At 45.4% G+C, this 141,157-nt stretch overlaps 1 protein-coding gene and 1 pseudogene across 1 annotated transcript; one reads left to right on the top strand and one right to left on the bottom strand.

The window, feature by feature from the left end:
* Positions 1 to 19,943: 19,943 nt before the first annotated feature.
* GTF2A1L (general transcription factor IIA subunit 1 like) lies at positions 19,944 to 46,852 on the top strand. The gene is made up of 9 exons (XM_073339236.1): positions 19,944 to 20,024; positions 23,423 to 23,524; positions 23,862 to 23,985; positions 30,911 to 30,966; positions 32,418 to 32,511; positions 37,178 to 37,773; positions 41,621 to 41,908; positions 43,537 to 43,626; positions 46,666 to 46,852. The coding sequence occupies exons 1-9, from the start codon at positions 20,004 to 20,006 to the stop codon at positions 46,771 to 46,773; spliced, it is 1,479 nt and encodes a 492-aa protein (XP_073195337.1). The 5' UTR covers positions 19,944 to 20,003; the 3' UTR covers positions 46,774 to 46,852.
* Positions 46,853 to 48,528: 1,676 nt separating this feature from the next.
* Positions 48,529 to 78,749, bottom strand: LOC140908844 (lutropin-choriogonadotropic hormone receptor-like; annotated as a pseudogene).
* Between the last annotated feature and the right edge of the window lie 62,408 nt (positions 78,750 to 141,157).

Raw genomic sequence — 141,157 nt, 5'->3', positions numbered from 1 at the left:
AGGGGTTGGCTCGGAAGCGCCTCCCCCGTTACAAGCCCGAAGGAGAATAAGACACTGTTCTCTGCTTATGCTAATCTTTCCTCCCAGTACTCTAGCATGGCTAATTGGGGCCCGGCCAACTATACTCTGCCTCGCACGGCTATATCCCTCCACACACCGTACCCGGCCGGGGCTCACAATGTCACCTGTGCGCGTGTAGTTAACTGCACTAGTGCAAAGGTGCCCTTGGGCTGTCAAAAAATTTCTCAATCCCTTTTAAATTGTTCCCATGCTGTTAATGTTTCATATAATTATGGCCATATCATCCTACCATCAGGATGGGTTTTTACTTGTGGTTCATGCACCTTTAATTATATTCCTGCAAATTTAAGTGATGGCACCCTTTGCTGTCTTAGTAGAATGACACTTATATTGCCTTTTGCTGGTCACAATTGTAGTAAAAGAAGTGTACCCCTTTTAGATGATTATATTGCAGATGTTAAGCTTTTGGTTATTTTGTGTTTGTAATCATTGGGCTTATTTTTTTGTTGCTGCTGTGTACAATGTATTCCTTCCTTGTTAAGACTTTGTAAAATTTTGCCCTGGAAAGCTCCCCAGGTTATGTCCTTGTCTGTCTGGGAGTTAAATAGCATGACAAAACAAATTGACGGCTACCATGAGATGGCCAACTATCAATAAATAAAAAACGGGGAGATGAAGGGTTAATGTCTAGCTATTCCACCTGGAAGCAGGCGGGGCACACCCTGACTGTTTCCTAGGAGCAATGCACACATTGCTCTATCCAAGGACAAGGGCTAGATATGAACCCTGAGAACTTGATTGTTTGGACAGCAACTGTGGGAGATTTTTTTAGCCTGGGCTCAAGGTCTGAGAACCAGGATTGTAGTAGATAGAGGATGGTAACTAAGCATATGAATCAACGTCATACATTCCTTTGTGTAGCAGTGTGTAATGCTTAGGGGGAGAAATATAATAAAAGGAGAAGGTGGAAGGTGGGGGGCAGAACAGCCCATCTCTGCTGACCAGCCTGTTTGCTTGCATAAAGCTGTGTTCTGTCTCATCACTGAACCGCAACAGGACTGCCAGGACCTCATTTTGACTGGGATCTGGGACATCCAAATACACACCATCTGGGGTGCAATAAATTGTACAATTTAATTTGCACAGCAAGTCTCTTCCCAAAAGATTAACAGGTGACCAGGGACTGAGGAGGAAAGCATGGGTTCAGACAGAGGACCAATGGAGGCAGTCAGAGGTGAGGAGACGGGATGGGGAATAGGAGTGTTGTTCACTCCTACTGCATTCACTATTTCTGAGGTTACTGGAAGGGAAGGGAAGTCATTCGCGCAGAGGGTGGACCGCGAGGCACCATTATCTAGCAGGCAAGAGGTAGGGGTGCCATTAATTATACAGTTTACATATGGTCCTGTCTGGTTTAAAGGGACAAGCAGAGCGATGATGTCACCCGTCTCCTGGCTATCCTAATGACTTTGAGGGCATAAGGGAACAGGGGAACAATATTGTGGTGCAAGGGCAGGGTCGATTGGTTGGTTAAAGCAATTGGGACAATTACTTTTCCAATGGCCCACATGTCCACAACAGTAGCAGGCATCATTGCCTTGCCCCTGAGTAGGGGGACGGTGGGGACCTCTGTTGGGTCTCCCTCCTCTTCCCCTTAATGGGCGGTTGTTGTGGGGTTTCTGTATGTTCTGGATCTGGAGGGTCATTCATTTAGTTTCGATGTCATCCTTTTTCTTTTCTAACTGATGGGAGTAATGCTGGGAGGCTGCCAAAATTTTGTTAGGGTTTTTTCCCTCCCAATCCATGATACCAAGTTTTAAATGGTTTGCTAATTGTGGATTGAGTCCCTGGACAAAGGCTGCTACTATGGCTTGTTTGGCATCTTCCTCTGTGTTATCTATGCCAGAATATCTTTCGAAAACCCGCTTAAGGTGCTGCATGTAATCAGCAGGGTTTTCGCCTTTATTTTGTCTACAAGCACTAATTTTAGTCCAATCTGCCTTTTTGGGGCAGATTTTAAGAACTGCATCCAGCAGGTTATTCCGGTCTGTATTTAAATCCCTTTGATGGCTTTGGTCATTGTTGGGCCACTGGGCCTCTTGTAGGAGGTGATTTAATGTTTCCCTGAGCAGGGCCCCTCTCAGGAGTTGATTTAAATCTGCCCAATTAGGGTTGTAACAGCTTATGACTGTTCTCAATTCTTCTTGAAATTTGACAGGGTCTTCTCTTATTTCAGGAAATTTTTCAATCAAATTAAACAAATCCGTGGGAGACCAAGGGGTGTGTACGGTCACCAGGGTTGCCTGACCCGAAGCATCAACACCTGGGCCTGAGAGTTGGCGCAAGGGAAACACTGCTTTATGATGGGAAAACAGGGGTTGAGGGCTGGACATGAGGGGCCCCTGGGATCATAACTTCTGTTGTCTAGTATTCCATGTTGGTGATCCGGATGAATTTTCCTGCAGTCCATCTAATTGGTCATATGGGTATTGGACCTAGACTGCTGGGAGTGCAGTCTATAGGAGAACTTCCACCGAGACTGTCCCTACATGGACTGAAATTATGGACAAATCTGTGTAGTCAGCCAAAGCTTGGCAGGGTGCAGAGAAGCTGCTGGTCCTGGTGTGAGTGGGAGAGATTGCAACAACTGCTTTAGTCGACTTGGGCTATAGTCAGGCAATCACCTCAGTCCCTGGAAAAGTCATGGAGCAGGTCCTCAAGGAATCAATTCTGAAGCACTTAGAGGAGAGGAAAGTGATCAGGAACAGTCAGCATGGATTCACCAAGGGCAAGTCATGCCTGACTAATCTAATTGTCTTCTATGACGAGATAACTGGCTCTGTGGATGAAGGGAAAGCAGTGGACGTGTTGTTCCTTGACTTTAGCAAAGCTTTTGATACTGTCTCCCACAGTATCCTTGCCAGCAAGTTAAAGAAGTATGGGCTGGATATATGGACTATAAGGTGGAGAGAAAGCTGGCTAGATCGTTGGGCTCAACAGATAGTGATCAACGGCTCAATGTCTAGTTGGCAGCCGGTATCAAGCGGAGTGCCCCAGAAGTCGGTCCTGGGGCCATTTTTGTTCAACATCTTTGTGATGTTGCACTCCCTAATGTTTTATGGAAATATGCTTATGAGTGTGAATATGATGTAACTGGAATATGCTTTATGCAAATGATCTCTTGTAAGGTATCTTTACAAAGCTTATGATCTACTGAGTGTGTTCATCCCATTTGTTTGTATGTATAATTTCTGTGTCTGAAGTTAGGAGAATAAGATATAAACTAGTATTACTGATGTAAACATTAAATGGAAGCCATTAAGGGTGCTTCAGAATCAATGACCTGTAAATGGCTCTGTTTACTTGCAAACCTTCCTGGGTACTTGCAGGCCTGCCTTGGAAGAATGGAGGCTGGGGTCTTGCAGGACATGTGAACATGTCACCTGACACTGGAATCCATCTTAAACCTAGTGCTTTTCCAGTTAGAAGGAGGGACCCAGAGAGACAAAAGATTCTTGCCTTGTGCCAAAGCTTTAAAAGGGGGTGGAACAGAACAAAGGTGGCTGCCAATCATGAGCACACCCCTGCTTTTCACCTAAGATGTTTGCTGGAACTAACAAGGACTATGCCAAGGAAAAGGATTGGGCCCAGATTAGAAAGGAGTCCAGGCTGTGAAAGGTTTCAGAGTGGTAGCCGTGTTAGTCTGTATCAGCAGAAAGAACGAGGAGTACTTGTGGCACCTTAGAGACTAACAAATTTATTTGAGCATAAGTTTTCATGGGCTAAAGCCCACTTCATCAGATGCATCCAGTGGAAAATACAGTAGGAAGATATATATATACAGAGAACATGAAAAAATGGGCGTTGCCATACCAACTCTTAACGAGACCAATAACCTAAGATATTATCAGCAGGAGGAAAAAAACTTTTGTAGTGATATTCAGGATGGCCCATTTAAAACAGTTGACAAGAAGGTGTGAGTAACAGTAGGGGGAAAATTAGCATGGGGAAATAGTTTTTAGTTAGTGTAATGACTCATCCACTCCCAGTCTTTATTCAAGGTGTTTCTCGTTGGAGTCTGTTTTTTAAGTTTTTTTGTTGAATAATTGCAACTTTTAGGTCTGTGAAAGAAGCTTATTGGAACATCTCTGAGGGTGAGATGTTACCTGTAATCACAAAAAGAAAAGGAGTACTTGTGGCACCTTAGAGACTAACCAATTTATTTGAGCATAAGCTTTCGTGAGCTACAGCTCACTTCATCAGATGCATAAAGTGGAAAATACAGTAAGGAGATTTATATACACACAGACAATGAAAAAATACACATTGTAAGGAGAGTGATCACTTAAGATGAGTTATTACCAGCAGGAGAGTGGGGTGGGGGGAGAGAAAACCTTTTGAAGTGATAATCAAGGTGGGCCATTTCCAGCAGATTTCCAGGAGTTAACAGGAACGTCTGAGGAACAGTGGGGGGGGGCTGGGGAGGGGAGGAATAAACAAGGGGAAATAGTTTTTACTTTGTATAATGACTCAACCACTACCAGTCTCTATTCAAACCTAAGTTAATTGTATCCAATTTGCAAATTAATTCCAATTCAGCAGTCTCTAGTTGGAGTCTGTTTTCGAAGTTTTTTTGTTGAAGGATAGTCACTTTTAGATCAGAAATCGAGTGACCAGAGAGATTGAAGTGTTCTACAACTGGTTTATGAATGTTATAATTCTTGACATCTGATTTGGGGGGACTGGAACACATGAGTTATGAGGAGAGGCTGAGGGAGCTGGGATTGTTTAGCCTGCAGAAGAGAAGAATGAGGGGGGATTTGATAGCTGCTTTCAACTACCTGAAAGGGGGTTCCAAAGAGGATGGCTCTAGACTGTTCTCAATGGTAGCAGATGACAGAACGAGGAGTAATGGTCTCAAGTTGCAGTGGGGGAGGTTTAGATTGGATATTAGGAAAAACTTTTTCGCTAAGAGGGTGGTGAAACACTGGAATGCGTTACCTAGGGAGGTGGTAGAATCTCCTTCCTTAGAGGTTTTTAAGGTCAGGCTTGACAAAGCCCTGGCTGGGATGATTTAACTGGGAATTGGTCCTGCTTTGAGCAGGGGGTTGGACTAGATGACCTTCTGGGGTCCCTTCCAACCCTGATATTCTATGATTCTATGATTCTATGATTTCCTATACCGGAAACGTCTTTCCCCCCAAAATCCTCCCCAAAACCCTACACCCCCTTTCCTGAGGAAGGCTTGATAAAAATCCTCACCAATTTGCATAGGTGACCACAGACCCAAACCCTTGGAGCTTAAGAACAATGAAAAAGCAATCAGGTTCTTAAAAGGAGAATTTTAAAAGAAGAAAAAGTAAAAGAATCACCTCTGTAAAATCAGGATGGTAAATAACTTACAGGGTAATTAGATTCAAAACAGAGAGAATCCCTCTAGGCAAAACCTTAAGTTACAAAAAGACACAAAAACAGGAATAACCATTCCATTCAGCACAGCTATTTTATCAGCATTTTAACAAAACAGAATCTAACGCAAATCTAGCTATATTACTTACTAAGTTCTAAGACTCCATTCCTGTTCTGTTCCCGGCAAAAGCATCACACAGACAGAGAGAGAGGTTTTGTTTCTCCCCCCCTCCAGCTTTGAAAGTATCTTGTCTCCTCATTGGTCATTTTGGTCAGGTGCCAGTGAGGTTATCCTAGCTTCTTAACCCTTTACAGGTGAAAGGTGCAACTCTGTGGCAATGTTCGGGACCGTGGCCATGAGGAGAGGGACAGCCTCAGGGTACCGTGTTGCATAATCGACAACCACCAGGATGAAATGATTCCCAGTCTTGCTCTTCTCTAGTGGTCCAATAAGATCCATTCCAACGCATTCAAACGGTATGCCTACCACAGGGAGGAGTCTTGCGGGGGGCCTCAGGGCATCTCCTTAGCTCAGGCACCCTGGCATTTGGGCTGGAGGCAGAATAGTCCCTGAGCTCCTGGTGGATGCCCAGCCAGAAAAAGCAGCAGATTATCCCCTGGAGAGATTTTTCTCTACCCAGGTGTTCCGCCCAGGGCGTCACATGGGCTAAATGCAGGAGACTCCTGCACAATTTATGGGAAACCAGAAGCTGGTGGATAGCCTCTTGTGTTTGGGCGTCCTTAACCACTCGATATATGAGGTCTCTCCAGATCTCAAACAGAGGCCCCTGTGAGAGTTTCTTCTGCATCTGGGACCTCTGCCTGTTCCCAGGTTCAACTCAAAGTCAGGTCCTCCCTTTGCTACAGTAGGAAATCTCCATCTCTCTCAAGCTCTGTTTGGGCATTTTCCACTGGTTGATCCATGTCCAGGTGGGAGTCCATGGCCAGTTCAGGGGATTGGATGGCCCTTCCCAGGGTCAGCTTCTGAGGGGTGTCCGAGTAGTTCCTTTCTTGGGGGTCTGGTGACATGGTTCCAAGTCCTGTACAATCTCCCCAAATGCCAGCCAAATTCACCCTAATACCACCAGGTAAGCGAGCCAGGGGACCATGCTGACCTGTAACACTTCCTCTAAGGGTAGACCTCAAGCCTTACACCGGCATTTGGGTAGGTTCAGGTGTCCCCATGGATACCCTGTAGCTCTATTTTGTCCCCAGGGAGTCTGAGGTCAGAATCATAGTATCATAAACTATTAGACTGGATTAAGTTTAGAAGTGTGAGCAACAAGGCTGATGTCGTGGTGGGAGTCTTCTATAGACCACCAGACCAGGGGGATGAGGTGGACGAGGCTTTCTTCCAACAACTAACAGAAGTTACTAGATTGCAGGCCCTGGTTCTCATGGGAGACTTCAATCACCCTGATATCTGCTGGGAGAGCAATACAGCACTGCACAGACAATCCAGGAACTTTTTGGAAAGTGTAGGGGACAATTTCCTGGTGCAAGTGCTGGAGGAACCAACTTGGGGCAGAGCTCTTCTTGACCTGCTGCTCACAAACGGGGAAGAATTAGTAGGGGAAGCAAAAGTGGATGGGAACCGGGGACGCAGTGACCACGAGATGGTTGAGTTCAGGATCCTAACACAAGGAAGAAAGGAAAGCAGCAAATAGGATCCCTGGACTTCAGAAAAGCAGACTTTGACTCCCTTAGGGAACTGATGGGCAGGATCCCCTGGGAGAATAACATGAGGGGGAAAGGAGTCCAGGAGAGCTGGCTGTATTTTAAAGAATCCTTATTGAGGTTGAGAATTGAGAATTTTAACAGAAGAAAAAGTAAAAAGAATCACCTCTATAAAATCAGGATGGGCAATCCTTACAGGGTAATTAGATTCAAAACATAGAGAATCCCTCTAGGCAAAACCTTAAGTTACAAAAAGACACAAAAACAGGAATATCCATTCCCTCCAGCACAGCTTATTTTCTCAGCCATTTAAAGAAATCAGAATCTAACGCATATCTAGCTAAATTACTTACTAAGTTCTAAGACTCCATTCCTGTTCTGTCCCCGGCAAAAGCATCACACAGACAGAGAGAGAGGTTTTGTTTCTCCCTCCCCCCAGCTTTTGAAAGTATCTTGTCTCCTCATTGGTCATTTTGGTCAGGTGCCAGTGAGGTTATCCGAGCTTCTTAACCCTTTGCAGGTGAAAGGATTATTCCTCTGGCCAGGAGGGATTTTAAAGGTGTTTACCCTTCCCTTTATATTTATGACAGCCTCTGTTAAGGCTGATTCCTAAAGGGAGCGGGAAAGAATCCCCTAATTATCCTTCATGTGGGAACAAATGATACCACTAGATTCTCGCTGGAAAGTATTAAGGTGGGTAAGTATTAAGTATTGAGTGGGAGTTTGAAAGGGGAGTTTGTCTTGTGGTGCTTGTCTGGGGTTTGTTTTTGCTGTGGGTGGTGGTGTTTTGGTGTGGTTTGTGTTTCCCAGATTAACAGGATTTAGGTGGGAAGGCTATGACAGATACAGAGGCAGCAGTGGGAGTGACCCATGTAGTGGAAGACATAATGAAGATGACTGGACATGGAAGCTGTGGTATGTACATGATCCTGGAGGGGGTACCTGGTAAGAGTTTTGTCTGTATGAAATGCCATCTGATAGAGCTGATGGAGGAAAAGATCTGAGGTTTGGAGATGCAGGTGGAAAGCCTGGTTGAGTTTAAGAAGGGGTTTGAGCTGATTATGGAGCAAAGACATGAGATATCTGAAGGGAAAAGCTCAGACTTGCAGATGGAAGCAGGACTGAGGAATTCTGAGGGGAGACTGTGTGAGGAAAGTGGTCAGTGGAAGCATGTGACTAAAAGAACCACGCAGAGGAAAAGACGGGCTAGTGAAGGAGAAACAGAGCTTAAGAATAGGTTTGCAGAGTTGGAAAATGAAAAAGGGGCTGAGCAGGTAATCACTGAAGGTGGAAGGGCAAGGAAGAAGAGAAGGGCGGCTAGTCCTATAGGAAAAGGGGAAGAGTCAATGGAGACTATACCAAATATGAGCCCCAGGAGAATACAGGATGGGTTGAAGAGGATTACAAGGGAGAATAGGAATGGAAAGAACTTGCAGCCCAGAGGGAACAGGGGATGATAGACTGGAGAATAGCACTGTCATCAGGAAAAGGCAGGTCTATGTGATCGGGGACTCTTTACTGAGAAGAATAGACAGGCCTGTAACCAGAGCTGATCCAGAGAATAGAAGGGTATGCTGTCTTCCAGGTGCTAAGATAAGGGATGTAGACCTGAGGTTGAAAAGGATCCTAAAGGGAGCAGGAAAGAATCCCCTAATTATTCTTCATTTGGGAACAAATGATACGGCTAGATTCTCGCTGTAAAGTTTTAAGGGAGACAATGCTAGGCTGGGGAAGATGCTTAAGGAAATTGAGGCTCAGGTAATCTTTAGTGGGATTCTGCCTGTTCCTAGAGAAGGGCAACAAAGGTGTGACAAGATTATGACTATCAATAGATGGCTTAGGCAGTGGTGCTATAAGGAGGGCTTTGGGATGTATGTCCACTGGGAGGCATTCATGGACAGAGGACAGTTCTCTCGGGATGGACTTCATCTGAGTAGGGAAGGAAATAGACTTCAAGGATGGAAGCTGGCACAACTGATTAAGAGAGCTTTAAACTAGGAATTCGGGGGAGATGGTTGGAGCATGGAGCAGGTCCTCAAAGAATCAATCCGGAAGCACTTGCATGAGAGGAAGGTGATCAGGAACAGCCAGCATGGATTCACCAAGGGAAGGTCATGCCTGACTAATCTAATCGCCTTTTATGATGAGATTACTGGTTCTGTGGATGAAGGGAAAGCAGTGGATGTATTGTTTCTTGACTTTAGCAAAGCTTTTGACACGGTCTCCCACAGTATTCTTGTCAGCAAGTTAAGGAAGTATGGGCTGGATGAATGCACTATAAGGTGGGTAGAAAGCTGGCTAGATTGTCGGGCTCAACGGGTAGTGATCAATGGCTCCATGTCTAGTTGGCAGCCGGTATCAAGTGGAGTGCCCCAAGGGTCAGTCCTAGGGCCGGTTTTGTTCAATATCTTCATAAATGATCTGGAGGATGGTGTGGATTGCACTCTCAGCAAATTTGCGGATGATACTAAACTGGGAGGAGTGGTAGATACGCTGGAGGGGAGGGATAGGATACAGAAGGACCTAGACAAATTGGAGGATTGGGCCAAAAGAAATCTGATGAGGTTCAATAAGGATAAGTGCAGGGTCCTGCACTTAGGATGGAAGAATCCAATGCACCGCTACAGACTAGGGACCGAATGGCTAGGCAGCAGTTCTGCGGAAAAGGACCTAGGGGTGACAGTGGACGAGAAGCTGGATATGAGTCAGCAGTGTGCCCTTGTTGCCAAGAAGGCCAATGGCATTTTGGGATGTATAAGTAGGGGCATAGCGAGCAGATCGAGGGATGTGATCGTTCCCCTCTATTCGACATTGGTGAGGCCTCATCTGGAGTACTGTGTCCAGTTTTGGACCCCACACTACAAGAAGGATGTGGATAAATTGGAGAGAGTCCAGCGAAGGGCAACAAAAATGATTAGGGGACTGGAACACATGAGTTATGAGGAGAGGCTGAGGGAGCTGGGATTGTTTAGCCTGCAGAAGAGAAGAATGAGGGGGGATTTGATAGCTGCTTTCAAGTACCTGAAAGGGGGTTCCAAAGAGGATGGCTCTAGACTGTTCTCAATGGTAGCAGATGACAGAACGAGGAGTAATGGTCTCAAGTTGCAGTGGGGGAGGTTTAGATTGGATATTAGGAAAAACTTTTTCACTAAGAGGGTGGTGAAACACTGGAATGCGTTACCTAGGGAGGTGGTAGAATCTCCTTCCTTAGAGGTTTTTAAGGTCAGGCTTGACAAAGCCCTGGCTGGGATGATTTAACTGGGAATTGGTCCTGCTTTGAGCAGGGGGTTGGACTAGATGACCTTCAGGGGTCCCTTCCAACCCTGATATTCTATGATTCTATGATTCTATGTCCAGGTAATCTCCACGCCGGATTTTAGCATTGAGAGGGAAGAAAACGAAGTAAGAAAGGATACAGCCGTGGGTAGGAGAATGTATATAAGGAGGAAGGGCAGTGTGGATACCAGTCTAAAAGGTTATACTGGCTGTAGAATGACCGTGCCTAATAGGGTACAGAATGTGAGTGAGGCCAAAAAGCGAAAATTAAGATGTTTGTACACCAATGCGAGGAGCCTAGGTAACAAAATGGAGGAACTAGAGCTACTGGTGCAGGAAGTGAAACCAGATATTATAGGGATAAGAGAAACATGGTGGAATAATAGTCATGACTGGAGTACAGGAATTGAAGGGTATGTGCTGTTTAGGAAAGACAGAAATAAAGGTAAAGGTGGTGGAGTAGCACTGTATATCAATGATGAGGTAGAATGTAAAGAAATAAGAAGTGATGGAATTGATAAGACACAGTCCGTCTGGGCAACAATTACATTGGGGAAGAAAACTATTAGAGGCTCACCTGGGATAGTGCTTGGGGTGTGCTATAGACCGCCGGGATCTAATTTGGATATGGATAGAGCCCTTTTAAATGTTTTTAATAAAGTAAATGCTAATGGAAACTGTGTGATCATGGGGGTCTTTAACTTCCCAGATATAGACTGGAGGACGAATGCTAGTAATAATAATAAGGCTCAGATTTTCCTAGATGCAATAGCTGATGGATTCCTTCATCAAGTTGTTGCTGAATGGACTGGAGGGGATGCCATTTTAGATCTGGTTTTGGTGAGTAGTGAGGACCTCATAGAAGAAATGGTTGCAGGGGATAATCTTGGTTCAAGTGATCATGAGCTAATTCAGTTCAAACTGAACGGAAGGATTAACAAAAATAAATCTGCAACTAGGGTTTTTGATTTCAAAAGGGCTGAATTTCAAAAATTAAGGAAATTAGTTAGGGAAGTGGATTGGACTGAAGAATTTATGGATCTAAAGGTAGAGGAGGCCTGGGATTACTTTAAATCAAAGCTGCAGAAGCTATCGGAAGCCTGCATCCCAAGAAAGGGGAAAAAATTCATAGGCAGGAGTTGTAGACCAAGCTGGATGAGCATGCATCTCAGAGAGGTGATTAAGAAAAAGTAGAAAGCATACAGGGAGTGGAAGATGGGAGGGATCAGCAAGGAAAGCTACCTTATTGAGGTCAAAACATGTAGGGATAAAGTGAGACAGGCTAAAAGTCAAGTAGAGTTGGACCTTGCAAAGGGAATTTAAAAACCAATAGTAAAAGGTTCTCTAGCCATATAAAGAAGAAGAAAACAAAGAAAGAAGAAGTGGGACCGCTAAACACTGATGATGGAGTGGAGGTCAAGGATAATCTAGGCATGGCCCAATATCTAAACAAATACTTTGCCTCAGTCTTTAATAAGGCTAAAGAGGATTTTAGGGATAATGGTAGAATGACAAATGGGAATGAGGATATGGAGGTAGATATTACCATATCTGAGGTAGAAGCGAAACTCAAACAGCTTAATGGGACTAAATCGGGGGGCCCAGATAATCTTCATCCAAGAATAATAAAGGAATTGGCATCCGAAATTGCAATTGCATTAGCAAGAATTTTTAATGAATCTGTACACTCAGGGGTTGTACCGTATGATTGGAGAATTGCTAACATAGTTCTTATTTTAAGAAAGGGAAAAAACATGATCCGGGTAACTATAGGCCTGTTAGTTTGACATCTGTAGTAAACAAGGTCTTGGAAAAAAATTTGAAGGAGAAAGTATTTAAGGACATTGAAGTTAATGGTACATGGGACAAAATACAACATGGTTTTACAAAAGGTAGATCATACCAAACCAACCTGATCTCCTTCTTTGAGAAAGTAACAGATTTTTAGACAAAGGAAACACAGTGGATCTAATTTACCTATATTTCAGTAAGGCGTTTGATACCGTGCCACATGGGGAATTATTAGTTACATTTGAAAAGATGGGGATCAATATGAAAATTGAAAGGTGGATAAGGAATTGGTTAAAGGGGAGACTACAACGGGTCCTACTGAAAGGTGAACTGTCAGGCTGGAGAGAGGTTACCAGTGGAGTTCCTCAAGGATCAGTTTTGGGACCAATCTTATTTAATCTTTTTATTACTGACCTCGGCACAAAAAGTGGGAGTGTGCTAATAAAGTTTGCGGATGATACAAAGCTGGGAGGTAATGCCAATTTAGAGAAGGACTGGGATATCATACAGGAAGATCTGGAGGACCTTGTAAATTGGAGTAATAGTAATAGGATGAAATTTAATAGTGAGAAGTGTAAGGTTATGCATTTAGGGATTAATAACAAGAATTTTAGTTATAAGCTGGGGACGCATCAATTAGAAGTAAGGGAGGAGGAGAAGGACCTTGGAGTATTGGTTGATCATAGGATGACTATGAGCCACCAATGTGATATGGCCATGAAAAAAGGTAATGAGGTCTTGGGATGCATCAGGAGAGGTATTTCCAGTAGGGATAAGGAGGTTTTAGTACCGATATACAAGGCACTGGTGAGACCTCACCTGGAATACTGTGTGCAGTTCTGGTCTCCCATGTTTAAGAAGGATGAAGTCAAACTGGAACAGGTACAGAGAAGGGCTACTAGGATGATCTGAGGAACGGAAAACCTTTCTTATGAAAGGAGATTCAAGGAGCTTGGCTTGTTTAGCCTAACTAAAAGAAGGTTGAGGGGAGATATGATTGCTCTCTATAAATATATCAGAGGGATAAATACCGGAGAGGGAGAGGAATTATGTAAACTAAGTACCAATGTGGACACAAGAACAAATGGATATAAACTGGTCATTGGGAAGTTTAGACTTGAAATTAGACAAAGGTTTCTAACCATCAGAGGAGTGAAGTTTTGGAATAGCCTTCCAAGGGAAGCAGTGGGGGCAAAATTTTAAGATTTTAAGATTAAACTCGAAAAGTTTATGGAGGAGATGGTATGATTGGATAACATGATTTTGGCAATTAGTTGATCTTTAAATATTCATGGTAAATAGGCCAAATGACCTCTGATGGAATGTTAGATGGGGTGGGATCTGAGTTACTACAGAGAATTCTTTCCTGGGTATCTGGCTGGTGAATCTTGCCCATATGCTTGGGGCTTAGCTGATTGCCATATTTGGGGTCGGGACGGAATTTTCCTCCAGGGCAGATTGGAAGAGGCCCTGGAGGTTTTTTGCCTTCCTCTGTAGCATGGGGCACGGGTCACTTGCTGGAGGAGTCTCTGCTCCTTGAAGTCTTTAAACCACGATTTGAGGACTTCAATAGCTCAGACATAGGAGAGAGGTTTTTTGCAGGAGTGGGTGGGTGAGATTCTATGGCCTGCGTTGTGCAGGAGGTCAGACTAGATGATCATAATGGTCCCTTCTGACCTTAGTATCTATGAATCTATGAACCTGAGATTCACCACTCTGGCACATTGAGTGCAGAAGGTGGGGGCCCGCAAGGATTCTAAAAATTAATACTGGCTACTCCAGGCTTTTAATAAATTCTCAAGGTTACAGCTTTTTTCTGACCTTAGGTGGGTAGATGCTGCCACCACGCAAGTGCAAAAACCCCTTTGAGAACCCAGGAAGGCGCACTTGGGAATTCCTTCCTGTTGGGTACCCTCAAACACTGTCACCGCCCTCCGTGAAAGAGCTGAGAAAGAAAACAAAGGAAATCAGCCATTGACACCAGCTAATTAAACAACAGATTAACAAACATCTTAGGACACAAAAATCCAATCCTGTTCTTAAATAAAGGTTAATTTTATTTAAAAAAAAAAAACGAAAATACATTTGGAATTTAGGCTTTTTGCTAGATTAAAAAAAAAACAATTATAAGGATTAAGCATCAAGATAGCTCTCTTGAGGTCTATCTTAAAGGTTACAAGCAAAACAAAAGCACCTGGGGTTAGCACAGAGGAGTCCACAAGCCATAAAGAAATAAGAAATAAACCTAATGCTAGACATTTCCTGATCTATTTACATATCTGGGGTTTCAAATGAGTAGTTTCTAGGTATGATCTAGTGATTTTTGTACCTGGCCCAAAGCTTTTTACAGCATAGTTCCAGCCCTGTCTCTGCTCTCAAGGAGAACAACACAGACAGACAAAGGGGAAGTTTTTTCCCCCCAGTTTTAAAAAGTTCTAGCCTTCCCATTGATCCTTTTGGTCAGGTGCCCACTCCCTTCCTTTTATCTATGCAGGGAGACTTTTTAACCCTTAACAGGTAAAGCAAGTAGAGAAGAACTACCAAGAGGGATTTATAGCTATCTGGCTGGCTGGGTGTCCATAAAAGGGACCCCCCACCACCATTTCATTTATCACAGCCCTTTCAAGGTGTCCCATCGTGTAGGACCCATGGACTATGACATCAGGTTGCCAGGCTGAAGGAAGGAAGTGAGCATGTACCATGTGAACCTGTTGAAAGCCTGGACGAGCAGGGAGGCCTTGTTCATCACACTGTCACCCCCTGAACCAGAACTGGGGCTCCTAGTGGGGGAACCCCTGGACCCAAAACTGGTGGCCTCAGCCCTATGAAGCAGGAACAAGTACAGCACATCCTGAAGGGTTTTCAGGACATTCTATCTACCCGCTCCAGACGGACCAACCTCATAAGCCACAACTTTGCAACAACTCCGGGGTAGAAAGTGACGGATGACTACCGGCCTCTCTCCTGGAAGATGTGTGCTGCCACCCTCCAGGAACTCGACACGATGCTCAAGATCGGAGTAGTCAAAGAATCGCAGAGCGAATGGAGGAACCCAATCATCTTGGTACCAAAACCAGGCAGGACCATCTGATTTTGTATTGATTTCCGCAAGGTCAATGCCATCTCCTGGTTCAATGTGTACCTGATGCCATGTATCAAGGAACTTCTAGAGCACCTAGGGAGAGCCAAATATCTTTCAACGCTGGATTTAACGAAGGGTATTGGCAGATAACCCTGATGCCTAAATTCTGGGAGAAGACTCATGTTCCTATGCAATATGGCCACTTCCAGTTTATAACCATGCCATTTGGGTTGCATGGAGGAGCTACCACCTTCCAGAGGCTAATGAACAAGGTTTTACAACCCCACGACTGGTATGCGGCAGTTTGTATACATGACATTGTTATCAACAGAAGCAACTGAGAGGACAACCTTCAGCACCTTGCTAATGTCCTCAAGGCTGAGAGAGGGGGAAGGATTGCCTGCCGGGATCCCTCTTAAGGGAGAGGGTGTGTGATGGGGTGAGCATATTCCACACTGGGCTGGAAGGGGTTAACCACATACTATGAGTGGAGGAAGTCCTGCCCTGCAGATAGTACCAGGCATGCAGCAAGTGCTATGCTAGTATAAAAGGGAGCAGCCCAACTCAGTCTGGGCTGACTGCTGGAGAGGAAGGACCTTTGGTGAAGGCTCCAGCTGAGGAGCCATCCAGTTGAGGAGCCTGTGGGAGCTGGAGATCCTGAGATTTGGACTGGAGATTTGTAGCCAACAGAGCCCCAGGGAACTACCCACGCTGAGGAGCCCAAAGACCCTGATGCCCCATGGACTGCAGCTTCAGGAAGTGTGGTAATAAGTGACTCAGGGAGGGTGAGCAAATGGTATTTTCCACCCATGTAAACTCAACATGTTTCGGTGGGATTACCCACTGACTCAGTGGAGGAACACTCTGCCACTGGTAGGGCTCTGGTTTGGGGGCTGGTGGAGTTGAGTGGGCTCAGCCTCCCCTGCCTGGGCCACGCCACCCTGCTGGTGGTGGTGCTGGGGTATTGGCCACTAGTCCACATTTCCCTGTTTCGGAGGGCTGCTATACTGATTCTGGCCAGTAGGCTGCACTGCTGTGTATCTGAGGGCAGCTTATTGAGTCTGGCTGCTAAGCCACACTGCCCTGAAGGCAAGGGCTGCTGTATTGACTCTGGCTGCTAGACAACACTGCCCTGAAGGCAAGGGCCACTGTATTGACTTAGGCCGCTAGGGCATACAGCTGTGGACCCAAGGGCAACTGCTTTAGCTCTGACCCTTGGACCTCTGTGTGGAAAGGTCGAAGAAAGTTGGGTAGACAGTAACTGAGATGTCCTCACATCCACTAACCACCCCGGCAGTAATGGGGTGTGCATACACTGCTCCAGATGCCATCACGCAGAAGTGTGCTGGCATGACAGCAGGGTTGCATTGCAGCATATCAGGGAGTGACAATGTCTCAGTACGATGCCATCAAGTAGGGCAGCAGTGACCATGAGATGGTTGAGTTCAAGATCCTCACAAAAGGAAGAAAGGAGAGTAGCAAAATACATATCCTGGACTTCAGAAAAGCAGACTTTGACTCCCTTAGGGAACTGATGGGCAGGATCCCCTGGGAAGCTAATATGAAGGGGAAAGAAGTCCAGGAAAGCTGGCTGTATTTTAAAGAAGCCTTATTGAAGATGCAGGAACTAACCATCCGGATGTGCAGAAAGAATAGCAAATATTGCAGGCGACCAGCTTGGCTTAACAGTGAACTCTTTGGTGAGCTTGAACACAAAAAGGAAGCTTACAAGAAATAGAAACTTAGACATATGACTAGGGAGGAGTATAAAAATATTGCTCGAGCATGCAGGGGTGTAATCAGGAAGGCCAAAACATAACTGGAGTTGCAGCTAGCAAGTGATGTGAAGGATAACAAGAAGGGTTTCTACAGGTGTCATAAACATACAGCTAAGGGTAGCCTAGAATTCCTCCTTACCTGTAAGGGGTTAAAAAGCTCAAATAATCTGGTTGGCACCTGACCAAAAGGACCAATGGGAAAGAAGATACTTTCAAATCGGGGAGGGGAGGGAGGCTTTGTTTTGTTTCTTTATAATAAAGTTCTGTTTTTTAAGGCTTGGGGGGATATTTTAGGGAACAGAAACTCCAAGTGGTCCTTTTCCTGAATCTTTCTCTAACTCATTTGGTGGTGGCAGCAGTACCCATCCAAGGACAAGGAAGGATCTGTGCCTTGGGGAAGTTTTTAACCTAAGCTGGTAGAAATAAGCTTATGGAGTCTTTCATGTGGGTCCCCACATCTGTATCCTAGAGTTCAGAGTGGGGACGGAACCTTGACAACAGGTATGTTAGCAATAAGAAAAAGGTTAGGGAAAGTGTGGGACCCTTAATGAATGGGTACATTCTACTGACAGATGATGTAGAAAAAGCTGAAGTACTTAATGCTTTTTTTGCCTCAGTCTTCACAGTCAAGGTCAGCTCCCACATTGCTGTCCTGGGCAACACAGTATGGGGAGAAGGTAAACAGCCCTGAGTGGCGAAAGAACAGGTTAAGGACTATTTAGAAAAGCTGGACATGCACAAGTCCATGGGTCCAGATCTAATGCATCCAAGTGTGCTCAGGGAATTGGCTGATGTGATTGCAGAGCCATTGGCCATTATCTTTGAAAACTTGAGGTGATCAGGGGAGGTCCCAGATGATTGGAAAAAGGCAAATATAGTGCCCATCTTTAAAAAAGGGAAGAAGGAGAACATGGGGAACTACAGACTGGTCAGCCTCACCTCAGTCCCTGGAACAATCATGGAGCAGGTCCTCAAGGAATCCATTTTGAAGCGTTTTGAAGCATTTGGAGGAGAGGAAGGTGATCAGGAACAGTCAACATGGATTCACCAAGGGCAAGTCATGTCTGACTAACCTGATTGCCTTCTATGATGAGATAACTGGCACTGTGAATATGGGGAAAACGGTGGACATGATATATCATGACTTTAGCAAAGCTTTTGATACGGTCTCCCACAGTATTCTTGCCAGCAAGTTAAAAAAGTATGGATTGGATGAATGGACTATAAGGTGGATAGAAAGCTGGCTAGATTGTCGGGCTAAATAGATAGTGATCAACAGCTCGATGTCTAGTTTGCAGCTGATATCAAGGAATTCCCCAGGGGTCGGTTCTGGGGCCAGTTTTGTTCAACATCTTTATTAATGATATGGATGCTGGGGTGAATTGCACCCTCAGCAAGTTCGTGGATGACACTAAGCTGGGGAGAGAGGTAGATACAGTGGAGGGTAGGGATAGGATCCAGAGTGACCTAGAGAAATTGGAGGATTTGGCCAAAAGAAATCTGATGAGATTCAACAAGGACAAGTGCAGAGTCCTGCACTTAGGATGGAAGAATCCCATGCACTGCTACAGGCTGGGGACTGACTGGCTAAGCGGCAGTTCTGCAGAAAAGGACCTGGGGATTACAGTGGATGAGAAGCTGGATACGAGTCCGCAGTGTGCCCTTGTTGCCAAGAAGGCTAACGGCATATTGGGCTGCATTACTAGGAGCATTGCCAGCAGATGGAAGGAAGTGATTATTCCCCTCTATATTTGGCATTGGTGAGGCCACATCTGGAGTATTGCATCCAGTTTTGGGCCCCCCACTACAGAAAGGATGTGGACAAATTAGAGAGAGTCCAGCGGAGGGAAACGAAAATGATCAAAGGGCTGGGGCACATGACTTACAAGGAGAGGCTGAGGGAACTGGGCTTGTTTAGTCTGCAGAAGAGGAGAGTGAGGGGGGATTTAATAGCAGCCTTCAACTATCTGAAGGGGGGTTCCAAAGAGGATGGAGCTCAGCTGTTCTCAGTGGTGGCAGATGACAGAACAAGGATCAATGGTCGCAAGTTGCAGTGGGGACTGTCTAGGTTGGATATTAGGAAACACTATTTCACTAGGAGGGTTGTGAACAATGTTCCCTCTAATTTTTGAAAGGCTGTGTGTGCAAAAAAATTTCTTCTGTGCAAATTGTACTTCTGTGCAAATTTTTGTGCACGCAGTGTTTCGCTGTGCGTGCGAGGTTTAGGATCACGTGAACAGCTTAGAGGGAACAGTGGTTGTGAAGTACTGGAATTGGTTAGCTAGGGGGGTGGTGGAATCTCCATCCTTAGATGTTTTCAAGGCCTGGCTTGACAAAGCCATGGCTGGCATGATTTAATTGATGTTGGTCCTGCTTTGAGCAGGGGGTTGGACTAAATGACCTCCTGAGGTCTCTTCCAACCCTAATCTTCTATGATTCTGTGGTGTGACAGCAGGGTGTTATTGCAGTGTATCTGGGTGTGACAATGTCTCAGTGCAATGCCATCACGCAGGGCTGTGCTGGTGTGACAGCAGGGTCGTTTTGCAGTGCATCACAGCACAATGGTGACTACAAGTCGTAGCAGTTGGTCTTGTAGCAATTTACCTTTGGCAAGCCCTGAGCAGAGGCTTCTTCGCCCCTGCCTATGGGTGCTGGTGCCATGGGTGCCTAGCCTGCTGGTTCAGGGTCCTGTTGCCAGTCGCCACACAGGGTGACCCTTAGAGGGTGAGTAGCCAGCACTCTGCTCTAGGGCCATGGCCGCTGGTGGACAGCAGCGCGTCTTCACAGCGGTGCCCCGGGGCCTGGCTGAGCGGGGCTGCAGCATAGCCAGGCCGAGCCACCTCCGGTCAGTTGCCATGGGAACCCAGCAGGGGGCGGCAGCAAGCAGCTGCACAGGACGTTACACGCTGAGCCGTGTGGTCCCAGCGCTTTTCTGGCGGGGAGGGGGCGCGTCGCTTGGCGGCGCAGCTATGGCTCATGCAAACCCCGTGGTAAGGGCCGGGACCAGGGTGGTCTCCCGCCGGGGGCAGGAGGGAAACGGGGCCGGAGGAGAAAAAGGAGTCACTTGCCCAGGTCGGCCCGCAGTGTAATATTAGGGCTTCACAGGAACGTCCCGGGTGCCTTTTCCCTCTGCCCTGTGACAGGCCGGGCGCCCAGGGCCCTGCCCAGAGGGGCAGAGGGATTGAGGCCCCACCACCTAGATGCGAGCGGGGTCCACTTGGTGCACAGACGAAAGTGGGAAACGTTCAGTGTTTGGTCTGTGCCGCCGAGGCCATGCTGAGACGCTGCAGGCTCCTGCCCTACAGCAGCTCGGCGGAGACAGCAACCATGGAGCGCTGTGCGTAGAGCACGCCTGTGCGACCTGAATTACCAAGAACTGGGCGCCAGATACTACTTCGCCTCCCGTGTGATAGCATTAAAGACCTTCAGTAATTAACAAAACACCGAAGGGGTTTGTGCAATCAAGCAAAAGTCTGTCAGAACTGGGTTTTAATTTAGTGACTGCCTCAATTTGTTGTTCTTGTTACCGAAATTAGAAACGGACTTTTAAAATATAATCTGGAGACTAGAGTTAGTTTGAAAGCCCTGAAGCTTTCTTTCTAAAACTGTTTTGTGTGTGACTTAGTAAAAGCATTAACGGTGTGCTGCTGAGAGATATTATATAGTTTTCAAGTAAACATGACCTAGTTTGGATAAATATCTATTATTTTCCTGAAATTAGTTAGTTGGTGCTAGGGAGAAATCTGAATCCTTCACTCAAACTTATGGTTTTGAGCTTCCTTTCTGAGCTCCCCACAGGAACATCCTTCCTGAGTGTTTGGAAAGCATCTAGCACATAGTGGGTGCTATCAGAAATAATTTTTGCCTCACTTTAACTTTAAGATGTGAGTGCTCCCATTGAAGTCATGGAGACTTAAAGTTTTTAGGATTGAGGCCTTGATCATTTCCATGCTCCTTTTTATTTTGTTACGTGCACCCCCACTTCATCACTTCCCCAACACTGCATGTTTTTTACAGGAAAGCTAAAAACTCATTTCAAGACATAACAGTTATTGATCTATCTGACCTCATGGTGTGACAGTTGTATGTGTGAGATAAGAATGGAGCATGCTAATATACATGCTCTATGATAATTGTGATCATGTTGTAAGTACAGTATAAAAAACTTCAAATCCAGACTCCAGCGAGAAACTGCTCAATTGGAATTCATTTGCAAATTGGATACTATTAATTTAGGCTTAAATAGAGACTTGGAGTGGCTAAGTCATTATGCAAGGTAGCCTGTTTCCTCTTGTTTTTTCCTACCCCCCCCCCCCCCCCCAGATGTTCTGGTTTAACTTGGATTTTAACTTGAAGAGTGCTCAGTTTGGATGAGCTATTACCAGCAGGAGAGTGAGTTTGTGTGTGTATGGGGGTGGGGGGGATGTGAGAACCTGGATTTGTGCAGGAAATAGCCCAGCTTGATTGTCATGCACATTGTGTAAAGAGTTGTCACTTTGGATGGGCTATCACCAGCAGGAGAGTGAATTTGTGTGGGGGGGTGGAGGGTGAGAAAACCTGGATTTGTGCTGGAAATCACTTTAGATAAGCTATTACCAGCAGGACAGTGGGGTGGGAATAGGTATTGTTTCATATTCTCTGTGTATATATAAAGCCTGCTGCAGTTTCCACGATATGCATCTGAGGAAGTGAGCTGTAGCTCACGAAAGCTTATGCTCTAATAAATTGGTTAGTCTCTAAGGTGCCACAAGTCCTCCTTTTCTTTTTGCGAATACAGACTAACACGGCTGTTACTCTGAAACCAGTTTTGGAACTGTGAGGTTACCACTTAGAATCCTGTTTGTAACATATATCAGAATAAGGCTTTTAACTTTTTGTAAGACTTTGCATAATAAAATATAACTTGACCTAATTCTCAAAGAAAACTGACCATTTGAAAGCAAAATGTTTGTTTTACAGTAATTTAATCTCAAGATGTCTACTGAATTGGCAGGGGAAGGCCATTTGAGGTTCTTGACTATAATTTTGCAAGAACTGATTTTATTTTATTTTTTTCTACAGCTGATCTGTTGAAATGTGCCTTGGAATTTTTCCAAGATCTTTAGTGTCACCTGCCTCTGCTGCCCCTCGCCCCCTTCCACATGGCTATGTATGTTGTTGTTGTTGTGAGACAATTGTACACTTGGGCTGATTGCTTTTCTGCTAGAAGTATTAGTTACTTCATAACAGCTTCATGCCCTCAAATATGTTTCACTTGAAAATCATCTTATTTCAAGCATCCTAATTTTACAGATAGTAGGTTTTTTTTTTTTTTTTTTTTTAAATCTTAATGTTAAAAATAAACTTTGAAGATTTAGAATCCTAACACTTCAAAGGTTGGTTAAAGGTTCAGGTTCTAGCCTAATGTCCACACATGGCACACTTTGTAGTAATCAGTTTTCTGACTAAAACAGTTTTTAGCAATTGAGGGCCATGACCTTGCAATCAGATCCATATAGGTGAACCCTTCACCCTGCACAAAGCCCTGTTCTCCGTCTACACTTAGGGATCTGGCTGTAGGATCGTGACCTAAAAGAGAAACTATTGGCCTGAGCAGAGGGGCAAAAAATCTTCTCCAGGTCTGATTCTGATGACTTAAACTGATCAAATCCATTGACTTCAGTGTAATTACCTTCAGATTACACTGGGTTTTTCTTCCTATTTTTATTGCAACTTTTGAAAATGTCTCATTACAGTTTTCTTGTAATCTGGAACTATGTATTGATAACTCATGTTATAACAATACAGTTAGCAGCAAAATAGCTATTACAATCAACCATGAAGCAACAGTCTCCACTCTCTGTATTCAGCTCACAACTGAAGCTGCTTATGTCCTAGAAACTAGCCAAACTAGAAAGTGTGGTTTTTATTTTCTTCCTTATATTGTTAGTTTCTTCCTAGAGCTTCTTTGTGTCACTTCAGCCAGTGCTTCTTTAATGGTCTTACACAGCAAATGCTAGCCTGAAACAGAGCATGCTAGTTTGAGAATATGTTGGAATTGTTCTCCTAATGATTTTAGGACTCTTACTGAGTGTTGATCTAAAAATAACTATAAACTAAAATACATCTAAAATTCAGGCCAAAATCCTAATTTTTCCTTTGGTATTTTACTGTTAGTTTTTAATTCTACAGCGCCATAAGTGATTTGGCCTATGTAGTTATCCCAGCAGTTACATTGGCCAAAGTCTTCAGCCACAAATAATACTGTCCCCTGGATCTGTTCATTTTATAATATGGCTCACAGAGCCATCTTACAAATCCTGCCTCTAGTTAGAGAGTCTGTACTTCATTTGGAGCTATAGCAAATGTCAGCCTATGTTTTCAGTTCTCTGAATTGTGTTTTATTCAGCCTAAACTCTACAGATCTATTATTGAAGATGTGATTGAAGGTGTCTGGGAACTCTTTGCAGAAGAAGGTGTGGAGGAACAGGTCTTGAAAGACTTGAAGCAGGTTTGTTGGATAATGATAAATAAAAGAAACAATCTTTTTCTTGGGATATCTTCTTCTATCTGTCTTTATTTTTGTAAGGCCCCATAGGATACAGGCTACCTTCCATCAAAATCAATGGGAGATACACATATCTTCCGAAACATGAATTGGACTCCATGGAGTCCAAACCTGGTAATTATTCTTAACATTCTGCTGTTAAATGATTTCTTAGATGCAACCATTCAGTTTTCAGGATTATCCTGAATAGTTAAAGTGCCTGAAAAGTTTAAATATATTCATGGATGAAAACTGATTTTGGCAACTTAATAATTGTTTCTTATTAACATCTTTTTCGCAGGTTTGGGAAGCTAAGGTGACTCAGTCTAAAGCGACAGAAGGCTTCTTCAAACATAGCCACTGTTCACCCCAGTTCACCTTGCAGTTGCCACACAACTTACATCGCACACTGCAGACATCAACAGGTTGGATATTATTTGTGAGAGGCCAACAGTTGCAATTTAACAGTAGTTCAATGTTTCAATAACCTTTTCATTTGAATTGTGCGTGATAGGCCAAATTCTGCTCTCTTTTACTTTGGTGTAGATCTAGAGTGACAGAGAAGCAGAATTTGGCCCACTAAGGGACAAATCCTGTTCTGGCACACTAATGTAAATCCAGATACTTGAGTTCAGTAGAGCTACTTCAGATTTGCACTGATGCACATGAGATCAGAATTGTAGCCCTCTGTTCTCTAGGCCAGAAGTATAACACTAAAATTTGTAGGTTTAAAAAAAAACCATGGAATAATTCTAATTCAGTTTTTGTTTTTTAATAGATTCTTCCAGTGTTGAATAATTCAAACTAAAAAGAGGTACTTTGTAGGGCTGTCAAGCGATTAAAAAAATTAATTGCGTGATTAAACAATAATAGAATACCACTTTGTTAGTCTCTAAGGTGCCACAAGTACTCCTTTTCTTTTTGCGAATACAGACTAACATGGCTGCTACTATGAAACCATTTTATTTAAATATTTTTGGATGTTTTCTACATTTTCAAATATATTTATTTCAATTACAACACAGAGTACATAGTGTACAGTATACACAGAGTACATAGTGTACAGTACATAGTGTACAGTATCACTTTATATTTATTTTTGATTACAAATATTTGCACTGTAAAAAAACCCAACAAACAGAAATGGTATTTTTCAATTCACATAATACAAGTACTGTAGTGCAATTGCTTTATCATGAAAGTTGAACTTACAAATATAGAATTATGCACAAAAAAACTGCATTCAAAAATAACAAATGTAAAATTTTAGAGCCTACAGGTCCACTCAGTCCTACTTCTTCTTAAGCTAATCGCTCAGACAAACAAGTTTGGTTACATTTGCAGGAAATAATACTGCCTGGTTCTTGTTTATAATGTCACCTGATAGCCAGAACAGGCATTCTCATGGCACTGTTATAACCGGAATCGCAAGATATTTACGTGCCAGATGCACTAAATAGTCATATGTCGTTTTGTGCTTCAACCACCATTCCAGGGGACATGTGTCTTTGTGGATGACGGGTTCTGCTCGATAAGAATCCAAAGCAGTGCAGACTGACACTTTAATTTTCATTATCTGAGTCAGATGTCACCAGCACAAGGTTGATTTTCTTTTTTGGTGTTTCGGGTTCTGTAGTTTCCACACTGGAGTGTAAGACTTCTGAAAGCATGCTCTACATCTAGACCATATCAGATTTTGGAAGGCACTTCAGATTCTTAAATCTTGGGTCGAGTGCTATAGCTATCTTTAGAAATCTCACATTGGTACCTTCTTGCGTTTTGTGAAATCTGCAGTGAAAGTGTTCTTAAAATGAACGTGTGTTGGGTCATCATCCGAGACTGCTATAACATGAACTATATGGCAGAATGCATATAGCAGAGCAGGGGACATACAATTCTGCCCCAAGGAGTTCAGTCACAAATTTAATTAACACATTATTTTTTTAACGAGCATCATCAGCATGAAAGCATGTCCTCTGGAATGGTGGCCGAAGCATGAAGGAGAATATGAATGTTTAGTGTATCTGGCACGTAAATACCTTGCAATGCTGGCTACAAAAGTGCCATGCAAACGCCTGTTCTCACTCTCTGGTGATGTAGATAAGAAGTGGGCAGCATTATCTCCAGTAAATGTAAACATACTTGTTTGTCTTAGTAATTGGCTGAACAAGAAGTAGGACTGAGTGGACTTGTAGGCTCTGAAGTTTTACTTTTTTTTTTTTTGAGTGCACTTATGTAACAAGAATCTACATTTGTAAGTTGCACTTTCACGATAAAGAGATTGCATTACAGTACTTGTATGAGGTGAATATACTATTTCTTTTGTGTATCATTTTTACAGTGCAAATATTTGTAATAAAAATAATATACACTTTGATTTGTTACAACACAGAATATAATATGTATGAAAATGTAGAAAAAAATCCAAAATATTTAATACATTTCAATTGGTATTCTATTGTTTAACAGTGCGATTAAAACTGCAATTAATCATGATTGATTTTTTTTAATTGCGGTTAATTTTTTTGAGTTAATCGCGTGAGTTAACTGCAATTAATCAACAGCTCTAGCATTTTGTTTTAGGACCAGATCTTAGTCCTTTAAGTCCTTTTGCACCATTCTGGTGGTTCCAAGAGTACTTAAAGCTGCCTAGATCAGCAACTGAGGGGTCCCCTACTGTGAGAGAGTATTGACAGTAGAGACAGGGATCCAGTGGAAAAAATAGTATGTGAACGTGTAAGTCAAGATTGTATCATCATGTATACGCACAAGTGACCAATTTAAAGGTTGAATGGGAAACTTTGATTCTGGTATTTCCTAATTTTTTGACAGGTTTCAGAGTAACAGCCGTGTTAGTCTGTCTTTGCAAAAAGAAAAGGAGTACTTGTGGCACCTTAGAGACTAACCAATTTATTTGAGCATGAGCTTTCGTGAGCTACAGCTCATTTCATCGGATGCATACCGTGGAAACTGCAGTAGACATTATATACACACAGAGACCATGAAACAATACCCCCTCCCACCCCACTGTCCTGCTGGTAATAGCTTATCTAAAGTGATCATCAAGTTGGGCCATTTCCAGCACAAATCCAGGTTTTCTCACCCTCCACCCCCCCCCCCCACAAACTCACTCTCCTGCTGGTAATAGCCCATCCAAAGTGACCACTCTCTTCACAATGTGTATGATAGTCAAGGTGGGCCATTTCCAGCATAAATCCAGGTTTTCTCACCCCCCCACCCCCATACACACACAAACTCACTCTCCTGCTGGTAATAGCTCATCCAAAGTGACCACTCTCCCTACAATGTGCATAGTAATCAAGGTGGGTCATTTCCAGCACAGATCTAGGCTTTCTCACCCCCCCCCCCCCCAGGGGAACACACACACACACACACACACAAACTCACTCTCCTGCTGGCAATCCGATGAAGTGAGCTGTAGCTCACGAAAGCTCATGCTCAAATAAATTGGTTAGTCTCTAAGGTGCCACAAGTACTCCTTTTCTAATTTTTTGAGTGTTTGATCATGTAACCTTAATGTTTTATTAATGTTTTTAGATGTAATAATAAATATATAGGGATATAGTACTCCTGGACATTGAGTCCTGTCCCCAATGAGTTGCAGGCAACTTCATTTTACAATCCTTTTTATAAATGTATCAATTTATATATGCAAAGTATAGAGGCATTATTTATTTAACCTGGCCCAAGGGGATCGACTTCTAGATTCACTCACTATTGGAAGCATTGTCTTCTAACTTTTCCTGTAGAGGTGGGAAATACCTAGGGTAGAACAGGCTCCATTAAAGGTAACACAACTGTAAAAATGTATGGACTCTGTTTATGCTTTGAGGAGGATTTTCAAAAGTGATCAGCAGTGGTCTAATTCTGTTCCTTTTGTAATCAGAGTGTTTTACCATTGACTATAATGGGAGCAGATAAACCAATGCTGAGTGCTCTTAAAAATCCCATCCTGCTTCTGCTGCTAGCACCACTGGAGCTCCACCAGTGCAGAAAATTGCTTACTAATTTTTCTAGTGTTGACAATGCAGTACATTCGATATGTTTATTCAGTCAGGTTAAAATGGTGGTGTAATAAATGGAAATGCCAAACTTAATTTCTACAGTGCAACTCAAAAAACATATCTTTAAATTTAACTCTTCAGTCTGCTTAACTCAGCGAGGTCTTGTGAATAACAGTACTTATAAATATTCTAGATTTATAAATTTCCAAAGTATAACAAAGACTTGCTGAAATATTAAATAATGGCAAATGTATTCAGCAGTGTTCAGGATTGTTCGCTTAAAACATATTTATCACTCTAATACCAGATATAAAGTAATCTGTCTTGTCTTCAATGTAGTTTATGTTGACAGAAGCTACAATTTTCAGAGTAGCAGCCGTGTTAGTCTGTATTCGCAAAAAGAAAAGGAGTACTTGTGGCACCTTAGAGACTAACCAATTTATTTGAGCATAAGCTTTCGTGAGCTACAGCCCACTTCATCGGATGCATTCAGTAGAAAGTACAGTGGGAAGATTTATATACACAGAGAACATGAAACAATGGGTGTTACCATACACACTGTAACGAGAGTGATAACTTAAGGTGAGCTATTACCAGCAGGAGAGCAGGGGGGAAATAACCTTTTGTAGTGATAATCAAGGTGGGCCATTTCCTGCAGTTTACAAGAAAGTCGGAGGAACAGTGGGGGGTGTGGGGGGGAAATAAACATGGGGAAATAGTTTTACTTTTTGTAATGACCCATCCACTCCCAGTCTTTATTCAAGCCTAAGTTAATTGTATCCAGTTTGCAAATGAATTCCAATTCAGCAGTCTCTCGTTGGAGTCTGTTTTTGAAGTTTTTTTGTTGAAGAATTGCAACTTTTAGGTCTGTAATCGAGTGACCAAAGAGATTGAAGTGTTCTCCGACTGGTTTTTTGAATGTTATAATTCTTGACGTCTCATTTGTGTCCATTTATTCTTTTACGTGGAGATTGTCCAGTTTGACCAATGTACATGGCAGAGGGGCATTGCTGGCACATGATGGCATATATCACATTGGTAGATGTGCAGGTGAACAAGCCTCTGATAGTGTGGCTGATGTGATTAGGCCCTATGATGGTCCCCTTAATATATATGTGGACACAGTTGGCAATGGGCTTTGTTGCAAGGATAGGTTCCTGGGTTAGTGGTTCTGTTGTGTGGTGTGTGGTTGCTGGTGAGTATTTGCTTCAGGTTGGGGGGCTGTCTGTAAGCAAGGACTGGCCTGTCTCCCAAGATTCTGTGAGAGTGATGGGTCATCCTTCAGGATAGGTTGTAGATCCTTGATGATGTGCTGGAGAGGTTTTAGTTGGGGGCTGAAGGTGATGGCTAGTGGCATTCCGTTATTTTCTTTGTTGGGCCTGTCCTGTAGTAGGTGACTTCTGGGTACTCTCCTGGCTCTATCAATCTGTTTCTTCACTTCCACAGATGGGTATTGTAGTTGTAAGAATGCTTGATAGAGATCTTGTAGGTGTTTGTCTCTGTCTGAGGGGTTGGAGCAAATGCAGTTGTATTGTAGAGCTTGGCTGTAGACAATGGATCATGTGGTGTGGTCAGGGTGAAAGCTGGAGGCATGTAGGTAGGAATAGCGGTCAGTAGGTTTCCGGTATAGGGTGGTGTTTATGTGACCATCGCTTATTAGCACCGTAGTGTCCAGGAAGCGGATCTCTTGTGTGGACTGGTCCACGCTGAGGTTGATGGTGGGATGGAAATTGTTGAAATCATGGTGGAATTCCTCAAGGGCTTCTTTTCCATGGATCCAGATGATGAAGATTTCTTCAATGTAGCGCAAGTAGAGTAGGGGCATTAGGGAACGAGAGCTGAGGAAGCATTGTTCTAAGTCAGCCATAAAAATGTTGGCATGCTGTGGGGCCATGCGGGTACCCATAGCAGTGCCACTGATTTGAAGGTATACATTGTCCCCAAATGTGAAATAGTTATGGGTGAGGACAAAGTCACAAAGTTCAGCCACCAGGTTTGCTGTGACATTATCGGGGATACTGTTCCTGATGGCTTGTAGACCATCTTTGTGTGGAATGTTGGTGTAGAGGGCTTCTACGTCCATAGCGGCCAGGATGGTGTTTTCAGGAAGATCACCGATGGATTGTAGTTTCCTCAGGAAGTCAGTGGTGTCTCGAAGATAGCTGGGAGTGCTGGTAGCGTAGGGCCTGAGGAGGGAGTCTACATAGCCAGACAATCCTGCTGTCAGGGTGCCAATGCGTGAGATGATGGGGTGTCTAGGATTTCCAGGTTTATGGATCTTGGGTAGCAGATAGAATACCCCAGGGCAGGGTTCCGGGCAGTTATGACCAGCCAAAATCTTAACAACGGGTTCCCTCCTCACCCCACGAGGGGGTCATTGCCCACCCCCGCCCCCTGGGACTCCTGCCCCATCCAACCCCCCCGCGTTCCTTGACGCGTCCCCCAGGACCCCTGCCCCATCCACCTCTGTCCCCTGACTGCCCCCAGTACCGTGCGGGAGGGTCTCATGGGCCACTGTAGTGGTTGCCCACCCCACCCCTAAGAGCCAGAGGCACCAGCTGCGGGGGTGAGGTGGGGAGTACCTGGAGCACCCACAGGGAAAATTTGGTGGGTGCAGAGCACCCATTGGCAGCTCCCTGCCCGGCCCCAGCTCACCTCCGCTCCGCCTCCTTCCCTGAACGCAGCGCCCTGCTCTGCTTCTCCGTGACCCCCCCGCCCCCGGCTTCCCGCGAATCAGCTGTTCGGCTGGAAGCCGGGGAGGACTGAGAAGCAGGCCACGGCTTCCCACTCAGGCCGAGGGAGGCGGAGGTGAGCTGGGGCGGGGAGCGGTTCCCTTGTGCGCCCCCCCCCCTCCCGGGTTACCAGCTGCGGCGTGGGCGGCCCTCGTGGAACAACCGGTTCTAAAAGGGCTTCTAAATTTAACAACGGGTTCTTGCGAACCAGCTCCAGCTCACCACTGGTTCCAGGGATGTGTCTGTGCAGATTTGTTCTTGTTCTTTTTCAAGGAGTTTCTTGAGCAAATGGTATAGTTTCTTTTGGTAACCCTCAGTGGGATCAGAGGGTAATGGCTTGTAGAAAGTGGTGTTGGAGAGCTGCCTAGCAGCCTCTTGTTCATAGTCCGACCTATTCATGATGACGACAGCACCTCCTTTGTCAGCCTTTTTGATTATGATGTCAGAGTTGTTTCTGAGGCTGTGGATGGCATTGTGTTCTGCACGGCTGAGGTTATGGGGCAAGTGATGGGGCAAGAAGCTACAATGTGTATGAAATTGAATGCTTATTCTTTGGTGTGCATATTTCAGTGTATCTTATTGTTTCTGTGTAGCTTCTTTAGTCATCCCTACTGGCAGAGGTATTCAACAATTCACAACAGCAGACCTGGTATGTAATTTTAATGCTATTTTATGTCTAACTTGACAATATTTAACACTCTAAATGAAAAAGTTAAGGCTCTTTGCATGTGTTAAAGGACTTAGTGGGAGGCGGAAGTGAAATATTTCAGTATCTACGTGCTCTAGATCGGGGTGGGCAGGATCCAGCCCATCAGGGCTTTGGATCCGGCCCACGGGATTGGCACCCCCCGTGGTGCCATGGGGTTAAGGTGGGCTCCCTGCCTGCCCTGGCCCCGCGTCGCTCCCGAGGCGGCCGGCACCAGGTCCCTGCTGCCCCGGGGGGGCAGAGGTCTCTGTGCGCCGCCCTCACCTGCAGGCACCGCCCCCTGCAGCTCCCATTGGCCGCCTCTACCCCAGAGCTGCTGAAGGTAAGCAGCGCCGGGCCGGAGCCCGCACCCCAACCCCTTGCTCTGAGCCCTCTCCTGCATTCCCTCCTGCACCCCAACCCCCTGCCCTGAGTCCCCTCGTACACCCCACACCCCCTCCTGCGCCCCAATCCCTTGCCCTGAGACCTTTCCTGCACCAGCCCCCCTCTCCGCACCCTCTGCCCCAGCCCTACATTCATGGCTCTGCATGCAATTTCCCCACCCAGCTGTGGCCCACGGGCCAAAAAAATTTGCCCACCCCTGCTCTAGATAGCACGTGGGTAATTTTCAGTGCCTAATAGTACTTCTGATCATTTATTTTGTGCCTTACATGATGTACAGTAGACAAGAGGGAGGAGTCTTTGCTGGGTGTGTGCATTCAACATCCACAGAATCTAAGTGTTCATTTAAAAATTAAAAAAAAACCCATAAAATTTAGTCCTTATGGTTGTGATTAAAATCTTTCCAATCTACCTGTCTGCAGAGACCGCTTCAGGGCAACCACCATTGCCAGAGGAGTAAAGGGGAGATGGGTGTTCCTGGCTGCTCTGCTATTAGAGCAACTGTTGAAAGTTAGTGGAAGGGATGCTTCCAGTGGAGTGACACCCTGTGAAGCAGGGAGCCCTGGAAACAGGCTCAGCTGCTCTAGTAGAGGGCTTTGTGGATGTGCATTGTGGTGGGGGGACAAGTTGATTTATTTGGGTGGTGGTAGGGCTGCCTCGTACTGCTAATATTGAAATGTAGGAGGCTGGATATTATGGGGGGAACGTAGCATACTGGTGCTTGAGGTGCAGAGTGAGGGACTGCAAGGAGTTTTCCCTAGAGAAGAAATAGGAGCTGGAAAGGGAAGGGGCATATTGGGCAGGGAGCATGTAAATAGGACACTTCATTAAGCACTTCCTTACAAAACACTGCTCACCTTGCTGTAGCCTAAGGGGCAAAACCATTTTTCAGTAGGGATGATCATGTAACTTAGATTTCTTGAGCTTCATTTTGCAAGTGTGACTGCTAGGGCCTCAAAGGATAGGGCACGGAATGCAACTTAATTTCCCTAGTAAATCTGCTGTGTGTCTAGGATGCTTCACGAACCGGTGCAACTTTGACTCTCCCTTCGGGTATTGCTTATCCTATCCATGTACCTGCTGGAGTAACGCTACAGACTGCATCTGGTAAGATTAAGAAAAGCTGATCGCAAACACCAGTTATAGTACGTAGACTGCATTGACCTGAATTTATGGGCGTTTATTATGGCTCGCCAATGATCTGACCAGAAGATATTTAGGTTCTTTTCCCAATTCAGGCTACAGGGTGAGAACATGGAGTTTGACGTTGTGAGAGGACCCTCGGGTTGTATGGCAAAGACACTTACACTGAGGACAATACCAAATTGTTAAGATCTTTATTAAAATGAAGGAAAGAATAATAAACCATATAAAACACAGAGTCACAAAGAAGTAATACAATTCTATGACCCCTGGTGGTAACATCCCTATTTTAAAAGACTACTTAAACTAGCATACTCACATCCTTCCCTGAAGACCTGGTGGTGGAGACAGAAGACCAGCCTCGTCTCTGGCATGCCCGATGAATTTGATGGTCCAGGCTTCCCAAGTTGGTAGGGATTAGGTTCGAGTGTTGAGTAGCTAAGCTATATTGCAAAGCTGAGCTGATAGCTTTATAGAAGATAGGAAAGAGCAACCCTCCTGCTTGGTTGTTTGCCCTCTTATAGGGTCCTGGCACTCCCTTAATCAAGGCCCAACCATGCCCAAATCTTATTTCCTCACCGAGATAAATCTTTGGGTACACTTACTCTGTAGAGTATTAGGATATAGATGTTCAGGCCTGTCTGTAAAGGCCTATACTCTAAGAATTTAGGTGTATTCTTATCACTTGGCTAGTTCTAGAGGTATAAAAGAGAGAATCAAAATCACTGTCTGACTGTATAAGGCCTTTTTTCACTGTGACAGTCTGACGCCCTGTTCTTAGGCTGAGATCTCTGGCTAAGCAACAGAGGCAGCCATAGGCTGGGAAGCGACCGGTCACATCCTCACATTCCAAACTAGTCACATTGAAATAAGGTGCTGTTAGGAATACAGTCCTGTCCTGATAATGCCTATCGCCTCCAGAGAAAGGGAAGTGCCTAGAAAATGTAAAAGGAAACTTAGTTTGATAGCATCCTGTCTGGCAAGAACTCACTTATCAATAGCTGGGATGTGAAATCCTCACTTCTGTATTGTTCTATCACTGTAGTCCCCATTTCCCCATTGTTTGTCTGTATAATCTCTGTCTGGTTCTGTGATTGTTTCTGTCTGCTGTATAATTAATTTTGCTGGGTGTAAACTAATCAAGGTGGTGGGATATAATTGGTTAAATAATCATGTTACAATATGTTAGGATTGGTTAGTTAAATTTCAGTAAAATGATTGGTTAAGGTATCATAGAATCATAGATAAGGTATCATAGTTAAGGTATAGCTAAGCAGAACTCAAGTTTTACTCTATAGTCTACAGTCAGTCAGGAAGTGGCTGGGTGTGTGGGGAGGTGGGGGAAATGGAAATGGGAATGGGGGTGAGGAAATTGGAATCATGTTTAGCTAAGGGCAGGAATGGGAACTGGGCCACAGGTAAGGTTCTGTGGTGTCAGAGCTGGGAAGGGGGACACTAAGGAAGGAAACTGGAATCATGCTTGCTGGAAGTTCACCCCAGTAAACATCAAATTGTTTGCACCTTTGGACTTTGGGAATTGTTGCTCTCTGTTCATGCGAAAAGGACCAGGGAAGTAAGTGGGTGAAGGAATAAGCCCCCTAACATAGAGTAACATATTATGACATATATTCATACATATTAATATTGATTATCTCATTCCCGAAACCATTACCCTTGGCCTAACTTATTACTTCCTTGTTCTGTGGTGTACCTTGCGGTTACCAGTCTGTTCTAGATCTATGGTAAAGATATTCAGTTCTTTGTTTGGTTCCCCATTCAGTTCCCCAAAGTCAAAAGGGGTAACCAGTAGGCCATTTATCTATGCCAAAGGTTACAAACACTCATACTGACTTGCTCTTGCTAATCACACAGGATACAGGCCTGTAGGTTCCTTGCATTACAGCCAACTATTATGAATAACATATACTGGAATTCAGCATAAACAAAACCCAAGCAAATAATATAATCAGTCAAACCAATGAAGGAAACACATTATGCAATATAGCAAGCTAGCAAACTGACTTTATGGGCTATAACTGTGTACAGATCTCAAAAGACTATCAGAAGTGCATGGGGTGTAAACTGGATGCTAGAGTAAAGCATAGGTGGATGAAACAAATTATCCTCTGGTCTTTTACTCTTTATGAACCTGTAGCTGCTTATAAAGTGACTGCTATTGACCAGTTACAGGGTCTCTGTTAAATCTGCAGCATGTAATAGTGCACCCCTGCAATGTTATTTAACATCATTCCCAGGTGGTGCCATTCTCTTTGTTATACTGCTCCTGCTGTAGATTCTCCTGTGTCAGCCCAGATGTGGGCATGTCCTCCTCCTGATTGAGGGAGATGTGGAAAGCCAAGTAGTCTATCCAGTCTCCAATAGGTCAAGACAGATTCTGCCTTGTCAGGGTGGATTTTCCTTAACTGCTTTGTTTTGATCAATTCCCTCCATCCCCAGTCCCCACCCTTTTCTTTCTGATAGGGTTACATAGTATAGCCTAGAAGGCTGTGTGGAGAAATTAACCCTCTCCTTGCACTCACCAGAGCACTTTGAAGGGAAGGCAACCCTCAGTGGTGTAACCATGGGTATAGTTTGTGGGGGGGAGGAGGGGCATTGTCCCCCCAAACTGCAACTCTTGGGCAGGTGTGGAATTTGCTCCCCCCTCCTCCCCCCGCCTTGCAGCCCCATTGGCCTGACTGGAGCTGTCTCCCCAAATATAAGTCCATCTACACCAATTGGTGTAACCACTTTTCTCTTCCTCCATCAGATCTACCTATGTGTATTGAGTCCTATCTATTGACTTTGATGATACCCATACATTTTACCACTTCAGCCCTTTGGAAAACTTACTAAATAGCCCACCAGTAAGGAAAAATATATTGGTAGTTCAGCCTCTAAGCCCAGGTGCTGAGATTCTTAGCGGAGCACTCTTTCCAAACACAGCTGGAAGTGGTGGTGGTTCTGTCTCCTGCCTCAGGCTATGTCTAAATATAAAATGCTAGTGGCGCAGCTGCACTGCTTTTGCACTTTAATGTAGACACTACTTATGCTGATGGGAGGGCTTCTCCCCTCAGCATAGTAATCCATCTCCCTGAGAGGTGGTAGCTAGGTTGATGGAAGAATTCTTCTGTCTACCTAGTACTGTCTACATCAGGTGTTAGGCTGGTGTAGCTATATCATTTAGGGTGCAGATTTTTCACATCCCTGAGAGATGGCTATACTGATGTAAATTCCTAGTGTAGACCAAGCCTTACTCTCTAGATAGCGTGTGTTTGATTAGCTTGAAGCCCCCAGCTGTGTTCCCTGTAAACTGTGCGCTTGGGCGGCCTCGCAGGAGATATTCAGATGCTGCCCAGCCAATTAGCAGGGCGCGCACAGCCAGCAGCTGTGTTCAGGTGCCCCTCCCCACATGTTGCCCCATCCTGCAGCTGCTCTCTGTACCCTCCTGCTGGCTGTGCAGAGCGGGGCAGGGTGTGCGGGTGGGAGGAGGGTGCTGATGTCAGGGTGTCCCCCAACCCTGTACCCCATCTCTACAGAGCAGAGCAGAGGGGACAGCTTGGCTCAGGAGGACTTGGAGCTGCTAGGAGACTGAGTGCCCTTAAAGACAGGTTTCAAAGGAGCAGCCATGTTAGTCTGTATTCGCAAAAAGAAAAGGAGTACTTGTGGCACCTTAGAGACTAACAAATTTATCTGAGCATAAGCTGTATTTTCCACTGAATGCATCCGATGAAGCGAGCTGTAGCTCACGAAAGCTTATGCTCAAATAAATGTTAGCTTCTTAAAGAGACAGTGCACTTTTTGAGATTTAGCCAGCTCATAGTCTGTCTCTCTCCTTTCCCCCCCTCCGTCCCCCCCCCCCACTCCATTTCTGCAGAGCAGGGGAGGGGAGACAACAGAGCTCAGAACAGAGCAGGAGAGCTTTCAGTGAGCGTCTTAAAGAGACAGCGCATGACTTTCCCCAGCAGCCAGCACACACACACTGTCTGTGTGTGTGTCTCTCTTACATACATACTGTCCCTGTGTTTGTGTCTTTGTCACTCGCACAGAAGCTCTCTCTCTCACACACACACTCACCTCCCAACTCATACTTGTATTATTGTTGGTATTTCCTGCAATGCACATATATTCTCTATAATTTTATTCTTTCAAAGTGTGTTATTTTAATGTTTTGACTGGTCTATGCAATTTCATAATTTTCATTTCTCTTACACTTAAATTTAATGATTTGAGAAGTGAGTTCTAAAATGCCTAAATTGTCCAGTCTGGCATAATTACCCCCATGGTAACTTTTTAAAAATATATATTACATCTAGGTTTTTTGTTTCTACTGGTGGTGCACATCCACACATACCTTGGTGCACATAACAAAATTTATTCCACACATGGATGGAAAAAATTAGAGGAAACATTGCCCCCTGCCCTTGTGCTGCTGTAAAATAGGAGCCTTTTGATGATTGTTTTGTATGATGATTTCATACTGTTTTAAGGGCAATGTAGACAGTATAACTGAATTAAGTTGGGAATAGGCAGTTCTGGCATCTGAATTCTAACACTGATAACAGTAGGTCAGCATCAGCTTAACTCCCAACAGGTAGCTTTAATAATCCACTGTTAATACTTCTCTCTATAGGGCACCTCTATAAGGTAAATATGCCTGTTATGGTTACACAGGCCCCAGGAGGTACCAGTATTCTGCAGCATCCTATTCAGCAAATATTTCAGCAGCTTGGGCAGCCTTCAGTACTGCAGGCCAGTATTGCCACTGTTGCACAGGTGAATGCGTCTTCTGTTCAGGCAACTGCTGAAAGACTACAAACCCAGGAAGCCCCACTCCAGCAGCCCACTGTACTGCAACAAAGGGGAGTGGAAACAAAACACTTGGAAAACTCTGCAAATGCTACTCTATTACAGCAACCTACTAGGAGTCAACAGCAAGTTACAAGTAATACAATTTTAAATCATCAGGCAAACTCAACAGAAAAATTCCAATACACCAACCTTCAAACAGCTGTGTTTACTTCAAAATCCTCTGAAATGGATTCTACCACTGAACCAAACAGTTCATTCAGCCTAACTCAATGTGTGCAAGACCAGTTATCCACAGAGCTTCAAGATTCAGTACAGCAACAGGTGTCTGATGATATCATTGAGATGATTATTCTGGGCAATGGCTTGGATGCTAATACCCTTCTAAAACAGCAGGACAGCATTTCTGTCACTGAAGAGGTAGGACCATCATTGTTTAAAAGTTTGTAATGGACTTTAACTTGGTGAAAATAGTTGATGAAAGTAGATACTTATCTGAAGAATCAATATATTAAAGGGACACTATTAAAACAAATCTGTTTGTTACTAACAGCACTCTACATTTTAAAAAATGGAAAACTTCAAGAATGTAACTTATAAGCAAATCGCATACATTACACTTCACTCCATTTGGACAACACGAATGACCTATTCATTTTTACTTTTTGATTTTCATGCAAAAACATTGCTGAAATATTTAGGTTAAATGGGAATGTTCATACCAGTGACCTTTTTAAAAACTGCCATATCATTGTGACCTTGAAATCATAGGTCAGATCCAAGCCATGGTGGGCAAATTGCCTTTTGAATACAATTTGCTTAGCATATGAGGAGTTCCTGTCAGCCTATGTACTCACATTCAAAATCCACAAATTATATTGTGATGTGAGTGAAAATTTAAAAGTGTTTTTAATTGAAGGAAATACAATCATTATTCAACTAATCCTGTGCAAATAATTTGTATTAGATAACTGATTTCATGAGTGAGCCTCTTTTATAATTTATGGAATGTCCACAAGCAGATTGTGGTTTTCTTGAATTTCTTTGTTTGAACTGTCTAAATTGTGTACTCCATAGATTTATTACAAATATTTTAAATTCAAGCTGCTTAGTTGTGATTTGATCATGTAAGCCATGTAGTGTTGGTTTTATTCCTTGATCAGATGAAAGCAGAGGCTTTCCTGGTTAGAATGCTCCTGTGTGCAAATTTGAAATTTGCATTTGGCAACAACTGTTGCCAGGAAAACCCCAACCACTAAAATATTCAGAGTGCACAAATGTGGTCAAGGTAAATTCATTTAAAAATATGAATGAGGACTAATGGAGCACATTCTGCATTATTCAGCCAGCTCTAGATGGAACCTGGTTTTGAAACAAACTGATGTGGTCTGGAAAGTTTAGAAGAATGGTCAAAAAGAAGGATCCCAGGAGTACAGAATAATGCAATAATATTTCAATGTGGTATCTTAGAAGTGTGTGGGTTTTTAATCTTTATTACGGTGTTGAATTCTGTGGGACATCCTAAATGATTCTAGATGATTGAAGGCTTGGAGCCCCCCTTATTAAGCTCTTAGAGTCATTTAGTACTAATGATTATAAGCCCTATGCAACTGCGTTTTCAAAAATGAGTAATGTCTCAATTTTTGAGTGACCAACTTGTCACTATTTAAGGGTCCTGATTTTTCAGAAAATGCAGAGTACCTGTCCTCTGAAGATCAGGCTCCTATTAAGGTGTTTCATGTTGGGCTGTGAAAATTACTAGTTGTTTCTCAAAATCTTGGCCTTGGAATCCAGTTCTGGTATCACTGAAGGCTTCATTATTGTAAGAGTTCACAACCTGAATGGACAAAACTCCAAGCTTGGGTTTCATGGCTCATGTCAGCAGAACCCTTCAATAAACAATCTATATAATTATTACACAGAAAAACAAAAACTGTTATAAGAACATTATTAAGGGTGCAAAGTCAAGACTCCAAAGCCAGAATGAAGGTTGTATATTCTCAGCCTTTGTGCATATGCATTATGAGCATATGTGACCATGTAATTAAAAACTACTTTTTCTATAGCAGTGGTCTGTAAACTTTTTTGATCGCGCATCCCATTAGTAAAAATTTTTTGAGCATGCACCCCCAACATACGTATATTTATATAAATTATATACATGTACTACTGTACTAATATTATGTAAATGATAAAACGTACACAAAAAATAGAAATTAAAAAATGATGCGATAAAGATGAAATAAACAATATTTTTTTAAAAAATTATTTTATTAACAGTACAAAAACCCTTTTTGCTCTCATTATAAAAAATTATTAATAATATTTTGAGTGAGAGCAATGTGATTGAGTATGCTTTATTATTTTTGAAAATCTTGGTTTAACACTTTGATAGAGTGGGTGCTCAGGGTGGGGTTAGGGTTAGGGTCTGGGGGGGAGTTAGGATGTGGAAGGGTGCTCAGGGCTGGGGCAGGCAGGAGGTGCAGAGCACTTACCTGGGGCAGCTCCTGTTTGGTGCAGGTGGCTCTGTGCAGCGCAGCACCACCCCCATGGTCACGATTCTGGGAGCTGCCCCCCCTCCATGGCAGGCAGGGCTACCTGGAACGAGACCTTCTCCTATCAGCGTAGTTAATCCACCTCCCTGAAAGTCAGTAGCTCTGTCTACACTGAGGGGTAGGTCAGTAATAACTGTGTCACTCAGGGGTATGGATTTTTCACTTCTCTGAGCAATGTGGTTCTACTGATGTAAGTTGCTATTATAGACCAGTGGTTTTCAACCAGAGGTACACATACCCCTGGGGGTACGCAGAAGTCTTCCAGGGGATACTAGATATTTGCCTAGTTTTACAACAGACTATATAAAAAGCACTAGCGAAATCAGTACAAACTAAAATTTCATACAGACGATGACTTGTTTATACTGCTCTATATACTATACACTGAAATGGAAGTACAATATTTATATTCCAATTGATTTATTTTATAATTATATGGTAAAAATGAGCAAGTAAGCAATTTTTCAGTAATAGTGTGCTGTGACAATTTTTTGTATTTTTATGTCTGATTTTTGTAAGCAAGTAGTTTTTAAGTGAGCTGAAACTTGCGAGTACACAAGACAAATCAGACTCCTGAAAGGGGTACAGTAGTCTGGAAGCTTGAGAGCCACTGGTGTAGACCAAACTTAAGGCCACATCTACACTATAGACCTATATTGGTATCTCTCCACACCCCTGAGTGACCCAGTTATACTGACCCTCTGTGTAGAGAGCGCTCTATCAATGGAATAAGCTACGGCCTCTCAGGGAGGTGGATTAACTACGCTGACGGAAGAAGCTCTCCTGTTGGCATAGTAGCATCTTTACTAACGCACTTCAGCAATGCAGCTGCGCCGCTGTAGCTCTGTACGTGAAGACAAGCCCTAAGGTATTTGTTCCTGAACGTCATCAATGTTTTTGATGCACTGGATGCTTTGGTACCAAGGAATTGCCTATACATATACATCTGTTGTCGCCAGATGGTATTTTCTAATGGAAAAGTTGTCCGTCAGAAAATTTTCAATTAGTTGAAATTGAAATGTTCCACGGAGTGTTTTGTTTTTAACAAAACTTTATTTAGAAAAAAATTGAAACAAAGCATTTTGATGTTTTTATTTCAAAATGACTTTAATTAACAACTTTTTAAATTTTATCAGATATTAAAATATAGTAAACCCTAATTTAAAAATTATATAAAATTTGAAAAAATCAAATTAAAACAATGAGATTTTAACTAAATGAAAAATTTCAATTGACCTGACCAGATTATTTTTGGAAATTATATTTTGCAAGAAATTTTTGGCATTGTTACTTTTATTTATTCTGAATCAGAATTATTTTTTTCCAAAGGTCAGAATTTCCCTTAGAACAGAAATTCTGATTTTTGAACAGTTCTAATATCTATTTTTTTTAAAAGGGAAATTTGCTTTGCGTGTTAGAGACAGTATTTAAAAATCATGCCTAGAAAAATGGATTTCATATTATTGAACAAGTATTTGAAATGGGGTTCATTTCAGGAAAATGTATATATGACCAAATTTTCAAAAGTGCTCAGCACTCATAATTGGGGCTAGACTTTTTTTTTAAAAAGAGCTCTACTCCCATTTAAACATCTAAATAAGGTGACAAGTTTTTCAGTCTTTTAGTACCCAACAGATCTCCTAGAGAAGAATGGGTGTTGTAAAAAATCGGGCCTCTTGTAAGCTCTCATTGAACCTTCTTATTCCTGTCAGATGGAACCTACTGTACTGATGGAATCTGACATACGGACAGAAAAGGATATCTGCAGAGACATTGAAGGGATCATTCAGCTAGATGGAATTGATGATGTTTTTCCTAAGGAGGAAATAGAAAGTACAAGAGATGTGGAAGAGAATGAATTTATTGGTATTATTGATGCAGAGGATCTGAAAGTGTTGGAGGAGGAGGAGGAGGAAGATGAAGAAGTTGACAGTATTTCAAATGCTGAATCCAACAGCAGCAGTGATACTGAAGAGCCTGAAATAGACATAATTGAGGAGGTAATTAGTTTAAACATTCTAAAGCAAGCCAGAGTAATGTGCCTATCTGCATGTTTGGTTGTTTAGATCCAGAATATCCACTGGTAGATTGAGCAGAATACATGGTTAACCTGTGTTTTCAGAGCAGAATGTAATAGATATGGGGTGGTTTGAGAGCTTCTTGGGCAGATCATAAAAATAGGAGGAGTTGCTCTGATATCTGTTGCTTATTGGATGAATTAACATGTTTTTAATTACCAAAATTTGAGTCTACAAGTGAAATTTCGGCTTCACTGAAATCAAAGGGTCTTTTGCCATTGGTTTAAGTAGGGTCAGGATTTCATCCTGGGCCTCTATCCTGGGAAGCAGTGACTCTGGGAAAATATTTTGGGGTCATGGTAAATAATCATCTGAACATAAGTTCCCAGTGCAACACTGGGGCCAAAAGGGCTAATGTGATCCTTGGATGTATAAATGGGGGAATATAGAGTTTATATTAACTCTTTTTGGCACTAATACGACTGCTATGGTATTCTGATACCAACAATTAAAGTAGTATATTGATAAATTGGAGCAGGTTCAGCTAAGAGCCTCGAATTATTAAAGAATTGGAAAACATATCTTTATAGTAATAGACTCCTGGAGCTCAATCTGTTATCTTAACCAAGAAAAGGTTAAGGGATGACTTGATCACAGTCTGTAAGTACTTATGTGGGAAACAAAATTTGATAATAGCCTTTCGATCTAGTATACGAGGCTATAACAAGATCCAATGGCTGGAGATTAAATCTAGACAAATTCAGACTGGAATTAACAGTGAGGGTAATTAATCATTTAATTTAACAAGGGCTGTAGTGGATTCTCCATCACTCAAAATCTTTAGATCAAGACTGGATGTTTAAAAAAGAAATGCTCAAATTCAAACAGGAATTAATTCAGCCAAGTTCTATGGCCTGCGTTACACAGGATGCCACATTAGATCAGGGGTTCTCAAACTGGGGGTCGGGACCCCTGAGGGGGTTATGAGGTTATTACATGGGGTGTCACAATCTGTCAGTCTCCACTCCAAACCATGCTTTGCCTCCAGCATTTATAATGGTGGTAAATTAAAAACACTTTTAATATATGTATAAGGGGGGTTGCACTCAGAGGCTTGCTGTGTGAAAGGGGTCACCAGAACAAAAGTTTGAGAACCACTGCACTGGATAATCACAATAGTCCCTTCTGGCCTTATAATCTATGAGTCCGAGTTTCCACTGCTTCTAAAACACTAAACAAGATTGGGAGGGGGAATCAGGCAGTGCATGCTGCAGGTTGTCTGTTTCCCAGGAGACAGAGGACAGCTGAGGAATGCTTAGTCACAGAACAACTATATGTATTATATGACTTTTCTCCTTGAATCACCTTTCAGAGAGTTCTGCCTCCCGACAAATAGAAGTTGGTTTAGCATTCCAATTTCTGGGAGAGAAAGTGGAGTTAACTTTGTCAGCTTTGAGTGTTACTTGTAATTATAAATCTTAGTCATTTTTTGGGAATATCAGTGTGAAGAAATGTCTTGTGCATAATGTCTTGTGTTACGTCAAATATATTAGAATTTAAAAAAAGACAATAAGTAATGGTGTTTAAATGTGGTGACCTTTACTCTCCAGGACCCTTTAAATTCCGGTGATGATGTCAGTGAGCAGGACACACCAGACTTGTTTGATACAGATAACGTTATAGTTTGTCAGTATGACAAGGTACAGTATATAGCCCTGTTTTGTCCTTAAATATTCCAGAAAGTTTAAACGGTAATTTTAGTAAGAATTATTTTTGGGGATGGGTGTATGGAGAATATCAGTTCTTTCATCAATATTTTAAATAATTTTATCATCTGTTCGTTGAAATGCACACAAAAAAACAAAAGAATGTAAACTTATTTGCACTATTGTGTAGAAATTCATCTACAGTTTTCCTGTAAAAGGAGAAACTTCTTACAAGGGCTGTCAAAGGAGAAGGATTTCAAATCTAACATCATAAAGTGCAAAATAAAGTCGTGTGTGTGTGTTGCCTTCCTGCTTTCTGTTCCTGTTTTGTTTCTTGCTCCCTGAACTCAGTGCTGCTGTTCCTATTTAAGGATGCGTGCGTGTGAACGTGTAGCCTTGGGGGTGTGCAGCTACTCAGGGCAGGCTGCTACATACCTGCTCTTTGGACTGTTATGGTTTTTGTTCAGATTGTTGCTGACCTAACTTGTCCTTGGTTATTACAAGTTTTCACTGACAACTTACCTGTGTGTTCTGCTTTGTGGTGTGGTGATGGTCTTGCGTTGTTTTTTGTGGTTTGGGATTACTGTTCTGCAGCGCATCAGAGTGTAATGGGTCCCAATCCTGCAAACACATGCACATCCTTAAATTTAGTGAGATTAATAATCCCAGTGACTTCAATAAAACTACTCATGAGAAAAGCTAAGTATGGATTGGGGCCTTTGAATGAGCAATAAGAAGAAGGGAAGTGTATGCTTCCTTATCTGGTAGTAAAATATTCCTAAAAGGATTTTAAAAACGTTTACCACAAATCCATCTTTTAAAATAAGCAAAGCAATTAGTTCTTAATGAAGACAAATGGCCTGTCCTGTGTTAGTGTTCAAAATAAAGTTCTTTCTGAGCTATTAGAGGTCAAACAAAACCTTTGGAACTCAGGTTTTTTTTGGTTTTGTGTACCTGAAACTCAAACTGGAAAACCAGACTTTGTTAGAATTACATCTTATCTTGAAATCATGGAAAGTTTCAGCCTCAACAAATTTTATTTTTGTCAAATATGTGGCTTTTGGAAATAGAGCCTACATTTTCCAAAGTGATTACTGATTTTAGGTGCCCAACTTGAAATGTCTTAAAGGAATCTCAGATTTAGAAAGCGATGAGCACTTGATCTTGGAAAATCAGGCCATTTAAGGTGTGACAAGTTGGGCACCAAAATCACTAGTCACCTCTGGAAAATTTAGGTGGTCAGAGTTTGCATATAGAAAGCTCATCTGAATCTGAACTACATTATTTGTATTGTAATGCTATGATATTTCTCCCTAAGATACTTAATAATACTGTAAGTGCTGGACTTTTGAAACATTCCTCTCTAAAATTAAGATTTTGTATGGATGAATGGAAAATTTTGGTCTGAAATATATTTATATCGATATGGAGCTTGACACCAGAGTTGCCGCGAAGGGATTTCATAACCCTTCGATTAGATGTGATTAGAATTTGAGAGCTATGGATTGGCATGAAAGTCTGAGTCTTTATTGTTTTTTTGTTTGTTTAACGCTATGAAATAATATGTTGGCTAGCTGGTATATTGGTTACTTTTCCCAAACAGACCAGTTTTACTGAAAACTTTTCTAATGGAGGGAGGAGTGATTGAAACCATGGTCTCTTTGGCCAAAAAGCAGAATATAATTATCTTGTAATTCTGTTACTAATTATCTTTCAGGCTATTAAACATAGTGGGAGGATAGAAGTGGGATGACTGTCATTCTAACATGTTCCAGCTCTTTGAAGAAAAAAAAAACCTTTTATCACAAATATCATTACCAGAAAATCAGGAGGCATTCTCTTTGTTTCCTGGGCTTGAAAACCAAATCAAGCTGCAAATCTGAGAAATCTATAAAACCATTTAATTCCGGGCCTTTCAAGATGAACTACAAAGATTTTGTATTGCACAGAACTTTTTTTATAAGTCTACAGTGTGAAACCAAATATGTGTAGGTGTAAAATTATGAGTACATTCGTACCTGCTTTGTGTGGAACATTGTGCTTTTTAGCCATATTTTTGGTTGCAGTATTATTTTGGTCTTGTCATACTATCCTACAATGTCCAGTACTGCATGCAAAATACAAAAATGGAATACACAGACATGGCTAGCTGCACCCACAAGTACCGTACATACTCGTGCATAAGCCGAATATTTTTGGTAAAAAAGTGACGCATCAAAGAACGGGGGTCAGCTTATTATAGAATCATAGAATATCAGCATTGGAAGGGACCTCAGGAGGTCATCTAGTCCAACCCCCTGCTCAAAGCAGGACCAATCCCCAATTTTTGCCCCAGAACCCTAAATGGCCCCCTCAAGGATTGAACTCACAACCCTGGGTTTAGCAGGCCAATACGCAAACCACTGAGCTATCCCTAAACAGGTGTACACCAAAATTTGATGATTTTAAACTCTATGAAATCATTGAATTGAATATCTAATACATTGTCGTTTTGTTTACCTGGAGCATCTGCAGGCATGGAGCCCCTCAGTGGCCACTGGGAGTTGAGGGACTCTGTGCCTGTGAATGCTCTAGGTAAACAAAATGTCCCGACCTGCCAGCGGCTTACCCTGACGGGCCGGGAGCCAAAGTTTGCCAACCCCTGAAATATAGGGTCGGCTTATGAAAAGGTCATACAGTTTTTACTATTTTTACCTATCCATTTTGGGAAGTCGGTTTATAAACGAACGGGCTAATGAACAACTATACATGGTGCTCATTTTCATGACTGGGTACTCATGCAATCTAGGTGTCAATATCTGAAAATGTGTCTCTTAATCTTTTCTCCGGTATGTCAGACTTTCACAGTACTCCATATCTGAGCTCTGCTCAGAGAAGCAGTTTTTTATGTATTCAGTGCTAACAAAGGTTAACCTCAATCCTTCAGCCCTACCCCCCTACCAGCTTTGTTTAATTCTTAGAAACCAGTCAGTTTCTGAAGATGTTCTAGTAACACACTTTTGGGGGCACTGATTCTCATTTCTTTTTTATCAGATTCATCGAAGTAAGAACAAATGGAAGTTCTATTTGAAAGATGGAGTAATGTGCTTTGGGGGTAAAGACTATGTGTTCGCAAAAGCCATTGGAGATGCGGAGTGGTAAATCCTCACTCGAGTAAGTGAGGTTTTTTGTTTTTTTTTATTACAAAATATTACATAACCTCCAGTGAAGAGATACTGATCTTGCTATGTTTTACAATTTAAAAAAATTAAAATGAAACTGCATTTGTTGAATAGAATATATGAAATTGAAAATGAGTTTTGTTTCTAATAAATGCAAATTAAACTGTTCACTATTCTTATGTTTGTTTTTCTGATTTATATTATCTTTTTACTAAAAAAGTATAATCAGATTAATAGCTTTAATGAACAACTAATGTGTTGGATCTGTAAATGGAATAACAAGTAGCTATATTTATGTAACTTCAACTCCTTTGTTTTTGATAAGAGTTAAAATGCAATGATTTTTACAGTGTTAGATACATAATTCTTAGTGATTTATGTTAAAAGAAATAAGATTGTGAATGTCTGAATTCACTGTAATATCTGTGAATGTTTATTTTGTTAAAAGATGCAAATGTGTTTTAGTTACACCTTTCCCCCAACCCCTCCTTTGCATCTGATCCTTCTGGTGAAGTGCATCTCGTCTGCCTTTAGTCTGAAGCTATCAGTGCAACCCAGACTATATGGGTAGAGGACCCTTGAGTTAACAAGACTTCAGCATTATTATCAGTTGTTGCATTTTCTTCAAATACAGTATGTACTGAGGAGCAATAAATAGTCTCATTTAAAAAAAGTGCCTTATTGTCATAATCTGTACTAAACCATTTAACTTTGCTTCTGTACATACTCATTACATTCTGAACACACTAATAAACTGTGAGTGATATAGAATCATAGAATATCAGGGTTGGAAGGGATCTCAGGAGGTCATCTAGTCCAACCCTCTGCTCAAAAGCAGGACCCATCACCAATTAAATCATCCCAGCCAGGGCTTTGTCAAGCCTGACCGTAAAAACTTCTAAGGAAGGAGATTCCACCACCTCCCTAGGCAACGCATTCCAGTGTTTCACCATGCTCCTAGTGAAAAAGTTTTTCCTAATATAAATTGACTGTGCCTAATAAAGAAGATACAATATCATCTCATACATATTTCTAGTCATTAATTGTTCTTTTGGTCCTTCTTAAAAGTAAATAATGCTGTAATGGGAAACATGCATGACAAAGGGGAGTGGGGAACTGGATGCACCAGCTCAGGAAAGTGAAATCCTGACAATGGCCCAGTTGCATTGCTCAAAGATTTGCTTTATTCACCTAGAAACAATGATTGAACACCAATTTACTACCCCTCAGGGTCTTGTATAGCCTTCCACAGGTGAGGCATATTCACAGCCAGATCACGTCTCCTGCATGGCAGTTGTAATGAGCACCTTCCCTGACCCTGGGTCTCACCTGTCTGCTACTCTTGTAAGATGCCTGATATGTGATGTCTGCAAACCACGTGACTAGGAGCAGACTTGTGACCAATAACTACATCTCCCAATGTTAAAGGGCCATAATAGGCTGCCTGGGGCATATGTGTATGTCTCAAAGCCCAGTATTCTGTTACACCACCCCACTGCATGTTTGCCTCTTTGCTTGAGTTTATTGTATTTTTCTGGAACCTAGTGCTGGAGCTGCTAAGTCTTATTGATCTGGATGATTTCCTTGTTCATGTGGATGATGATGATTCTTGTAAGATGACTCAAGATCTCCTGATTACCATGATAGTATCTCATGCAGCTTTGGGCACAAAACTCACATGGCTAGCCATACTCTCTATCTTACTTTTGAGAGGAGAAGGGTGAAGACTACACCATCATTGGGAGACAGTAGGAAGCACTGCCTCCATCTCCTTCTTACTCCTCCTGCCTTCTCCAGATGAGCTGTCAGCAGTAGTGAGCAGGATCTGTTTAAAAGAGAATGATACTTCTGATACCAAGAACAGTGAGCTACAGCCTGGTAATAGGCCCCTCTCTTCCTCTCCTGTTTCTGCTGCCTCATCATCCTGCTCTGAGCTTCTGAATGCAGACAGGAGATACCAGGGAGAATGGCAGGATCTCCACTCCTTGGGAGAGATTCAGATAGCTCACTGGGGTGTGCAGTGGTGCTGGGAGGAGTGGGGAGGTTGAAGGGTTGGAAGGGGAGACGTGACAGGAAAAATCCTAGCTAGAGAATGGAGAGATCAAAACCCCAAACTTGGGAGATTTGAAGTGAGTTGACTTATTCCTGCTGCAGATGCACTTAATCTGTACTGTGTCCCCTTAGGGGAGGTAGAAGGTCATCATTGGGGGAATCTGTTTCTTCTAGTGGTCTGAGAGGCCAACTCTTAGGCCTCACAGAATGCCCCACCTGTTTAATCCAAGCTTTATCCAGCGTAAGGAAATTAGTGTTTAAGTTCTCTTTGACATATAAATTAGGAATATGCAACAAAATTCATGTGGTTACAGGAATTACATTCTGTGACAGGGTCAGGACAGATGGCTACAGGGAGAGTGATCCTGTTGGGATCCTGCTAAAGGACCTCCCCCAGTCTAAGGGGAGGATCCACAAGGTCCAGGATCTCAATTAGTTATGGGGGACAACTAAAGATTTAACAGGGATTGGAGTGAGGTCACAGGGCTAAATGAAGGGAACCAGCTGGGGACACCAAGCAGAGAACCCTGGACAGCACCCACTGCTCCTTGAAGGCATCAAGGTCCAGAGTGGCCTGGGGGATTAGCCAGGGGCTGGGAGCAGCCTGCTCCACTTCCCTTGCCCTGACCCCAAGCCATGTCACTCAGGGGAGGGGGCTTGAGGGAAGGGATCCCCCCTGCACTCACTGGCAGCGGCGGGAAGCCGAGCAGCTGGGCTCTACTCCACCAGTTCCCAGCCATGGCTCGCCGCTTCCTGCCGCCAGTGAGTTTTGGTGGGGGGAACCTTTCCCCAACCCTCCCACCCACAGTGACATCCCTGGGGCCGAGGAAAGGGAAGCGGAAAGGGCTGGGGCTGTGTCGCTCTGCTTCCCGCCGCTGGTGAGTGTGTAGGGCGATCCTTTTCCCGCACTCACTGGTGGCAGGAAGCGGAGTGTCATGGCTGGGAGCTGGCTGAGTAGAGCAGGATGGTGCTGGGCTGCTCTGCTTCCTGCTGCTGCCGGTGAATGCAGGGTTGCTAGGGGAAGAGGCAGAATGGGGGTGGGCTGGGGCGGAGCAGGAGGGAAGGGTAAGAGGTGGGTCGGAGGGAGTTGTCCAGGGTCCCCCATCCCCCTAGGGACGGCCCTGCCTCTTGCAGTGGGATAGGGCTAGTCACTGGGACTGGTGCTGCTGCGTATGCAGCTGCCTAGGGCACCATGAAATTTGGGGCAATTTGGTGCCCCAAATTTCATGGTGCCCTATGCAGCTGCGTATGCCTAAGGATGGCCCTGGTATCGTCCCCTGTCAGAAGGCAGGTGATGTGCTTCCTAGCCCCCCTCTTTTTCTCCAGGGCTTAGAAGAAGCAGGAGCCACAGTCCGTCTCTCGAAGGAGGTGGATGCGGGATTGAACAAAGGCACCCCTGGCTCGATGGTCCTCGACAGCCCAGAGCTCCTCCCGCTTCTCCCGTCATGCTCCACAGAGGGATGGATCCTCAGGGCTGGCAGCCAGATGCCTCTCCAGCTCTAAGACCTCCTATTCCAACTGCTCTATCGCCGCATCCCTCCGCCGGCTGGCACCCTGGGTGTAGTCATGGCAGAAGAGCCAGGCGTGCACCTTTCCTAAGTCCCTCCACCGCCGTGCCAAAGGAAAGGCATGTATCTGCCCTCGCCTGGTCAGCCAGAACTCCTGGAAGGATGCCATGAAGCCCACATCCTCCAACAATCTGTTATTAAAGTGCCAATAGGCTAGCCCTGGCCTCTCTGCACTGAGAGAGGCCGTTATGGTCGCCAGATTGTGATTCGAGAACATGGCTGGCCGGATGCTGGAGGATTGGGCCCATGAAAGGTGACAGCGTGATAAATAAATGCGGTCCAACCAGAAGTGGCGTGACTGATGGGCCTCCACCCAGAGAAAGGTGAACATTGACACCTTGTCCTGGTAGTGGTCACGCCAGACGTCCACCAGGGAGTGATGGTCGAAAATCTCCTGGATGACGTCCATGGTGGCTGGGCAGTGCTCGGTCGCCGAGTGGTCCCGCTCCTTGAGGGTGGTGTTAAAGTCCCTGCCCAGGACCAGGCACTCATGAGGATCCAAGGAGCCGAGGAAGGTGGATGCCTGCTGAAAAAAATGCAGGCGCTCCGGGCCCAATGTCAGTGCATAAACGTTGACTAGATTGATCACCAGCCCCTCCATGCGGACCCGGAGGTGCAGCAGGCAGCCTGGCACAGCCTCGGCGACCCCCAGCACCTTGGGCCGTGGGTCAGGGGAGAATAGGGTAGCCACTCCAGCCGTACGAGCTGTGAGGTGGCTAAAATAGACCCTGTCCCCCCACTCTAGCCACCAAGTTGCTTCAGTGACTAGATCTGTATGGGTCTCCTGCAGGAAAACCACAGAGTACCCCCCTCCCAAAGGAAGGAGAGCACCTGGCACCTGCAGAGACCCAGCCTGCAGTCCTGGGTGTTTAGTGTAGCAAAGGTGATGGGTGCCATGTGGAGGGCTGGAGCGGGGCGGATCCTCGCTTGCAGGGATGCTTGCAGCCCCCATTGGGTCATGCAGCAAACCGTGACCAACCCCATAGGTAAGCATAGAGTCACAGAAGCGGCCAGCCTCCTGGTCCCTTTACCCTCCCCCGGTAAGGCCCTCATGGCCCGGAGGATTTGATAGAAGTCCCCCATCGCTGGAGAGCTGAACCTTGTTCTGGGACCCACGGGCGTCCTGGAGAAATTCCCGCAGCTTCCCTCTCAGCCTATCGGAGGCAGGGTCACTGGCCCCTGGCCATCCTCCAATGGGGCCTCTGTCACAGCCCCGTGGCCTACCGAGATGGGCAGGAAGGGGGCAAACCCCAGCATGGCACCCAATGTACCGGTGCCACGCAGCCCACCTCAGACCCTGGCTCAATAGGGGACCTTGGAGGGAAAATAGAAGCCCCTGGGGGTTGGGACAGGGGAACATGAAGGCTGCTTCCTGAGGGTTGTCCACCAGCAAGGGGAATGAGACAACCCCAGGGGTGGCAGCAGCATGGGAGGTGGAGGGGAGTGGGGAGACAGGATCAGCATCTGGGGTGGGGGCAGGGTAGGGGTCAGGAGCGGAATCGGGGGCCCCGGCAGCCTAGCTACCGGGGAATGGCACCTCTCAGTCGGGCTCAGGGGTCTGGGGAGTGGGAAGGAGGCCCTTTGTGATGCCAGACTCGTGCTCCATAGGGGGTGTTGCAGCCACAGCATCAGTAGGTGAACAATCAACAGTGGGGCCCCCACCCAGGAAGGAGGTCGGCTGCCCTGTATCAGCAAGGGATACCCCTGGTAACTCTGGTCCTGGCCGCATGGCACTGTGGGACTCGGCGGCCGTTCATGGGGTGCCATCTGTGGCTGGGCTGGTGGAAGAGTCCAGGGGTTCCTCAGAGGTGGGAATGGAAGCAGCGGTTCGGGGGAGGGAGCATGGGGAAAGGGGAGCCGGGGTGAAGTCATCCAGATTGAGGCCCACTGGCAGAGGGTCATCCTCCCCCTGGGTGACTGGGGTCAGAACCAGGGCCTTGGTTTCCTCTAAGATGGAGGGGAAATCACCACCCACCATGCCAGGGACCTCTTTGCTGGCACCCAAAGCGATGTTCATCTTGGGGCTTGCAGGGGCCTTAGGTGGCAAGGGGGCAGGCTCCATCGGTTCCCCGCCCCGAGGAGGGACTCCTGAGGAGGGGCAGTACTACACTCCATTGCTGCCACGTTGTCCCCAGCCGGCACCGGTGGATGGAGTTCACCAGGGGGCAAGGCAGAAGGCTTATAGAATCATAGAATATCAGGGTTGGAAGGGACCCCTGAAGGTCATCTAGTCCAACCCCCTGCTCGAAGCAGGACCAATTCCCAGTTAAATCATCCCAGCCAGGGCTTTGTCAAGCCTGACCTCAAAAACCTCTAAGGAAGGAGATTCTACCACCTCCCTAGGTAACGCATTCCAGTGTTTCACCACCCTCTTAGTGAAAAAGTTTTTCCTAATATCCAATCTAAACCTCCCCCACTGCAACTTGAGACCATTACTCCTCGTTCTGTCATCTGCTACCATTGAGAACAGTCTAGAGCCATCCTCTTTGGAACCCCCTTTCAGGTAGTTGAAAGCAGCTATCAAATCCCCCCTCATTCTTCTCTTCTGCAGGCTAAACAATCCCAGCTCCCTCAGCCTCTCCTCATAACTCATGTGTTCCAGTCCCCTAATCATTTTTGTTGCCCTTCGCTGGACTCTCTCCAATTTATCCACATCCTTCTTGAAGTGTGGGGCCCAAAACTGGACACAGTACTCCAGATGAGGCCTCACCAATGTCGAATAGAGGGGAACGATCATGTCCCTCGATCTGCTCGCTATGCCCCTACTTATACATCCCAAAATGCCATTGGCCTTCTTGGCAACAAGGGCACACTGCTGACTCATATCCAGCTTCTCGTCCACTGTCACCCCTAGGTCCTTTTCCGCAGAACTGCTGCCTAGCCATTCGGTCCCTAGTCTGTAGCTGTGCATTGGGTTCTTCCGTCCTAAGCGCAGGACCCTGCACTTATCCTTGTTGAACCTCATCAGATTTCTTTTGGCCCAATCCTCCAATTTGTCTAGGTCCTTCTGTATCCTATCCCTCCCCTCCAGCGTATCTACCACTCCTCCTAGTTTAGTATCATCCGCAAATTTGCTGAGAGTGCAATCCACACCATCCTCCAGATCGTTTATGAAGATATTGAACAAAACCGGCCCCAGGACCGACCCCTGGGGCACTCCACTTGATACCGGCTGCCAGCTAGACATGGAGCCATTGATCACTACCCGTTGAGCCCGACAATCTAGCCAGCTTTCTACCCACCTTATAGTGCATTCATCCAGCCCATACTTCCTTAACTTGCTGACAAGAATACTGTGGGAGACCGTGTCAAAAGCTTTGCTAAAGTCAAGAAACAATACATCCACTGCTTTCCCTTCATCCACAGAACCAGTAATCTCATCATAAAAGGCGATTAGATTAGTCAGGCATGACCTTCCCTTGGTGAATCCATGCTGGCTGTTCCTGATCACTTTCCTCTCATGCAAGTGCTTCAGGATTGATTCTTTGAGGACCTGCTCCATGATTTTTCTAGGGACTGAGGTGAGGCTGACTGGCCTGTAGTTCCCAGGATCCTCCTTCTTCCCTTTTTTAAAGATTGGCACTACATTAGCCTTTTTCCAGTCAAGACCAGTTGGTGGCCCCCTTCCTGGTCTTCCGGGCGGCTTCCTCATCAGATGGGAGGAGTGGGGCTCGAGCCTTCTGCTTGCCCTGCTGCCCCTGTACTAGGACCCAGCCCTCCATAGTGTCATCTGTGGGCTGGTTAACAGGGGTCGGGTCAAGGGGCAAGGGCAATGGCACAGGGACTCAGGGAGGTAGCGGTGGGGTGGCACAAGGGAGGGAAGACTCTTCCTGGGGCAGGCCCTCTCCCATGCCCAGTGGTACCCCCACTGTACCCTCCTTCACAGGCCCTGTCAGACTACATATATCGAAGGTGGGGCCCTCCCACTCATCTGGGTGCACTGTGGGAGGTGCCCCAAGCACCCGAGAGGGAGCAGTGGTGGACCAGGGAGGACGATATGTGGTTCCGGGCTCTGGGCAGCCAGAGGCACCCGCGATGATGGGGCCGGTGCCCTGCTGGGGCTCAGGGGTCCCAGATGCTCCTTTGTGCCGGTCCAAGGGTCAATCCCTCCGGACATGCCCTATAGCCCAGCAGAGGTAGCACCGTGCTTCCCAGGGGAATAATGCACCTGGTAGCGGTCCCCCTAGTAGGGGATCAGAAAGGATCCCTTGAGCGCCTCTCCGTCACGCACAGTTGACAGCAGTTGAAGCTGCATCTGCTGGTGGAATGAGAGGACATGACAGAGGGTGCAGTCTTTGCAGCCCAATGAGAGAGGGCTGACTATGGAGAGGGGTTTACCCAGGGTAGAGAGGCAAGGTAGTAGGGCAGCATTAGGGAGGATGCCCTAGCGGGAGCTGTACCAGGTGGTTTGGCAGTGGTGGTTGAGGAGGGAGCCACAGGGGACAATGGGGGGGGCAGGTGGAGGAAGGATAGTGGGGGCTGCCCGAGGGGTCCCATCCGCCTTTTCCCCCACCATAAAGAGCAGGGATGGAGGGGGAGGAGGAAAAAGGGGGAACAGGTTGACCACTCCTCCCCACTAGGCTGTAGTGTAGGCAGAAGAGGAGGGCGCCAGAAGGGAAGGGGTGAACGGGGGGGATGAAAGATGGGATTCTGGCTCCTCTAACTGCACTAGGAGAGGGGGGGTTACAATAGAATCTGGGGGAGTACAGTGACAAAGGGGTTCAAACTGAAACAAGGGAGGGGCACAAGCACATGGGAGGTGGCATTGGCGCACGGAGGAGCTAATCAGGGCAGGGGAACAGCTGTGAGGGGTGCAGGGAACAACCAGGCTGGAGGTAGGACAGCGAAACCAAGGGGCGAGCTTCAGAGGCTAGGGCAGGGCAAACAAGCAAACAGAACTGCAGAGGGAAAAGGGCAGGGCAGGCAAACAAACTGAAGCTGCTGAGGGCTGGGGCAAAGAGGGTGAGCAAAAGGCTGTAAGGAGTGAGTGGGGCAGGTAGTAAGGGAAAGGTGGGGGTCTGCTGTGGGGGAGAGTCAGTCCAAAGGCCAGGGGGGAGGAAGGGACGTGCGCCCACGTGCACTTGCAAAGAGTCTTTGGGCTGGCTGATGCTTCAGGTCCAAGTGGTGGAAACAGGGCGTGGCAAGCAAAGCAAGCAGCTGAGTCCTGGAGGCAGGAGCTGAGGTAAGTGGCCAGTGGAGGCGGTGGAGGGGGCAGCAGTGGGGGAAGGAGGGACATGGATGGACCAGGGACAGGCTTCCTGTCACACCCCCTGTCCCCACAGACACAGTCAAGACCCCACCACAAGAGCACAGTTTGAAAGTTACTCAGTCTTGGAGGCCCCCTCCACGGTGGTCTGTAGAATCTCTGTGCACTCCCCCAGCAGCAGATGGTCCTTTTCGTCCTCCTCCTCAAGGCTCCAGCAGCTCCCAGGCAGCAAACACAGCAGCAGTGGCTCCAGCAGGCAGTCCGGTGGCCAGGCAGGAGGGATCCTTCTCAGATGGTAGTGGTGGTGGTGGTAGGGCCCACAGCAGCAGCAATGGCTGGGGCAGGGATCCCTCACACCTCGCTTCTGGGGAGCGGGCCAGCAGGCCCCCCCATTGGACTGCAGCAGGAGCAACCAAGGTGTGTGGCGAGGTCCGCCAGCCAGCCAGTAACCAGGTAGCAGAGAAGGGGGGCAGTGTCTGGCCCAGCCAGGGGAGCAGCTGGAGTAGCAAGAGCAGCAGTCCTCTCCCTCCTTCCTCCCTCTAAGCCAGACGGCTACAGGAGAGTGATCCTATTGGGATCCAGGAAGTGGGCGGGCAGAGCCCGCCCACTGCTAAAGGACCTCCCCCCCGTCAGCCTAAGGGGAGGAACCACAGGACCTAGAAGCTAAGTGATTCTGGGGGACAACTAATGAAATAACAGGGATAGGAGTGCGGTCAAAGGGTCTAAATTTAATTGACCCAGAGATCCAAGTGATGATTCAACCCTTCAAGTCAAACTCTCTTAAATTGCCTACAGCCAAGTTGCCGGTCCAGAACAAGGGCTGGTCAGGAACGTGGACTTTTGCAGTCTACGATGATTATCCCATCCCCATGCTGTTGGGGCAAGACTTGGCAAATCATGTGAAGCTAGCCAAGAGGGTGGGAATGGTCACCCACAGCCAGGCTAAGCAAGCTTTCACACCTAGCTCTATTCCGGAAACTTCTACCAGGACCCGGTCAGAGGTGATGGAATAGGACCCCATGCTAATGTCAGCAACAGCAGTAGTGGATCCAGTCACAGAACTGAAACTGGCGGAACAATCAGCACCGGAATCAGTGCCAGCACTGAATCCAGTGCTTACAACCCCAACACCAGAGGGACCCACCGAACTTGCGCTGGCAGCAGCAGATAACCCTACACAAGAGGCTCAGCCGGAGCCTGAACCCCAACATAGTGCACCAGCGGAGAGCGGTTCACAGTCAATGGAAACAGCCCCACCACCTGCATCGCTTCCAGGGGGACCAAGCCTAGGTCCACAATCCAATGAGGAACTGATGTCTCCAGCATCAAGGGAACAGTTCCAGACCACACAGGAAGCAGATGAAAGCCTCCAGAGAGCTTGGACAGCGGAACGGAGAAACCCACTGCCTCTCAGCTCTTCTAATCAATCCAGGTTTGTTGTAGAAAGAGGACTTTTATACAAGGAAACTCTTTCTTGTGGACACCAGAAAGACTGGGATCGTCAGAGACAGTTGGTAGTTCCAACTAAGTACCCGGGTAAAGCTATTAAGCTTAGCCCATGGTCATCCTAGTGGTCATGATGGGGTGAACAGAACCAAAGACCATTTGGGAAAGTCATTCCACTGGGAGGGAATGGGCAAGGATGTTTATACCTATGTCTGGTCTTGTGAAGTGTGCCAAGGAATGGGAAAACCTCAAGACCAGGTCAAAGCTCCTCTACAGCCATTCCCCATCATTGAGGTTCCATTTCAGCGAGTAGCTGTGGATATTCTGGGTCCTTTTCCGAAAAAGACACCCAGAGGAAAACAGTACATCCTGACTTTCATGGATTTAGCCATCCAATGGCCGGAAGCAGTAGCTCTAAGCAACACCAGGGCCAAAAGTGTGTGCCAGGCACTAACAGACATTTTTGTCAGGGTAGGTTGGCCCTCCAACATCCTCACAGATGCAGGAACTAATTTCCTGGCAGGAACTATGGAAAGCCTTTGGGAAGCTCATGGGGTGAATCACTTGGTTGCCACCCCTTACCATCATCAAACAAATGGCCTGGTGGAAAAGTTTAATGGAACTTTGGGGGCCATGATAAGTAAATTCATAAATGAGCACTCCAATGATTGGGACCTAGTGTTGCAGCAGTTGCTTTTCACCTACAGAACTGTACCACATCCCAGTTTAGGGTTTTCACCATTTGAACTTGTATATGGCCACGAGGTTAAGGGGCCATTACAGTTGGTGAAGCAGCAATTGTAGGGGTTTACACCTTCTCCAGGAACGAACATTCTGGACTTTGTAACCAACCTACAAAACACCCTCCGAACCTCTTTAGCCCTTGCTAAAAAAAAACCTACAGGATGCTCAAAAAGAGCAAAAAGCCTGGTATGATAAACATGCCAGAGAGCATTCCTTCAAAGTAGGGGACGAGGTCATGGTCTTAAAGGCGCTCGAGGCCCATAAAATGGAAGCATTGTGGGAAGGGCCATTCACGGTCCAAGAGCACCTGGGAGCTGTTAATTATCTCATAGCATTCCCCACCTCCAACCGGAAGCCTAAGAGGTACCATATTAATTCTCTAAAGCCCTTTTATTCCAGAGAATTAAAATTTGTCAGTTTACAGCCCAGGGAGGAGATGACGCTGAGTGGCTTGAAGGTGTCTTCTACGAAGGGAAAAGTGCTGGTGGCATGGAAGAGTTGAACGTCTCCATGACCCTTGGGCATATGCAGCGACAGCAGATCCAGGAGCTGTGCACTAGCTATGCGCCAACATTCTCAGCCACCCCAGGACTGACTGAATGGGCATACCACTCCATTGACACAGGTACTGCTCACCCAATTAAAGCCGAACCTTACCGAGTGTCTCCTCAAGCTAAAACTGCTATAGAACGGGAGATCCAGGATATGCTACAGATGGGTGTAATCCACCCCTGTAGCAGTGCATGGGCATCTCCAGTGGTTCTAGTTCCCAAACCAGATGGGGAGATACATTTTTGCGTGGACTACCGTAAGCTAAATGCTGTAACTCGCCCCGACAACTATCCAATGCCATGCACAGATGAACTATCAGAGAAACTGGGACGGGCCCAATTCATCTCTACCTTGGACTTAACCAAGGGGTACTAGCAGGTACTGCTAAATGAATCCGCCAAGGAAAGGTCAGTCTTCACCACACATGTCAGGCTGTATGAATTTAATGTGCTCCCTTTCGGGCTGCGGAATGCACCCACCACCTTTCAAAGACTTGTAGATGGTCTCCTAGAGGGATTAGGAGAATAAGCTGTCGCCTACCTCGATGATGTGGCCATATTTTCAGATTCCTGGGTAGAACACCTGGAACATCTAGAAAAAGTCTTCGAGCGCATAAGGGAGGCAGGACTAACTGTTAAGGCTAGAAGTGTCAAATAGGCCTAAACGGAGTGACTTACCTTGGACACCAGGTGGGTCAAGGAACTATCAACCCCCTACTATCCAAAAAGTGGATGCTATCCAAAAGTGGCCTGTCCCAAAGTCAAAGAAACAGGTCTAATTCTTCTTAGGCTTGGCCGATTATTACAGGCAATTTTACTGCAATACAGCAAGATCACTGCGCCACTGACAGACCTAACCAAAAAGAAACAGCCAAATGCAGTTCAGTGGACTGAAGAGCATCAGAAGGCCTTTAACCAGCTTAAAGCGACACTCCTGTCTGACCCTGTGCTAACGGCCCCAGACTTTGACAAACCGTTCCTAATAACCACAGATGCGTCCGAGCGTGATGTGGGAGCGGTCTTAATGCAGGAAGGACCAAATCGAGAATTCCATCCTGTCGTGTTTCTCAGCAAGAAGCTGTCTGAGAGGGAAAGCTACTGGTCAATCAGTGAAAAGGAATGTTACGCCATTGTGTATGCTCTGGAAAAGCTATGCCCATATGTTTGGGGATGGCACTTCCATCTGCAAACCGACCAGGCTGCGCTACAGTGGCTTCATACCACCACAGGAAATAACAAAAAACTTCTTTGGTGGAGTTTAGCTCTCCAAGATTTTGATTTCGACATACAACACAACACATCTCAGGAGCTTCTAACAAAGTGGCTGATGCACTCTCTCGTGAAAGTTTCCCAGAATTAACTGGTTAAAATCATCCTTGAGATGTGGAAAATATTGTTAGTCTTTATACACTTGGTAGTATATTTAGAGGTGCATGTGTCTCATTAACTCTGGTTTCTCCTAGAGCTCCAGGAAGAAATCACAGCCAGTGTTTCAACCTATCTGATTTGGGGGGCATGTCATAAATATAAAGGGAAGGGTTACCACCTTTCTGTATACAGTGCTATAAAATCCCTCCTGGCCAGAGGCAAAACCCTTTCACCTGTAAAGAGTTAAGAAGCTAAGATAACCTCGCTGGCACCTGACCAAAATGACCAATGAGAAGACAATATACTTTCAAAGCTGGAAGTGTGGGGGGTGGGGACAGACGACAAAGGGTCTTGTCTGTCTGTGTGATGCTTTTGCCAGGAACCGTTCAGGAATGCAGCTCAGAACTCCTGTAAAAAGTTAGTAAGTACGAAAGCCTGAGAGGGTGGAAATAAGGGGGGTCAGTGAGATGCTAGTAAGTAATCTAGCAAGAAATGTGTTAGATTTCCTTTTGTTTAATGGCTGGTAAAATAGGCTGTGCTGAATGGAATATATATTCCTGTTTTTGTGTCGTTTTGTAACTTAAGGTTTTGCCTAGAGGGATTCTCTGTGTTTTGAATCTGATTACCCTGAAAGATATCTACCATCCTGATTTGACAGAGGAGATTCTCTTACCTTTTCTTTAATTAAAATTCTTCTTTTAAGAACCTGGTCGATCTTTCATTGTTCTTAAGATCCAACGAATTGGGTCTGTGTTCACCTGTACAAATTGGTGAGGATTTTTATCAAGCCTTCCCCAGGAAAGGGGGTTTAGGGCTTGGGGGGATATTTTGGGGGGAAGATGTCTCCAAGTGGGCTCTTTCCCTGTTCTTTGTTTAACACGCTTGGTGGTGGCAGCATAGGTTTCAAGGACAAGGCAAAGCTTGTACCTTGGGGAAGTTTTTAACCTAAGCTGGTAAGAATAAGCTTAGGGGGTCTTTCATGCAGGTCCCCACATCTGTACCCTAGAGTTCAGAGTGGGGAAGGAACTTTGACAGGGTCAAACAAAGGGAACCTGATGGGGACACCAAGCAGAGAACCCTGGACAGCGCCCACTGCTCCTCGATGGCGTCAACGGAGCCAGAGGAACTCTGCCCGGATGCATGAACAGACGGAGGATTGGAAATAGGCCCCACAGTCACAGGAGTCTCCATCAGCCAACCTCCTCTCCCTGGTTTTATAGATGGCCATTTTAGCCAGGGCCAGGAGGAGGTTGACCAGGAGGTCCCGTGGATTTGTGGGGCCACAGAGAGTGCATAGAAAAGGAGGTGAGGGGAAAAGTGTAGCAAGAAACGTAATAAAATATTTGTGAGGAGCTGGAATAGGGGCTGCAACCTGGCGCACTCCAAGTAAACATGCACCAGGGTCTCCCTCACGCCGCAGAAGGGGCAGGTGTCTGGGACGGGGGTAAACCGTGCCAAATACATGCCTGTGCTCACGGCCCCGTGAAGGAGCCACCAACTGATATCCCCGGCGGGCCTTGGGACCAGGTTAGAGTATAGGCTGGCCCACCAGGGTTCCTCACCCTCTAAAGGTGGCAAGAGGTCCCGCCACTTTGTGTCAGGGCGAGATGCGAAGGTGAGAAAGTGAAGGGTGTGGAGCACAAGCATGTATAGATATTTCCTTGGCATGGTCTGAAAATGAACTGGCTGCAAGTCATGTAGCTGGCTCACAGTGAAGGGGCGGGGGGCCTGTTGGGTCCATGGGGCAGGGGCCCGATGAAAAGGTCTGGAGGGCCTGGGGTGGAGGGTGGGCGGGGTGTGCCCTTTTGCAGGACCCGGTCGAGGTAGACCCAAGCAGCAGGCGGTAAAGCGGCCCTCACCTCCTGAAGTACGTGCCAGGGAGTATGAGGTCTGGAAAGCCCCATGCGCTGAGTGAGTATCAGGGGATCCAGCCCGTCTCCCCGGTCGTAGTCCAGGAGGTCTCTGACTCTGGTGACTTCTGCCAGGACCAACCTCTGGTGCACCGAGCTGGACTCCACCACCTGCACACGGAGCTGGGGGTTGTGTAGCAGAGGCTCCGTGAGGAGATCTTCCACCACAGTGGCTACCATGGACCTGGTCATGGAGAACTGTTTCCAGGTCCAGAGGAGGTCCTGGTAGAAGACTGGCAGCCCGGAGAGGTCTTGCAGAAGACCTCTCAGATGGAGATAAAGGAGCTGCCAGTGGTATCGGAGCCCTCGGAAGTGGCACAGGAAGGCGTGTGCTAGTACTCTCGATGTTGGGCTACCTGCACCATAAAGGAACCTCTGCAGGGCCTGGAGGTAAAAGACATGGACCTGAGTGCGTAGGCACTTCAGGGCCTTCCCTCCCACTTCGAGGGGCAGGTGGAGGACCCCTACAGAGACCCAGTGCACTCTTGGCCAAAAGAACTCCAGAATCGCTGTCCAGAGGTTGGCCAGGAAACCCGGGGCCGGGACCAGGGTGTTGAGCCAGTGCCAGAGCATGGACAGGACTAGTTGATTAAGAACTAGTGCTCTTCCTTGAAGGGAAAGGCACCAGAGTAGTCCTGTCCAGTTCCGGAGCCGCTCAGTCACCCTGCCTTCTAAACTGTGCCAGTTCTCTGGCAGAGACGGATGCGTGGCAGAAAGGTAAACACTGAGATAGAGCAGCGGACCCGTGGTCCACCGGATGGCCTGAAGCGCGGGTGGGAGGGAGCTCACCTGCCATCCATCCCCGTTACAGGAGAGTGATCGAAGGTAGAGACAGGAGCCCCAGATTAAGCAGGTCCCTTTTCCCTGGGTAAGGCAGTTCCAGAACAATCAGGAACTTACTAGATCCAATTAAAGCAGGCAAGCTAATTAGGACACCTGGAGCCAATTAGGAATCTACTAGAATCAATTGAGGCAGGCAGGCTAATCAGGGCATCTGGTTAAAAAAAGACCTCCCTTCAGTTGGTCTGGTGTGCTCAAGGAGCTGGGAGCAAGAGGGTGTGCTTCTGGAGGACTGTGGAGTACAAGCATTATCAAGCATCAGGAGGAAGGTCCTGTGGTGATGGTAAAGAAGTTGCTGGCAGAGACCATGGGTAAGTAGCCCAGGGAGTTGTAGCTGTCACACAGCTGGTTCAGGAGACATTGCAGACAGCTGCTATCCACAGGGCCTTGGGCTGGAACCCAGATTAGAGAGCGGGCCCAGGTTCCCCTCATCCCGCCAACTCCCCATTTGACACGGAAGGCATTGACCTGGACTGAGAGTCACATCAGAGGGGAAGGTCTAATTTGGAGAAGGGATCTGGTCTGTCCCCAATACACTAGGCAGGACAACAGAGACTGTGGGGATTGTTCTCCTCCTTCTCTGCCAGGTTGGCCAGTGATGAGGTTAGTTAAGTGAATGGCTGGTTTAAGCCATGAGCAAAAATGGCCAAACTGAGGGCTGCCATGAACCTCTGAGGTGAGCAAATCCATCAGAAAGTGTAGGACCCACCAAAGCAGAGGAGGAACTTTGTCACAATTCCCAAATAATTTTTTTAAAATACACATTCAGGGAAGCTATGCAGGGGTGGGTTAAATCTCTTACTGTATGAATCCTCCAACTTATATGCATGAACATATAGTCTTGTCAAGTTCAATACATCCATCTGAATGTGTCTGAGTAGTTCTGACCTTGTTCTGCCGACATTTCAAAAGGGGAATTGTAATGGCATAGATGAGCATATGTAATGGAAAGATGAGCACATTACCCTGTTCTCTAATGTGCTTACATCCATACACACAGAGAAAGGTTAGCACCAAATTGATAAAACTCTGAGTTCAGAAATAATAAGCAATAGAATTGGGAAAGCAAAAGTATGGTTGAGAAAGCATTTGCATTATAAGCCACTGTTTTCAGGCTCCAGTAATTTTAATGGGATAGGTGTGCGACAGCCTTTAAGATGATGTTTTGCGCATTACTGTAAGCTCAAATATGATTTTTTTTAAATTTACCTCTCCACCCAGTTAAATGTTTTTCAGCTATTTCTTCTCAGCTTCATAAATCTGCTTCTCATTAAAACTTCATATTTGCCATGATCTGTCAGTCCTATAAAGAGCCCCATCTAGTCCTAATTTGCCACATTCTAGCCTGAGAGGGTGGAAATAAGGGGGGGTCAGTGAGATGCTAGCAAGCCAGATGCCAGCTCTTGCCCAATCTGCAGGCATAAGCTAAGAACTAACAAATTCATAGTTCAAGACCAGATCAGTTCACCTGTATGTTAGTTTAGCTAAAAACAGGTATTAGTCTTATGAGAATGTATTTAATATTTAGACTTTGAAATACTTGTAAATTGCTGCATGTATTAATCCCACTTGTAATGTCTGCATTGCATGCTATAAGAAAATACGTAAGTTTTGCTTTATAACTTTGAAAATGTTTGCTCTGAACATGTAAACTCAGGCACAGGAATTGCCCTCCCACACTGCCTATCCAGAAGGACTATCCAAACCAGACGGGCCATCAAAGAACATTACAATACAGTAACTCCTCACTTAAAGTCGTCCCGGTTACTGTTGTTACGTTGCTGATCAATTAGAGAACACGCTCCTTTAAAGTTGCGCAATGCTCCCTTATAACGTTGTTTAGCAGCCACCTGCTTTGTCCACTGCTTGCAGAAAGAGCAGACCGTTAGAGCTAGCTGGTGAGGGCTTGGAATCAGGGTGGACCAGCAGCCCCCCTATCAGTTCCCCACTCCCCTAAGTTCCCTGTGCAGTGGCAACCGCCCAGAAAGCTATCAATTGCCGACAGTTCAGCTGTCCCTCCCCCAACTGCCATGTGCTGCTCCTGCCCTCTGCCTTGGAGCTTCTCCCAGGAGCCTCCTGCTTGCTGTGCAGGGGGGTGGGGAAGGGGGTGCTAATGTCAAGGTGTTCCCCTCCCCCCTGTTCCTTCCCCCCATTTACCCCATCTCCATAGAGCATGGGGGACACATGACAGAGCTCAGGATTGAGGGAGCTTGCTGGCAGCAGCTGCTGTTTCAACTTGCTGATCTACTTAAAAAGGCAATGTACTTAGAGTGGGGTCAGCATGCTTAAAGGGGCAATGCACATCTCTCTCACATACACACACAGAGCATGTGTCTCTGTCTCTGTCTGCCATGCTGTCTCCACTCCCTCCATTTGTGCTGCCTTGTAGAGTGTGAGGCTACCTTAACAACAATATGTTAACCCTTGAGGGTTCAGCTGAGTGCTAGTTCATCATTTAGCGGTAAGGCATTCCCTTGGAAATATTCCACCCTCTTCCACCCTCTGACTTCACCACCTCAACCAAGCTTCACAGTCATCATTGCTGTACAGTATTAAATTGTTTGTTTAAAACTTATTTTGTGTGTGTGTGTGTATATATAATTAGTCTTTTGTCTGGAGAAAAAAAATTCCCTTGAACCTAACGCCCCCTATTTCCATTAATTCTTATGGGGAAATTGGATTTGCTTAACATCATTTTGCTTAAAGTCACATTTTTCAGGAACATAACTACAGTGTTAAGCGAAGAGTTAATGTACAAAGGATTAGTTAATGGTGCTATCGCATCCATGGAGGAGTATGTGCTGAAGGCCTCATCCCATTGCTTTGAATGCTGAAAGAGGGAAATAAAAATAGCAGGATTATCGATTAATTGCAGTTAACTCACACAATTAACTGAAAAAATTAATCACGATTAATCACCATTTTAATCGCAGTGTTAAACAATAGAATACGAATTGAAATTTATTAAATATTTTTGGATGTTTTTCTACATTTGCAAATATTTTGTTTTAAATTACAACACACAATACAAAGTGTACAGTGATCACTTTATATTATCATAGATTCATAGAATATCAGGGTTGGAAGAGACCTCAGGAGGTCATCTAGTCCAACCCCCTGCTCAAAGCAAGACCAATCTCCAACTAAATCATCCCAGCCAGGGCTTTGTTAAGCCTGATCTGAAAAAACCTCAAAGAAAGGAGATTCCACCACTTCCCTAGGTAACTCATTCCAGTGCTTCACCACCCTCCTAGTGAAAAAGTTTTTCTTAATATCCAACCTAAACCTCCCCCACTGCAACTTGAGACCATTACTCCTCGTTCTGTCATTTGCTACCACTGAAAACAGTCTAGATCCATCCTCTTTGGAATCCCCTTTCAGGTAGTTGAAAGCAGCTATCAACCCCCCCCCCCCATTCTTCTCTTTTGCAGACTAAATAATCCCAGTTCCCTCAGACTCTCCTAATAAGTCATGTACTCCAGCCCCCTAATCATTTTTGTTGCCCTCCACTGGACTCTTTCCAATTTTTCCACATCCATCTTGTAGTATGGGGCCCAAAGCTGGACACAGTATTTCAGATTAGGCCTCATCAATGCTGAATAGAGGGGAACAATCAAATCCCTCGATCAGCTGGCAATGCTCCTACTTATACAGCCCAAAATGCCATTAGCCTTCTTGACAACAAGGGCACACTGTTGACTCATATCCAGCTTCTGGTCCACTGTAACCCCTGGGTCCTTTTCTGCAGAACTGCTGCCTAGCCACTCAGTCCCTAGTCTGTAGCAGTGCATGGGATTCTTCTGTCCTAAGTGCAGGACTCTGCACTTGTCCTTGTTGAATCTCATCAGATTTCTTTTGGCCCAGTCCTCTAATTTTTCTAGGTCCCTCTGGATCCTATCCCTACCCTCCAGTGTATCTACGACTCCTCCCAGTTTAGTGCCATCTGCAAACTTGCAGAGGGTGCAATCTACGCCATCCTCCAGATCATTAATTAAGTTATTGAACAAAACCGGCCCCAGGACTGACCCTTGGGGCACTCCGCTTGATACTGGCTCCCAACTAGACATGGAGCCATTGATCACTACCTGTTGAGCCCGACAATTTAGCCAGCTTTCTATCCAACTTATAGTCCATTCATCCAGCCCATACTTCTTTAACTTGCCGGCAAGAATACTGTGGGAGACCGTATCAAAAGCTTTGCTAAAGTCAAGGAATAACAAGTCCACTGTTTTCCCCTCATCTGCAGAGCCAGTTATCTCTTCATAGAAGGCAATTAGATTAGTCAGGCATGACTTGCCCTTGGTGAATCCATGTTAACTGTTCCTGATCACTTTCCTCTCCTCTAAGTGCTTCAAAATTGATTCCTTGATGACCTGCTCCATGATTTTTCCAGGGACTTAGGTGAGGCTGACTGGTCTGTATTTCCCCAGATCCTCCTTCCCCTTTTTAAAGATGGGCATTGCATTAGCCTTTTTCCAGTCATCCGGGACCTCCCCCGATCGCCATGAGTTTTCAAAGATAATGGCCAATGGCTCTGCAATCACATCCGCCAACTCCTTAAGCACCCTCAGATGCAGTGTATCCGGCCCCATGGACTTGTGCTCATCCAGCTTTTCTAAATTGTCTTGAACCACTTCTTTCTCTATAGAGGGATGGTCACCTCCTCCCCATGCTGTGCTGCCCAGTGCAGCAGTGTGGGAGCTGACCTTGTTCGTGAAGACAGAGGCAAAAAAAGCACTGAGTACATTACCTTTTTTCATATTCGCTGTCATGAGGTTGCTTCCTCCATTCAGTAAGGGGCCCACACTTTCCTTGACCTTCTTCTTGTTGCTAACATACCTATGGAAACCCTTCTTGTTACTCTTAACATCTCTTGCTAGCTGCACCTCCAGGTATGATTTGGCCTTCCTGATTTCACTCCTGCATGCCTGAGCAATATTTTTATACTCCTCCCTGGTCATTTGTACAATCTTCCCTTCTTGTAAGCTTCTCTTTTGTGTTTAAGATCAGCAAGGATTTCACTGTTAAGCCAAGCTAGTCGCCTGCCATATTTGCTTTTCTTTCTCCACATCGGGATGGTTTGTTCCTGCAACCTGAATAAGGATTCTTTAAAATACAGCCAGCTCTCCTGGACTCCTTTCCCCCTCATGTTATTCTTCCAGGGGATCCTGCCCATCAGTTCCCTAAGGGAGTCAAAGTCTGCTTTTCTGAAGTCCAGGGACCCTATTTGCTGCTTTCCTTTCTTCCTTGTGTTAGGATCCTGAACTCAACCATCTCGTGGTCACTGCGTCCCCGGTTCCCATCCACTTTTGCTTCCCCTACTAATTCTTCCCCATTTGTGAGCAGCAGTTCAAGAAGAGCTCTACCCCAAGTTGGTTCCTCCAGCACTTGCACCAGGAAATTGTCCGCTACACTTTCCAAAAACTCCCTGGATTATCTGTGCAGTGCTGTATTACTCTCCAAGCAGATATCAGGGTGATTGAAGTGCCCCATGAGAATCAGGGCCTGCGATCTAGTAACCTCTGTTAGTTGCCGGAAGAAAACCTCATCCACCTCATCCCGCTGGTCTGGTGGTCTATAGCAGATTTCCACCACAACATGACCCTGGTTGCTCACACTTCTAAACTTAATCCAGACACTCTCAGGTTTTTCTGCAGTTTCATACCGGAGCTCTGAGCAGTCATACTGCTCTCTTACATACAATGCAACTCCCCCACCTTTTCTGCCCTACCTGTCATAGAATCATAGAATATCAGGGTTGGAAGGGACCCCTGAAGGTCATCTAGTCCAACCCCCTGCTCGAAGCAGGACCAATTCCCAGTTAAATCATCCCAGCCAGGGCTTTGTCAAGCCTGACCTTAAAAACCTCTAAGGAAGGAGATTCTACCACCTCCCTAGGTAACGCATTCCAGTGTTTCACCACCCTCTTAGTGAAAAAGTTTTTCCTAATATCCAATCTAAACCTCCCCCACTGCAACTTGAGACCATTACTCCTCGTTCTGTCATCTGCTACCATTGAGAACAGTCTAGAGCCATCCTCTTTGGAACCCCCTTTCAGGTAGTTGAAAGCAGCTATCAAATCCCCCCTCATTCTTCTCTTCTGCAGGCTAAACAATCCCAGCTCCCTCAGCCTCTCCTCATAAGTCATGTGTTCTAGACCCCTAATCATTTTTGTTGCCCTTCGCTGGACTCTCTCCAATTTATCCACATCCTTCTTGTAGTGTGGGGCCCAAAACTGGACACAGTACTCCAGATGAGGCCTCACCAATGTCGAATAGAGGGGAACGATCACGTCCCTCGATCTGCTCGCTATGCCCCTACTTATACATCCCAAAATGCCATTGGCCTTCTTGGCAACTGCTGGCTCATATCCAGCTTCTCGTCCACTGTCACCCCTAGGTCCTTTTCCGCAGAACAACTGCCTAGCCATTCGGTCCCTAGTCTGTAGCGGTGCATTGGATTCTTCCATCCTAAGTGCAGGACCCTGCACTTATCCTTATTGAACCTCATCAGATTTCTTTTGGCCCAATCCTCCAATTTGTCTAGGTCCTTCTGTATCCTATCCCTCCCCTTCCTGAACAGTTTATATCCATCCATGACAGTACTCCACTCAGGTGAGTTATCCCACCAAGTCTCTGTTATTCCAAACACAGCATAATTCCTTGACTGTGCCAGAACTTCCAGTTCTCCCTGTTTGTTTCCCAGGCTTCTTGCATTTGTGTACCAGCACTTAAGATAAGTTGCTGATCGTCCCTCTTTCTCAGTATGAGGCAGGAGTCCTCCCCTCTTGCGCTCTCCTGCTCGTGCTTCCATCCCACTTCCCCACTTACTTCAGGGCTTTGGTCTCCTTCCCCCAGTGAACCTAGTTTAAAGCCCTCCTCACTAGGTTAGCCAGCCTGCTTCCGAAGATGCTCTTCCCTCTCTTCATTAGGTGGAGCCCATCTCTGCCGAGCTATCCTTCTTCTTGGAACACCATCCCATGGTCAAAGAATCCAAAGCCTTTTCTCTGACACCACCTGTGTAGCTATTCGTTGACTTTCACGATTTGACGGTCTCTACCTGGGCCTTTTACTTCCACAGGGAGGATGGACGAGAATACCACTTGCGCCTCAAACTCCTTTATCCTTCTTCCCAGAGCCACGTAGTCTTCAGTGATCCACTCAAGGTCATTCTTGGCAGTATCATTGGTGCCCACGTGGAGAAGCAGGGAGGGGTAGTGATCGGAGGGCTTGATGAGTCTGGGCAGTCTCTCTGTCACATCATGAATCCTAGCTCCTGGCAAGCAGCACACTTCTCAGTTTTCCCGGTCAGGATAGCAGATCGATGACTCAGTCCCCCTGAGGAGGAAGTCCCCAACCACCACCATCCGCATCCTTTTCTTGGGAGCGGTGGTCGTGGAACCCCCATTCCTAGAACAGTGCATCTCATGCCTCCCAACTGGTGGAGTCTCCTTCTGCTCCCTTCTCTCAGATGTATCATCTAGTCCACTCTCCGCCTTAGTACCTGTGGATAGAACATGAAAACAGTTGATCAACTGTATCTGCATTGCTGGTACATGGATGCGCCTCTTTCTTCTTCTGGATGCTGCCAATTTTCTTCACTGTCTTTCTGTCCCCACTGCGCAGCCTGCTCTGATTCTTCAGGTGTTGTGCCCGCAGAAGTATATCCTGATGTCTGTTCAGTAAATCTTCATTTTCTCTTATGCAACAGAGGGTTGATACTTGAACCTTCTCTTCCAATATGGAGACCAGCTTGCACTTTGTACAGACAAAGTTACTCCTGTCCTGTGGAAGAAAGACAAACATGGCACATCCTGTGCAGGTCACAACAGCCGATAGCTCACTATCCATATTACCCTCCTTCTAAGAGCTTCCTCAGCTGTTGCAGTAACTACTCAGAGAAACCTGTAAGATGAAAGCCTAAGTGGGCTCTCCCAAGGTGAACTCCCAGTCAAACTCCCTCTGTTCACCTCTCCACTGTTCACAACTGGCTGTCTTTTTATAACAATCAGGCCCACTCAAGGTCCACCTGGAATAAAGCAGTCCCAATTCACACTTTTCAAACAATGAAGCACATGGTCAAACTGACAGACTATCCCCGCAACAGACACTCAGATACTCACCAACACCGTCCCCCAATGCAAAATTAATACATATATATTTTATATGTTTATATATTTTTTAAATAAAAATATATTTTATTTCAAATATTTGCACAGTAGAAATGGTAAACAAAAGAAATACTATTTTTCAATTCACCTCATACAAGTACTGTAGTGCAATCTCTTTATTGTGAAAGTGCAATTTACAAATTTTTTTGTTACATAACTGCACTCAAAAACAAAAAATGTAAAACTTTAGAGCCTATAATTCCATTCAGTCCTACTTCTTGTTCAGCTTATTGCTAAGACAAATAAGTTTGTTTACATTTATGGGAGATAATTCTGTCTGTTTCTTATTTACAGTGTCACCTGAAAGTGAGAACAGGCGTTCACCTGGAAATTTTGTAGCCGGCATTGCAAGGTATTTACATGCCAGATATGCTAAACATTCATATGCCCCTTCATGCTTCTGCCACCATTCCAGAGGACATGCTTCCACGTTGATGATGCTTGTTAAAAAAATAATGTATTAATTAAATTTGTGACTGAACTTCTTGGAGGAGAATTGTATGTCTCCTGCTCTGTTTTATCTACATTCATGTTACAGCAGTCCCAGATAACGACCCAGCACATGTTGTTCATTTTAAGAACACTTTCACTGCAGATTTGACAAAATGCAAAGAAGGTTACAATGTGAGATTTCTAAAGATAGCTCCAAAACTTGACCCAAGGTTTAAGAATCGGAAATGCCTTCCAAAATCTGAGGGAGATGAGGTGTGGAGCATGCTCGCAGAAGTCTTAAACAAGCAACACTCTGATGCAGAAACTACAGAACCCGAACCACAAAAAAGAAAATCAGCTTTGTGCTGGTAGCATCTGACTTCAGATGATGAAAATGAACATGAATCAGTTTGCACTGCTTTGGATCGTTATCTAGCAGAACTCATCATCAGCATGGACACATATCCCCTGGAATGGTGGTTGAAGCATGAAGGGACATATGAATCTTTAGTGCATCTGGCATATAAATATGCAAATGCCTGTTCTCACTTTCAGGTGACATTGTAAACAAGAAGCGGGGAGCATTATCTCCTGCAAATGTAAACAAACTTGTCTGAGCAATTGGTTGAACAAGAAGTAGGACTGTATGGACTTGTAGGCTCTAAAGTTTTACATTGTTTTGTTTTTGAGTGCAGTTATTTTTTGGTACATAATTCTACATTTGTAAATTCAACTTTCATGATAAAGAGATTCCATTATAATACTTGTATTAGGTGAACTGAAAAATAGTATTTCTTTTTACAGTGCAAATATTTGTAATCAAATGGAAAGTGAGCACTGTATACTTTGTATACTGTGTTGTAATCAATATATTTGAAAATGGAGAAAACATTCAAAAATATTTAAATAAATGGTATTGTATTATTCTTTAACAGTGCAATTAATCATGATTAATTTTTTAAATCGCTTGACAGCCTTAAAATAGTTGATGTGAAGATTTTTCATCTTTTTGGCTGTTTGAACTCTGACACGGGTAGAGACACCAAACTGAAGCCAGAAATCTTCAGGGATTACCCCTGGGTCTGCCCTGACAGTTAGTTTGAACTGACAGATCACTACAACTCTGTAAATAACTTACTCCATTCTCCTAGTTAATAAAAAGAAAAGGAGTACTTGTGGCACCATAGAGACAAACATTTATTTGAGCATAAGCTTTCGTGAGCTACAGCTCACTTCATCGGATGCATTCAGTGCGTCCACTGAATGCATCCGATGAAGTGGGCTGTAGCTCACGAAAGCTTATGCTCAAATAAATTTGTTAATCTCTAAGGTGCCACAAGTACTCCTTTTCTTTTTGCGAATACAGACTAACACGGCTGCTACTCTGAAACTAGTTAATAAAGCTTTAGATAATTTTATTACAGGATTGGCTACAAGTGTTGGCTTTGATGTATGATCTAGGGTACCAGCTGATGTAGGGTAAGTGACTGGTCTCTTAGGACTGGAAGCAACCTGAATGTGGTGTGATTTTTGTTGTGTTTGACCATTTATCACTAAGTCCAGTTTGTCTGGGTGGCAAGGTAGGCTAGAGGGGCTAAGACGACTGTCTGTAGACTCCATGCTAAGACTGTTACAGTGATCCAGGAGTTCACATTTCTTACTGGCTTGGTGAAATCTAATTATAGAACATACCACCAGTTTGGTGTGTCTGCCCTGTGTTTGACAGTCTGCCCTTAGGTAGGCACTCATGGCTGTGAGCCACTCCAGATATTGTGACAGGTCAGGTGTTAGTATGGTGAAAATCTGGGTCTCATAATGAAAAAAAGCTTAACAGAACACCGTCAGGTCTCCTCCCCATGGCTGAGCCTCATCTCTCTTTATGTAGTCCTCCCTGACCCTTTCATAGCTGGGGCCACTTAATCACAATTAAGCCACCCAATCAGGATCAGTTAGGGGATAACTTCCACATTGCCAGACCTTTCGCCATAATTTTCCTATGGAATGCATTTTAAAACTAGGTCTCAGAAACCCATCTCTATTACTGAGGAAATAGAATTCTCCCAACAGCGACCAGGCCACAAAATGGCACAATTGCATCAAAGCTTCAAGGAACTTCTGCTCTTGCTGTCTGAATCCCCCACCATATCTGAAAAAATTGCTAGTGGCTCTATGTAGGTCCAAATCACCAGGCTACCCCTACAAAAACCACATTACAGCAGTGCCCTTGGTGTCCCTGAAGACCTGTGTGTAGCACGGAGGAGATGTGGACTTTGTGCATGGGCTCCTCAAATTCCTTCATTGATTCTGCTGTGGGTAAGATTTACTTCTAAATAGGTTTTCTCCACTCGTACAGGCCAAGAACCTGCATAGTGTTTTGTCACTAACATTCTTGTAGACAAGTAGAAAAAACTCAGGTATTTGAATAAGATAATTACAATTAACATTTTCAATCAGCATTGTCTTAACTCAGGGTGTTTGTATAGAGAGAATTGTTCCTTATCAAAATGTATGTAGAATAAAAAAATTACCATTCACATCACAGGCTGGAGTAGCCAGACTAGTATGTGTTTGATATCTGAGCAGTTTGCTGTCTTAATATTTTTGATCTCTTATCTGCACAGTTTTGCAAGCATCATATTTCATGTATAGATGTGATGGGGAGAGATCTATAGTAGCAGTTCTATCCATAATGCATTCATCCCAGCACACATGCTTGCTTCTGTTCTATCTCCACTGTAGATACTTTTAATATCTATTTTTTAATAGTATTGAAGTTACTTCAGTCGGTGAGTGTCTAAATCTTTACAGCATACAAAAGGAAAGTTTAGCAAGAAGTAGGGAGATGGAATAACAAGTGTAGCTTAGATGAGAATTTTAGCATTAATCTTGATTCTTTTAAAGAGCTCCTGTTTTATTTACACTCTCATTTCATGTACTGCAGAACTCCTGTACATTTTTTTTTAACCAGCAATCATATTTGACCCATATTACAGTAGGTACATGGGTGGCGAGTTCCATGAGCCCGTGATGCCTCGGCACCACATATTCCTGGCCCGGGACCCAGTTCCAGCAATGTCTGAGGCCAGGTCTCTCCCTCGGCCCTGCCTTCCACCCCACATCCCCCGCATCCCCCAGGCCATTTAAAACAGCCTGGGGCCCACTCTCACCACCGGCAGCGCAGCAGAGCTGAGTGGCTTCCTGCCTGCTTGCTCCATGTTGTTGCTGGCCCCTCCCTGCTGCCCCTGGGCGGGGTGGGTCTGTGTCACTCCCCAAGCGCCCCTGTGGCCAATAGTATGCTGTGGGGGCAGTGTCTGGGGTAGCAGCACATGGAGACTCCCAACCCACCCTGCCTAGGAGCCCCAGGTAAGTGCCGTGCCCCCCACCCCCTCCCAGAGCCTGCAATGCCCCTTTCAGCCCCCAAACTCCCTCCCAGAGCCTGCACCCCTCACCCCTTCCTGCATCCCCACCCCTTGCCCAAGCTCAGAGCCTACACCCAAACTCCATCCCAGAGCCTGCACCCCAGACCTCTTCCCCCACCCACACTCTCTCCCAGAGCCCAACCTCTCATCCGTCCTGCATCCCAATCCCCTGCCCCAGCCCAGGGCCTGCACCCCAGACCTCCTCCCCCACACCCAAAATCCCTCCCAGAGCCTTACGCAGATGGGGCCTTGTGCGAGAGGAGTTTGGGGAGGGGGTGGGTTCTGGGCACCACCAAAATTTCTACAAACCTTCCACCCCTGAGTAGGTACAAAATGAATGATTCACACAGTTCTAATACTTGTACACAACTATTTAGATTACAATTTTTGATGCTGAAACCAGCCATTATCCATTTCTAACTGAGTTCTCCTACATTTAGAATTCTCTGGTAGTGACAAGTATCCAGCAGGCAATAAGTGTAAGTGTCCTCAAGTAATGTTGCACTTTACACTGCACTTGAACAGGAAAAGAGCTTATAAGTATAAATAATCAGTTAGTTACAGAGTGCCAGATCAAGACAGGTTTTGGCATGTACCAGGTCTTTTGCTGATTTAATAAACTCCCCTGGCTAAAGCATGCACAAGCACAGCACTTCCATTTTGAATTGAAAAAAATAATTGGCTCTTGATTCCCAGGCACCAATCATTACTCAACACAGCCAAGATTGTTCTGGTTCTGAGTTTCTTCAGTTCCTTTAATAGCTTCAGTCTGTCTAGAGTCTTCCAGTTCCTCTCAGTACCAAACTCAGGAGCTTTATGCTCTGTACACAGAGAAATACACCTGCTAACAATTCTGACTGGTTGGTAACAATGGTCTTTCAACTTTCTCTCACTTTATGCTATTGCTTTCATCCTCAATGTGCTTATGAGTGCAGTTATGCTTGTTTATGCAAACCTTTGAGCAGAAATATGGCCTAAAGCCCAAGTTATGATAGGGTCAGACAACTATAAAAGTATTAATTGCAAATAGCAATCTTAAACCAAAATTCAGTTCAAAAGTTGTACTGTCATTAACCCAAAGCAAAAATAATAAGCAGTGCCATCCACTAGAACTGAGAGATGTATATTAGAATCAGGGCTTTAGGTTTCTTATAATGCCAAAGGTATGATAGTCAAGGTATTAACTGAGGAGGAAAAACAGAATAGATTTAATATGTTATTTAAATAAAATACCTTTTTCTGTCTTCTGTCAACCCTATTATGTGTATTGATTGCCAAAAAGAACTGTTTGTCTGTCATTGCAATTGTTGTTATGGAGTCAATGGGATTAGTTTTTCAAATGGTGTAAATCATTATAGCTCCACTGACTTCAAGAGAGCTACAAATTACATCAGGTGTGGATCTGGCCAGTATGTCTTAGAAGTTTTGAGTGTCATATACTAAGACTGATGCAAGAATAGAAAGTATCAGTTGCATTTCCAAATAAAAAAGCAATGTAAGTGATCCACTATACATATTTTCTGCTGTGCTTTATAGATTGATAGGTTTAGATCTTGAACTACTTGCATTTATCTGACCCAGGCTAGAGAGATTTCTAAGGAATACCTGGGTTTTTTAAGCTATAAGTAACTGGTTTAAATCATCATTTAGGATAAGAATTTGCTACTCATATCCAATCTCTTTAGTATATTAAGCTTAGATTGCATTTTTGTTTATTTGCTAGGTAACCTGCTTTAATCTGTTTGCTAGCCCTTATAATCACTTAAAATCTATATTTTCTAGTTAATAAATTTGGTTTTTGCTTTATCACAAACCACTGTGTGGAAATCATAACTTTGGAGCAGAAAGCTGCTGCAGATCTTCCTCCACATTGAGGGAGTGGGCGAATTTAATAAACTTAAGCTGTACATTTCCCTTGGCAGCACCAGCTAGTATAATTTTGGGTTTACTCTCCAGAGGGGAGTGTGTGCCTGAGAAGCTGGTAAGTGCCCTAGCTGTATAGCCTTCCCATGCAGAGGCTGGTCAGAAAGCCTGTCTGCATGTTACAATAGCTGGGTGTGTCCCTAGAGGGACAAAAGAATACTCAAGCTTTGCCTAATTTAGGAATGCATCTTCTTAGCAAATGGCAAGCAGAGTACTATTGTAAAATATAATTACTGAAAAGACACTACTCTTCTTAGTAAGTTGGAAATAGAACAGGATAGTGAGTGTCTGAGAGGGAGCTTCCAGTGGATTCCAAATGCCATAGTCAGTGCAGACATCTGGAAGTGGCTTGATGAAAATGATCCACAAAGTTATGTCTGTAGTTAAAGCAGCAGTTCAAGATCATAAGTTATCTGACTCCAAACTGGGTAGGTAATGGCCACTCTGCTGCCAGGAGCCTCCACAGCTTAAATGGAATTCTCTCATTCTCCCCCCCCCCCCCCGCCACACACATAAAATACACATTTCTATTCTGAAAATACCTGTCTAAATGGCACTGTGGGATTTTACAACTATTGTGTCTCAAATGATATCCAGATCAAATATACTCAGTGTATGTTTTTTTTTTCTAAAATAACCTTTTTTTAAAGTAACTCCCAGCCCTGCAAACTTAACCTGTGATTGAAAGTCCAGCTGGGCGCTGCCCTCATTCTATGTCATCGCTAGTAAAAAGTTTCTTCAGGTTAAATTTTGTCCTCAGTGATATCTGTACAACCTTGTTGCTTTCAACTGGTTTAAATAGGTGTAACTGGCTCTATAATTTGAACTTTTTGGTGATGAAGCTCAAAAAGCCATAAAATTCAGATCCCTTTCTTTTAGCCCTGCAGTACCAATACAGCTAACAGAATTCAAAAATTTTTGTCAGCAAAGTCAGTAGATAGGACTTTAAATATCCCTGGGGAGCAGATGTGAGGAGGAAGGTGCTGTTTTTACAATCATAGCTCTGAGAAGAATTGCACATTAACTTGAAGAGCACCTTGGAAGTGCACTAAATTATGGTAAAACTGCAACTCTGCCCCCAGGACCCATAAAGAAGAAGAATTTAATCCAATAACTACTTTTTGTTTCTATCATTATTACTGTAAATAATGAAAACACAATTCTGAATCTCAGAACAATTGTGTTGAATAAGAATTACAGTATAGACTTATTATTTGTAAATAAAATAACATAAATGAACACCTAAATTCCTAAGTTTGGTGGTATAGGTATAGTTTATCATAAGGTGCTATGTTTACTGAAGCTACAGTTTAACATTTTTTTACAAAATGTCTCGTCACATACAGGTGGATATTGGTCATATGAAATTGCCAAATGAAGCAGTGCTTGTGAGGTTTTAGTTTGGCCAGTGGATGAGCTGTCATTTTTACAGTTGGATATATAAGCAGAGAAACAGTTCACTCTGCAAAGCTCTGCTTGACTCCTACCGCAGCCAAGCTTGCTCAGCAGTAGAAAGAAATTCCTTCGAAAAGCTTTTGTGAAAATTGCATACAGGAATGGGGTTGTGTAGGAGTTGACCGGATAAAACAAAACAAGCAAAATCTTGGGAGTTTATCACTGTGATGAGAGTGATATGAGAGGTATGTTAAAAGCAGATGACATGGCAAAAAATGAGATAGGTGCCATGCAGGTAAAATCTGTGAAGATCAATATTGCCATTCTCTTTGCAATCTTGGTATCTTTGTTTGTAGCCACCAGTTCTGGATTTTGAACTGCTATATAAATTTTAATATAACAAGCACAAATGACGATAAAGGCAACAACATTTAACACTAAGACAATCAATATGTAGGCTTGGGAAAGAGACATTTCAATATCCTCGAGTAAACAAATACTGACCTTCATGTAACTGCTGACTCCTAAAAGAGGCAAAGCTGCTATTATAATTGAAAATATCCAGCCTGCAAGCTGGATTGCATTGCATTGCATACGTGATGGCATGCTACCTTTCTAGAGTGATCACAGTTAATGTATAAACTGAAAGTTCACTTGCAAACACTGAAAACGCCAGCAATACTGCAACCACAGCCTGTTTGCCAGTCTATTGCCTGGTTGTAGGACTGACTCCTGGTTTGGGCATCAACAGAAGCAATAAGCAGCAAATAAAGTCCCATGCAAAAATCGGCAAAGGAGAGGTTGCACATAAGGAAGAGCGGAACAGTGAGTTTGTAATGGCTAGTTAGTAGAAAAAGGAATACAATGAAATTGCCAGCAATTGCTAGGATATTAATAAATCAAATGAAGATTCTGAGAAAGCTGGATCCCATGATTCAGAGGGAGGGCTCCTGCCTCATACTGAGAAAGAGGGATGATCAGCGAGTTATCTCAAGTGCCTATACACAACTGCAAGAAGCCTGGGAAACAAGCAGGGAGAACTGGAAGTCCTGCAGTTAAGGAATTATGCTGTGATTGGAATAACAGAGACTTGGTGGGATAACTCACGTGACTGGAGTACTGTCATGGATGGATATAAACTGTTCAGGAAGGACAGGCAGGGCAGAAAAGGTGGGGGAGTTGCATTGTATGTAAGAGAGCAGTTTGACTGCTCAGAGCTCCGGTATGAAACTGCAGAAAAACCTGAGAGTGTCTGGATTAAGTTTACAAGTGTGAGGAACCAGAGTGATGTCGTGGTGGAAGTCTGCTATAGACCACCAGACCAGGGTGATGAGGTGGACAAGGCTTTCCTCCGGCAACTAACGGAAGTTACTAGATCGCAGGTCCTGGTTCTCATGGGAGACTTCAATCACCCTGATATCTGCTGGGAGAGCAATACAGCAATACAGCGGTGCAAAATCCAGGAAGTTTTTGGAAAGTGTAGGGGACAATTTCCTGGTGCAAGTGCTGGAGGAATTGACAAGGGGCAGAGCTCTTCTTGACTTGCTGCTCACAAACCAGGAAGAATTAGCAGGGGAAGCAAAAGTAGATGGGAACCTGGGAGGCAGTGACCATGAGATGGTCGAGTTCAGGATCCTGACACAAGGAAAAAAGGAGAGCGGCAGAATATGGACCCTGGACTTCAGAAAAGCAGACTTTGACTCCCTTAGGGAACGATAATTTACAGAATACCATTCACAATGTATTAATACTCTGACACCTTATTTATGTGACAAAGAAAGTAATGAAAATAGGAGGCAGTGCAAAATGATCACATTATCACCAGCAATTGTCGGGAAAATGAGGAATTGTAAACCGTGAACCATTAGTATCTTTACAGTCTAAATATATGTAAATTCATGCTAATCTTTAGATGCTGTACCTCCTTCTAAGGTCTTCATGTCACCCACTATATAGGCAACAAATCATCCACAATTTGTCTGAACATTTTAGAAATAAAATTGTTAAAAATGTGCCAATTGTAAAGAATGCTCATAAAATGCCTTTGTAAAATTGACCTCTTCTTTTGGCTGACCCCCAAAGAGACAATGTGGAAGGAAATTAAGAAGAAAAAATGTGAATGGCCAGACAAGTCTAGAACATTACTACAGATCCCTAAGTGAGTAAGGGCCTGATCCAATACTCATTGAAATCACTGGAAAAGTTCCCATTGCACTAAATGCATGTTTGATAAGGCCTTAACATTCTGTAGGTTAGAAAGATCAATAAAAATGTCAGATCAAGAAATCTTAATTTTTCAGTTATTCATTAGGATATTAAAATTGGCAAAAAAAATTAATAGGTGTCCCTTTTTCTACCTAAAGATTCTCAACCTTTTCCTTCTCCATCTTTTCCAGGAGAACTGGCTGTATTTTAAAGAATCCTTACTGAGGTTACAGGAACAAACCATCCTAATGTGTAGAAAGAATAGTAAATATGGCAGGCGACCGGCTTGGCTTAATAGTGAAATCCTTGCTGATCTTAAACACAAAAAAAAAGCTTACAAGAAGTGAAAGATTGGGCAAATGACCAGGGAGGCAATAAAAATATTGCTCGGGCATGCAGGAGTGAAATCAGGAAGGCCAAATCACACCTGGGATTGCAGCTAGCAAGAGATGTTAAGAGTAATAAGAAGGGTTTCTTCAGGTATGTTAGCAACAAGAAGAAAGTCAAGGAAAGTGTGGGCCATTTACTGAATGAGGGAGGCAACCTAGTGACAGAGGATGTGGAAAAAGCTAATGCACTCAATGCTTTTTTTGCCTCTGTCTTCACAAACAAGGTCAGCTCCTAGACTACTGCACTGGGCAGCACAGCATGGGTGACCAGCCCTCTGTGGAGAAATAAATGGTTCGGGACTATTTAGAAAAGCTGGACGTGCACAAGTCCCTGGGGCCAGATGCGCTGCACCCGAGAGTGCAAAAGGAGTTGGCAGATGTGATTGCAGAGCCATTGGCCATTATATTTGAAAACTCATGGCGATCGGGGGAGGTCCCGGACAACTGGAAAAAGGCTAATGTAGTTTCCATCTTTAAAAAAGGGAAGAAGGAGGATCCAGGGAACTACAGGCCAGGCAGCCTCATCACAGTCCCTGGAAAAATCATGGAGCAGGTCCTCAAGGAATCAATTCTGAATCACTTAGAGGAGAGGAAAGTCATCAGGAACAGTCAGCATGGATTCAGCAAGGGCAAGTCATGCCTGACTAATCTAATTGCCTTCTATGATGAGATAAACTGGCTCTGTGGATGAGGGGAAAGCAGTGGACGTGTTATTCCTTGACTTTAGCAAAGCTTTTGACAGTATTCTTGTCAGCATGTTAAAGAAGTATGGGCTGAATGAATGGACTATAAAGTGGATAGAAAGCTGGCTAGATTTGTCGGGCTCAACAGGTAGTGATCAATGGGTCCATGTCTAGTTGGCAGCCGGTATCAAGCGGAGTGCCCCAAGGATCGGTCCTGGGGCCGATTTTGTTTAATATCTTCATTCATGATCTGGAGAATGGCGTGGACTGCACCCTCAGCAAGTTTGCAGATGACACTAAACTGGGAGGAGTGGTAGATATGCTGGAGGGTAGGGATAGGATCCAGAGGGCCCTAGACAAATTAGAGGATTGGGCCAAAAGAAATCTGATGAGGTTCAACAAGGACAAGTGCAGAGTCCTGCACTTAGGACGGAAGAATTCCATGCATCGCTACAGACTAGGGACCGAATGGCTAGGCAGCAGTTCTGCAGAAAAGGACGGAGGGGTTACAGTGGATGAGAAGCTGGATATGAATCAACAGTGTGGCCTTGTTGCCAAGAAGGCTAACGGCATTTTGGGCTGTATAAGTAGGAGCATAGCCAGCAGATCGAGGGACGTGATTGTTCCCCTCTATTCGACATTGGTGAGGCCTCATCTGGAGTACTGTGTCCAGTTTTGGGCCCCACACTACAAGAAGGATGTGGAAAAATTGGAAAGCGTCCAGAGGAGGGCAACAAAACTGATTAGGGGACTGGAACACATGACTTATGAGGAGATGCTGAGGGAACTGGGATTGTTTAGTCTGCAGAAGAGAAGAATGAGGGGGGATTTGATAGCTGCTTTCAACTACACCTCTACTCTGATATAACACATACCTTGGGAGACAAAAAAATCTCACTGCGTTATAGGTGAGACCGCATTATATCAAACTTGCTTTGGCCCTCCCTGTTCCTTGTTCCCTGACCACCCCCTCCAAAGACCCCCAACCCTAATCACCCCCAGGACTCCACCCCTACTGAACCCCCCTGCTCCCTGTCCTCTGACTGCTCTGACTCCTATCCACACCCTCCGCCCCCTGACAGGCACTCACCGGTAGCGGCGGGAAGTGGAGCAACGTGGCCCCAGCCTGCTCCACTCAGCCAGCTCCCAGCCACGTGCTCTGCTTCCTGCCACCAGTGAGTACGGGGAGGTTGAAGAAAGGACGCCTGCTGTACTCACCTGCGTTGGGAAGTGGAGCGACGTGGCTCCAGCCTGCTCGGCTTTCCTTGCCCCGGCCCGAGCCGCATCGCACTCACCTTGTTGCCAAGAAGGCCAATGGCCTTTTGGGCTGTATAAGTAGAGGTATTGCCAGCAGATCAAAGGACGTGATCGTTCCCCTCTATTTGACATTGGTGAGGCCTCATCTGGAGTACGGTGTACAGTTTTGGGCCCCACTCCAGAAGAAGAAGGATGTGAAAAAATTGGAAAATGTCCATCAGAGGGCGACAAAAATGATTAGGGGACTGGAACATGTGTTTCTGTTATAATGTAAACACAGAACTGGTGAAAGATTCCTTGAGAGCTAGATGCCTCTTAGACTTATTTCTGTAGATTCAGTATTTGCATCAATGTGTACAATGAAGCTGTTGGTAAAGGATCTATTTTCTTTGGAAAGCAAGTGTAGAGAGAAAATAAATGAATGTCACATCCAAAAAAATCCGTTCTCAAAATTTTGCTCATTTACTTCCCAGCCAAACCACTTTCAAATGATGCTGACAGTACAGTACAGACTGTATTATAATGCACATGTTGACCGAATGCAGTAGTTACTGAAATTTATTGTTGTTATTGTGTTTGTTTGTATTATCATAGAGTGCTCAGGATATAGGCTTGTCAAAAAATCAGAGAGGCCTAACTAAAATAGGGTGCCTAAAGATTTGATTTGTGTTTATTACTACTAGGAAAGGAAAATAGTCTCAGGACCTTGTACTGTGTTTATATGGAAAAAACACTCTATGGTTCAGAAGCTATTATGAATATGAGAGCAGAAATATCTTCAAATAAAGGTTGAATAGGGAAAAATTGGTGCATTAGGATTACATAAAGTCTAGACTGTGCCCCTGTCTTAATCAGCTGAGCAAAGCCAAACTTATTCTGTGCTTGGCTCTGAGTAAGGCTGCTCAAAGTGCAGATCTAGTTACAGAATGGAGAGGAGGTAGAAAGAACAAGCAGGAACTAGACCTCCACATGCTCTCTTCTACCAGCAATAGGGCAGGGTCTAGGCATATTTCACAACACTACTTGTTGGCTGGGTTGCAGGGGGTTGGGGGTTCGGGGGGAGGGTGTGTAAGTAAACTGTGCCATTGCAAGAAGTGCAGAAACTAACTTCTATTTGCCCTATAGAGTGGAGCAGGGGAGGGATTAAGCCAGAGGTAATCAATTATTTTTTGTCAAGGCCCAAATTTCTTGATCAAGGTTCAGACTCCAGAGAAAATAATAACAACAATAATAATAATTATAAGTACATAAAAAGATTCCACTGTCTGTTCAAAAGCATCTGGCAGTCCAGATTTGGCCAACGATCGACCTGTTGACTACCCCTGGATTAAGACTTAGATTCTGCAAGTCATAATGCCTTCCAGGGCAGTGCCGTTTCCATACAATCTTTTGTGAAGGCTGTGCCACACTCAGCTGTGACCCCAGGGGTAGTTGTATTGATACTGGCCTCTAGGCCATGCTGCTTTCAGCCATGTTGGACTAAGTATCGTGTAAATATTCTCATTTCTCTCTCTCATACATACACTCTCTTAGCACAGGCCTTTAGTGTTGTTTTATTGTGGAATTTATTTTTCAAGAACCTGAGAGTATTTTCTATGGACCAGTGGTTGGATTTTTAACTCTTTGACTGTATCTGAATTGTCTAGATAGGATGCAAAAGTGGATGGGAATCTGGGAGGCAGTGATCATGAGTTGGTTGAGTTCAGGATCCTGACACAGGGAAGAAAGGTAAGCAGAAGGATATGGACCCTGGACTTCAGGAAAGCAGACTTCGACTCCCTCAGGAAATGGATGGGTAGGATCCCCTGGGGGACTAACATGAAGGGGAAAGGAGTCCAGGAGAGCTGGCTATATTTCAAGAAATCCCTGTTGAGGTTACAGGGACAAACCATCCCAATGTGTCGAAAGAATAGTAAATATGGCAGGCGACCAGCTTGGCTTAACGGTGAAATCCTAGCGGATCTTAAACATAAAAAAGAAGCTTACAAGAAGTGGAAGGTTGGACATATGACCAGGGAAGAGTATAAAAATATTGCTCGGGCATGTAGGAATGAAATCAGGAGGGCCAAATTGCACCTGGAGCTGCAGCTAGCGAGAGATGTCAAGAGTAACAAGAAGGGTTTCTTCAGGTATGTTGGCAACAAGAAGAAAGCCAAGGAAAGTGTGGGCCCCTTAATGAATGAGGGAGGCAACCTAGTGACAGAGGATGTGGAAAAAGCTAATGTACTCAATGCTTTTTTTGCCTCTGTCTTCATGAACAAGGTCAGCTCCAGACTGCTGCGCTGGGCATCACAACATGGGGAATAGATGGCCAGCCCTCTGTGGAGAAAGAGGTGGTTAGGGACTATTTAGAAAAGCTGGACGTGCACAAGTCCATGGGGCCGGACGAGTTGCATCCGAGAGTGCTAAAAGAATTGGCGGCTGTGATTGCAGAGCCATTGGCCATTATCTTTGAAAACTCGTGGCAAATGGGAGAAGTCCCGGATGACTGGAAAAAGGCTAATGTAGTGCCCATCTTTAAAAAAGGGAAGAAGGAGGACCCTGGGAACTACAGGCCAGTCAGCCTCACCTCAGTCCCCGGAAAAATCAAGGAGCAGGTCCTCAAAGAATCAATCCTGAAGCACTTACATGAGAGGAAAGTGATCAGGAACAGTCAGCATGGATTCACCAAGGGAAGGTCATGCCTGACTAATCTAATTGCCTTCTATGATGAGATTACTGGTTCTGTGGATGAAGGGAAAGCAGTGGATGTATTGTTTCTTGACTTTAGCAAAGCTTTTGACATGGTCTCCCACAGTATTCTTGTCAGCAAGTTAAAGAAGTATGGGCTGGATGAATGCACTATAAGGTGGGTAGAAAGTTGGGTAGATTGTCGGGCTCAACAGGTAGTGATCAATGGGTCCATGTCTAGTTGGCAGCCGGTGTCAAGTGGAGTGCCCCAGGGGTTGGTCCTGCGGCCGGTTTTGTTCAGTATCTTCATAAATGGTCTGGAGAATGGTGTGGATTGCACTCTCAGCAAATTTGCGGATGATACTAAACTGGGAGGCGAGGTTGATACGCTGGAGGGCAGGGATAGGATACAGAGGGACCTAGACAAATTGGAGAATTGGGCCAAAAGAAATGTGATGAGGTTCAATAAGGATAAGTGCAGGGTCCTGCACTTAGGACGGAAGAACCCAATGCACAGCTACAGACTAGGGACCGAATGGCTAGGCAGCAGTTCTGCGGAAAAGGACCTAGGGGTGACAGTGGACGAGAAGCTGGATATGAGTCAACAGTGTGCCCTTGTTGCCAAGAAGGCCAATGGCATTTTGGGATGTATAAGTAGGGGCATAGCGAGCAGATCGAGGGACGTGATCGTCCCCCTCTATTCGACATTGGTGAGGCCTCATCTGGAGTATTGTGTCCAGTTTTGGGCCCCACACTACACGAAGGATGTGGATAAATTGGAGAGAGTCCAGCAAAGGGCAACAAAAATGATTAGGGGTCTGGAACACATGACTTATGAGGAGAGGCTGAAGGAACTGGGATTGTTTAGTCTGCAGAAGAGAAGAATGAGGTGGGATTTGATAGCTGCTTTCAACTACCTGAGAGGTGGTTCCAGAGAGGATGGTTCTAGACTATTCTCAGTGGTGGAAGAGGACAGGACAAGGAGTAATGGTCTCAAGTTGCAGTGGGGGAGGTTTAGGTTGGATATTAGGAAAAACTTTTTCACTAGGAGGGTGGTGAAACACTGGAATGCGTTGCCTAGGGAGGTGGTGGAATCTCCTTCCTTAGATGTTTTTAAGGTCAAGCTTGACAAACCCTGGCTGGGATGATTTAATTGGGTATGGGTCCTGCTTTGAGCATGGGGTTGGACTAGATGACCTGCTGAGGTCCCTTCCTACCCTGATATTCTATGATTCTATGATTCTATGATGCATCTGCTCTGCTGATGCAGATATTGGGTATTTTACAGATATTGGGTATGTTAAGTGCTAAAATTCCATGGATGGTGGCACCACAGCAGGTGCCATGGAAAGGACAGGGAGATGGGGTGTGCATATCCCGCACTGGGCAAGAGGGGGTTAACTCCATGCTATGGGCAGCAGAAGTCCCACCCCTCAGACCATAGTGGGCATGCTCCAACTAATATCTTAGTATAAAAGGGAGCAGCCCAGCTCATTATAGACCTACCACCAAGGCGAGAGGACGCTTGGTGGAAGCTCCAGGCCAGGAGCTGCTAGAGCCACGGACTGCAGGAGCCCAAGAACCCGGAGACCAGACTTGTGACATGCTACCCTCAGCGAAAGGCCAGGAGCTGGACTTCCAGAGAGATATCCCCCCAAGGGAGCCCAGGGGTCCCAATGGCATATCAGCTGCTACCTCAGGAGTCACATTAGGAAGTTGCTCAGGGAGGCTGGGGGAGTGGTATCTACTGCCTGAGCAAGGTCAGCATGTTGCGGTTGGGTACCCCGCTGACTGGATGACAATCACTCCTGTCATCGACAGGGCCCTGGGCTGGGACCCAGTGGAGAGGGAGAGCCTGGGTCCTTTACCACGGCCGCCATCTGCCCCTAGGTGGCAGCCTACTCCCCTGACACTGGCTGCTAGGCCACACAGCCCTGACCCTAAGGGCAGTTATATTGATGCCAGCCACTAGGCCACACTGTGTTGTGACCCCAGGGGTAGTTGTATTGACACTGGCCTCTAGGCCATGCTGCTTTCAGCCGAAGGACAGTCTGGTAGACTGCAAGCATGGTGGTATCACACTCCACCCCACCCCAAAGAAAGATGTGGTGTGCTTATCCCTCAACATGTGGTGGAGAACATGGGCAGCGACTGTTCCTTGCTGAAAGGCCCTAAGAGGAGGATTTTGTTAGCAGCGTAATCCTCCTTTGTCTGCCTCCTTGTTGTTCTGCACAAGATGGAGACTGACAAGATTCTGCAATGATTGTTGGAAAGTCAACAGCAACAGGATACCCAACATCAGCAACACCAGACACAGCTGTTGCAACAAATCACGGCCCCATAGCAACAAATGATTAAGGAGCTGGCATTGCAAACCAGACCCAACAAGAACACCTGATCCAGCAAATGGCCACCCTGATGCACCCAACGGGCATGCCGAACCCTGGCCCAACTGGGCAGGATGTGGGGGGCCCTGCCCACCAATCTGCCAATATGACTGTCAAAAATGAGATCCAGCAATGACCCCAAGGCTTTTCTGGTGATGTTTGAATGGCTAGACACCACCGCCAAGTGGCCACCAGAGAACTGGGCTACAATGTTAGCTCCCTAACTGATGTGGTCAGCCCAGGCAGCCTACCGGGGGTTGGACCCACAGGATGCACTAGTATATGAAAGAGTAAAGGCTGCCATTATGGACTAGGCAGGAATTAACCTTGACATGCATTACTGGAGCTTCCAGTAAGAAAGGTACCCGCCAGGGGCTAGACCCCGGGTGGTAGCCCAGTGCCTGCAGGATAATGCCTGGCAATGGTTGGAGTCAGAGAAACCATCAGTGGCCCAAGTAGCAGAGGTCATTGTCCTTGAACAGTTCACTCAGATCCTCCCGAATGTAGGGAAGAAGTGGGTGCAGCAGCACTGACCGACAACGCTGGCAGAGGCCATAGAACAGATGGACGACTACTTGGAAGCCAACGGGTTGGAGGCACGGCCTCGGAAATCCGGGAGCCTGAGGAGGAGAGATGGGCTGGCTGGGGGATTCCTCCGCAAGATGGACCCAGAGGAATCCCGACCCCTCTCCCGACCACCCCTCCACCCTCAAATGCCAGCATCCAGTCAGCTGGACTCGGACCAACAGGGAAAGAGACCCTCAGGAGGGACAGAGCCCACTAAAGGTGGACCTTGGGACTGAGGGAACCCGAGATGGCTGCTGGGAGTGTGGCCAAGAGGGAGACTTTCGGGGGGGACTGACCCTACATGGATTGTAGTTATGGGCAAGTCTGCATAGCCAGCCCTCAAGCCCAGAGGAAAGGTCCGGAAAAACTTGTAGTCCTGATTCTAGTGGAAGGAATCTCCACAACAGCCTTAGTAGACTCAGGCTGTAGTCAGACAATTATTTGGGAGGGACTCGTTCCCGACCTTGAACTCTCCAGGACAAGGATACACCTACAGCATCCATGGGGATATACGGTCTTAAACAACCACCTGAGTAAGACTTGAGATCTACAGCTGGGAAGAAACCCTCCAAGTCAGCATAGCTCCCAGGTTAGCCTACCCCATGACATTGGGGTAAGACTGGCCGGAATTTGGGGAAATCCTGTGAGACCATGGTCGACAACATCTGGGAGGAGAGGAAGGAGGATCAATGAGGGGGGAACTCTTTGATCACCCCTCAGAACCCAACCCCAGTGAAGGGCCGTCTAACCCCCTGAGCGACCCATCAAATCCCCTCCAGGCGTGGAGCACCCCGTCAAAGATGCCCAGGTGGAGTTGGAGTGTGACGGGGACTTTGTCCAAGAGCAGAGAGAGGACCCGTCTTTAAGTCAATCCTGGGAGCAGGCGGTGACCCCAGACCAAGAAGGAGACAATCATAGAATCATAGAATAATAGAATATCAGGGTTGGAAGGAACCTCAGCAGGTCATCTAGTCCAACCCCCTGCTCAAAAGCAGGACCCATACCCAATTAAATCATCCCAGCCAGGGCTTTGTCAAGCCTGACCTTAAAAACTTCTAAGGAAGGAGATTCCACCACCTCCCTAGGCAACGCATTCCAGTGTTTCACCACCCTCCTAGTGAAAAAGTTTTTCCTAATATCCAACCTAAACCTCCCCCACTGCAACTTGAGACCATTACTCCTTGTCCTGTCCTCTTCCACCACTGAGAATAGTCTAGAACCATCCTCTCTGGAACTACTTCTCAGGTAGTTGAAAGCAGCTATCAAATCCCCCCTCATTCTTCTCTTCTGCAGACTAAACAATCCCAGTTCCCTCAGCCTCTCCTCATAAGTCATGTGTTCCAGACCCCTAATTAGTTATGAGGAGAGGCTGAGGGAGCTGGGATTGTTTAGCCTGCAGAAGAGAAGAATGAGGGGGGATTTGATAGCTGCTTTCAACTACCTGAAAGGGGGTTCCAAAGAGGATGGCTCTAGACTGTTCTCAATGGTAGCAGATGACAGAACGAGGAGTAATGGTCTCAAGTTGCAGTGGGGGAGGTTTAGATTGGATATTAGGAAAAACTTTTTCACTAAGAGGGTGGTGAAACACTGGAATGCGTTACCTAGGGAGGTGGTAGAATCTCCTTCCTTAGAGGTTTTTAAGGTCAGGCTTGACAAAGCCCTGGCTGGGATGATTTAACTGGGAATTGGTCCTGCTTCGAGCAGGGGGTTGGACTAGATGACCTTCTGGGGTCCCTTCCAACCCTGATATTCTATGATTCTATGATTCTAATCATTTTTGTTGCCCTTCGCTGAACTCTCTCCAATTTATCCACATCCTTCTTGTAGTGTGGGGCCCAAAACTGGACACAGTACTCCAGATGAGGCCTCACCAATGTCTAATAGAGGGGGACGATCACGTCCCTCGATCTGCTCGCTATGCCCCTACTTATACATCCCAAAATGCCATTGGCCTTCTTGGCAACAAGGGCACACTGCTGGCTCATATCCAGCTTCTCGTCCACTGTCACCCCTAGGTCCTTTTCCGCAGAACAACTGCCTAGCCATTCGGTCCCTAGTCTGTAGCTGTGCATTGCTTTCTTCCGTCCTAAGTGCAGGACCCTGCACTTATCCTTATTGAACCTCATCAGATTTCTTTTGGCCCAATCCTCCAATTTGTCTAGGTCCCTCTGTATCCTATCCCTGCCCTCCAGCGTATCAACCTCGCCTCCCAGTTTAGTATCATCCGCAATATGCCACACCATCCCCAAGGACCGCAGTTTGAGATCTGGGGAGACTGCCTCTACCCAGTGGTACAGGAACCCTGAACACGGGAAGTTATCTGACAGCTCTTGGTGCCTCAGAGTTTCCTGCAGCTGGCTCATGCAGTACCCTGGGCAGGACATCTGGGTAGAGAGAAGAACCTCCATAGGATAGCACTCCAGTTCTTTTGGCCAGGCATACACCAGGAGGTAAGGGTTTATTGTGCATCCTGCCCTTAGTGCCAGCGGACTGGACTGAGAGGGGTACCCAGACCTCTCTTGTATCTCTCCCCATGGTCAGCATATCATTCAAATGGGTTGGCATGGAACTCATCAGACCTCTAGAGAAGAGCCAGACAGGGAATTAATTCATCCTTGTACTTGTCGATTATGCAACACGCTATCCCGAGTCCATCCACTTGTGTGTGGCCATGGCCTCTAACATCGCGACATAGTTAGTGAAGATTTTCACTTGTGTCAGGATACCCAAGGATATCTTAACTGATCAGGGCACCAATGTGTCCTCCAAACTGATAGCCAAGTTATGCCACCTCATGAATGTGCGAACCCTCAGGACTTCAGTGTACCACCCACAAACTGATGAGTTAGTCAAACACATTAACAGAACCCTCAAGTCAATACTCCACAAGTTTGTAGAAGATGATCCCCGACATTGGGACTCATTGCTGCCTGATCTACTGTTCACCGTGTGGGAGGTCCCCCAAGCCTTGACCGGGTTCTCCCCCTTTGAGCTCCTCTATTGGAAACAACCTTGGGGCATTCTCCACCTCCTGAGAAAGGACTGGGAGTCACAAGAGACACAGGTTCTGGGAACCACCCACTATGTGTTTTGACTCCGTGAACGTCTCCAAGCCTTGGGAGTCTTCGCTAATGAGAACCTGTTACAAGCCCAGCGAACCCGGGATCAACAATACAACAGGGGACTAAGGTACACAGCTTTGAGCCTGGGGACTGGGTCCTACTCTTATTGCCCTTCACTGAGTCAAAGCTATTAGCCAAGTGGCAAGGCCCCTTTGAGATGTCTCGTGGGCTGGGACCAGTAGATTACGAGATCAGGTTGCCGGGACGACAGAAGGAATTACACACACATCACATGAACTTGTTGAAGGCCTGGAAGGACAGTGAGGCCTTATTCATCTCACCTTCACCCCAGAACTGGAACTGGGACTACTAGTGGGAGAACCTCTGGACCCGAAGTCAGTGGCAATGGGAGCAAATCTTAGTTCCGCACAATGAGAACAGTTACAATATCTCATGCAGAACTTCCCAAATGTCCTGTCAACACACCCAGGGTAGATCAATATCATAAGCCACTATACTGCAACAACCCTGGGACAGAGGGTGAGGGATGACCACCAGTCCCTTCCCAGGAAGATGTGGGATGTTGTCTGCCAGGAATTAGAGACAATGCTGGAGATGGGGGTGATAGAAGAATCTCAAAGTAAATGGCAAAGCTTGATCGTGCTGGTTACGACACCAGATGGGGCCATCTTGTTTTGCATTAATTTTCAAAAGGTCCATGCCATCTCCCATTTTGAAGCATATCTAATGCCCTACTACAAAGAGCTCCTGGAACGACCGGGGGGATGCAAATATTTGTTGATACTGGATTGAACAAAAGGGTATTGGCAAATACCCCTGATGCCTAGGCCCGTTGATAGCAATTCTGGGTGCCAGGGCCAGGGCCTTCCCAAGAGGGTGCGGGGCCTGGGGCGGAAATGATGAATCTGTCACTTCTGGGATCGACCCATCATTTCCGGGACCAATTGCACTGGCCCACAGGACGCCCCCAAAGTGCAGATCCTGGAGCAGTCGCACGCGCCTAGGAGCCCTGTGGCCCACCCAGGCGATTTAAAAGGACCCGGGGCTCCCGACAGCCACCACTGTTTCTGGCGCGATGTTGCAGTGTGGGGGCTTGCCCTGCTCCATCCACCCAATCTCAGCAGGAGCGCCAGGGGCTGGGGTGTGGGCCTGGATGCTAAGTGGATGGGCCATGGCCAACCAGGCCCGCTCATGGCTATGCTTCATGGCCACACAGCCCTGACCCTAAGGGCGGTTATATTGACTCCAGCCACTAGGCCATATGACCCCAGGGGCAGTTGTATTGATGCTGGCTTCTAGGCTGTGCATTTGGCCAAAGGATAGTCTGGTAGACTGCAACCGTGGTGGTATCACATCCTGCCTCGCCCCAGAGGAGGACAGGTTGTTCATATCCCTTGACAGGCAGTGAACAGGTTCAAGGTCTGAGTTAACTTTTAAAACAAAATTAGTAACTAAAAAAGTTTCAAAGCTTTAAAAAGAAATCTCTCTGAATCCCTTGGTCAGTAACATCATAGAGGTAGGTCTAAAAATGAAAACAAAACAGTTAAAAATCAGTTTGCCCTTTGCATAGTTCTCCAAACAACTGATTGCTAATTGGTTGGTTGTGAAGCCTTTCCTGTACCATCAGCAGCATCTGAAAGACAAACACACCATCTGGAATCTGTGATTTGGGCCCATATTCAGGAAAGCAACCCAATTCAGGACCACAGGTTAGCACATTCTTAGCTTTAATGTCAATGCAACTTAAGCACCTTTGAAGTTAAGCTTAGGTTTAAGTTCATGCTTAAGTGCTTTCCTGAATCAAGGCCTTGACCTGCAAATGAAGTTGGATCTGTATTTCGATGACCATCTGAAACATTCACAATTTGTTCTACAACTTACAGATCCCTGCATTTTTCCATTACCTGAACTATTGTCCTGTGTCTTGGCTTGTCTTTTGGATTCTCTTAGATTGGAAGAGGAATGGAATGTGTTTTAGTCTATTTGTAAAAACGAGAATTTTGTGACTCTGTTACTCTGAGAAAGGCCGTATACATTTATGGCACTGTATGGATCGTACAAACATCTGTGCCTGCAATTATTTGAAGGCGTGCCAGGTTCTCAATACAGGCTCTTCATTTTCTAAAATATTTCATCAGTGATGTGAAATTCTTCAAAGTATCCAGAAAACGGACTAGCATGAATACAGGACATGACACTACAGCATATTTTAAACATGATCCAGCAAATCCTAGTTTAATAGCAAAATTTCCTTGCAGTCTGCATGCCCCGTAATGATGACTGAACTGGCATAAGACTAAGTTCACTTGAATGAAAAATAATAACATGAATTGTGAGAGGGGTTGCAACCATGTTATTGCCAGCATCGGTTTGCATAGAAGTACTTACAGTGTTTCATTGGTCTGTTTCCTCACTGTCACATTGCTGGGAGAAGCTGTCAAAAATGAAAAGTGAAGAATTTTGTCTGAAGGGCAGAGGGAGGAAAAAAGAGAGTTGAGTTTTCAGTCTGGATGTGGATCCTGTTTGCCTTGCCCTTGCAAATGACTTCAGTGGGATTACTCATCTGATAAGGGGCGCAGGTTTGGCCTCATGTCTAGTTATGTCCAATTAACCCAAATTCTTTTACCTATTATATCATTGTGGGGTTTTTTTTTCTGATTCATTGTCCTAAAGTAAATAATTCAAGTTGTGGAAGCTTAGGGTATGTCTATACTAGAAATGCTACATTGGCACAGTTGCAGCATTGTCAACATTTATGACAGAGGCAGAAGGGATTCTTCCGTTGCTGTAGGTAATCCACCTCCCAGAGAGGCAGTAGCTAGGTCAACGGAAGGATACTGCCATTGTCCTACCACTATGTACACCTGGGCTTAGGTCAGCTTAATTACATCACACAGGGAGGAAATTTTTCACAGCCCTGAGCCATGCAGTTTGCTGACCTAACTTTGTAGTGTAGACCAGCCCTTAATGTTAGCCTGGTTTTCCTGTTTAGATACACCAGTCCTGTGTGTATATACTTTGTAGACCGCTCGGGGGGGGGGGGAATCTTACACCTGTCATAAAAAAACAAATTCTTTACTGTTGACCAGAAAACTCAGTAGCTCAGTAAGTCTCATGCTGCCCAGTTCTCCTGTCTGACATCAATGGCTCCTGGCTGTGAATGCTACTCTGTGTTGTGAACACTCCATAAAAAGTTATAGGCTGAGTGTTACTAACCACAAAAATCATGAGATTGGCATAGTCATGAGATTTTAAGAGCAGGATGTGGTGGGACATGGGAGAGTGGAGAGGAGGAGAGGGAAGCAGTAGCAGTAGGGGATGGAGGGTTGAAAGGAAAAGTGGGAGAGTGGGGTAGCCACGGAGATATGAGAAGCAGGGCACAGAGACAGACTTGGGCATGATCCCCCCCCCGCCCAAAAAAAAATAAAAATCAGCCCGAGGCAGACACCTGATGTGTAGAATTGCAACCCAAATGGTTAAAGTTTGGCAAAATTATCAGCAACTGAAAACAGGGATGCGATGTGACAGGCAACCTTAGGAATAGTTAGTGCTACCAGCCCCACCTATAATATATATTCTCACCTTTTGCATTACTTGGTGTTATACAAACACACAAGCTCCAATCAGCTGTTTGTTATAAATAGGATCTCACACATATATTCTTTAGCATATCTTTTTAATAACGTCACTTTCATTTAAAGCAGTGTGATTGGCTTGAGTGCTCTGTTTTCTATTGGTTTATGTTAAGGATGGGGGCATAGATGATTAATTGAAGGTGTACCCTGTTTATCAGATCAAAATTTTGATCGTCACTAAATAAACTCCAAGACTGAATGTTACAAGAAGTCCTTTGTTTAGGATAATATCCTAGTAAATTGTGATGGAAATTGAACATATGAAACGTTTTCAGTGAGCTAAAGACTCTTTTGATTGAGATACTGGAAAAAGCCACATATTAAACACAATCAGAATAGTCTTCTTACTGTGTTACTAGGTGGCTATAAGACAGATGAAGCCAAATTCAGCTCTGACATAACTGGGTATATGTCAATTGTCTTCCATAGTGGTGTGCTTACTTTCATGCCAGGGTTGTATAGGGCCCATACTGTTTTGGAACTGGACTACTTGTCATCAAAGTTTATGAAAGTCAGAATGCAGAGGCACTGTTCTGGAATTTCCAAATTGCTGTGATACAACAGCATACTATTTACACTTACTCTTACATCCTTAGGTTTCTAAAAGCACAGCAGTAGTTGGGATAGGTTAAAACAGCTTCCAGAAAATTATCAAATTTGTCCAATGGTGGTAGTCTCTTTAGAGAGTAAGACGATATTGCATTTAAGACTTGAATGGCCTCCAGTCCATAAGTAGGTAGTTATTCCAATGATGTTGAAGAAATATCCCTGGAAATAAGGAGAAATCTCTCTTTTCTTTTGATACATATAAAATACCTTAAGAAAAAAAAATCCTATGTATCATAGGGCCTAATCTCAAAAATTCTTTCACACAAAAGAGATCCTTACTCGTGAAAACAGTCCCATTGACTTCAATGGGTCTACTCATGGGAATAAAGACTGTTTACCTAAGTAAGAGTTTGCAAGGTCAAGCTCTTAACTTTTTAGCAGAAAAATATATATAAATAAATCTAATTTAGAAAAGGCTAAAAATGCTACAGTATTATTAGGTATGCCACATACTGTAAAGCACCAGTAAACAATAAATTTACAAGCATGATACAGAATGCACTTTTTACAAAACTATCTATTGTATTTTACTGTACAGAAAACAGTCCATTGAGTTATATATAGTAAGGGCTATCCTCTATTGAGTTCCATCTCTGATCAATAAAGCATGATAATGTGATTTTATAATTTTTTTCAGTACATGGCTAGCACATATAATTAGGCTTGGCAGAATTTTACTTTTATTTTTTTGACACATAATATCAATATTTATTTTAAAGCATTTCTAAAGATTTTAATTTATTTAAATTTTCACAGTTGCGTGAAATTATAGGTTAAGCATTTTTAAATTTTTATCAATTAAAATTTTCACAGTTGCAAGAAATTATGGGGCCATCAGACAATGGGGGGGGGGGATCAGACAGTAATTATTTAGTGACTGTAGATGTTCAGATTCAAATAGTTAAAACTTTATAACTGTTAAACCACAAACTATCAACATCTCATATCAAAATATACAAAGTAAATATCCTTAAATCAAATTCTAATAAGTTCTCAAGCAGTATTTCTCTTACTTTTCCTATCTGTAAATTTTAGTTATTATTGATGGGAATATTTTTTCATGTGTGTGTACGGTGAAATCAATGTGTATGATGAAACCAACATTTACCAATACAAATCTAATCCTTCCAAACATATGTATAATTAACTATTTATTTTTATAAGGAATAATAAAAATATACATAAAATAGTAAATTATGCTCATTATCCCAAAAGCCAAATTACTTTGTAGCCTCAGAATCCACAACATAGAGGTGGGAAAACTTAGAAAAATTCATCTGAGGCCAAAATTACTTATGGGCACATGGCATCCAGAGAGGTCAATACTAATGCTGCTTGGAATTGCTTGGTAGATATCTATCATGGTACAAACACTGAGCCCTCTAATTCTATTGCATGACACCTCTATCAGAATAGATCAACTCAGGAAATCAGAGATCCAAGGTCCTTCCTCAATCAAAGAAACAAAATCTGTCTCTCTACTGAAATTAGATACTTCATTTGTTACAGTACAGTTCACTTGCAACCTATGTAAAAGTGAAGAGTAAAACATACAAAATATCTGGCTCAGTGGCCCCCTTCAGAGCATCATTGTGTATTCTTCTGAGGTTTATATTGTTCTTTAAAATCCTGCGGAATTGAATATGTTAATTCTTTACTTTACCTTTTAAAATTTCCCTTTTTTTGGTCTGCTCTTACTGTGTACTTGCTGTGAGTCTCTTTTCCAATCATAGCTAGCTGTTGCCTTTGTGCTACTCTAACATGAAGATACTCATATTTCACAACTGATAATTCATTTCTCTTCGACCATCAAACAACATTCATTTGGCAATAGTTCTGATCACTACCAGTTTAGGTTGAATTTGAACCAGTGACAAAGGTGAGAGGTTTGCTTTTTAACTTCCTTAACTACTGCAAATATCATTATTGCCAACACCAGGAGTCAGGCACCAAAAATTAAGAGATTATTTTAAAAATCATGAGGTTTTAAAAAAGTAATAATTTGGAGTTCTTTTATTTGACTTCTATAGAGTTTGAGTATTTTGGGTCACATTTTCAAAGTTTTCATTGCAAACTTGAAGCCTAGAAACTTTATATATTTCTTTTTAAACTAAAGATGAGATTCTCTCAAAATCATAGAATCATAGAAGATTATGGTTGAAAGACATCTCAGGAGGTCATCTAGTCCAACCCCCTGCTCAAAGCAGGACCAACCCCAACTAAATCATCCCAGCCAGGGCTTTGTCAAACTGGGCCTTAAAAACCTCTAAGGATGGAGATTCCACCACCTTCCTAGGTAACCCATTCCAGTGCTTCACCACCCTCCTAGTGAAATAGTTGTGACGGGTTGGATCACAGAAACCACCTTGGGGCTGCCAACTGATGTGCCAAGACTACTTCTGCCCCTGCTTTCCCTGCCAGCTTGGGCAGAAGTAGTCTTGGCACACCTCCCTTTCCAGCACCCTGTCTTGCTGAGCCAGACACACCAGTCTGCTCCAACCCAGACCCAGGGTCTGAACCACATGCCCCAAAGCTGCAGACTTAACTGAAAGCAATTTAAGAAGTGATCCTGTCTTTCACACTCAGATGCCCAACTCCCAATGGGGTCCAAACCCCAAATAAATCTGTTTTACCTTGTATAAAGCTTATACAGGGTAAACTCATAAATTGTTCACCCTCTATAACACTGATAGAGAGATATGCACAGCTGTTTGCCCCCCCACCCCAGGTATTAATACATACTCTGGGTTAATTAATAAGTAAAAAGTGATTTTATTAAATACCAAAAGTAGGATTAAAGTGGTTCCAAGTAGTAACAGACAGAACAAAGTGAATTACCAAGCAAAATAAAATAAAACATGCAAGTCTAGTCTAGTACAGTAATAAAACTGAATACAAATAAAATCTTACCCTCAGAGATGTTTCAATAAGTTTCTTTCACAGACTGGATGCCTTCCTAGTCTGGGCACAATCCTTACCCCTGGTACAGCCCTTGTTCCAGCTCAGGTGGTAGCTAGGGGATTTCTCATGATTGCTGCCTCCTTTTTTCTGTCCCACTCACTTATATATCTTTTGCATAAGGCAGGAATCCTTTGTCCCTCTCAGTTCCCACCCCTCTTCTCAATGGAAAAGCACCAGGTTAAAAATGGATTCCAATTCAGGTGACATGATCACATGTCACTGTAAGACTTCATTACACAGCTGCCAGCCCACAGATATACAGGAAGACTTACAAGTAAAACAGAGCCATCTACAGTCAATTGTCCTGGTTAATGGGAGCCATTAAGATTCCAAACCACCATTAATGGCCCACACTTTGCATAACTACAATAGGATCTCAGAGTTATATTTCATATTTCTAATTTCAGATACAAGAGTGATACATTTATACAAATAGGATGACCACACTCAGTAGATTATAAGCTTTGTAATGATACCTTAGAAGAGTCCTTTTGCATGAAGCATATTCCAGTTACATTATATTCACACTCATTAGCATATTTTTATAAAATCATATAGAGTGAAATGTCACAATCATTTTTCCTAATATCCAACCTAGACCTCCCCCACTGAACCTTGAGACGATTGCTCCTTCTTCTGTCATCTGCCACCACTGAGAACATCCTAGCTTCATCCTCTCTGGAATCCCCTTCAGGTAGTTGAAGGCTGCTATCAAATCCCCCCTCATTCTTCTCTTCAGCAGACTAAATAAGCCTCTCCTCATAAAAGTCATGTGCCCCAGCACCCTAATCATTTTTGTTGCCCTCTGCTGGACTCTCTTGATTTTGTCCAAATCCTTTCTGTAGTGGGGGGCCCAAAAGTGGACACAGTTCTCCAGATGTGACCTCACCAGTGCTGAATATAGAGGGGAATAATCACTTTCCTCGATCTGCTGGCAATGCTCCTACTAATGTAGCCGAATATGCCATTAGCCTTGGCAACAAGGGCACATTGTTGACTCACATCCAGCTTCCAGATTGGACAAATGACCAGAGATGAGTATAAAAACATTGCTCGGGCATGCAGAAGTGAAATCAGGAAGGCCAAATCACACCTGGAGTTGCAGCTAGCAAGAGATGTTAAGAGTAACAAGAAGGGTTTCTTCAGGTATGTTAGCAACAAGAAGAAAGTCAAGGAAAGTGTGGGCCCCTTACTGAATGAGGGGGGCAACCTAGTGACAGAGGATGTAGAAAAAGCTAATGTACTCAATGCTTTTTTTGCCTCTGTCTTCACAAACAAGGTCAGCTCCCAGACTACTGTACTGGGCAGCACAGCATGGGGAGGAGGTGACCAGCCCTCTGTGGAGAAAGAAGTAGTTCGGGACTATTTAGAAAAGCTGGACGAGCACAAGTCCATGGGGCCGGATGCGTTACATCCGAGAGTGCTAAAGGAGTTGGCGGATGTGATTGCAGAGCCATTGGCCATTATCTTTGAAAACTCATAGCGATCGGGGGAAGTCCCGGACAACTGGAAAAAGGCTAATGTAGTGCCCATCTTTAAAAAAGGGAAGCAGGAGGATCCGGGGAACTAGAGGCCAGTCAGCCTCACCTCAGTCCCTGGAAAAATCATGGAGCAGGTCCTCAAGGAATCAATTCTGAAGCACTTAGAGGAGAGGAAAATGATCAGGAACAGTCAGCATGGATTCAGCAAGGGCAAGTCATGCCTGACTAGTCTAATTGCCTTCTATGACAAGATAACTGGTTCTGTGGATGAAGGTAAAGCAGTGGACATGTTCCTTGACTTTAGCAAAGCTTTGGACACTGTCTCCCACAGTATTCTTGCCAGCAAGTTAAAGGAGTATGGGCTGGATAAATGGACTATAAGGTGGATAGAAAGCTGGCTAGATCCTTGGGCTCAATGGGTAGTGATCAATGGCTCCATGTCTAGTTGGCAGCCGGTATCAAGTGGAGTGCCCCAAGGGTCGGTCCTGGGGCCGGTTTTGTTCAATATCTTCATAAATGATCTGGAGGATGGTGTGGATTGTACCCTCAGCAAATTTGCAGATGACACTAAACTGGGAGGAGAGGTAGATACGCTGGAGGGTAGGGATAGGTTACAGAGGGACCTAGACAAATTGGAGGATTGGGCCAAAAGAAATCTGATGAGGTTCAACAAGGACAATTAGGACGGAAGAACCCAATGCACAGCTACAGACTAGGGATGGAATGGCTAGGCAGCAGTTCTGCGGAAAAGGACCTAGGGGTGACAGTGGACGAGAAGCTGGATATGAGTCAGCAGTGTGCCCTTGTTGCCAAGAAGGCCAATGGCATTTTGGGATGTATAAGTAGGGGCATAGCGAGCAGATCGAGGGACGTGATCGTTCCCCTCTATTCGACATTGGTGAGGCCTCATCTGGAGTACTGTGTCCAGTTTTGGGCCCCACACTTCAAGAAGGATGTGGATAAATTGGAGAGAGTCCAGCGAAGGGCAACAAAAATGATTAGGGGACTGGAACACATGAGTTATGAGGAGAGGCTGAGGGAGCTGGGATTGTTTAGCCTGCAGAAGAGAAGAATGAGGGGGGATTTGATAGCTGCTTTCAACTACCTGAAAGGGGGTTCCAAAGAGGATGGCTCTAGACTGTTCTCAATGGTAGCAGATGACAGAACGAGGAGTAATGGTCTCAAGTTGCAGTGGGGGAGGTTTAGATTGGATATTAGGAAAAACTTTTTCACTAAGAGGGTGGTGAAACACTGGAATGCGTTACCTAGGGAGGTGGTAGAATCTCCTTCCTTAGAGGTTTTTAAGGTCAGGCTTGAAAAGCCCTGGCTGGGATGATTTAACTGGGAATTGGTCCTGCTTTGAGCAGGGGGTTGGACTAGATGACCTTCTGGGGTCCCTTCCAACCCTGATATTCTATGATTCTATGATTCTATGAATTTAGAGTCCTGCACTTAGGACGGAAGAATCCAATGCACTGCTACAGACTAGGGACCAAATGGCTCGGCATCAGTTCTGCAGAAAAGGACGTAGAGGTTACAGTGGACGAGAAGCTGGATATGAGTCAGTGTGCCCTTGTTGCCAAGAAGGCCAATGGCATTTTGGGATGTATAAGTAGGGGCATTGCCAGCAGATCGAGGGACGTGATCGTTCCCCTCTATTCGACATTGGTGAGGCCTCATCTGGAGTACTGTGTCCAGTTTTGGGCCCCACACTACAAGAAGGATGTGGAAAAATTGGAGAGAGTCCAGCGGAGGGCAACCAAAATTATTAGGGGACTGGAACACATGAGTTATGAGGAGAGGCAGTTATGAGTTATGAGTTATATATATATATATATATATATATATATAAGAGGGTGGTGAAACACTGGAATGCGTTACCTAGGGAGGTGGTAGAATCTCCTTCCTTAGAGGTTTTTAAGGTCAGGCTTGACAAAGCCCTGGCTGGGATGATTTAACTGGGAATTGGTCCTGCTTTGAGCAGGGGGTTGGACTAGATGACCTTCTGGGGTCCCTTCCAACCCTGATATTCTATGAAAGGCTGAGGGAAGTGGGGATGTTTAGTCTACAGAAGAGCAGAATGAGGGGGGATTTGATAGCTGCTTTCAACTACCTGAAAGAGGGTTCCAAAGAGGATGGTTCTAGACTGTTCTCAGTGGTAGCAGATGACAGAACAAGCAGTAATGGTCTCAAGTTGCAGTGGGGGGGTTTAGGTTGGATATTAGGAAAAACTTTTTCACTCGGAGGGTGGTGAAACACTGGAATGCGTTACCTAGGGAGGTGGTGGAATCCCTTCCTTAGAAGTTTTTAAGGTCAGGCTTGACAAATCCCTTTCTGGGATGATTTAGTTGGGGATTGGTCCTGCTTTGAGCAGGGGGTTGGACTAGATGACCTCCTGAGGTCCCTTCCAACCCTGATATTCTCTGATTCTATGATTCTCGTCCACTGTAATCTCCAGGTCCTTTTCTGCAGAACTGCTGCTTAGCCACTTGGTCACCAGCCTGTAGCAGTGCATGGGATTCTTCGCTCCTAAGTGCAGGACTCTGTTGTTCTCCTTGTTGAACCTCATCAGACTTCTTTTGGCCCAATCCTCTGATTTGTCTTGGTCATGCTGGACCCCTATATCTACCCTCAAGCGAATCTACCTCTCCCCTACAGCTTAGTGTCATCCGCAAACTTGCTGAGGGTGTAATCCATCCCATCATCCAGATCACTAATGAAGATGTTGAACAAAACCAGTCCCTGGGGCACTCCGCTTGATACCGGCTGCCAACTAGACATCATCGGGCTCAATGGGTAGTGATCAATGGCTCGATCTAGCCAGCTTTCTATCCACCTTATAGTCCATTCATCCAATCTATACTTCTTTAACTTGCTGGCAAGAATACTGTGGGAGACCATATCAAAAGAAAGCAGGATTCTAGCAGCTTCAGTTTGAAGAAAACCACCAAATATTACAATATCACAAGAGCTGGCAACAGTGAAATATGCATGGGATCTGCAATTTTCTATTGGATATCTATTCAAATTAAGATAGTATCAGGAGATACAAGGTACAACCAGTTGTGCTGGACAAGGTTTCTTTGGTTGTATTTTAAGGGTAACAGAGTACTTTGTAGTCAAATAAATGTATCTGTTCATTAACAAATGGGGGAAATGTATGCTCACAATTGATTCAGTTTTGTCCCATTGAATGCATAGTTAGAATATTTTAAAATCCATTTTTATCGAGTTTGCTGAGAATAAAAACAACATATAAGGAAAAAAGATTTGAAAAAAGGAGAGATTATAGTACTGAACTGCAGATTTTAATTATCAAAGCCAGACTTATTTTCCTTAAAGATCCAGTTCAACATCCCCTATTGAGTCAGATCCATTTGATCTACCAAGTTGTGGGTTCGAAAATGGTTTGAGTATATTGCTTTTCCCCCTTTAAATTAGACATGATAAAAATTGTCTACATTTTGCACCTGCCCATTTTTGTCTGTTGTGGGGACAGTTTGACCATGTGCTTGACTGTTTGAAAAGTGTGAATTGGGAGTGCTTTGTTCCAGGTGAGCCTTGAGTGGGCCTGACTGTTATAAAAAGCCAGTCCGTTGCAAACCAGCTGAGCGGTGAACAGCAGAGAGGCTAACAGAGGGAATTTGCCTGGGATCTGCCTCAGAGGAGGTACGCTAAGGGCTGCATTAGGGAGACTGTGTTGGTGAGTATCTGAGTGTCTGTTGTGGGGACAGTTTGTCAGTTTGACCATGTGCTTGATTGTTTGAAAAGTGTGAATTGCAAGTGCTTTGTTCCAGGTGAGCCTTGAGTGAGCCTGACTGTTATAAAAAGCCAGTCAGCTGAGTGGCAAATAGCGGACAGGTGAACAGAGGGAGTTTGCCAGGGAGTTCGCCTGGGGAGAGCCCACTGAGGTTTTCATTTTGCAGGCTTCTCTGAGTAGTTACTACAACACCTGAGGAAGCTCGTAGAAGGAAGGTAATATGGATGGTGAGCGTTCAGCTGTTGTTACCTGCACAGGATGTGCCATATTTGTCTTTCTTCCAAGGGACAGAAGCGACTTTGTGTGTACAAAGTTCAAGCGGGTCTCCATATTGGAAGAGAAGGTTCAAGGTCTGGAGAAACAAGTATCGACCCTGCATTGCATAAGAGAAACTGAAGATTTCCTTTACAGAGGTCAGGATATGCTTCTACAGACACAACATTCTGAAGATTCAGAGCAGGCTGTGCAGTGGGGACACAAGGACGGTGAAAAAATTTGGCAGCATGTGACTCTAGAAGAAGAAAGGGGAGCGTCCATGTACCAGCAATGCAGATACAGGTAAGCAACCGTTTTCATGTTCTCTCCACAGGTACTAATGCGGAGCGTGGACTAGATGATACATCTGAGGGAAGGGAGAAGAAGGAGACTCCATCGATTGGAAGGCATGAGATGCACTGTCCTAGGGATCGGGGTTCCCAAGAGAAGGAGGCGGGTGGTGGTGGTCGGGGACTCTCTCCTCATGGGGATTGAGTCATCTATCTGCCGCCCCGACCGGGAAAACCGAGAAGTCTGCTGCTTGCCAGGAGCTAGAATTCACAATATGATGGAGAGACTGCCGAGACTCATCAAGCCCTCGGATCGCTACCCCTTCCTGCTTCTCCATGTGGGCACCAATGATACTGCCAAGAATAACCTTGAGTGGATCACTGCAGACTACATGGCTGTGGGAAAAAGAATAAAGGAGTTTGAGGCGCAAGTGGTGTTCTCGTCCATTCTCCCTGTAGAAGGAAAAGACCCGGGTAAAGACCATCTGTCATAAATATAAAGGGAAGGGTAAACCCCTTTGAAATCCCTCCTGGCCAGGGGAAAGCTCCTCTCACCTGTAAAGGGTTAAGAAGCTAAAGGTAACCTCGCTGGCACCTGACCAAAATGACCAATGAGGAGACAAGATACTTTCAGAAGCTGGGAGGAGGGAGAGAAACAAAGGGTCTGTGTCTGTCTTTATGCTGGTTTTCTGCCGGGGATAGACCAGGAATGGAGTCTTAGAACTTTTAGTAAGTAATCTAGCTAGGTATGTGTTAGATTATGATTTCTTTAAATGGCTGAGAAAAGAATTGTGCTGAATAGAATAACTATTTCTGTCTGTGTATCTTTTTTGTAACTTAAGGTTTTGCCTAGAGGGGTTCTCTATGTTTTTGAATCTAATTACCCTGTAAGATATCTACCATCCTGATTTTACAGGGGGGATTTCTTTATTTCTATTTACTTCTATTTTTATTAAAAGTCTTCTTGTAAGAAAACTGAATGCTTTTTCATTGTTCTCAGATCCAAGGGTTTGGGTCTGTGGTCACCTATGCAAATTGGTGAGGCTTTTTATCCAACATTTCCCAGGAAAGGGGGGGTGCAAGTGTTGGGAGGATTGTTCATTGTTCTTAAGATCCAAGGGTCTGGGTCTGTAGTCACCTAGGCAAATTGGTGAGGCTTTTACCAAACCTTGTCCAGGAAGTGGGGTGCAAGGTTTTGGGAAGTATTTTGGGGGGAAAGACGCGTCCAAACAGCTCTTCCCCAGTAACCAGTATTAGTTTGGTGGTGGTAGCGGCCAGTCCAAGGACAACGGGTGGAATACTTTGTACATTGGGGAAGTTTTGACCTAAGCTGGTAAAGATAAGCTTAGGAGGTTTTTCATGCAGGTCCCCACATCTGTACCTAGAGTTCAGAGTGGGGGAGGAACCTTGACACCATCTAATCATGGAAGTCAACGAATGGCTATGCAGGTGGTGTTGGATGGAAGGCTTTGGATTCTTTGACCATGGGATGGTGTTCCAAGAAGGAGGAGTGTTAGGCAGAGATGGGCTCCACTAAATGAAAAGAGGGAAGAGCATCTTCGCAAGCAGGCTGGCTAACCTAGTGAGGAGGGCTTTAAACTAGGTTCACCGGGGGAAGGAGACCAAAGCCCTGAGGTAAGTGGAAGTGAGAAAAAGCACAAGCAGGAGAGTGCAGGAGGGGAGGGCTCCTGCCTCATACTGAGAAAGTGGGATGATCAGCAAGTTATCTTAAGTGTCTATACACAAATGCAAGAAGTCTGGGAAACAAGCAGGGAGAACTGGAAGTCCTGGCACAGTCAAGGAATTATGCTGTGTTTGGAATAACAAAGACTTGGTGGGATAACTCACTTTAATGGAGTACTGTCATGGATGGATATAAACTGTTCAGGAAGGACAGGTAGGGCAGAAAAGGTGGGGGAGTTGCATTGTATGTAAGAGAGCAGTGTGACTGCTCAGAGATCAAGTATGAAACTGCAGAAAAACCTGAGAGTGTCTGGATTAAGTTTAGAAGTGTGAGCAACCAAAGTGATGTCATGGTGGGAGGCTGCTATAGACCACCAGACTGGGGGATGAGGTGGACGAGGCTTTCTTCCAACAACTAACGGAAGTTACTAAATCGCTGGCCATGGTTCTCATGGGGGCTTCAATCACCCTGATATCTGCTGGGAGAGCAATACAGCGGTGCACAGATAATCCAAGACATTTTTGGAAAGTGTAGGGAACAATTTCCTGGTGCAAGTGCTGGAAGAACCAACTTGGGGCAGAGTTCTTCTTGACCTGCTGCTCAAAAACTGGGAAGAATTAGTAGGGGAAGCAGAAGTGGATGGGAACCTGGGAGGCAGTGACCATGAGATGGTCGAGTTCAGTATCCTGACACAAGGAAGAAAGGAAAGCAGCAGAATATGGACCCTGGACTTCAGAAAAGCAGACTTTCACAACCTCAGGGAACTGATGGGCAGGATCCCCTGGGAGAATATCATGAGGCGGAAAGGAATCCAGGAGAGCTGGCTGTATTTTAAAGAATCCTTATTCAAGTTACAGGGACTAACCATCCTGATGTGTAGAAAGAATAGTAAATATGGCAGGCAACCGGCTTGGCTTAATGTTGAAATCCTTACAGATCTTAAACACAAAAAAGAAGCTTACAAGAAGTGAAAGATTGGACAAATGATCAGGGAGGAGTATAAAAATATTGCTCAGGCATGCAGGAGTGAAATCAGGAAGGACAAATCACACTTGGAGTTGCAGCTAGCAAGAGATGTTAAGAGTAACAAGAAGGGATTCTTCAGGTATGTTAGCAACAAGAAGAAAGTCAAGGAAAGTGAATGAGGGAGGCAACCTAGTGACAGAGGATGTGGAAAAAGCTAGTGTACTCAATGCTTATTTTGCCTCTGTCTTCACGAACAAGGTCAGCTCCCAGACTGCTGCACTGAGCAGCACAGCATGGGGAGGAGGTGACCATCCCTCTATAGAGAAAGAAGTGGTTCAAGACAATTTAGAAAAGCTGGATGAGCACAAGTCCGTGGGGCCAGATACACCACATCTGAGGGTGCTTAAGGAGTTGGCGGATGTGATTGCAGAGCCATTGGCCATTATCTTTGAAAACTCATGGTGATTGGGGGAAGTCCCGGATGACTGGAAAAAGGCTAACGTAGTTTTCATCTTTAAAAAAAGGGAAGCAGGAGGATCTGGGGAACTACAGGCCAGTCAGCTTCACCTCAGTCCCTGGAAAAATCATGGAGCATGTCCTCAAGGAATCAATTCTGAATCACTTAGAGGACAGGAAAGTGATCAGGAACAGTCAGCATGGATTCACCAAGGGAAAGTCATGCCTGACTAACCTAATTGCATTCTATGATGAGATAACTGGCTCTGTGGATGAGGGGAAAGCAGTGGACATGTTATTCCTTGATTTTAGAAAAGCTTTTGACAGTATTCTTGCCAGCAAGTTAAAGAAGTATGGGCTGGATGAACGGACTATAAAGTGGATAGAAAGCTGGCTAGATTGTTGGGCTCAACGAGTAGTCATCAATGCGTCTATGGCTAGTTGGGAGCCGATATCAAGCAGAATGTTCTAAGGGTCGGTCCTGGGGCTGGTTTTGTTCAATATCTTCATAAATGATCTGGAGGATGGTGTGGATTGCACCCTCAGCAAGTTTGGAGATGGCACTAAACTGAGAGGAGTGGTAGGTACACTGGAGAGTCGGGATAGGATACAGAGGGACCTACACAAATTAGAGGATTGGGTCAAAAGAAATCTGATAAGGTTCAACAAGGAAAAGTGCAGAGTCCTGCACTTAGGATGAAAGAATCCCATGCTCCGCTGCAGACTAGGGACCGAATGGCTCTGCAGCAATTCTGCAGAAAAGGACGTAGAGGTTACAGTGGACGAGAAGCTGGATATGAGTCAACAGTGTGCCCTTGTTGCCAAGAAATCTAACGGCACTTTGGGTAGATCGGGCAACATGATCGTTCATCTCTATTTGACATTGGTGAGGCCTCATTTGGAGTACTGTGTCCAGTTTTGGGCCTCACACTACAAGAAGGATGTGGAAAAATTGGAAAGCATCCAACGGAGCTCAACAAAACTGATAAGGGAACTGGAACACATGATATATGAGGAGAGGCTGAGGGACCTGGGATTGTTTAGTCTGCGGAAGAGAAGAATGAGGGGGGGATTTGATAGCTGCTTTCAACTACACTTCTACTCTGATATAACATGGTCCTTGGGGGACAAAAAGTTTCACAACCTTATAGGTGAGACTGCATTACATCAAACTTGCTTTGGCCCCCCCCCGTTCCTTGTTCCCTGCCTGCCCCCTCCAGAGACCCCCATCCCTAATCACCCCCAGGACTCCACCCCCTACCAAACCCCCCTGCTCCCTGTCCCCTGACTGCTCCAACCCCTATCCACACCCTCCGCTCCCTGACAGGCACTCACTGGTAGTGGCGGGAAGTGGAGCAACGTGGCCCCAGCCTGCTCCACTCTGCCAGCCCTCAGCCACAGCTCTCCAGCAGTTCTGCAGAAAAGGACGTAGAGGTTACAGTGGACGAGAAGCTGGATATGAGTCAACAGTGTGCCCTTGTTGCCAAGAAATCTAACGGCACACTGTTGACTCATATCCAGCTTCTCGTCCACTGTAACCTCTACGTCCTTTTCTGCAGAACTGCTGCAGAGCCATTTGGTCCCTAGTCTGCAGCGGAGCATGGGATTCTTTCATCCTAAGTGCAGGACTCTGCACTTTTCCAGGGAGATTGAGGAAAGGGCGCTTGCCGTACTCACCTGCGTCGGGAAGCGGAGCGACACGGCCCCAACCTGTTCCGCTTTCCTTGCCCCGGCCCCAGCCGTGTCACTGACGGGCGTTGGGGGCGGTGGGGAAAGGTCCTGTGCTCACCTGCGGTGGGAAGTGGAGCGCCATGGCTGGGAGCTGGCGGAGTGGAGCGGGCTGGGGCCGGGCTGCTCCGTTTCCACTGCTGTCAGTGAATGCGGGGGGATCTCTTGCGCCAAGCCCCCTCCCCCGAGAGACATGGCTGGGGCCAGGGTGAAGGAAGCAGAGCGGGCTGCTCCCAGCCCCCCCTAATCCCCTGGGCCACTCTGGGACTGCAGGGCTCTCAAAAGTGCCCCCCCCACAGCTCCTTCCTCCCAGACCTTGGGGAGGCGGGGAGCCCCTGACCACCCCCGAGACCTTCTGCCCCTTATCCAACCCCTTGGCCCCAGTCTGGCCCGGCACCCTTAATACACTGCTCAGAGCAGCTTGTTGGAGCTTTACTGCATTGTATGCGAATCCGCGTTGTATGTGGTCGTGTTATATCAGGGTAGAGGTGTACCTGAAAGGGGGTTCCGAAGAGGATGGATCTAGACTGTTCTCAGTGGTAGCAGATGACAGAACAAGCAGTAATGGTCTCAAGTTGCAGTGGGGGAGGTTTAGGTTGGATATTAGGAAAAACTTTTTCACTAGGAGGGTGGTGAAGCACTGGAATGCCTTACCTAGGGAGGAGGTGGAATCTCCTTCCTTTAAGGTTTTTAAGGTCAGGCTTGACAAAGCCCTTTCTGGGATGATTTAGTTGGGGATTGGTCCTGCTTTGAGCAGGGGGTTGGACTAGATGACCTTCTGAGGTCCCTTCCAACCCTGATATTCTATGATTCTATGATTTGGCATGTTGCTCTCAAAGTCATTTTATAATGGGAGTGGAAATCAGGAGCAAGGTGCAACAGTGGCCTGAAAACACAAAGAGAAAACACCATTCTGAGCATTTAAGACCAGTGGGCCCAATTCTTTGCTAGCATCAATAGAAGTTTATGCCAGAAATGAGTCCATTCCTTTGAGCAATGTGCCTCTGAGCTTACTCATAAGCATACATGCATCATTCCTTTTATTACCAGCCAGCTGGAGGGGACTGTACTAACTTTTCATTATAGAACAATAACACTTGATGTTAGCACATTTTCTATTTGTTCTGCATGCCTTAATTCCTTTAGCATGTAGCACTGTAACTTGAGGGTGGCTTGCCCCATGGGCTAGAGACCCTGGGGCTAAACTAGCTCTGATTACAGGGTGAGCCACACCTGGCTTGAACCTGGAGTTCCCAGGATACAAAGAGCAAGCAGTTGCGGAAAAGTGGGGGAAGTTCAGGCAATTGCACCTAGGTCTGTAACTAGTGCAGGTAGTAAGGAGGCTCTGAGTGAGCAGGGACAGAAGCTGAAGAAAAATAGTTTCCAGAAAGGGAGGCCTGGGAGAGACTGTAAAGGCTAGCTGGGATGAAGACTGAATGAGTTTCTATTTTGTGTTATTTTGGATTAATCAGAATACACTGGACTGCTTGGGGTCTGGAGGGCCAGTGTGTGTCAGAGAACTAAATAAATAGGACCCCTTGTGAGGATTGTTTGAACCATCTTTGAACTGTGAATTAATAAAGGCTCTGAAGAAGGGGAAACTAGGCAGTGTGCTGCAGAGTGACCTCTGGCCACCAAAAGGTGACTAATATTACAGGCACCAAATTTTTTTTATTAAACAAATTATTGTACCGGTTTATGTAGATCAGGAGGCAAACATAGCCAGAGTTGATGGCTGCCCTGATTTTTAAACATGCAAACTGTCAGCTTTGTCTTCATTGGGCCATGTACCAGACCCCCAGTGCAAACAGAGTATATGTGCATGAGCAAATCACTGTAATTACCTGATTTATATAGGTTTCAGAGTAACAGTCGTGTTAGTCTGTATTCGCAAAAAGAAAAGGAGTACTTGTGGCACCTTAGAGACTAACCAATTTATTTGAGCATGAGCTTTCGTGAGCTACAGCTCACTTCATCGGATGCATACCGTGGAAACTGCAGCAGACTTTATATACACACAGAGAATATGAAACAATACCTCCTCCCACCCCACTGTCCTGCTGGTAATAGCTTATCTAAAGTGATCATCAGGTTGGGCCATTTCCAGCACAAATCCAGGTTTTCTCACCCTCCACCCCCCCACACAAATTCACTCTCCTGCTGGTGATAGCCCATCCAAAGTGACAACTCTTTACACAATGTGCATGATAATCAAGTTGGGCCATTTCCTGCACAAATCCAGGTTCTCTCACCCCCCTCCCAAAAACCACACACACAAACTCACTCCCCTGCTGGTAATATATGCTGGTTATATATGCAGTTAGCTAACTTATACACCTAATCTAATCATAATAACTGCACTTGCATTTTATTTGCAGCTTTGTACCTAAATGGCTTATACACCAGGACATCTAGGTCTTTGTGTATCATCCAAAATCTGTATAAACTGCTGTAGCAAGTAAAAAAGTATGGATTGGATGAATGGACTATAAGGTGGTGGATAGAAAGCTGGCTAGATCGTCAGGCTCAATGGGTAGTGACCAATGGTTCGATATCTAGTTGGCAGCAGGTATCAAGTAGAGTGCCCCAGGGGTCGGTCCTGAGGCCGGTTTTGTTCAACGTCTTCATTAGTGATTTGGAGGATGGGATGGATTACACCCTCAGCAAGTTTGTGGATGACACTAAGTTGGGGGGAGAGGTAGATATGCTGGAGGGTAGGGATAGGATCCAGAGGGACCTAGACAAATTAGAGGATTGGGCCAAAAGAAATCTGAGGTTCAACAAGGATAAGTGCAGGGTCCTTCACTTAGGATGGAAGAACCCAATGCACTGCTACAGACTAGGGACTGAATGGCTAGGCAGCAGTTCTGCGGAAAAGGACCTAGGAGTGACAGTGGACGAGAAGCTGGATATGAGTCAACAGTGTGCCCTTGTTGCCAAGAAGGCCAATGGCATTTTGGGATGTATAAGTAGGGGCATAGCCAGCAGATCGAGGGATGTGATTGTTCCCCTCTATTCGACATTGGTGAGGCCTCATCTGGAGTACTGTATCCAGTTTTGGGCCCCACACTACAAGAAGGATGTGGATAAATTGGAGAGAGTCCAGCGAAGGGCAACAAAACTGATTAGGGGTCTGGAACACATGAGTTATGAGGAGAGGCTGAGGGAACTGGGATTGTTTAGTCTTCAGAAGAGAAGAATGAGGAGGGATTTGATAGCTGCTTTCAACTACCGTAGAGGTGGTTCCAAAGAGGATGGTTCTAGGCTATTCTCAGTGGTAGAAGAGGACAGAACAAGGGGTAATGGTCTCAAGTTGCAGTGGGGGAGGTTTAGGTTGGATATTAGGAAAAACTTTTTCACTAGGAGGGTGGTGAAACACTGGAATGCGTTACATAGGGAGGTGGTAGAATATCCTTCCTTAGAAGTTTTTCAGGTCAGGCTTGACAAAGCCCTGGCTGGGATGATTTAATTGGGGATCGGTCCTGCTTTGAGCATGGGGTTGGACTAGATGACCTCCTGAGGTCCCTTCCAACCCTATATTCTGTGATTCTATCCTCACCAATTGGTTACAAAGGGACTATAGACCCAAACCTCTGGGTCTTAGAACAATGGAAAAATCAGTCAGGTTCTTGAAGGATTTTGTTTAAAGAGAAAAAAGGTAAAAATCACCTCTGTAAACTTAGGCTGGTAGTTAACCTTAGAGTAGCAGAAAATTCAAAGAGCACAGAGGAACCCCCTCTAGCCTTAGTTTCAAAGTTACAACAAAACAGGGATAAACCTCCCTCTAGCAAAGGGAAAATTCATAAGTTGAGAAAACAAAGAAACTAATACGCCTTGCCTGGCTGTTTCTAAATAAGTCTCTCATATTTCAAACTTGTAAGTAAGATTTGGAGAACCTGGATTGATGTCCAGTCCCTCTTAGTCCTAAGAGCAAACGGCCACAGAAACAAAGAACCCAAAACAAAACCTCTTCTCTCCCCATCCCCCCACAAGATTTGAAAGTATCTTTTGTCCCCATGGGTTCCTTTAGTCAGGAGATAACCAGGTTACTTAAGCTTCTTAACCCCTTACGGTTAAAGAGAAATTTAGGCTACCCATATAGTTATGACAAAGTGCCTAACTTTTTCAAGCCTGGGGACCCAATGTTGGCCCAAGTGAACCCAACATTGCACAAGAAGACTGGTGAGATAGTAATAGTACCCAGATCCTGTACCCATTCTTTAGCTGGAAGACCATCTCCCCTTTTAGGCAGTAATTTTGTCTCTTTATTTTCTTTTTGAAATGAGTGGTTGTAATATATTTTGTCAATGAACTGCCTCTTTCTCCATTACAACATATTTCTTTCATTTTTATACCTGCAATCACACAATTAGCAGCCACTAAGGACCTCAAGGAGAAGGCATAACAAAAGTTTGGGATTTCCAACAGTAACTATAAAGGTTGGAAAGATCAGTTTAAAAACTCAGATGATTATTGCAAAGATACACTGGCATCAAGCCGCCATATTCCTTTCCTGGGTTCCTACTTTACTCAGTTCTATAATAAGCATTCTTTTTACAACATGAACATTAAAACAAAGTTGATATAACAAGTGCAACCTGACTATACTTGGCAATAGTGCCTTTTTATAAAAGGCACTATCTTCTAACTGTTAAAAGAAATCCATGAGCCTGACCCTTCTTTTCTTACCCAAAACACCTACAGAAGCCAAGAGAGGTGCACAAGGAATGCAGGATCAATTGCAATCTTACTGATTAAGAATCAAAGCCTGATTCAGAGCTAGTCATTAGAAAGACTGAATTTTTGGAAATAGATGGGATTAGTTCATATAATAACAAAATCAAATGATCAAAACATATTACTTTCCTGCTTGTTTAATCAGACTTGTGACATTTACTATGAATGTTTGTTCTAGTTGAAACAGTTGTCAGGACTTTGGTATTAATATTTTATAGGGCTGTACTAACTCTAAAACCAATAGACAAGCACATGAGAAGTTCTCAATAAAGGTGACATGGATTTTATTCTCTTGCATCCTTGAAACTTAACTCAAAATAAATGGTCATTTTCAATATTGTATCATGTTTTCCTGGCTTACCAGCTTCTAGGTACAATGTAAGGGGTTGGCATTAGTGTCTTTTGAAAGCCCTATATGAATTGTATGCTAGCTACCTGAGATACCAGTTCCTTCCCTATGCCATAACATAGTGGTATGTCTTGCTAACAGCCACTAGATATTTTCAGCTGAGGACTGGTAAGAGGGTGTCTTCTGTGGACAGGAACTTGCTTATGAAACTCATTTCCTCTACTGCTCCAACTAAGTCCAAGTTTGTTAATGATTAGAGCACGATACAGAGTGTGTCTGTTCAGGCTTTGGTCTGGAGGATCTGGGGTGGTGTATTAATTCTAATCAGGTTTAACTCACTCTAGTGCAGAAGGCCAATGTGAGGCCCTACAAACAAACCACAGAGCCTGGATACAAGTGCTAAGAGTCTGTTTGAAAAATGTGAATCAGGAGGGGGGAAAAATCACAAATTTGGCTAAGGATCATGACTATATTTAAAACACAATATATTTTGGATTCTTCTTCTTTGCCTGCTGGTTTCCAAGCCTTTATATTACAGTTGGGTCATGTTTTCAAGCTTTTTCTTCATCCATGAGGAAACACTTTCTTTTCTAAAGAAAATCTGAGATTTCCTCTACTATCAGGGGCTGTCAGTAAAACCAAATGTTGTGAGACTTGTGATAAAATTGCAAGAGTTGGCAGTACTGCTTGTATATGGGCCTTCTGCACAGAGGTGAACTTTAACCCAACATTTTATGAGGTAAGGCTGGAATTTTCAAAGGTATTAAGTGTAATAAGCCCCCACCTCTCACTGACTTTCAACAGTAGTTGGGTGCCTAACTCATTTAAACTTTTTGATAATCTCATTCTACATATTGTGCAAAGAGACTCATGATGGGTACACTTCAAATGGAGAAAAATAAGGAAAGTTTTTTGTTTAATACACCATTATATTTTAAAGATCTTTCTGCAGTGGGTAAGAGCCCATTATTAATGTACCCAAAGTGCTATACAAATAATGGAGTTTCTAAGTTTGTAAGATCTAAATTTAAAACCTGAGCCTGGGAGCAATGTGATCAATTGTGTGTAAAGCACATTATTCTGCAACCTGCTGTAGTCTAATCAGTCTGAAAACTCTTCTAGCAATAATATGACCAGAATAAATCTGGTAAATAAGAGCTACTGAAACTTCACTGGGGGACAAAAGTTCATTTGGAAACACAAAGTGCTACAGCATGAGGGCTTGAATTAGTCTGGTATAGCTAGTATCTCATACTGGCGCTCTTTTCTGGCTGATTATATTAGTGATAACTGGGGCTATTCTGAAACGCCTCATATGATCTAGCTTTTGCTCGATGATGGAGCCAATGCTAGAACAGAGACACCCCAAGCCCTTTTATGGGAGAAGAGATGCTTGCAGACAGTAGAAATCTGAAGTGGGCTGGATTCACAAATCATGAAGGTAGCAACAGGAAAGAAGGGGGCCTTGCAGCGCTTGGAGAAATACTTATTCTAGATGTTCTAGACCTCTGGAAGATGGGCAATGAACTTGACTTGAGAAAAAGAGCATGAGACTAGGAATTTGTCTGCATGGGGAAATTGACTAGAATAACTACTGCAGAATAAACTATTCCACAGTAGCTATTCCAGGATAGTTCCCTATGTGGGCACTTTATTCCAGAATAAAAGTATTTTTACTCTGGAATAATTAGTGCACTTTTTGATTAGGGTATGCTCTAACCACCACTCTCTGGAGCTGAGTGTGGAAAAGAGGCCAACATCAACACTAAGAACATTAGCCGATGAAGTGAGCTGTAGCTCACGAAAGCTTATGCTCAAATGTTAGTCTCTAAGATGCCACAAGTACTCCTTTTCTATTAGCCAGATAATATCTTTTTTCTGAACTCCTAAATCATCTGGTATTCTCCCTTCTCCCAGTTTGAACTCTTGCTTAAAGTTAGGCTGACTGGACCCATCTTCTTCCATTACTGGTTTCCAGCAAGGATATCAGATCTGGGACAAAGTCTATGCTGAGAATCACTCCATGCGGAGATGGGGGCAAAAGAAACAAGGAGCTAACTTCTGTGCAGGGGTGATGTCAATCCTGCTGTTTGTTGGGGTGGAGACTAAGGACCTGCTTGGAAAGGTCTTGTTGCAGAACTGAAAGGAACTAGACTTAGGGAGGAATATTGGGGCTGTCACCAGGAAGAAGAATGAAAAGAGACCACATTAGGGCCCTAAAAATGAAAGGTAAGGGATCATGTGATTCTACTCCTGCTCTATTTAAAAAAAAAGATGGGCAAATTTTAATAATTTACTGAACAGTATGAATATTATCTTCAAGATAATTATTTCCAAATGTCTACTGGAAAATGTTTGGCTGCTCGATATTTGAGCGTGCATGCTACTGTAAAATGAAATTAAGATTTCCAGCTCTGGTTGTAAAGTATTGCATCGTTAAAAGTAACTTGATCTCAGCCAGACATCTGAGGTAAGTGGGATACCGGGAGGATGCACGAACAGGAGCGTGCGAAAGGGGAGGGCTCCTGCCTCATACTGAGAAAGAGGGTACAATCAGCGAGTTATCTCAAGTGCCAATACACAAATGAAAGAAGCCTGGGAAACAAGCAGGGAGAACTGGAAGTCCTGGCACACTCAAGGAATTATGATGTGATTGGAATAACAGAGACTTGGTGGGATAACTCACATGACTGGAGTACTGTCATGGATGGATATAAACTATTCAGGAAGGACCGGCAGGGCGAAAAAGATGGGGGAGTTACCCTGTATGTAAGGGAGCAGTATGACTGCTCAGAGATCAAGTATAAAACTGCAGAAAAACCTGAGAGTCTCTGGATTAAGTTTATACGTGTGAGCAAAAAGGGTGATGTGGTGGTGGCAGTCTGCTATAGACCGCCGGACCAGGGGGATGAGATGAACGAGGCTTTCTTCTAGCAACTCACGGAAGTTACTAGATCACAGGCCCTGGTTCTCATGGGAGACTTCAATCACCCTGATCTCTGCTGGGAGAGCAATACAGCGGTGCACAGACAATCCAGGAAGTTTTTGGAAAATGTAGGGGACAATTTCCTGGTGCAAGTGCTGGAGGAACCAACTAAGGGCAGAGCTCTTGACCTGCTGCTCACAAACCGGGAAGAATTAGTAGGGGAAGTAAAAGTGGATGGGAACCTGGGAGGCAGTGACCATGAGATGGTTGAGGTCAGGTTCCTGACACAGGGAAGAAAGTTTGCAGATTACACTAAAGTGGGAGGAGAGGTAGATATGCTGGAGGGTAGGGATAGGATACAGAGGGACCTAGACACATTAGAGAATTGGGCCAAAAGAAATCTGATGAGGTTCAACAAGGACAAGTGCAGAGTCCTGCACTTAGGATGGAAGAATCCCATGCACTGCTACAGAATGGCTTGGCAGCAGTTCTGCGGGAAAGGATCTAGAGGTTACAGTGGACGAGAAGCTGGATATGAGTCAACAGTGTGCCCTTGTTGCCAAGAAGGCCAATGGCATTTTGGGATGTATAAGTAGGGGCATTGCCAGCAGAGCGAGAGATGTGATCGTTCCCCTCTATTCGACATTGGTGAGGCCTCATCTGGAGTACTGTTTCCAGTTTTGGGCCCCGCACTACATGAAAGATGTGGAAAAGTTGGAAAGAGTCCAGCGGAGGGCAACAACAATGATTAGGGGACTGGAACACATGACTTATGAGGAGAGGCTGAGGGAACTGGGATTGTTTAGTCTACGGAAGAGAAGAATGAGGGGGGATTTGATAGCTGCTTTCAACTACCGTAGAGGTGGTTCCAAAGAGGATGGATCTAGACTGTTCTCAGTGGTAGCTGATGACAGAACAAGGAGTAATGGTCTCAAGTTGCAGTGGGGGAGGTGTAGGTTGGATATTAGGAAAAACTTTTTCACTAGGAGGGTGGTGAAACACTGGAATGCGTTACCTAGGGAGGTGGTGGAATCTCCTTCCTTAGATATTTTTAAGGTCAGACTTGACAAAGCCCTGTCTGGGATGATTTAGTTGGGGATTAGTCCTGCTTTGGGCAGGGGGTTGGACTAGATGACCTCCTGAGGTCCCTTCCAACCCTGATATTCTATGATTCTATGATATGATGAGAATACATAGTGTTCCCCCCAGTACAGTATAGAAATATTTATTGAACACTTCTGCCTTTCTGCATTATTATTGATAATTCTACTATTTCCATCTAGTTATGGACCAATACCATGGTCAGGATTCTTTTTGTTCAAAATATATATATTTTTTAATTCCTTGTCCCTTACTTTGCTGGACATATATTTCTCGTGTCCCTTGGCTTCACTTATAAATTTTCTACAATTGTTAACTTTATTTATATTCTTCCTCCTTCCATTTGTTATATATTATATATTTATTACAGCTGCCTTCATGGCCCCTCTAAATTAGGTCATTTTTAACTAGTATGGCCTTCCTCAGTTGTGGCTTTTTGGGCATCTAGTAATGTGTTCTTAAATTATTTCCAATTCACATTTTTGTGATTAAATTCTTCTCCCAGCTGATTTGGCTCATAATTGATTTCAGCTTTGTGAAATTGTCACCAAGTTTTACTGGTCTGGACTTTTTTCTGCTTGCACATTATAGATGTGATAAGTTGTAATTACTTGTACCTATGCTACTGTGACGGTGCACGCCATAAGGCTTTATGGAAATATGCTTATGAGTGTGTATATATGACATAACTGGAATATGCTTTATGCTACATATGCCATATAACATCTCTGAAAAGATTATGATCTACTGAATCTGTTCTTCCTATTTGTATGCATGTATCATTTTTGTATTCAAAGTTATGAATATTGACTGTGTACCTGCTTGATTTTAAGTAGCCTAGTAGAGCATTTTGTCAGCTTCTTGAGAAAGGAATAGGCAAATTAAGTGCCCAATCAAGAACCACTCAAGCCAACAATGAACTTGAACATCAGAGCTTTCCCAGGAGTGTGGCTTGGCTGGTAAGAAACTCAGTCATGCATGGACATGTGACTTGCCCATTTGACTCCAAAACTCCATCCTATCCCTACCCTCGAGCGTATCTACCTCTCTTCCCAGTTTAGTGTCATATAGTGATAACACTTTCCATTCCACTCATGTTTCTGGTGGATGTTAAACAGAAGCTAGTAAATTTAGACATTTTTAGGTCAGCAAGTCCAGATAACTTACTTCCAAGAGTTTTAAGAGTTGGCTGAGGACTGTTAGTGTTGATTTTGCAATAAATCTTGGAGTACTGGGGACGTTCCAGAAGACTAGAAGAGACCTAATGTTGTGCCAACTTGTTTAAAGAGTAAACAGGATCACATGGGTAATTAAAGGCCTGTCAGTGTGACATTGATCCTGGGCAAGATAGTGGAATGGCTGATAAGAATTAAAGGAGGGTAGTGTAATTAATGCAAATCAACAGGGGTTTATAGAAAATATGTCAAGTTAGATTGACACAATCTCTTTTCTGATTAGCTTACAGGTTTGGTTGATAAAGATAATGTTGATGTAATATACTTAAGTCAAACATCTTATGGTAGCTTAGTACCTCATTCCACTTTGATTAAAAAAACTAGAACAATATAAAATTAACATGTCACCTTAAATGGATGAACAAATGGATAACTGATATGTCTCAATTGTAACTGTAAATGGGGAGTCGTCATCAAGTGCATGTGTTTCCAATGAGGTCATGCAGCAGTTGCTTCTTGGCTCTACTATTTAACTCTTTTTAAAAAATCAATGACTTAGAAGGAAACATAAAATGATCACTGCTAAAGTTTGCAGATGACACCCAAATTGGGTAGTAGTAAATAATGAAGAGGACAGGTCACTGATTCAGAGAAATCTGGATCTCTTAGTAAACTGGGCACAAGCAAAACAGTATGTGTTTTAATATAATGTAAATGTATACTAAAGAAAAAGAAAGTTGGCTATACTTACATGTTGTGGGACTCTATCCTGGGAAGCAGCAATTCTGAGAGACTTGTGGGTCATGGTGGATAATCAGGTGAACATGAGCTCAGAGTGTGATGCTATGGCCAAAAGAGTTAATGCAATGCTGGGATGCAAGCAGAGGCAGAGGTTATTTTACCTCTATATTTGGTACTGGTGTGACTACTGTTGAAATACTGTGTCCAATTATGGTTCCCAAAATTGGAAAAAGGATTTTGGCATGTTGGAGAGAGTTCAGAGAAGAGCCATGAGAATGATGAAAGGATTAGGAAATATGCCGTATAGTGATAGATTCAAGGAGCTCAATCTATTTAGCTTAAGAAAGAGAAGGTTAACGGGTCACTTGATTAGTCTGTAAGTATCCATGTGGAGAATAAATATTTAATAATAGGCTCTTCAATCTAGCAGAGAAAGGTATAACATGATCCAGTGGCTGGAAGTTGAAGATAGACAAAATCAGACTGAAGGTCAGGGAAAGTGTGGGACCCTTACTGAATGGGGGAGGCAACCTAGTGACAGATGTGGAAAAAGCTGAAGTACTCAATGCTTTTTTTGCCTCAGTCTTCACAAACAAGGTCAGGTCCCAGACTGCTGCACTGGGCAACACAGCAAGGGCAGCAGGTGAGCAGCCCTTAGTGGTCAAAGAATGTTTAAGGACTATTAGAAAAGCTGGAAGTGCACAAGTCCATGGGTCCAGATCTAACACATCCAAGGGTGCTGAGGGAGTTGGCTGATGTGATTGCAGAGCCACTGGCCATTATCTTTGAAAATCTGTGGTGATCAGGAGAGGTCCCGGACGATTGGAAAAAGGCAAATATAGTGCCCATATTTAAAAAAGAGAACCTGGGGAACTACAGACCAATCAGCCTCACTTCAGTCCCCAGCAAAATCATGGAGCAGGTCCTCAAGGAATCCATTTTGAAGCACTTGGAGGAGAGGAAGGTGATCAGGAACAGTCAACATGGATTCAGCAAGGGCAAGTCATGGCTGACCAACCTGTTTGCTTTCTATGATATAACTGGCACTGTGGATATGGGGAAAGTGGGGGATGTGATATATCTTGACTTTAGCAAAGCTTTTGATACAGTCTCCCATAGTATTCTTGCCAGCAAGTTAAGAAAGTATGGATTGGATGAATGGACTAAAAGGTGGATAGAAAGCTGGCTAGATTGTTGGGCTCAATGGGTAGTGATCAACGGCTCGATGTCTAGTTGGCAGCCGGTATCAAGTGGAGTGCCCCAGGGTCAGTCCTAGGGCTAGTTTTGTTCAACATTTTTATTAATGATCTGGATGATGGGATTAATTGCATCCTCAGCAGGTTTGCAGATGACACTAAGTTGGGGGGGAGAGGTAGATATGCTGGGAGGGTAGGGATAGGGTCCAGAGTGACCTAGAGAAATTAGAGGATTGGGCCAAAAGAAATCTGATGAGGTTCAACAAGGACAAGTGCAGAGTTCTACACTTAGGAAGGAAGAATCCCATGCACTGCTACAGGCTGGGGACTGACTGGCTAAGCAGCAGCTCTGTAGAAAAGGACCTGGGGATTAGGGTGGACAAGAAGCTGGATATGAGTCAGCAGTGTGCCCTTCTTGCCAAGAAGCCTAACAGCATATTGGGCTGCATTAGTAGGAGCATTGCCAGCAGATCAAGGGAAGTGATTATTCCCCTCTATTAGGCACTGGTAAGGCCATATCTGGAGTATTGTGTCCAGTTTTGGGCTGAGGGACAGTTTGTTTAACTGCAGCGTCCGCAGGTTCAGTCAATCGCAGATCCCACTGGCTGCGGTCCCCCGTTCTATGCCAATGGGGGCTGTGGGAATCAGCGTGGGCTGAGGGATGTGCTGGCTGCTGCTTCCCACAGATCCCATTGGCCTGGAGCAGCGAACTGCGGCCAGTGGGATCTGTGATCAGCTGAACCTGTGGATGCTGCAGATAAACAAACCAGCCCACCAGTGGATTTCCCTGATGGGCCGCGTGCCAAAGATTGCCTATCCCTGGACTAGATGATCACAGTGGTCCTTCTGGCCTTAGAATCTATGAATACAAGCCTAAGATGTCTGTAGAAACCTGACTTCAATTAAGCCTTTTGCCCACCGGGGCTGCTGTGGCACCAGAACAAAGGACAGCCAGCTCAGCCAGCCCCAGAGAGGGATGGGGAAAGGCTGCATTCCTCATAAGACCCTGCCTGCGGGGCCAGGTGAGGAGGCATGGGATATGGGGGGATAGACAGAGCAGGGCATCTGGGGCTGCTGGTGGGGTCACAGACTGGGGTTCAGAAGGGCTTGTGGGGGGGTAGACTGGGACAGAGGCTGAATGGAGTGGGGGTGCAGGGCCACATGGGGATGGGGGAGGAGGGGTGGTTGAGTGGGAAGTGCAGGGACACATGGGAGTATAGACAGATGTGCATGCCTGAATGAGGTTAGCCAGGGTCTGCATGGGGGAGGCTCCCCAGCTCCCTAAAAATCTCTCCTTCCCAACCCCCCCAAAATCTGTTCCATACTTCCACTCACACCCAACAACCCTCCAGGTTCACTCCCAGCCTCCTGCCCAGCAATTACTTCCCTCTCCCTCAACTCCTCTGTTACTCCAGACTCCTGCATACCTTTGCACTGCTTCTGAGGGGTGCGGGAAAAAAGTTACTGTATTGTAGTCTAAATGCATTATTACTCAAAGTTCTGAATTAATATGCTTAGTAAGGAATCAGTTTGTCAAAAAACATTTCCCGAATCTTTTGTTGTCTGCATTGTTAGACATATTTGCTTACAGGTATTTTGAAATACATTACCAACATAATTGAAACTAGCATGATTATATTGTGTTATTTTGACATAAAATGTGCAGAATTTTAAAATATGGTGTGCAGAATAAGTAGCAAAGTAAGACTTAAGAACTGACAGGAGGACTCTCAAATATTAACATTTCAGTTGGCTTTCGATTGCATGGCTCTTTTGTGAGGAGGGCCTGTGGATAGACAAAGACAGAGATTTCACACAGAATAAGGAACTGACAACGACTGAGCACAAAGCTTTGAACAGTTTTTGGAACAAAAAGACTAAACTGCCTTTTTTTGCTACAGCAAAAAAATCAACATTTTTCATTGTCAGTGCATGGGACAGAATATATATTCCTTTGTATGGTTTCAAGAGTGATTCAAAATTTTTCAAACAGCTTTACTTTAATGATCTCTTTTTCCTAAAGAAAAGACTATTGGTTTTAGATCTCAAACCTCTAATATGGGTGTGGTAAATTTTAAAGTCAGACATACCTGAATCAAAACCGTGGATCTCAGTGTCAGTGTGAAGAGGGGAATGTTTGAACCCAGTGCCAAACTTTGTGGCTTGGGCTCATTGCTGTTTAAAATGATCTGATAAATCCATTCCTTGATATGTACATAACAATGTTATTTCAGAATTACATGCTTCAAGAAGGTTTAGTCTAAAAAATATCATATTACTGCATTGTATTATATTGCCAATAAAGTTTGTTAAATACTATATGCCCATAAAGCACTACATAATGTGCTTTATTTATACTGCTAACAACACCTAATCTTTAATTGCTCTTGATGATGCATCAGAGATGCATTCTGTATGCATTAATATTTATCTGTATGAAGGTGGATGCCATACCTTGGAGGCCGTCTCCTTACTCATTTATCCACAAAGATCACAGTAGTCCTTCATTTTATGTAATCCTGTGTGATGCCTGTGGGAGTCTTTCCAGTCATGTCAATAGACTTTGGATCAGGCCTGATGTGTGAATTAGCCAGATTTTAATAGATAGCCCTGGAATAATTAGAGAATTTTCTTTATCCACTATTTATTAGCCAGCCCTTCCTTCCAGAAGCTTTTTAAAAAAGACCAAAAAGAACACACCTGTTATTTACTGTGTGAAAACCTATTGCTAAGCTGTTTTGCTGTGAAATAAAACTGCACATTAAGAAGACATTACATGGCAATCATTTAACTCTATTAGTGTGGTCTAATTTGGTGCCTAGCTATCTTTTAAAGAAGCAGTTTGCTGATCTGATAAATCCATAAACAAAGTTTGCACAGAAAAAAATTCTATACAATTTGGAACTCCTTAGAATGTATTGTGTAAACATTAACACATAAGTTATGGCTTGCAGTATGAGATATTCAGCCACAAGATACACATACTCAAGAAGTATGGGGGCTACCTCCCATCACTAATCTAAGCAAGATCACTTTTAATTTTGGTTACATTTTATAGGGGCAGCTAAAGCATTTTTAATCTCTGCTGAGGCTGGATTACTCTCAATTAAAAGTCTTTCTTTTCCTTCCCCATACCTCTTTTCATAATTACCAATCTTTTGCATCTCTCCATGTCAATTAGCTAAACGTTCACTTGCATTACAAGAGAAACCTTACACTGAAAAATGATTTTAGCATCATCTAACTCAACCACACTGAAATTCCAAGAGATCATGTCAGTACAAGACCACATTTTAAGGTGACTGCACAACCAGTACACCCAAACTCACCACTGCCAAAAGACTTTTTTCTTTTCAATGATCTTGTGATTTAGAGTTGGAAATGAAATGAGACATCCACTGTACCCATAAGCTTAGGAACTTGCATAATAAAATTGGTGTCTAACCAATTAGCTATGAGTCAGAAATGAAGTGTGTAGTAATGGCACTGACCGAAATATTTACAGCAGGCACTTTGCCTTATCTGTTCTTTAAGATACTGAAGGAAAAATATATACCCGTCTCACCGGAACTGACTGGGGAGGACAGGGTATTTACTGGAACTGTAGCTGCCAAAGAGAAAGAACTGCAGTTTTTCTGAAGCTTCTTGGAGCATGTTAAAAAAATGAGGAGTACTTATGGCACCTCAGACTAACAAATTTATTTAACATTGGCATCCAGTTTGTAGTGTGTGCTATCTCTTGCTTAAATAGAAAGTGTGATGCAACAACCATGTTCATATAAACTAAGTTGTGTCTCCAGCATTCTTAAAAGCTTCATTAAGTTCTTCTAAAATTAGTTTTGACAGTGACTGGCTTATAAGGCTTTCTGCATGTTGATGCAGTCCAGAGGCATGGTGTTTTGTAGCCTTTTCATATAGGTTGTCAGTATTGGCTTAGCTGATCAGTCTGGCAAACCAAGCTCTTCCACTTTTACTATATAAACCATGATATGCCCACATCTTGAATACTGCATGCAGTTTTGGTCACCCCATCTCAAAAAAAAAATATTGGAATTGGAAAAGGTACAGAAAAGGGCAACAAAAATAATTGGGGGTATGAACAGATTTCATATGAGGAGAGATTAAAAAGCTCTGGCCACTGTTGTTTGTCATGCCACTGTTCACTCTACTGCTCCGTTCTCAATGGCCCTCCGCTGTCACCTTCTGCTGCCACCTGCCACTGTGACCTCTGCGAGTCGGGTGTCTTGAGGTTCCTCTCAGCAATTTCAGCTCCCAGCGGAGGAACCTTGTTGCTAGTGCAGGCTGGGCTGTCTTTCCACAGAAACACTGTCCCTCAGCAGGTCTAAGCACTTAGACCTGATTATTAGTGATTTCAGCTCCAGTGGTCACAACAAACCAAAAGACTCTCTATGGCGCCTAATCAGCTCTCTCTCTAAACAGGAGAGAGGAGACGGTCAAATAGTGCCTGTGACTCTTAGGCAGAGCCCACACCACCAATCAAAACACCTGTGCCCCCCCGCCCTCCTCCACTAGGATATGGCATCCAAACCTCCTGCTTAGGGAGTGCAATTCAGTTGAGGATGACTAGTGCATAATTTGTAATGAAAGGGGCTCAAGCAAGTTTGTTACTTTCATAACTGATGTGGCATGCTCAGAGGTCCTAGAGCTATGAACGGCCAAGCCTAGAGGTGCTGGGGCTCAGCCCGGGCAAGCCCTAGCACAAATTAAGCACTGAGGGAGACCCCCTCATTCAGTCAGGCTAAGCACAGTTCTGCTGCCCTTTACTCATACAATACGGATAACAACATTTCATGACTCCCACACTTAACACTTAAGTGATTTATAACCCAACACTAGCCAAAATTGATTACTTGGGCAGCACAGCTCTGTCTGGTGGATACCTAGACAGAGTAGGTGTGTTCACATAAATACTATCTGTCCTGAAGCCTTTCCACCCACCACTGGCTCATCACTAGCTGTCATGGGAGAGCTCATTCAGACCTTGCTTACAAATAATAATTTATTAGGTAGGCCAGTATAGGCAAAACAAATGTGCCGACATTGTCATAAACAACAGCTGAATGAGGAAGATAGTCTTTGTTCATACTTTTCAAACCCAAAATGCTTTCTCAGGTACAAGTATTTTCTCAAATATTGTATATGCTTTTAAAGTGTGTATTGTTTCAATTTCAATTCAAATTTCCAACCAACAACTAAACTGACAACACTGCATGTAACTGGGGTCGGGGGTGTTGGATTAATTCAGGGGGTAGGGGTGTACACACTCCCTGGGAGGGTCTAGGGAAATCCATTTTCCTCTCTGTTCCCCCATGATAGGGATCTGCAGCACCCACCTCTCTCTGCCGGCAGGGATCTGCCCTGGGCCGGGCTCCCCAGAGCCCCCTGCTGCTGGGATCTGCCCTGGATCGGTCTCCACATAGCCCCCTGCTGCCAGCATCTGTCCTGGGCTGGGATACACAGAGCTCCCAGCCAGCCGGGATCTGATCTATATTATGATCTTCCATCCCTGGACCTTCCTGTAGAATCTGATCTACACCTGTGAACCTCATCTCCAGTATTTAATTTGTGTTAAGGCTTGCCAGGGCTGAGCCTTGGCAGCTGTAGGCTTGGCAGTTCATAGCCCCAGCACCTCTGGTCTTGCTGCATCAGGTATGAAAGTAAAAAAGTTGCTTGAGCCTCAGCATCTCTTCATTACTCTGCCCATCTCTATTGCTACTCCCCTGCTAGGATCTGGTCTGTGCCAGGATCCAGCAGCTAGGATCCCACCAACATGCCTGGCTCTCTAATTCCTCTCTTCTCTGTGCCTGCTTTTTCTCCTGCTTGGATCTGATGTATGGCTAGGTTCTCCCCTATGCTTGCCCTCTCTAGTGCCTCTCAACTAGGCACTCTGCGGGAGAGTGCGAGCCTGTGCTTGGGATCTCCAGCACCCGTTCTCCTAGCTCAGATGGGCATTCCATAGCTGTGTAGGACTGGAAGTGGGCTATGGACCCTTCATGTCAGGAAGTCAGGGAGTTCTATCATCCCTAGATTATATTAATGGCCCCAAAACATCATTGATGCAAAGTTAAAGTTGCTCAGTGCTGCCTCCTGTCCATCCAGAACGTGGAGAATGGCTAAACTTAAACCTCTGAAAACCAAGAAATACAAAGTTAAGGTACACACCATCTGTTCTTTTTGAGTGATACTCTGACATGCCCATAACACATATAGTAGTAGTATACCATTGCAGAATGCTCAGGGAACACGGCACATGAAGTATGTAGGACACCGTCTGACATACCTTTTCTTTGCTAAAGAAACACTAAATGTCTTAATAAGGATTTAGGACCTAACTTTAGGCACCCATTCTTGAAAATTTTGGCCATATATAATAAAATCAATATCAGTAGGAAAGAGGTCATGATAAGAGTAATATCCTCCTTCAGCTTGCCATCACTGACAAAGCAAAAATAGTCACTTATAAGACATGATTCAAAGCCCATTGAAGTCAATGGGAGTCTTTCCATTTACTTGAATGGGCTTTGTGTCAAGCCCATACAATATAGTGCTATTTTCAAAGCAGTCTGCAAATACAAATGAATGGATCTATTTCTGGAGAGGATGTGACCGAGGTCCCAGGGGGACCATACCAAGATTGTTCAATCAGAGCAAACTGCAAAGAATGGGATAGACAATTCCCCAAACTGGTGGTTATTCTGATAATTAGATTCACCAAGCCAGCAACAAAATAGCTTCTACAATACCTTACTGGTTACCCAGAAGCCAAAAACACAGTTCCCTTAAAACAACCCAGCCTTGGGCTCCTACCCAGAGAGCCAAGTCAAATATGATGGGGAATACTGAAAATCTTATTCATCATGATTGTAGGGAGCCAGGGTGGCTCCCCTCCGAACCAGAGGGTAAAGAGCCACCCTCTGAGCCTGAGTGGGCGGGGCCAGGCCAAGCTTCCACCAATCCCTGGAAGGGGAAGGGTGGGACAGGAAGTACAAAGGGCGGGGCCCTCTGCCCAGTGAGGAGAGCACCAGGGAGGGACACAGACACAGGCTGCTCCCTCGCGATCCTGCTGCTGACCCAGGCGAAGCCCTGGGCAAGGAGGGGCCTGACCGGAGGGAAAGCCTGTGGCAACCAGGGCTGCTGGCCGCTGAATACCCAGAGGACCTGGAGGGGACTGACTGCAGCCCGGGCCAGTGTGAGTCCGATACCGAGGGGGAGCGGGACTGGCCCGCAGCGGAATACCTGGAGGAACTGGGGCTGCCCGCAGTGGAATACCCAGAGGAGATGGAGGAACCGGAGTGACCTGCCTGAGAGAGACCAGGTAGGAAGTAGCCCAGGGGCCCAACTGCACCGTGGGGTGGGTGTGTTTGGTCAGCGGGCGCGGACTGCCCCGCTGACCCAGTGGCGGGACCTTCGCCTCCCGCCACTGTTAGGGCCCTGGGCTGGAATGCAGTGGAGTTGGGTGGGCCTGTGTTCCCCTACCCCGGTGCTCCCCTGTCTGAGGGGCGCGCTACTGACGCTTGTCGGCGCTCCCCTGCCTGAGGGGCGTGCTACTGACTCCAGCTGGCACACCTTCCCGCTAATTCCCCAACACCCGGGAGGTGGGGCCAAGGTCTGCCACGGAGACCATTGCTCTCCATTGCCCCTAGGGGCTCGGAGGACCGACCGACGCCTGTTACAAGTGGTGGAGAATGCAGACAAGCGATCCCAACCCCTGCCGAAAGGGGTAAGTGCGAGGGCACCTCTGAAGCTCCCCTACTGGAAAGATGGAGATGGAAAGGCTTATCAAGTTCCTAGCTGAGAGCCAGCAACAGCAGCAGCACCAACTTGTGCAACAGCCAGGCGCCCACCAGCAGCAGTTGCTCCAAACCCTGGGGGCCCAGCACCAGGAACAACAAACCCAGTGCTTCCAGCAGCTTGCAACCCTGTGGTCGGGCCATGGTGGCGCTCAACCGGAGTGGGCAGCCACCCTGACCCCTCCTGCCCCACCGATTCGTCTGGCCAAGATGGGGCCTGAGGATGACCCGGAAGCCTACCTAGTGACCTTCGAGCTAGTGGCCTCAGTGGCTGGTTGGGTGCCTGACCAATGGGCGACACTCCTCACCCCATATCTGACGGGGCTAGCCCAGAAGGCTTACCATGGGCTCCGAGATGATGAGGCCCGCATTTATGCTCGAGTGAAAGCGGCTATCTTGGATGCCTTCGACATTACCCCGGAAACCTTTCAGCGACGGTTTCGGGAAAAGGTCTACCCACTGGGCGCCAGACCCCGGGCGGTGGCCCAGGAACTGAAGGACGAGGTTACCCGATGGCTCCAACCTGAGCATCAAACCGCAGCTGAGGTGACAGAACAGGTCATCCTCGAACAATTTGTGCGCATCCTCCCACCCCAGGGGAGGGCTTGGGTGTTAAGACACCGGCCAAAAAGTCTGAGCCCGGCCATCACCGCTTATGGAGGACTTTCTCGAGGCTGAGGCCCCGATAGGACCGGCCACCCGCCCCCCAAACCCTGGACCCAATGCACAGAAACTTGAATGGAGGGGGCCTGCCTCCCAAACCAACGCACCCCACCATACCCGACGCCAGAAGGCGGCAGGACTGAGTTTTCCCGATGGCCCGAGTCAACACCACTCTCCGGCCCTGGACGCTTAACCCGACCACCAGGCCCCAGCCCACTCTGCAGCCCCACCAGTGCCCCCACGCGGACGGCGCGCCCAGAGGTAGGACCTTGTTTCCGATGTGGCGAGGATGGGCATCTGCAATGGGACTGTCCTGCAATGGACTGCAACTTTGGCCTGGTGTGCGCCGGGGAGTGACGGGCCCGTCTGCCCTCCGTGGCCAAACTGACAGCTCCCATGGAAGTTGCCGGGGTCCCCATGGTGGGTCTAGTCGATTCGGGCTATGGGCAGACCCTTGTCCGCCAGGCACTCTTCTCAGACCCCCAGCAGACCGTCGGGGAAGTATGGATTCAGTGCATCCACAGAGATGTAAAATCGTACACCACGGTGCGGGTCCCCATTACGGTGCATGGAGTAACGCAGTTAATGAATGTGGCGATAGCGTCATCCCTCGCCTATTCAGCGATCCTGGGCCGGGACTGGTCAGATTTAGTCAAGGTGCTCCAATCGCTACCCACCAAAGAGGTGTTAGAGGGAGCCCCGCCTGAGAAGAAGACAGGACCTGACTCGAGCTCCGACCCTGGAGCGGAACCAGGCCCCACCCCCGGGCTGGAGGGCCTGGAAGTGGCGGGTCCCCCTCCTGACCTGGTGGACTTTAGCCGAGATCAAAGGGAGGATCCTACGCTCCAGTTTGCCTACGAGCAGCTGACCCGGGTGGATGGTGAGCTCGTGGAGGAGCAGCGCACCACCCAATGGCCCAGGTTTGAACTCAACCACGAGCGACTCTACTGCCTTGACCGAGACCCCCAGACCCAAGAGGTCCGGACGCAACTCGTGGTCCCCCGCATCCATCGTCGGGCTGTCCTGAAGCTTGCATATGACATCCCGGCTGCCGGCCATTTAGGGCAGAAAAAAACTGTAGCCAGGATCCTGGCCAGGTTCTTCTGGCCTGGCGTCCACCGTGAGGTGAAGGAGTATTGTGCGTCGTGCCCAGACTGCCAACATGCAGTCCTGGCTGGGGTACGGAAGGCCCCCCTGGTCCCGTTACCAGTCGTAGGTGTGCCATTTGAGCGGGTAGCAATGGACCTGGTCAGGCCTTTCCCATCAATACATCCTTGTCCTGATGGACTATGCCACCCGCTTCCTGGAGGCCATCCCCTTAAGAAGTATCACTGCCCGCACTATCGCTGCAGAGCTTTGTGAAGATCTTCACAAGGGTGGGCCTCCCACGGGAGATACTCACTGATCAAGGGACCAACTTCACATCTAAGCTGTTCCACCAGGTATGTGCCCTATTGGGGATTAAGAAATTGCAGACCTCGGTCTACCATCCCCAGACTGACGGATTGGTCGAGCGGTTCAACCGGACCCTGAAGGGGATGTTGCGGCGTTTCCCCACCCAGGATCTCCGCCAGTGGGACCAGCTGCTCCCTCCTTTACTACTGGCGATTCGAGAAGTCCCACAGGTGTCCACGAAGTTCTCCCCATTCAAGCTCCTCTATGGGCGGTGACCCCACGGGGTGTTGGACCCCTTGAGGGAGACTTGGGAACACAACCCATCCACAACCCAGGGTCTCTTGCAATATGTCTTACAACTGCAGGCGCGGCTGGCATGGGTGGGCGAGCTCACGAGGGAGAACTTAAACACGGCCCGAAGAGCCCAGGAGCAGCACTACAATCGGGGCACCCAAGCTCGATCATTTGGGCCAGGGGACCGAGTGCTCCTCCTGCTCCCCTCGGAGGAATCAAAGCTTTTTGCCCACTGGCAGGGTCCATATGAGGTCCTCCGCCAGGTAGGGCCGGTAACTTATGAGATTCGGCAACCTGGTCGCCATAAGGAAAAGCAGATTTAAACCTCTTAAAACCTTGGCAGGACCGGGAAGGGCTGCTAGTGGCCCCATATCCCCCCGAACCGGAATTGGGGGCCCCAACCACCCGAGGAGTCGGATAATGGTGAACCCCAGCTAGCAGAGACACTCACCGTCGAGCAGCGAGAACAGGCACTCTGCTTAGTGAGGGCGTTCCCCAAGATGTTCACCACGAAACCTGGGCGGACTACACTCACCTACCATGTGATCCAGACGGAACCCGGGGTGGTGGTCCGAGAGACAACCCGGACATTGCCGAGGCGAATGCGGGAGGCCGTAGAGGAGGAAGTCCAGGCGATGTTGGAGCTGGGTGTTATTGAGCCCTTCCAGAGCGAGTGGCGGAGCCCCGTCGTCCTCATACCGAAGCCCGATGGGAGCCAGCGGTTTTGCATTGACTTCTGGAGGGTCAACGCCATCTCAAAATTTGACACCTATCCGATGCCCCGCGTTGATGAGCTCCTCGACCGGCTCGGGGAGGCCTGTTATATCACCACTTTAGATCTCACCAAAGGGTACTGGCAGATCCCCTTGGATCCCAGGTCCAAGGAGAAGACCGCGTTTGCCACCCCTTCAGGGTTATACCAGTTCACCCGGATGCCTTTCGGCATACATGGGGCCCCGGCAACCTTCCAGTGTTTGATGGACCAGGTGTTGCAACCACACAAGAAATACGCGGCGGCCTACCTGGACGATGTGGTCATCTATGGCAATAACTGGGAGGAGCATCTTAACCAAGTAGCGGCAGTCCTCCGGGACCTCCGCGCAGCCGGGCTGACAGCCAACCCAAAAAAATGCCGAATCGGGTGGGAGGAAACCACTTACCTGGGGTACACCTTGGGTCGGGGACAGGTCTGCCCCCTCATCGGGAAGGTCCAAGCACTCCAGGAATGTCTGGTGCCGACCACGAAGAGGCAAGTACGTCAATTTTTGGGCTTAGCTGGTTATTACCGGCGGTTTGTACCCCACTTCGCAAGCATTACGGCCCCGCTAACGGCGCTCTTGACCAAGGACAGTCCCCTCCAGGTGCATTGGTCCAACGAGTGCGAGACGGCCTTTCGAACCATCAAAGAACGGCTGTGTAGCGATCCAATACTCTTCAGCCCCGACTTTCATCGTGACTTTATTGTCCAGACAGATGCCTCAGGCGTTGGGCTTGGGGCAGTCCTCTCGCAGGAGGTGGACGGGGAGGAACACCCGATTGTTTACCTCAGTCAGAAGCTGTTCCCCAGAGAACAGAACTACTCCATCGTGGAGAAAGAGGCCCTAGCCGTTATGTGGGCAGTTGATGCTCTCTGCTACTATCTCCTTGGGGCCCCCTTTATACTGGTTACGGACCACGCACCCCTGAAATGGCTCAATAAGATGAAGGACAATAATGCCAGGCTGATGCGATGGTATCTCGCTCTGCAGCCCTATGCCTTCACGATCCACCAACGGGCGGGACGAGACAACGCCAATGCGGATTTCCTATCCCGCCTCAGAGAAGGTGAGGCTGCCAGCTCCGAAGATCGGGAGCTGGATTTGAGGGGTGGGGTATGTAGGGAACCAGGGTGGCTCCCCTCCGAACCAGAGGGTAAAGAGCCACCCTCTGAGCCTGAGTGGGCGGGGCCAGGCCAAGCTTCCACCAATCCCTGGAAGGGGAAGGGTGGGACAGGAAGTACAAAGGGCGGGGCCCTCTGCCCAGTGAGGAGAGCACCAGGGAGGGACACAGACACAGGCTGCTCCCTCGTGATCCTGCTGCTGACCCAGGCGAAGCCCTGGGCAAGGAGGAGCCTGACCGGGGGGAAGGCTTGTGGCAACTAGGGCTGCCGGCTGCTGAATACCCAGAGGACCTGGAGGGGACTGACTGCAGCCCGGGCCAGCATGAGTCCGATACCTAGGGGGAGCGGGACTGGCCCGCAGCGGAATACCTGGAGGAACCAGAGCTGCCCGCAGCGGACTACCCGGAGGAGATGGAGGAACCGGAGCTGCCCGCAGCGGACTACCTGGAGGAGATGGAGGGACCGGAGTGACCCGCCTGAGAGAGACCGGGTAGGAAGTAGCCCAGGGGCCCAACTACACCGTGGGGTGGGTGTGTTTGGTCAGCGGGCGCGGACTGACCCAGCGGCGGGACTTTCGCCTCCCACCACTGTTAGGGCCCTGGGCTGGAATGCAGTGGAGTTGGGTGGGCCTGCGTTCCCCTACCCCGGCGCTCCCCTGCCTGAGGGGCGCGCTACTGACTCCAGCTGGCACACCTTCCCGCTAATTCCCCAACGCCCGGGAGGTGGGGCTGAGGCCTGCCACGGAGACCATTGCTCTCCATAGCCCCTAGGGGCTCAGAGGACCGACCGACGCCTGTCACAATGATATATAAAAAGTTCTACCAATCCCAAAGGATTGAACACATTACCCACAAGGTCAATGAATATTTCAGATCTTACCCAAATACACACTTATAGTCAATTCTAAACTAAGGTTTATTAAAAAAAGAGAGAGTATAGGTTAAAAAATAACATAACACATACATGTATGAATAGAGTTCTTAGGTCAGTTTCATACTATAGATGATAAGCTTTAGAGTTGCAAAATGTTCTTTCAGAATAAGTTCCATAGGTTATAGTCCAATGTCTAATATCAGGGTGACCCAGACTGGAGCTGGGAACTTCAGTCTTGAGACTCAAACTTCCCCTAATGAAGTGTAAGCAGATATGAGATACAGGATCAGGGCCCAAGAGTTCTTTATATAGTTCTCTGGCAGCTTCTTGACAGCTTGCAGTCCTTGGGTGAAGCATTGTGGCTTTGAAGTAGAATCACCTATTTCCTATGAATACACAGGTAACTAGTTGTGTTCATCTGCATAATGTAATTATCCATTAAGCAATTCATAGACAGTTTACTACAGACTTTAAAGATAAATATAGATAATGATATTCTTGCACCCAAGTTCCATCTAAATGTTATATTCCCTTTTGATCTCTGAATCCAATAGATATAGTAACAGACAGGAACCGTGTGTTTACATGGTTAACAACTAACACGATATAAGTAAACACCTACATTTACCTGTAATTCTGCAACAATACAGGTTTCCATTTCAAAGTTCTAGTCCTATCTAACATGGCTATGTTAGGTATTTATAAGGAGTAGCCCTTAAAGCCATTTATATACTTTTCTAATATGTCTTTAAAGGTTGAATTTGGGTTATTTAGCTTGCTAGTCGTTTAACCCTTTCTGGGTCAATATCACAGAGGGGACACATGATTTTCTACTTCCTTGTCCCTTGGCTAAGCTCTATACTAGGTGCGGTCAAACCGCAGCTCATGAGCCATATGCAGCTCTTTTACAGTTAAAATGTGGCTCACAGAGCCCCCTATGCACCCCCCTCATTCTCCACCTACCAGACTGGGGGGAGCTCAGGGATTCTTCCCTGTGGTGGGGGTGGGCTAGCGGCTTTTGCCCTTTGGGAAGGAGGGTCTCAGGTTTTAGCCCTACGGGGGGCATTGGGGCAGAAGCCCTGTGCCCCAGCAGGCACCACCCTGCTTGGCAGGTTGTATGTGTCTTGTGGCTCTCAAACTTTTGAAGGCCATCGTATGTGGCTCGGAGGGCCAGTAAGTTTGGCCACCGCGGTCTATACTGTGTCAGTGAGTCTCGCTGGGTTTCAGAGCCCATTTTTAGACCTCTAGCATGAGCCTGAGTCAATTGACCTGGACTCTGAGACTCATTGTCGATATATTTTTTTTTGCACTGTTAGAGGTTCGCTTACACCAGTGCAAAGTGTGTGTAAAATGCTACAAAATCAGAACTCTGACAACTTAATTTTTCCATTATTTGTCTATATTTTAAAATTAATGGGAGACTCAACCTCACAAAGCTCACTGCAAATCCTACGCTCTGTGTTAGTACTGTGGCTTGACAGTCTCTTGGTGAGACCTGTTTGTCATCACATTTTCTTCTGCTGACAGCACCATTCATGCACTTCACCTTTGCAGAGATTAATTTGATCCAAGACATGGATGTCAGTAACAAAAGCAAGCAGGGTCATGCACAGGAATTTAAATTTCACTGCTTTTGGAGGGGCACATTATGTGCCCCCGCTGGGGCCCAGCGGAGCTTGTCTTCCCCAGGGAGCCAGAAGAGCTCATTCTCCCAGCCCCAGCCCCTATGTCTTTGCCATCTGTACATTAACCCATTTTCTACGGTGCAGTATCCATGTTTAATTGCAAGCATTGATCACAATTGAAGTTTTGCTTTTTCTCTTATTACAATGGATTGTTGGCTCTGTTTGAATCAATACCTTACTGTTTTCAATATTTAGTGAGTTGCATGTTTTTTTTTAAATCAGTATATGTACTTGTATGGCAGTGGGGGGCATAAACGACTAGAAACACAAAGAAGAGGGGTGCTGTCAAAGAAGTTTGAGAAACACTAGATAGTCCTTGCCTGCAGAACTCCTATGGAACCCATGGCAAGTGTCAAGGTTCCTTCTCCACTTTGAACTCTAGGGTACAGATGTGGGGACCTGCATGAAAACCTTCTAAGCTTACTTTTACCAGCTTAGGTTAAAACTTCCCCAAGGTACAAACTATTTTACCCTTTGGCCTTGGACTTCCACTACCACCACCAAACATTTATCTGGGTTTATTTATTAGGAAAGCATTGTTTGGAAACGTCTTTCCCCCCCAAAACCTCCCAACCCTTGCACCCCACTTCCTGGGGAAGGTTTGGTAAAAACCCTCACCAATTTGCAAAGGTGACAACAGCCCCAAACCCTTGGATCTTAAGAACAATGAAAAAGCATTCAGTTTCTGAAAAGAAGGATTTTAATAGAAGAAGAAGTAAAAAAGAATCGCCTGGAGCTGCAGCTAGTGAGAGATGTCAAGAGTAAAAAGAAGGGTTTCTTCAGGTATGTTGGCAACAAGAAGAAAGCCAAGGAAAGTGTGGACCCCTTAATGAATGAGGGAGGCAACCTAATGACAGAGGATGTGGAAAAAGCTAATGTACTCAATGCTTTTTTTGCCTCTGTCTTCACGAACAAGGTCAGCTCCCAGACTGCTGCGCTGGGCATCACAACATGGGGAATAGATGGCCAGCCCCCTGTGGAGAAAGAGGTGGTTAGGGACTATTTAGAAAAGCTGGATGTGCACAAGTCCATGGGGCCGGACAAGTTGCATCCGAGAGTGCTAAAGGAATTGGCGGCTGTGATTGCAGAGCCATTGGCCATTATCTTTGAAAACTCGTGGCGAACGGGGGAAGTCCCGGATGACTGGAAAAAGGCTAATGTAGTGCCAATCTTTAAAAAAGGGAAGAAGAAGGATCCTGGGAACTACAGGCCTGTCAGCCTCACCTCAGTCCCCGGAAAAATCATGTAGCACGTCCCCAAAGAATCAATCCTGAAGCACTTACATGAGAGGAAAGTGATCAGGAACAGTCAGCATGGATTCACCAAGGGAAGGTCATGCCTGACTAATCTAATTGCCTTCTATGATGAGATTACTTGTTCTGTGGATGAAGGGAAAGCAGTGGATGTATTGTTTCTTGACTTTAGCAAAGCTTTTGACACGGTCTCCCACAGTATTCTTGTCAGCAAGTTAAAGAACTATGGGCTGGATGAATACACTATAAGGTGGGTAGAAAGTTGGCTAGATTGTCGGGCTCAACGGGTAGTGATCAATTGCTCTATATCTAGTTGGCAGCCGGTGTCAAGTGGAGTGCCCCAGGGGTCGGTCCTGGGGCCAGTTTTGTTCAATATCTTCATAAATGATCTGGAGGATAGTGTGGATTGCACTCTCAGCAAATTTGCGGATGATACTAAACTGGGAGGAGTGGTAGATATGCTGGAGGGCAGGGATAGGATACAGAGGGACCTAGACAAATTGGAGGATTGGGCCAAAAGAAATCTGAGGTTCAATAAGGATAACTGCAGGGTCCTGCACTTAGGACGGAAGAACCCAATGCATAGCTACAGACGAGGGACTGAATGGCTAGGCAGCAGTTCTGCAGAAAAGGACCTAGGGGTGACAGTGGACGAGAAGCTGGATATGAGTCAGCAGTGTGCCCTTGTTGCCAAGAAGGCCAATGGCATTTTGGGATGTATAAGTAGAGGCATAGCGAGCAGATCGAGGGACGTGATCGTTCCCCTCTATTTGACATTGGTGAGGCCTCATCTGGAGTACTGTGTCCAGTTTTGGGCCCCACACTACAAGAAGGATGTGGATAAATTGGAGAGAGTCCAGCGAAGGGCAACAAAACTGATTAGGGGTCTGGAACACATGACTTATGAGGAGAGGCTGAGGGAACTGGGATTGTTTAGTCTGCAGAAGAGAAGAATGAGGGGGCATTTGATAGCTGCTTTCAACTACCTGAGAGGTGGTTCCAGAGAGGATGGTTCTAGACTATTCTCAGAGGTAGAAAAGGAGAGGACAAGGAGTAATGGTCTCAAGTTGCAGTGGGGGAGGTTTAGGTTGGCTATTAGGGAAAACTTTTTCACTAGGAGGGTGGTGAAACACTGGAATGCGTTACCTAGGTAGGTGGTAGAATCTCCTTCCTTAGAAGTTTTTCAGGTCAGGCTTGACAAAGCCCTGGCTGGGATGATTTAGTTGGGGATTGGCCCTGCTTTGAGCAGGGGGTTGGACTAGATGACCTCCTGAGGTCCCTTCCAACCCTGATATTCTATGATTCTATGATCACCTCTGTAAAATCAGGATGGTAAATACCTTACAGAGTAATTAGAGTCAAAACATAGAGAATCCCTCTAGGCAAACCCTTAAGTTACAAAAAGACACAGAGACAGGAATATCCATTCTATTCAGCACAACTTAATTTCTCAGCCATTTAAAGAAATCATAATCTAACGCATATCTAGCTAGATTACTTACTAAGTTCTAAGACTCCATTCCTGTTCTGTCCCCGGCAAAAGCATCACATAGACAGATACAGACCCTTTGTTTTTCTCCCTCCTCCCAGCTTTTGAAAGTATCTTGTCCTCATTGGTCATTGGTGCCAGCGAGGTTATCCTAGCTTCTTAACCCTTTACAGGTGAAAGGATTTTTCCTCTGGCCAGGAGGGATTTTTAAGGTGTTTACCCTTACCTTTATATTTATGACAGCAAGTATTAAAGCTGCAGCCCTGAGGGAAGACAGAGGATGATGCAGACAGGAAGGTGCAGTTTGGAAGCCTTTTCTTGCTGTCCCTGTGGAGGGAACTGCCCATTAGTTCACCTCTTTTTCCTGAGAATTATCCATTGTTTTAACTGGTAGTGATATTAATTTTTGTTCTAACCTTGAAATAGTTATGAAGTGCTTGCTATCACTTTGCCTTGCTATGCTTGGCATATTTTTTTTCTCCACCATTACAACACCATTATTCTGATGGATGTTCTGCATAATTCTTCCAGTTAGAATGCACCTTTATCTTGATCCTTATTTTTTTCCTTTGAAATCCAGGAAATTTTAGTGGATTTGGAAGCAAGACACCACAGCAAAATATAGGGCAAAGTTGTGCCTTTCAAAGATCTTCTCATACTAAATGTTATATTTCTCCTGAAGTCTTCACTGTGTGGCAAGTCCCTGCAGCCCCTGGGGAGGGGGTCTCCATGTGCTGTCCCTGGCCTGAGTGCCAATTCAGCAGGGAGCTGTGGGGGTGGTGCCTGTGGGCAGTGGTGGGCGGAGACCCCTGCCCCCCATGTCTGCCAGAGGGGTGTGCCAGTCACTTTTGGGACCTGCCTGAGGTAAGTGCCCACCCCCTGACCCCCTCTTGCACCCCACCCCCCTGCCCCAGCCTAGAGCCCTCACCCTACACCCAAACTCCCTCCCAGAGCCTGCACTCCCCACTGCCTCCCACACTCAAACTCCCTCCCAGAGCCTGCACCGCACACCCCAACCCGCTGTCTCAGCATGGTGAAAGTGAGTGAGGCAGAGCGAGCGATGGAGAGAGGGGGGGATGGGGAGTGCACAGGAGGCCTGGTCTCAGAGAAGGGGTGGGACAAGGGTGTGGTCTCAGGGAAGGGGCGGGGCAAGGGTCTTTGGGTTTGCACAATTAGACTGTTGGCCGAGCCGGAAGAGCACACCCAGCAGCAGAGCCAGAAGCTCGCTAGGCACCAGCCAGCACATGCACAGAATCTCCCAAATGTCAGGTGAACCGCATTCGCGTGGGTGCAGCTTGTGCATGAGTGGGGGCCCATTAACTGTTCTGCCCTGGGGCCTGAAATTGCTTTCGGCAGGCCTGAAGCAAATCCTTCTGCTGCCCTTTCTTCTCAAAGTTGTCTACACACAAAAACATTATGTAACCTAAAACTAAATAACAGCATAGCATGTCTTCTTGAGAGTCAAAACTTGCTTGAATGCTAAGAAAAATACTTGGAAGACTACGTGCAACACTACCATTCAGTGACACCTGCCATAACAATATTGGATGGCAGATATTTAGTATGTTGGGAGGCATAGATCAGCATTCACAGTGCACTCCCCATCATACCTGGCCCAAGCCGGGGAAGCTAATGATCCAACCAGTGATCCAAATTCCGTGATGAATCTTGGTCATGTGAGGCATGTTGCGCATACGCTAAGTAAGAGAGTATGTTGTCCATACTATCTGGAAGATCTGGCAGTGAGCAGAATGTCTTTTTTTCTCAACCACATCCATACATAATTCAGCTTGCCTGTTGGGAAATTAATAAGAGGGGTTTCAGAACAATGTGTGATCTTTAAGCACACACACTTAAGTGCTTTCCTGAATCAAAGCCTCAATGCCTAATTTACAAACGTGTTTGTGCAGACATGTGCACACGTAATTTGCACATATGAACTGTGCAGATTGGTGCACAGTTGTAGCAATTGCATATTTGCATTGTGTGGACCAACATATATATTTGGTAAGAAATACAAACTAGTGGTCAAATCCTGCAGCCCTTAATCCATTAAATCTCCCATTGATCTAAAAGGGAGACTTGACAGAGCAAGGACTGAAAGATTTGGTTCACGGTAAATATTACACAGCCTCCTCACTGTGGGAACTTACAGGACCTTCAGGTATGTGGGCACCTGTGGCTGGCCTGTGTCAGCTGATGGGGGGGGCTGTGAAGTTATACAATTGCAGTGTAGATGTTCAGGCTTCAGCTGGAGCCCAGGCTTTGGGACTTTCCCCCCTCCTGGTGTCCCAGACCCGGGGCTGCAATAAAAGTCTGAACTTCTACATGACAGTGCTATAGCCCTGCACTCTGAGCCCTGTGAACCTGAGGCAGTTGACACAGGCCATCCACAGGTGTTTTATTGCAGTGTAGACATACCCTCGGAGTCTTACTCTGACTGCACTGGAAGTACTTAAGATTTTCAGTGATCTGAGAGCCAAATTTAGCCCAGTGGTTTTGACTCAATACCTTTTTCTGTCTCTCTTCATCCATTAACCTTTACGAGCCCATTTACACTTCCTTTGAGAGTAGTGTCAGTGGAGCACTCATGTAAAGAGGTTTGCTTCAAGATTCAGACATTGCTAATTACAATGTTAGAATGACATGGATGCCCTTAACAGAGACAACAGGGGAAAATCATAGTGCAGCACGTGCTATGCCATAT

Source organism: Lepidochelys kempii, chromosome 3, assembly GCF_965140285.1.
Source record: "Lepidochelys kempii isolate rLepKem1 chromosome 3, rLepKem1.hap1, whole genome shotgun sequence".
Taxonomy (NCBI): domain Eukaryota; kingdom Metazoa; phylum Chordata; order Testudines; family Cheloniidae; genus Lepidochelys; species Lepidochelys kempii.
The sequence above is the reverse complement of the archived record's forward strand: the minus strand, read 5'-3'. Positions and strand labels throughout refer to the sequence as shown.

Coding starts and splice junctions, on each gene's coding strand:
- GTF2A1L (XM_073339236.1), top strand. CDS start 20,004: ATGGCTCATGCAAACCCCGTG. Junction 20,025..23,422: donor TGGCTCATGCAAACCCCGTG/GTAAGGGCCGGG, acceptor TGTTTTATTCAG/CCTAAACTCTACAGATCTAT. Junction 23,525..23,861: donor TCTTGAAAGACTTGAAGCAG/GTTTGTTGGATA, acceptor TCTTTTTCGCAG/GTTTGGGAAGCTAAGGTGAC.